This window comes from Peromyscus californicus, unplaced genomic scaffold (genome assembly GCF_007827085.1).
Source record: "Peromyscus californicus insignis strain IS unplaced genomic scaffold, ASM782708v3 Scaffold_17__1_contigs__length_78620276, whole genome shotgun sequence".
Taxonomy (NCBI): domain Eukaryota; kingdom Metazoa; phylum Chordata; class Mammalia; order Rodentia; family Cricetidae; genus Peromyscus; species Peromyscus californicus.
The window spans coordinates 33,352,600-33,496,778 of NW_026294469.1; the positions used below are offsets into that span (position 1 = coordinate 33,352,600).

Genomic DNA, 144,179 nt, shown 5'->3' on the forward strand with positions numbered 1-144,179 from the left:
TGTTATGCCTATTTTTGTTGTAGGATAATCTTTTTGTGCACTGTGGAGATGTGTCTCTGCCAAGGCACCTTCTGATTGGATTAATAAAGAGCTGAATGGCCAATGGCTAGGCAAGAAGGGATATGTGGGACTTCTGGGGAGAGAGAGGAACTTGGGGGAAGGAGTCAAAGAGACAGAAATTTGCCAGTCAGACACAAAGGAAGTGGGACCCACAGTACTGAGCAGAGGTAACAAGCCATGTGGCAGAAGGTAGATTAATATAAATGGGTTGATTTAAGTTTTAAGTGCTAGCCTAAGCTAAGGCCCAAGTTTTCATAATTAATAATAAATCACCGTGTCATTATTTGGTAGCTGGCAGTTCAAAGAAAGTCCAGCTACATATTTTACCACCAAAAATACATTTAACACTTCTAACCTACTGCGCATCATTACCCTAGCCCATCTTAAATGTTCTTAGAGTTCTTCCATTACACTGTTATGGGAAAATAACCTAATAGCATGCCTGTTTAACAATGAAGCAGTCAGTATCCCCAGTAGTGTACTCAACAGTCTACTGAAATTACAAGCTGATTGGCTGCAAAATTTTAGTCTGTTTTACAGCTAAAAACTGCAAGTCAAAACTCTTAAGTTGGGGGAAGACCTTTACACTTGTGCTGATTTTTTTTTTTTTGGTTTGATTTTTGCCAACTTGCCACAAGCTACAATTGTCTAAGAAAAAGGAACCTTAAATAAGGGATTGCCTCTATCAGACTACCTATGAGAATATCAAAAGTGGGGCCATTTTCTTGATTAATGATTGATGTGGGGAGCCTAATCAATGTGGACAGTGCCACCTCTGGGCAGGAAGTTCAGGGTGGTATATGAAAGGAGGCTAAGGAAGCCTCTTCCATGGGCCCTGCTTCAGTTCCTCCTTCTACATTCCAACGCTGACTTTCCTTCACAATGGTCAGCAATGGGGCATGGAAGCTGAATGACTCTTCTGTCCGAGTTGGTTTTGGTCTTAGGGTTTTTTTTTTTTTTCTCATAGCAACAGAAAGCAAACCAGGACAATGCTCTTCATCATCATCTATTTGACTATTGAGATATATAATAGTGTGTGTGTGTGTGTGTGTGTGTGTGTGTGTGTGTGTGTGTGTAAAGAAAATCATAGAGAATCAACAGGAAAGGCAAATCAACATAATATTAAACAAAAGACAAAAGTAAAGCTCAGGAGTTACACAAGATCATAGCTTTTTGGGTTTTTTGTTGTTGTTGTTGTTTTTGTTTTTTAATTAACCACCAGAAACATCAAGGAGCTCAATGCATAGGAAAAGAGAAAACTAACTTTGATGTTTAGAAATATCCTTTGTTTTGGGGGACATTGCTGGTCTATGAAAATACTGCCTATTTTTTTTCTTCTTTGTCAGTACCTCTCACATGGGTTCAGATTTGAATCTGGCTGACAAATGAACAGGATTGGAAAGTTCATAGCTTTTTACTATCTAATCCTTTTCCTTTCTAGAAAGAGGAAATAGAGTTCTATATCTTTGATGAGTAAACTGAATGTTCAGAAAACAAGGACATGAATCTAAGAGATATTCTCTCATAGTCTAGCAATAATCTAAGCCCAACTCCAATCTCATTCATTTGAATTTAACAACTGTGGTTTTAAGAAACAAAGAGTGATTGACAGAGCATGTGATTAATCCCTTCCAGATTTGCAACGTTCCTGAAGTGAACTGGAGGGAAAGCCCTGATGGCATAGGCAGCTAATGGGATCTTTCAATATTGGGGGAACTGGGTGTTCTTCCCCTGGGAGTGGAAGCTCTGGCTGTCAGTGAGGAGCACTTTGCCAGGAGGGAGGAATCCACCTCCTTCGTGTTTCCTCATAGCAGAGATTCTTCAAAGAGAGACTCACCTGTTGGTTCTTTTGTTCCTTCTTGGCTCTATATCCACCCGTGAGAATAGTATTCACCTTGTCTACAGTTGGCATCATCAAGTCATTTTACACAGTTACTAATTCTGTTGTAAAGTACTAACTTGCCCACTATCAAGCTGAGAGGGTTTCATGTGGCCTGACTGGGCAAACGCAAAATAAAATATATTACGATGTGTACATGAATATTTAAAAGGCTTTTATAGACACAAGGATTTTCCTATGAACAAAATTATGAAATGAAAAGATTTTTATTTTAACTTTGGAATATAGATGCTCAGTAAACTTGCAACTGTTGTTGAGATCCAGATTCAAGCAGGTTGACTTTTCTGAAGAACTTAAATTATCTAGTCCAGGCACAGTACTGGGAGACCAGCCATCAGTAGCTGTAAAGCTCACCACATATTCCTGGTATTGTTAGAGTTGTAAAGTTACATACGTATACAATCACAGCACCTGGGTAACATTGGAGCCTTGCAATGCAATCTTACAGCCCATGCATTATTTACTCTGCTTTACATGTTAGGAAACTGAGTCTCAGAGGAAGGAAGTGACTTGCCCAAGGCAGCATAGTAACTGGTGAGTCAAGTTTTGGACCCAGAGAGACCTTGTTCCAAAGCTAGTTCATTTCCATTATGCTGTAGTCACAGAGACAGGAATAGCAACAGACTGCCTGTCTCCCTGGTCCGTTTTTCTTGCACTAAGTTGTGACAGACTCTGGGTTTTGAACTTATAACAGCAATGCACAGACCTTGCTCTCCATGCTCACTACTTTTCATGGACACTGAAATGTGAGAAAAGTATTACAAAATTATTAGTTTATGGTTGTTTATGTGTAATAAATTATTTATTTATTATGAGAGAAAAGAAAAGGGAGGAAAATCTAACTTTGATATTGCTGAGATTATAACAAGTTCTTTCATTTCAGGACTTTCTTCTATGTATGTAGGGACCCTGAGAACTACTGAAATCAAACTATTTGGTTGTGGCTTCAGATTCTTTTATTATTATTAAGAGATTTTTCTATTCATTTTACATACCAACCACAGACTCCCCTTTCCTCCCTCCTCCCGACCCCAAGCCTTCCCCACCAACCCACCCACCCCCAATTCCCACCTCCTCCAAGGCAAGCTCTCCCATGGGGAGTCAGCAGAGCCTGGTACATTCAGCTAGGGCAGGTCCAAGCACCTCCTCCATGCACCAAGGCTGCACAAAGTGTCCCACCATAGGCACTGGGCTCCAAAAATCCGGCTCATGAGATTTTTCTAAAATTTATTCTTCTCTTATACTATATATCCCAATGTCAGTCTCTCCTCCCTCCCCTCCTCCCAGTACCCTCTCCACCAGATCCAATCCTCTTCCATTTCCCTTCAGAAAAGAGCAGGCCTCACAGGGATATCAACTGAACACAGCATAACAAGATGCAATAAGACGAATCACAAACCCTAGTATCAAGGTTGGACAAGGCAACCCAGTAGGAGGGAAAGGTTCCCACAAGCAGGTAAAAGAATAACAGATACCCCTACTCCCATTGTTAGGAGTCCAATAAAAACTCCCAATATCCTTTAGGTGGGAAATCTAAGCCAACAGATCAACAGAAAGATGATCTGGCTTACAGAATGTATCCCTTGTAGAATAGGAAAAACAAATCAACAATGTATTAGTAAAAGGTCACATTCATGTATTTATAATCTTTAATAACTTACTATTTTTTCTTTGCAGGAAGGCCAAGTAACAATAGAATAAATTTAATTTAGTAGAAACAGAATAATTTAGATATGTATGGGCTATGGAAAGTTCAATCCTGAATCTCTAATATTTAGGAGGAGTGAAGTATTTGGCTAAGATAAATTATTCTTTTAATTGAGAATTATTTTTGTGGTTCTAGGTAGGTATGAAATTCAGCATCTCTCATATGTTAAACAAGCACTTCACCACTGAACTATATCAGTAGCCCAAGAGAAGTTTTAAAAAGTCGTTATGGCCGGGCGGTGGTGGCGCACGCCTTTAATCCCAGCACTCGGGAGGCAGAGCCAGGCGGATCTCTGTGAGTTCGAGGCCAGCCTGGACTACCAAGTGAGTTCCAGGAAAGGCGCAAAGCTACACAGAGAAACCCTGTCTCGAAAAACCAAAAAAAAAAAAAGTCGTTATGTACAAGACATATTTTCACAAAGTCTCTGCTTTACCTGTGTGTGGAGTGAAAAGAATCCCAACTTTGTAGTTCCTATATAGACAGTAAGTCCTACTTCAGAATATCTACCGATAGAATCAATGGGAATCCTAGGTTCTCTCAGTATACACAACTTTCCCCAGATATGGAAACCTTTACATTTTTCCTGATGGTTAGAACAACCACTCTGCCTACTTTTTCCTTTCCTTCTCACTTAGGAAGGGAGGTCAGTTTGATGAGGAGGTAGCATTCCTGGCATCACAGGGGAGCTCACATAGGATTAGAAATTGTAAACTGTAGGTAGGGTCCTTTCTCTAGCCTTCTGGGTTGGGTATCATAAAAACATATGACTGTTTTAGAAATAGGCATTATCTGCTTGAATCTGATACTATGGCAGGACCTTACAAGATGGAAACTAAACTGATGTTGTCTGAGGAGTCTAGCATGAGCCTGAACAACTGGTTCTGTGTGTGTGTGTCACCAGGATGTATAAAAGTGAGCTCCAGCTCACATGCTCAGTCCTAGAGCACCAGCTGAGCAATGCACAGAGCAGACCTGTAACCGACTTACATCATCTTCAGCATGAAGACAGCCACAGTGCTAGTGCTTCTGACCCTGGCTCTTTATCTCACACAAGGTGAGCAATTTGAACACATTTGAAGTTTCTTGCCATACATCTCAGACCCTGGGGAAGGGACTTTTCTCCCCCACCCCCTACTTAGAAAAAAATTATATATTCTGTATATATTTATGTATATAACATGTATATATATAATGTTAAAACCTTGAACTATCTTTAAAAATTAAAGTAATTTGAGAACAATTGAACTTTTATCTATGAGAGACCATTCTAATAATTTCATACTAATTCTGTAAAGTCAACAGATTATTCTGTTTCTTTTCTTCACCAAGTATCCAGTTTATACTACCTATAGATATAAGACACTTAAAACTGGCATGTAATTACTATGTATATTTTAATCATATGTTAATTATAATTTAATTATAGTGACTGTTCCTGTTTTAAAACAATATGATTTATGTATTTATCTTTCTTTTCTTCACCAAGTATCTAGTATATACTACCTATAGATATAAGACACTTAAAACTGGCATGTAATTACTATGTATATTTTAATCATATGTTAATTATAATTTAATTATAGTGACTGTTCCTGTTTTAAAACAATATGATTTATGTATTTATCTTATCTTAAAATTCCAAATGAATTGAAAATATTGTTTCTGAAGAATAAAGGACTTTTGTGAGAGCTAGAAAATAAATTTCCTAACTTTGTGTTTAATTGTTAGGGTGGCATGGGCTACATAGATTTACCTTTCTCTGACTAGTTCCCTTTAAAACACTGAACCTCAGATATAAAGCTATTGAGATCATTATACACAAATGATGTCATTTCCTAAAATAAATATATAGGTATAAGATAGTAAGTCAATGAGAGTGTAATAGTCTGTGACTTTAATTAATCTTAATTTCTTACAGATCTCTGATTTTGCCTCTGTAATAATGAAGCAGAATAGCCAGAGTTCAGAAAATGAAATTTCATATATATATATATATATATATATATATATATATATATATATATATATATATATATATATATTTTAAACTTCATATCATCTGGGTATTTGGGGTATTTTAAGTTATATTCGAATTATTTGTGTATTTGACATATGCAATATATTATCATCTATCAAAGTAGAATGCTGTGCTTCACTCTGGGATGAGTTTTTAGGAAGTAGATAATCTGGTAGGTTTAGAGACCACGGGAGCATTACTTTCCTAAGTAGATGGACCTTCCTAAGTGATTGGGCCTTTGTGACTGTGCCATCATTTGATTTGCCACCACAAATCTTAATACATTCAAGATGATTTGTGGTTTTAGAATACATTGCCAGTAAAGCAATGAGAGGCTTGCATTGAGTGAATCCTATGTCTAATTTATTAAATAGTTTACATCCTCTTAACTTTGGTTTTTGCATTTTTGTCCCAGATGCTGCCAGTGGGAATACAATTCAGGTCAGTCTTGCTTTTTTTCATTGAACTCACTCCAAGTTTCCAAAAGAAAAATAATTTGTGGCTAACACCTTCATAGTAGTAACAAAGAGAGTATACTGACAGGTACTAATAACTTTTGTTAAAGACACAGAAACAAGTCTTTATGGATCAAACATGAGTACTTCTCTTTCTGTCTCTTTCTCTGTCTCTCTGTCCCTGTTTCTCTTTCTTTCTCAATGTATTATTGATATAAGGTGTTTGCAAGGCACAATCTGCCATGCTAAAATAGTACTTTAAAACTCCATAGACAACTCCATAGATATAAAAAAAACAAACCAAGAAATTACTATTTTTCCATTCAACAGGTGAAAAAACCAGGATAAAACACATGCATTTTCTGGTAATCATTATGCAAAGAAAGATGTATCTGTAGACATTACATAGTCATCACACACACACACACACACACACACACACACACACACACACCATATATATAATTAAATACATATTTATTTAATGTCTATTATATTTCTGATCTTGTTTGAAATGCCAGGATATTCTAAAGTAAACAAAAGATGTAACATTCATGCCTTCTGAAACTTCAGTTTTTGTGACAGTAAACAAAGGAACTAATAGGCAAATTACAAAAATATTTGACACATCCAATAATAATGCTAGGAAGAAAAAAAGAGTCAGATATAGAATATTCCAGGAACTAGATGGATGTCTCCATTTCTAAATGGGATAAACATATTGAGTTTTCTGTGGTGGGAAAACATGGGAACAAGGATTGAAAACCGAGGGAGCTCTTGGCAGCTTACAACAGCCCAGGTAGAAGCACCTGTGAGGGCAGAACCCTAGATACAGGAAGGTATTCAACTGACTATGGCAGGCCTGTTATTGAAAAATAAAAGAATCATCTTGTATAGAAATACATTTTATTTCTGTTTGAAAGATAATTGAAAAGGCTATGTCTTTGTCATGTACATATTTTATTTTTATCCACAGGCTGCTATGTATGCCATTGGTGTATCATTTAAAACAACATTGCTGGTGTAGAAAAATTTGCTACATCTCTCCAAGGCCATGAATACTAATAAAGAAATGAAGCAGCTTTTCTTTAGACCAAACTTCTTTAAAGACCTAATTAAAATATTTGTATCTTACTGTAACTGTTTTTAAGAAAGGAAACATTGTCACATAAATATCCTACAGTATTTCACTATATAGAGCCTCTATTATTTCACACAAGTTTGGCTAATAAATGAGAGTTCAATAAAACATGGCAGAGTCTTGGTTTTAGAGAACTGGACACATGTTGAAATCTCAGATCCCAGGCAATTGTTGAAAATTCTTGCATTGAATTTCTTTCATATCATTAAATTCTACTGTACTGAAAATTTTCTTGAAAACCACAGGTATATTGACATAAAAGGCAAGATGCACACAAGAAAACAGTCATCACTCTGGGAAAGTTTCCAAGAATACTCTTTGGATACTGTCCCCCAAAAGAAAACTATTCACGATGCTGGGATGTTTGCTACTCTCCTGAAAATTCATTAACTTGAGGTCTTAGTAATATAGAATCCTGTTGAATATTTTAAACATGTGCTAGAACACCATGGACTAGCACTGTCACCACCAGAAAGGAGCTTACATAGAGGCTGCGATCTGTCATCAGAGAAGGGTCATTATAAAGCCAAAACAAATTGGTTAGCGTTGTAATGCGAAAATGGGAGCAACGCCAGCTCCTGGAGGATTTGATTACAAGGTATGTGGACAGACAGAAGACAACAACATGAGCACGTGACCTGAGGTGGAGGATGCAGTGTTTTTCTGAGATGTGGAAATGGAGAGCAACTTTAGTGAAACAAAAGCAAGCTGATGGCTTGGAGTTACTCTGCAGAATCATCTCCCATGGCTCTGAGGGATGAAGGCTCAGTCTAGATGCTCCAGGGTCAATCTACTGTTCTTTGATAATCTTAGGGACACTCAGTTTTCCCCAGAGAGAAACATGTCTAGTGCTGTCCATTTCTATGGTATTTCACTGCATCCCAGGAAACTGTACTGGGGTATTGAAACCTCAGAAAACCACCAGTGATCCATCTCTGAGCACACTGAACGCTGTGAGCAAGTTTCTTAACTAACTCCCTAAACCTCTGGCTCCCGGTTTTGTTGTTGTTGATTGCTGTATTTAAAGCTGGATCTCATAAGGAATTACATCTAATTGTGACATTATGAAGTTTGACTGTCCAGTCAAAACTGCTCTGGGTTGATGCTGGTTTTTTTTATGATTTAACTATTAAAATTATTTAGAGTTTCATTCTAGTATTATCATGACTCTTTTTTTTGTAAACATGTTGCCCAACATCTACCTCATAAGAGTTGTTTTTATTGCAAAGATACTAGGCTATATAGCCTTTCTGTTATAAGGTTTTGAACGCTCTATAGAGCCATTTACAATCTAGGAAGTAAGCTTCTAAATTGGCATAAAACATCAAAGAACCAGATACCAGATCTCAAGATGGTCACTTCCCAGTCTGTTACCATAAATTGCTACTTTGTCTCTCTGAGAGATTACTGAGCAGTGATAACAGTCCAAGACGATTTAGCAGGTGACCCTTAGCAAGTCGTCCCCGTGATGGACTGGTAGCTGATACCCCTTTTAACTCCTTACTAATCATTCTGTAGGTAGTTGTAACTTCCAAACATTTAAGAAGTTGGATTAGATACAGTGGTGCCCATTAGTCTCTATGAGCTACTCAGACCAGCATCCTTCCTCTACTTTACTAATGTATTATCATATTGAATTTAACAGTAATCTCATAATGAATGATTGTTGATGGACTGAATTATTGTAAAGCTTTTGTAGAGTCCACAGATTCCTATGATCAGTTCTGTGAAAGAGGTATGTTTGATAGGTATAACTAAAGTTTTATTACTTTTCTTCTGATGGAAGCATCTAGGAGCAGGGTTTGTTTTTTCAGGAAATCTAAAGAAAGCATTAACCTTAGATTTGGCAAGTTTGATCTAAGGGTCTAGTAAACATTCCCTCTTAGTAATGAAGATAGCATTTTGAATCACTGCTCACTTCCACAGCACAAATGCACTGTTGATTTTCAAATGTACTTCAGTCTTAGGAAAGGCAAAGTGACACAGAGAGCAGGTTGTCAATCAAACATACTGAGCACAGGAATGAAAACAGATTCTCTTTATTTAAGAGACTTTTCCACTGTTCTTTAGTGTTGGCTTTAAAATTCAAAATGGTCTCCACACACCCTTTTAAATGTGGTAAATAGGGACCATTGGCATTTACCAAAAGGAAGTCCAAATCAAGAAGATCACAACATGTCTTTGAGGATGTTGCACAGGTAATAATAGTACTAGAAGTGTGCCAAAGGTTAAAATGGGATTCCAAGTACCTTAGCCTATCCTAAGCCTTTGGGAGAAGAGTCCTGAGTCTTCAGCCCCATTAGCTCTGAAGTGAGTCAGCCTCTAACACAAGGCCAATAGTGTGCCAAAGGATATGGAATTTGTTCAGAGAATGAATCATTATAGAAGCTTGTCTTCTAAATATGAAGGAACATTTTGTAAACATTTAATAACTGCTAATACTGCTATGAGAAATGCAGTATACACTTCAGAGTATATGACAGGACCCCTTGGTAGTGTCCAGTGCTTATACACTGAGTCTCAGCTTTTTAGCAATTCTCTCACATTCTAGTAGCTTTTTACTGTTGTTTCACTGTGCACTAGTATTTAATATATCAGCTTAGCTCATTATTATTGTAATAGTCAATGTCACCATAACAGTAGTAATAAAGGAACACATTTTACTAATTGAGTATTTATAACATGTCAACGATTCTGTGAGATCACTAGTGTAACCATAGAAGATCAAGGAGGATCCTTTGTCTCCATACATTTTTCTGTTTAATCAATTATATTAGATAAGTGTTTATTAGGTGAGTTTGCTGCTTTTAATGGACAAGCCAGAATCATTACTTTTGTGTTGTTTGAACTGACTGCATGGCTTTTTTTACATGGGCATAGTGCTATTAAACAATGTTATCTTATGAAGTTTTTAAATGATATAACTATATTTTTCCAGGGTGTATGTAGAAAACTTCGAGCATTGATGGAAATTAATAAGCAGTTGTGTTCTGAAGACAACGAACATATGCCAAACCCCAATGACAATAACAATGAGCTATGTGTCTTGTGCAAACGGATACTGTGAGTAAAATCTTTTGCCTTTCACTTGTTCAAATCACCAGCTAGGCTCTGAAATGATGGGGGTATGACAGTGGTCTGTTTGTAATTTTTCTTCAACTCAATTTTCTTTTCAAGCTAGAAGAGTAAACACACACGCTGAGCAGACCTTTCTGACACCTCCCATCAGATAAAACCGGATAATTGTCACCCATGCAGAAAGACTTTAATGATCACTCAATGGGATTTCAAAGGCCTTTCAGGGAGCCCCATGGGAATATCTTAACCAGCACTCTGTAGTCTTCTCAGGATGTAGTTCCACTTCGAGCTTCCTGCTTCTCAGATAAAAAGAACTTAAGACAGTCAGATTCCTGGGCCTGTTGAGACTTGATTCTGCTGTAGCTTAGAGGCTGAGAAGATTCTCTAGGAAGAAAGCAGACTTGTCTGGTGGCGGCCAGCCAGCAGAGAGATTTATGCAGAATGCATTTCGACCGGTTGAGGTGCCAAGGAGAATCTGCTGGGACTGCATGGGGGTGTGGTGGACTAAAGATCTGACGGTAGCTTTCACTGCCGTGCTCAGAAAGAATACTGGAAATTTACCAGGATGTTGCTCAATGTCTCAGCATCTATCCAGTGTCCCTTAACTTGATTTCTTTCTCATCAATGATAAACAAAAGACAGTAGAAGGTTTGAGTTATTGATTCTAAATCCTCAAAGCAGAGTATCACAATTCATTTTAGGATTCTTTTTGGATATTTTTCCTAGTGTCAGGGATTGATCTTAAGGCTTCGTGAATGCTAGGCAAGGACTATACCACTGGCATACATCTGCAGGCCCCTAATCAGTTTTTTAACAGGGATCTCGAGATCTTCCGTTTTTGAATACTGTCAAGACTTCAACACTGGTATTGAGGCAATGCTAAACTTATCCGTTTAAGACTATTATCCTATAATTGGTTTTTCAAAAGTCACGATGGTCTATGTCAAGGATTTAATGTGACATATTCAATAATATTGATATAACAAAGCACTAAAATTATGTATTACTTCTACTGAAGGGACTGAAGGATGAAGAAACACACAGGACAGGACTTAGGATGAGGGGAGGCCATGCATGTGTAACACTTTCTCACTCTTTTGAAAGCTGCATGTGAACCAGCAAGCATTTTGTTCACAACAAAGATTCCCTTTTGTCATATATGTGAAATCAAATCTATACATAGAGTAATATTCCTGATCATTTTAACAAGAATAAAATAGTTCATTACTAGAGTCACTTGTTAAATTGTTATTTTTTCACCTGTGTAATAAAATAGTTGGCTCACCAGGGAAGAAGGGGACTATGGATTGCTAGAGTTATGTTACCATTGATAATGGGCTGTTGAATTCAATGTACATAGTCTTTCAAATGTTGCAAATAATGACACAGACGGTGTTTAGAGTAGCAATATATTCATCTTGCTGCATGACATATTCAAAGTCAGGTATGTAGTTAAACAACAAGTTTCTTGCCTCTCCTTGTCCATGTTTGAGACTTCTTTTGAGCACAGAGGGGACAGCTGCACAGTCTATTTTCACTTTTGGCAGTCAGGTGGGGCTCAGGAAATAGTCAAAGCAACTGGACCATGGAAACTTTTATTCCTGTAGGTTGGCAAGCAATTTTAACTTCAAATTATGCTGTTCCTTTCTCTTTCTCAGAGAAGAAGAAGAAAAGTCCAAGACTAGCAGGGCGGGAGATTTATCAAGAGCCACCAGGGCGACTGTCCCAGCAAAGGTGAGCCTGACTGGAGTCAACCAATCAGTTTGCTTTTGAGAAGATGCTGGACTCCATTTAGAGTTATCTGTTTGTTTCCTAATTACCTGTTGTGAAGCCAACTACTTAGAAGGGAGGGAATGTGGCTTAGTCTAAGGGTGGGCTAAGTATCTGGTACAGCTTGTCCATAGGCCCAACCCATAACCCAACTCAGAAAACACTGGCAGATGCTGAGAGGTGGAGCAAGGCAGATGGTGTGAGCTTTCTGGGACTATTTCTCTTACCTCCTGCCTGTCTAGTTCCTGTAAGAATCTTTCTTGGACTACAGAGATAATTACACGTCTCAGAACTTGTATTGTCTGTGTAATATGGACAATCTGTGTATCTCTGGGTGTCATTATTTTATCAACTAAAATTTAAAAGCTAGCTATAGTGTTTAATATGTATCAGCAGGCATTTGATGCAGTCTCTTTGAATTTTCTTTTCCTGTTTTATTCCTTTCTATTTCTTGTGTATAACACCTGGAGTGTTCTCCTAATTCAACTGGACTCATTTGTGTCTATTTTGCAGGTTGAGATTCAAGTTAATATTTGCTTGAGTTAGTGTCCAATGCTTAAAAGAAAACCACGTTGTAAAATCAAAAAGGGAAAAAAAATACTAAACAGTTAAGAGGCATCACACAATCATTTCACTGGAACAATATATTTTTTAGAGAAAAAATAAAAAAAAATAAATTTAAAAATATTAACAAATAAAATAAACATTTCCACATTGATGGAAATGTCTGTCTTACAAAATCTCACAATTTTTGGATGACCAAACATAGGCTATTACCAGTTAGCCTGACAAGCACATCACTTCCAGGTCCCCTATGTTGCTTTTTCTTTAATTTCTTCCTTCTCTTCCTCCTCCTTTGGCTGTGGCCTATAATTAAAATGATCAGTCAAGGTAGACACACCCTAATTACTTGTATCATCCATGGTCTAACCCAGCTACCATCTTCCTTGGCACAGTAGCCCAGGAATGTCTGAGAACTTCTGCCTCCGTAGTAAACATAGTTGACTGAATTCTTCTTCGAGGCTCAGTCAGTTTCACTCTTAAAACAATACCAGGCTAGCCACTCAGCTAGCCAATACCTACAAATCCTTTGTCTATAATTAAAGGGACTACATTTTAAGTCATAAAAGTGAGGAGGACTCCTTATTATTTTGAAATCTGAGTTACTCTTTTGACATAAGACCACTCTGTAATTTCCTTTCTTCTATTCCTATGTCTCCTTGTTTAGGACTTTGGTCAACCCTTGTTGTTCAAAAATATAAAACACAAGTAAATGAGAACAAAATAAGCATAAGACACACACACACACACACACACACACACACACACACACACACACACACACCAGTCTTAACAAATCTATTTAAATGCTACAAGCTGCAGAAAACATGAAATAGGAATTCAGCTGACTATGGCAAAAGCTATTACCAGGAAGAGTCAAATACTCTTATAGAGGGAAGCCAAAACTCAAGGAGTATTGTTGATACTGGATTTTGACTATATTAGCTGTGTCATACAGTGAATTTCTTGTGTGCTGTTGTAGCTTTCTCATTTGATTCTTTTCCCAAGAACTTCTAACAATGTGTTTGATCATTTACTGGGCACAACTTCCCCTATGCTTCTGGAGTATTTTAGGTAACATTCCCCAGCTGTGTTTATTCTTCATTAGCAAATATCTTGCCAGGGCCATTCTCCAGACAAAAGTATTTCATCTGAGATATTTCTCCTACATCCAAGGACAGACAGCAGATAGATAAGCATTAGCTCATCTCACCCACAGATAAGAGAAAATAATCACTAACAATTAAATCCTTAACTCCTTACCTTCAATCTGGTTTATTAACACAAGACCTTAATTTAAGAGATTTACCACTTACTATTCTTGGATGGTGTTTTGGACATCTGCTAGTTATTGAGTAAAAGCAACTATCTCCCACTGACCCAAGGAGACTGCTGACCAGGCCAGGCAGATGATAGGTGTCAAGGTTCATTTCCTGTGCAAATTAATCCTCCCGCTTTTATTTCAGCACAGGTGTTATTCCTAGTTCTAAAGATTCTCCCCTTAGCAATTAACTCAGAGCAAAAGTGCTTTTACTAACCAAATACTACATATTGTGATGCAGTTTGCCTAGCAACCAAATAAACTTCTCCCACCCTACCAGAAAGTGGAGCAGCCAAGAAAGCTGGGACAAATATGGCGCCAAAGAATAAAAGGCAGTTTTACTTTATTAATGACTTATACTGACATAAACTCCTAACCTATTTACCCAGTCACTTCTAAGATTATAGTCTGAGCACATAAATTCCTTTTTAGAATCCCTAATTGATTTTAGCCCTTAGTTGACCTTACCAGAGAACTCCCATTAGTCACTCCCCTTTTTAGGTTGTAAAAGAAAGCCTGACAATCACTGCCTGGTGTAAACTCTTATCTGCCTTTATAACCCTGAAAGAATTCAAGCCTTGTGACCTTGCCTTGGCCAGAGAATTGCTGATTGTATGTGTATATAAACTGGAAACTTCAGAGACTTGAGGGAGAACGAAGATGGAAAGAACTAAGAACAATGAGAGAACTAAGATAGAATAATGAGAGAACAGCAGAAGAAGAAACAGAGAGGAGCTAAGGGAGAGAACAGAAAAGACACTGTGTAGAGGGAATTGACTTAGAAGAATAAAGTGAGTAGACTAAAGAGCTCAGTGTGCTTAGATTCATTTGATAGCCCTCAGATTAGACTCCCACCCATTTGTAGTGTCTTCCGCCAGACTCTGGGAGCATTCTCCTCAGGGCAGGTACATGGGGAGAATTAGATATTTAAAGACTACTACTGCTTGAATGTTTACACCTGTAGAATGAAATTTACTAAAATATAAGTGGGAATCTTAAAATATAAAATGATGGAATTCTGTCTGCTATGTTAATTCTCTTAGTTTGATGATTGCGATGACTTTTTTTCTTAGCAATTGATAATGCAATCTGGTAAATTATAGTTTAACTATTTCTTTCAGTATTAGTTAATTCTTCATTTCTCTTTCATTCCTTACGTTACTGGCAAGGATTTTGGGTTAAACACCTGAAAACTGGATGATACTAAATATTAAACCACTTCATCTTTCCTCATATTAAAGGGAACACCTCTACAGTTTTAGCTACTAACTAAATTTTTTTTCTGGGGCGGGGGTTAGTATGAATTTTATCAACTTTCAGAAAGCTATATTGATTCACAATCTGCTGAATATGTGTGTTGGTCATTATCAAATGCTTTTCCATAATTGTTAAAATAATTTTAGATTTTAATATAATAATCTTAGAGATTTCTTGTTGTGAGACTATTGTTTTGAGCTATATCACAGTTAATCAGAATAAATTTTTATGTACTTTTGGATAGTAATACTTCATAGATTTTGCAATTTTGTATATAAGGCAAAGGGGCCATATATTTTTGTTTTTAATTATTCTTATCAAATTTGGAATCAATACTTAAAAATATCCTATATGGTGAGACTTCAGGCTATGTAGAAATCAGAAAATTTCTTCCAAATGAGATATAAGCTAGAAAAAATTAATCAAACATCTCTTTAGTGCTCTGAAAAATTATCTACAGTCTATGCCATTGTTCTGGAGACTGCTGCACTTAGAAAAGTGAGAAGAGTGATTCTTTGGCTTAGCAATAAACCATCTCTTTTCCTTACCAGTTACTATTGAGGCTCTATGCCAGGATAGCCCTGGCATTGGCAGCTGCAAAGCACTCTTAAAAGGGAATATCATGGAACTGCACCACCCAGACATGTTTTGGTGGATGTGATGGTCTCCACCAGGACCAAGGAGGATGTTCCTGGGGTTACAGTCCTGCTTGGGGGAAGAAGTGCCTCAGGCTTCAAAGTCTAGAGAAGGTCCTGATACTTCACCCCCCAGTGAACCCTAAATTTATGCAAAATCTCAGAAGACAAAGCACTCAAGTGAAAACGCAATGTGAAGCTGACCCCTTGCTCAAAACTCCCTCTGCAGAAGGTAGCAGTCGTTTTAGGCAGAGATATTCAACCATACACTATGTCAACTCAATGGTTGACCATTAAGCTCCAAAATCATTAGGGATTTAAAAAAAAAAAAGGAAGCCAGGCTTGCAAATAACAGCTACCTGTATTTTCTTAGCAGATATATCAGCTACCACAAATCATGTGAAGGAAGATTTCAGAAATTTAATATAATCAAAGTAAAAAAAAGTAGAACAAAAGTAAACTTTAGAGGAGAACTAAGAATTGTGTCTCTGTAGTATATTCTATACTGTGGACAGTTTTAAAAGTAGGAAGGATGAAAATGAAGAATATAAGTTTAATATATAGGTGAAATATCAATATAAAATGTCTCTGAGTATATACAATTGTTCAATTTGACAGAAAAAATATATTTGGAGTAGTCATTTAAAAATGCACACAAAATATTGACGCAATCATGTTGTAACTTTAAAGGAAAGAATAAGAAGAAAGACAAATTATTTTTAAAAATATAAATGTTAATATTCTTGGACTTACCTGAAAAAATATGAAAGCAGATTTATTATAGTATATATTATATCATATGTTATATATCATATTTAATATGTAGTATATTATATATAACATATATTATATGTATTATTCATACAATTTATTTCATTAAAAAAGCAGATTTATTATTGAATTATAAAGAAATAAAATTAGTGGACACACAGGGAGAAAACTGCTTACAAAATGGAAAGACTTGCAGGTTTTCTGGAACAAGAGCTGTGTAATAGGAATGCCAGACAAAAACAAAGAAAGTAAAAAAGAGTAGAGGGAAAAACCATGTAAAAGATGCTGAAAGGGGGCTTGTAAAATCTAGTAGCTTACATATTAACTGCGTGTATATACAGGTTCCCTGATGGAGAACAGCTATCAAAAACATCTGCCGTCATGTTTAGTGATCAGAGAATAAACAGTTTGTCCTTGAAATTAACGAGAGAAAATAGCAGTTTATTCTTTTTGTTTTTAGTCAACATTGAACTGGAGCTTCTAGTCATTGTTAGATATATTTATTTAAATAAATACATAGACTTCATGGGAGAATCCATGACAGCCAGCCAGACCGCCTCCAAGAATATAGAAAGCATTCAACATTATGTAAAACCCTGTAACAATGCAGGATTTTTTTTTCTTTTGTTCTTTCTCTGTTGTAGAATGTTATTTGAAGGTGTGTTACTTTTGTTTATATTGCATTTGTTTAACTCTGTGAAGCTGTGATACTGTGTCTGTCTAAAACACCTGATGGTCTAATAAAGAACTGAACAGCCAATAAAAAAAAAATCAAAAATAAATAAATGAATGAATAAATAAATAAATAGTTCTTGTAAAGGAAACAACATATCTACAATTGCAGAATTGTAATATGATATATGTGCATGTAAATTACTAAGTTCACCCAAAAGAAAAACCATTAGAGCTAGTAAATGTGTACAGAATTGTTTCAGTGTACAAGCTCAGTTGTAAAAGGCAACTGTAGTTCTATGCACTAGCAATGAATAATTCAAGAATTAAAATAATTCATTTAATTAACCAGAACATAAAATGCATAATAATAAGTGTGTGGTTCACACTACAAAGCATTGCAAAGAGTAATGAAAGATTTAACAGTCATGTACCATATGTTCAGGAACTATGAGAATCCACAAGATCATAAAGAGCTGTCTAGGGACCTCATAGGCCTCCCAGCATCACAGCTCAATGTTATATTCACATGTTTGTAGTGATACTGGCTTAAACAAACCTACTGCGCTGTCCGTCATGTAAAACTGTACTGTGTGCAAGTGTGTGGACTTCACAACAGGTGTTAGGTAAATGTTGCTAGTTTGCATACTTAATATGCTTTACTTTTCCTAATTATTTTAGAGGTACTTCTACTTACAAAAACAATTTAGTTTAAAAGAGTGGCATGTGATATAAGCCAGAGTCATACATTCCTGTGTCTCTTGATTACATCATCTTATTGGTTTGATTTAATCTTTTGTTGTTCTGCTCATAATGGCCCTGGAATCAGTAGTGGGGTGTGTGTGTGTGTGTGTGTGTGTGTGTGTGTGTGTGTGTGTGTGTGTTTGCGCGCACACACCTGTGTATGTGTTATATAGTTTAATCAAGGTGAGTAGTAGACCATACTATATGTTTTTGTGATTATATCTCTGATGTTCTTACAATGATAAAAATCACTTAAACAATGTAATTCTCAGTACATGCTCCCATAATTAAATGATGCATTGTTATAAACTTTGAAGGTGAAATAATCCATTCTTCTCATTATTTGGAAAAGTCAATATTTTCAAGATACTAATTTTTAAAAAATCTACAAATTCAACATATATCATATCAAAATATAGCCATGATTATTTTTACATGAATATTATACAGTTTGATCAAGCTTCTGGTGAATGGTTTGCTAGGGCAAGGAATAAGAGCAAAAGCTGAAAGTTCTGGAACCTGGCCCAGTTTGCTGCCTTTCTTCCCGGTCAGGATCCATCTGTGAACGCTCAGTAATTGTCAGCATTAGGAAGAGGTGTTTTCTGTAGGTTGTGATTCACCAACCTTGGAGTCTAGAGGGTGAGGAAGTGGAGTAACAAATGCCTGCACCTGTTCTCTCACCTCCCAGCTGGCCTTTTGATTCACCCTGTCATCCCCAGACAACACCTGTGACCTAGTATGCTGCCCTTGCTTTTTCTGAGGAAGGGCCATGGCCACAATGGTCCCATGTCAAGTCACTTTGATCCACAATTTCCTATGGATGTTTCTACGTCTTCTACAAATGACATCTTAAAGAAAGTCAATGGCTCACCTGTCTTTTCCTTCTGTTACAGCCACTTTCTTCTCTGCTTGAACAGCACAATCACCAGCTCCCACAAATCTCTGCCCTTTCCTGCTCTTCCCCCAACTCTCTAAGGGTTGGCTCCTTCTCACTTATGTCATTCCACCACAAAAATAATCCTTTTAGAAAGATGTTTCTGGAACAATGACATTTTAGTGAAGTGTATGATAGCTGTGCTACTGTCTTTGGCTTATTTTTGTAGCACTTACCATGATATAAAACTGTTGTTGATAATGTTGTGATTTTCCTGTTTGTATAAACCCCTCAGAACAGTATTCTAACTCGGCTTACAATGCAATCTCACAAAATAATAGACTACCCAAAGTCTTATAAATATGTAATAAATTTTCTAGTATAAATGAGAAAATAAATGAATGAAATGACATATATGTGACTTTATTTCCATTCTGTAACTATTGTGAAACAACATGGTACAGCTAGTGGGATCATGCTGTAGTTTTTCTTACCACTTTAATCTTTTTCCCTCTAGAATGCTCCAATCTGACCCTCTAACTGATAAATTCACTATAATTGCATACATTCTACTTTTTTACATCTGCACTATGTAAATCATCACTGGCATACATCGTATGTTCCATATACAGTATTGAAAACTTTAAAGGCAGCAAAATTTGATTTTCAATGTGATATTGACAGTTAAAAGGATTTGGTTTTAGATGGAAGTTAAACTCAAATCTCACTGCATATTTTGTGTTAGCTTATTTCGCAATAATTCTTTCCAAATCATGTTTCATAATTATTTCTTTGATCCTTACCATAAATGTAGAATGTGGGCTGGGTGTGCATTCCCATTTTTCACATGAAGAAAGTGAGGTTCCAAGAGGTAAAGTGAGTGGGAAGCAGATCAGAAGTTGGAAGACTTGTCTTCGGGTACTGCCAGGCATGGTAGCTTTCTCACCATACAGGTTTGTCCATAAGCATATGCCATGCTATTACAACAGTGACCTGGAGATTTCTGTCATCATCCTTGAAGGATGTTTAGTCCTCTTTCCGTGGTTGTGAGTAGACAAAGCATTTTAAATAACAACAAGATCAAAAACCATTTTGCATTCAGATCGTTCTAATTACTATGCCTACATTAAAAACTTAAATATCGCTGTGGCATCAACAGTTGGTAAAATTATACCCATTTTGTAAATGAGAACACATCAGTACAGACCGGTTAAATTACCTGCAGAGATCACACAGTGGTAGCAGTAGAATTGGGAAGCTGGAAATCTGGCTTAATCACTATCCTAATGTATCATAATGGAACATTTTCTCTAGTTTATAATTTCAGAGGGTTTCTATGTCCATTATCTGCTGGGGCTCATTATCACTCTGTGGAGGCTACAGGCAGAATTTGGCTGCTACACAGTGTGCTCAATTTCATTAATGAGGGCTTGGCCTATCTCACTCAGACAGCAGGTGGCTGAAACCATATTCAAATCTTTTCTTTTCAAATCTAACCCTATCTCTGCCTTCACACTACAGTTCATTGTCCATGATTTTATTAGCTGGTGGATCTCTACAATTATCTTTTCTGCAGTGAGTTAGGTTCTGGGTTTATCATACTAATCTATTTATGTGTCTAAGGAGTATTCTGACTTTTTGACATTCTTGTGTCTCTTGCAGTTGAATTGTGAAGAATTCAAGCAAGGAAGAAAAGATGGGGATTTTGCCTGTACCTCTGATGCTTCTGCAGTTTGTGGCACAGATGGGAAAACATACCGCAACAGATGTGAGCTGTGTGCCCAGAATGAGTGAGTAATCTATGAAACAGACAAGATGTCTGTGCAGTTGCATGACATGTTCTCCTCTGTATTATTTGTAATTCATTTGCTATAAATTAATCTCCAATAGACTGTGTGCATAGCTTCTTTTCCTACTCTTTCAGGGAAATGTGTATAGTAAAACATTTTATATCTTACAGAGTACAGTTGTTTTGGCAATTACCACAGTCTCTGTGAAGTAAACAAAACATGCAGATACAAATGCATACACATAAATAGATGCTACACATATATATGCTATGCATATCTATCTTCCCTCATCTATCAATCTGTTATTCTCTGATTATATTCTTTTATGTGTAGAGTGTCATCATCATCAAATAACATTTAAATAATCAAGAAATAAAAATATCATATAGTATGTAATTGGAAGTTTGAATATTGAACTTTTTGCCAAATAGATATCATATCTTACTGGCCTACATTATCCCCTGTGTTCTTCCTCCACCCTCAGTGCTTGCTATGGTTATTAATTTTCTTTACCAATAAGATGCACACCTGCTTTGCAGCCTTTTTTTATGACCTCAGACTTCAATGAACTGCTCTTTTGTTTCTGGAAACACAATAACCAATGTTCAAGAAGGCTAACAGGGCAATCGCTTTGAGATTCTGAGTGTTTTGTTCCTTCTTATAAAACTCTCAGCAAAACAAAACTGCAGTTAGCCCTTCTGATCTATTCATGATTGTATTTGCAGACTGGTCTCAGCAGTCACCAAGAGTGAATATACAGAAATACAAAACCCAGGGCCAGTGCAGGTGGTCACCAAGCATGACAACCCGCATTCCATCCCTGAGACACACATGGCAGAAGAGAGAATTAACTCTAGTAGGTTATACTCTGGCCTACACTTGCATGATGTAGCAAGAACACCCACACCCTACCTCTCACACTGAAAAAAAAATAAATTGACAAATAAAGCAATATAATTTTAAAATAGAAAAGCTAAATAGGCAAATAAAGAACATTCCACTTTTTCATAAGGTATGCATCTTATGATACTACTTTAAACATACTGAACATTTAATTCTTACTATATTGTAAGTGAGAGTTCCTAGCTTAAATTTTTAAATCTCTGATCCATGTGATATCTTCTCCCAGAATACCATATGACTCATTGTATTGCTTCTTGCTCTGACTTCACATAATATTCCAGGTTACTTTGAATACTTTCTATCAGCCTTCATATCTTGAAAAAATCTGTTTTTCCAACTATCCTTTCATTTTTAATTTTGTTCTGAGATTTGTGTTTTTATTGTTATACACATGCTGAATTATAAACTTCTTTTATAGAAAGTAGAAATTATTTTACACTTATGCTTCTGTTTTTGATATTCTTTAAAGTTCTACTAGTTTGAGCAAAGTTAGTCATAAGACTTTACGTACATTCCTTGAAAAATAAAATATAAGGTATCACAAGAGTCCTCAAATGAAAAAAAAGATAAATTAAAATTGAACATTTTATAAAAATTATCAATGGCAACCACAAACAACAAAGTTCTTGGAGAGGTACCAACCATCTACTATAAGCCTGAAATGTAGCCATCCAACATGACTCCATTTCCTTATTTTTTTTTTAAAGATTTATTTATGTATTTATTTATTATGTATACAATTTCCTGTCTGCATGTATTCCTGCAGGCCAGGAGAGGGTGCCAGATCTCATTACAGATGGTTGTGAGCCACCATGTGGTTGCTGGGAATTGAACTCAGGACCTCTGGCAGAGCAGTCAGTGCTCTTAACCTCTGAGCCATCTCTCCAGCCCTCCTTATTATTTTTTAAAGTTATAAACAGGGGCTTTGACTATGCAAGCTAAATAAAAAATAAAATATAACACTGTTTTCAGCTATAGAGTAATTAGAATACAATGAGAAGGTGGACAGGATGGGCAATTCTATCACGTTGATTCCTGTGTCAATGAACTTTTTGATTCCAGGGAGAGCAAGAACCAAGTTGACATAAAAAGTGAAGGTGAATGTGGCAGCAGTACTTTAGAGAAGGTAAGGACAAGTGCCAGTGTGGGGAACACTGGCTTCAATGTGAAGCTACAGTTCTCAACCTTCCTGATGCTGCGACCCTTTAATACACTTCCTCATGTTGTGATGATAACCTCCCACACACACACACACACACACACACACACACACACACACAACCATACAATTATTTAAAACCACAGTGGCCAGTTTACTTTAGTAGAAACCTCAGCTTGGGCTCTCACTGTCAGAAATCCTTGAACTAATCACTTACAGAAATGAGATTTAGACGAAGTAACTATTTTCTAGCTAAGATTCCATGAGTTTTTGATGTTAGGGGAAGATGAAAAGTACCATACATTTCACCCTTACTTTTCTAGTTGAATACCTATCCCTATTTTCATGGTGTGATACTTTCATCCCTGAAGTTGCCAGCCTCCATCAAGTCTTTTAGTATATGTTGTTTTTAAGGACCTCTTTGTCTACATCACCTAGGACATTGTGAACAGGTTGAGAGTGAGGACCGTGATCCACTTGGGTTCTAGCATAACTCTCACTGTTTTTCTAATAAGCGAATGTGTAAGTGAGCAGTTCTGGACTTACACGTGAGTTACACAGATACCCAAAGCTGTTTCTATGTGACCAGCATTTTCTGAAAGTGGAATTGCAAGCACCCAATCACACCTCTATGCGCCATCTCCTTTCCCTCTTCTTTAGGATGTGTGCAGTGATTTTCGGGCCTATGTGCAAGATGGAAGACTCGGATGTACGAGGGAAAATGATCCAGTCCGTGGTCCTGATGGGAGGACCCACGGCAATAGGTGTGCCATGTGTGCTGAGCTCTTGTAAGTAGCCTCCCCAGGTGGACTTACGAGGATGCCCTTATTTCCTTCCCTGGGAGTCCCAGAAGGATAAAGTCCTCTTCATGGTGCATGTGATCTTTTGTCTTTTTAAGTGAGATAGGTCTAGCTCCAAGATGGGCTTCTTGTCTTTTTCTTCATTTTACAATCTTTCTAAAAGAAAAATTTGAAACTTCATTTTAAAATGTATAATGCCTTAAAAAAAACACAGTGTTTTATAATATAATACTTTAAGACTTGGGGGCAAGGTCGGAGTAAATAAAGAGGAGGCAGAATTGACGAATATATACTTTGTTTAAATGTGCTTTAATGATATCTAATGCCTTATACACTGATTAGTTTTTTTTTAAAAAAAAAAAGACTGACTTGGAAAGCACTTAAGCATTGGATAATCAAAATTGGTCATTTGACATGTAGGATTTCTTTGGACTCATATAAGGACCCTCCCTGAGTAATGACACCTAATTTTAAATAGTATCATAAAGTGGTAGCAATAATAATGAGGATTGATGAAGATAATATGATGTCTGGACTTATTCTTAGTGTAGAAGGTAAGTGCATATAAAAGAAGATCCACTGGCTTCACTTTTCCCTGGGTGCCTGAAACTTTCTTACCTAGGAGGCACGAGTCTTCAGTGTTCAAACTGCCCCAAATTCTGTAGCTTTTTTGCTTCATTTATTCATCGTTTTCTGTGCTAACAGAAAAGGAGAATCTGCCTTTTCTAAACTGATTTCCTGCAGGATGTGCCTGGGACAGCAGAATGAGTCTACTAATGGGTCACAGATGAGGTCCAAAAAGCTCAATTCAAGTTTAGCTTTTAGCAATAACCCTGCTTTGACATGAAGGCAAACCAATATCTGGTTTAGAATGTTGCACAGGAGGGTGTGGTATGGCAATACCTGAAAGGCTCAGCTTGGTTTCACCCTTGTCATAGCATTGTTTCAAGGCTCTTGGTTCTGCCTGTTAGAGGGAATTTTCCTGGCAATCTTCTGTTTGTCACTCTGGGTGGCACACCCATTTGGCTCTATGGAACAAAGCTTCTAATTGACTCGCCATGAGTCAGCTTCACACCCTTCCTTATCTTTGGCAATGTCTTGGTCGCCAGCATCCAGGACAGGGAAGTGCTTGCCTCCTGTCAGTGGATCGGTTTCCACAGGTTATAGTAAAGGATGTGGAAGCCTCCAGTGCTTAGAACAGGGTGGACAGTGAGAAGATGACTGGACCATAAACAGATTCTGTTCCCTTGACAGTTTAAAAGAAGCTCGAGAAAACGCCACGCGTGAGAGAGAAAGCAGAATTCGGAGAGATGCTGAGAAGGTAAATGGTTTACTGCTACAGTGCAGCATGTGGGCCTGTAGTCGTGGACAAAATCGCGTTTGTACCTTTGAAGGAACACATAATGCCATTGTCTCGTACTACTTCATGCATCTCATATTAATCAAAATTCCTCCAATACACTGTTCTTAGTATAGTTATCAGGAGGGTCGTTTGAAACCAGCTCCTCTCATCTAAAGTTCCACACTTATCGTTCTTTCCTTTAGCTTCTTCCCCTCACAAAAGAAAGAGAAAAAGAAATCTTATACACACAAAATTCTCTTGATCTCTTTTCCTTTTAGTAATTTTTTCAGGTTAGCATAAAAAAAAATTGGTGGCATGGTGGCATTTTCCTACGTATGTACCAGTGTACTTTGTGTTTGGTCATTCTGTCCATTTGTATCAACTCTCTCTCTCTCTCTCTCTCTCTCTCTCTCTCTCTCTCTCTCTCTCTCTCTCTCTCTCTCTCTCTCTCTCTCGATATAACCATTTTATAACCATTTTGCTTTGAATACATTTTTTTAAACTTCAAGCACAGTATAAATCGGACAGGAAAATTTCTAAAGAATTAAGTCTCTTAGGCAATATATTTAACGGTGCTTTACTCTAAAATTCTGTTGAAAGAAATGGAGCTATTCACTTTTCTATGTGGCCATTTTTTCAGTAAGACCCTTCTTGATAAAGGACTTGCTCTGCTTAAATAAAGACCTCAAATATTGAGACAGTAGCTTTAACATACTCCTAAAATTACCTTTTGTCATATTTGTTTGATGTTATAAATTCAGCCTTGGCTTCTTAAATCACCAGGGTTATTAAACCCCTATTTCAATGGAAAGGATGGCAGTGACTTAGCTAAATGACTGCCCTTTTGTTAGAAAGGGGAGACACCTGAATTTTGGTTTCATCCTGCCATGCTGTGGGCATTGAGAATAAGCAAAGCACCTCCTTTCTGGGCCTCAATTTTGTTAGAAGAATAAGGACATTGGTTAAAGACCTCAATCTTACCTTCTGGTTGTGTCATGTTCTCACCACTAATACCCAGAACCCTCCACAGACCATTCAATACTAGCCAAAGATGGAATACAATGCCTTTTGTGGGGTTTGTGTACTTCAGCCTGAAACTCTGGGCTAGCCTGTCATGCTTCCCATCTATTATACGTAAACAGGGCTGTTTTCCAGCAAGTCGTGAGCATCCTAGTCTCTTCCTCTTGGTGGCCAGGGTCATTAGGCACCACTGGGCTGAGCAGGACTGCTTTTCAATGATGGCTCAATGTGTGCCCTGTAATTAACCTGTCAGTGGGTTGCTCACAAAAGTGCTTCTTCAGAACCTTCTTGAATGAATCATAAGTTATAAACTGAAATTATCATTGTTGCTGTTATGGAAATCATGGAGCACTGATTTTTATGACCGTGTTATGATGATCAGGTGGCTGCTTTTTGCATCTTATTCCAGGCTTATTACCCAGAAAGTGTAGGGCATACTCATCTCTCCATTCAAAACGAGTATCTTATTATAGTGCAGAAAGGGTTTTTTTAAAAAAAAAAAAAAAACTTCAGGAAGAAATTTGAACTTCAAATATAAATCAAAATACTTAGCTAGAAAAATCTCATTGTATAGGTGGTAACACCAAGGTTCCAAAGGCACTATGACTTTGCTAGAGTCACTTACTGAGTTAGATCCACAGCACAGTTGCCAACACCACCTTACTCTTGCTCTCTGTCTGCTGTTTACACTGTCTTGGCTGAGGTGGAAAGTGTAGCTGTGCCCCACCCAGTCCACAGCCACTGAGACCCAAGTAAACACACAGAGGCTTATGTTAATTATAACTGTTTGGCCATTAGCTCAGGCTTACTACTGACTAGCTCTTGCACTTAAACTCAGCCCATTTCTGTTAATCTATATGTCACCATCTTTTCTGTGGCTGTACCTGTGTGCCATTAAATGCTGCTCCCTTGACGGCAGACTGGCATCTTCTGACTCAGCCTTCCTCTTCACAGAATTCTCCTTGTCTGCTTATCCCTTCTATACTTCCTGCCTGGCTACTGACCAATCAGCATTTTATTAAACCAGTGTACAAAAGCATTATCCCACAGCATTTCCCCTTTGTGTTTAATTGAAAAGGAATTTTTTAACTTTAACATAGTAAAATTGTATATAACAAAACAGTTATCAAGCAAGAATTACAGTTATAATAAGAAAGATTAAGGTGGCATTGTTAGTTATTGTTTTTATAGATTAGGCTACAGTAAAACAATATATACTAGCTCATATAGAGGCTCTCAAGCCTAGTAGTGAGTGTGTGTGGGCACACGTGCTTGTGTGTGTGTGTGTGTGTGTGTGTGTGTGTGTGTGTGTGTGTGTGTGTGTATGTGTTATCTTTACCAAATAGAATTCTGAAAGTCCAGAGCCAAATTATCAAGAAGTCTGGCAACAAATCTCTCTTGTACTTTATTAGGAATATCCGTTATTTTTTAGAATTTCTACGTAAGTATAGTTCACATAGGTCAGGGTAAAGGTGTTCCATTCACTCTCTGAGGTCTTAATTTTAAAAATTTTTTTTATTTTATAATTTAATTTAATTGTACATATCAGCCACAATTCCCCTGTCCTCCCTCCTCTGCCCCCCCTGCCCTCCCCCCAGCCCACCCCCCATTCCCATCTCCTCCAGGGCAAAGACTCCCTGGGGATTCAGCTCAGCCTGGTAGATTCAGTCAAGGCAGGTCCAGTCCCCTCCTCCCTTCACCCAGGCTGAGCAAAGTATCCCTGCATAGGCCGAAAGATGGCTCAGCCGTTAAAGGCTAGGCTCACAATCTCTGAGGTTTTATCACCTACAGAGACAGAAATGGATATAGTAAACGAATGGCCAGATACCACCTTGCTCCTATCTCTCTGCAGATGAGGTTAAATTGGTCTTGACTATGAAGTATTAAAACAGCTGTTTTCAAAAGTTCAGTATTCTCATTCTGTTGGGCTTGTGTGAGAATATCATGAAAGACCTTTTTATTTCCCTGAATATTTGAAAAAATAAGAAGTGCTTTTAGTTTTGGGAAATGCATGCTAAGCCTTACTGTTTCCCCAGCCCTTTTACTTTAAAAAAGTACACCACACAGATGCTACAAATATCAGTTAACTTGCTAAAATAATTCGCTTTTAGATAATTCTCATTTAGATAGTGTCATGTGAATCAGCATTCCCACATTTGTCATCCTGTGATTGTAAATCTATTATTCAAAATGCCAAGATTGAAGACCAGAAAATGACAAATACAATGGCTTGTTCCCCCCAACCCCCAAAGGAACTTTGTAAGGAATTTGAAAACCAAGTGAGAAGTGGAAGACTCTTTTGTACCCGGGAGAGTGACCCAATCCGTGGCCCTGATGGCAAGATGCACGGGAACAAGTGTGCTCTGTGTGCTGATGTTTTGTGAGTATAACTCAGCTACTCCTCAGTTCACTGAGAAGGTGGAGACACAGAGTGATGGATGGGTGACAGCAATCACGAGTCAGGCTTTTTGCCACTGTGATGTATTTGAACAGATTTACATCTTCCTAAAACCATAAGTCCATGGGCCAAATGTTATATGTCTGTGTGTCTGAGTGCAAACTAATTCCATTGTCCAGTTGGAAGGCAGGTGGACAACATCCTCAGTAACACCTATGAGTCCTGTGCCTTTGTGACCTTTTAGTGAACTAGTCATAGTACAGAACGGGGAAAGATTTTATAATCAGTAATTAACTCAGTGTGTCAGGACTGATAGGACATTTTCAAAAATTCTTTACATTCATGTTATCATCTGAGAATATAAGTCACAGAAGGCCTAACCCACAACACAACTTATTATACAGGCCTCATTACACTTTCAGCTCCTCTGAGTTATGAACTTATGAACAAAGTTATGAGTTAAAAACTCATGTTTTGCTGTTTGTTTACTTTTTTGAGAGAAGTCTGTAACCCAGGTTAGGCTGGAACTCATTATTAGCCCAGATGACTCTCAGACTCATGACAAACCTCTGGCCGTAGCCTCTAAAATACTGGACTTACCAGTGTGAGCAACCACATTGAGCTGAGTTCCATGAACTCTTTCTTACATGTTGTCTTAATGCATTAAGTTGTAGACTACATTAAGACTGTCTCCCTTAGATAAAGCTTTCCACTTCCTAGTTGAAAATCAATCTTCATAATTCCTAGTTATGGTCTTTCATAACCATCATCACAATCAGCAATTACATAGTTATTTCTATAATTATAAGTTGATTATTACTGTTCTCTCCAAGGCTATAAATCCTAAGAGAACAATGGATAGGTTGGTGTTGTTTTCTAGTGTTTTCCCAGGCTGAGTCCATTGTTGTCCCCAAAGTAGGTACTAACTGAATGATGAGTGAGTGAATGAAAGTGCACATGAATGAAGACCCTGCCGCCCATAAGCTTAAATCTACCAATGAAGCAACACATGGGTCGGTGTACATACATTTACATACTTCAAAACAGAATGAAACCTATTCAGCAGAATAAAATTCAACAATAAAAGCTACAGATAAAAAGCTTATTTCTGTTTAGAACCTGGAATATCTCCTTTAAAAAGCACAATTTAAAATAGGGAGATTTAAGAGAAAGTAAAATGTTTATGCACATAAGTATGTACTTGTGTGCACATATATATGTGTATGCATGCAAAATGAAAAGGCCTTTTGGAAATATGAGGTACCTTAAAAGCACCAGGAAAATTCCATTGCTCAGTCTGTGTCTAGTGAATATTGTGCAACACGAAGATTCAAAACATCATCTCTTCATTTATTTTTCTCCAGCATGAGACAATTTTCGGAAGAAAAAAGTAAAGCAGAGAAAAAACAGAGAGATGCCGAAGAAAGGGCTAAAGCTAAAATGGAAATTGAGGTGAGGATTAGTGAGCCAAGCTAGCTGGGACTTCTGTGTGTTAAGATGTGTACAAGCATACTACTTCAGAACGCATTGTCAGTGTGTTGAACTATTCTTTTATTTTTTCACTTGTGATCTCTCCCTACCTTCCTCCTTCCCTTATTCCCTCCTTCCCATTTAATAATCTAATTAATTTCTTTAAGTTTCATCTCTATTCACTCAAATTCTCCACAAACCTGGTTGTTAGTGTTTCTAAAACAAAGACTTAATTATGTTATGCTTTATTATAAATATTTATCATGGTCTCATGTCATAAGAATAAAGCCTAAATTCCCCTCAATGTGTGTGTATTGTATGTAACTGGTTTTCAAGGTAACCTTTTTCAGCTCTTTCAAATACTTCCTATCACTACCCAACTAATTCTTAACTGCCACATTCATTGAAATGTTAGATTGTTTCAAGAAAATATGCTAGTCATTGCCTCTATAACTGTGACAATGATAATTTTTGAAACATTTGAAAAAAATTTTCCATATGATTTTCCTGAAAATATCCTCAAAATAGAGCTCAATCAAACATTCTTGGAACTTTTATGCATCATTCTTTCCTTTGTATTAGCATATACTTAATTCAGATCCAGCTATATCCCTTAAGTTTGTATATGGCAATTACTTATTCTTCCCAGTTGTCTAGAAAAGGAAACTAAGGAATATTCATACTTATAACTATGAATATACTTGGTAAGAATTTATGACTGTGAACACACTTGCTGCATATGAACATTACAAGGATAGACTTACAACTTTTTAATGGCCTAAATATTTAAAGTCTTTGTTTTCCTCTCTGATTCCTCTTGTCAAGGTTCATTTATACACAATGCTGAGAAATACAGATGTAAAACATAGTCCCACACCTTAAATATCTCATTTTCCTTGTTCAGAAACGCTGCAGTGAATTCCGGGATCGTGCAAACAACAGAACACTTTTCTGTACCAGAGAAAATGACCCTATTCAAGGTCTGGATGGAAAAACACATGGCAACTTATGTTCCATGTGCCAAGCTTTCTTGTGAGTATGGAGTTTTGAGGTGTCAAAGAAAGAAGACCCTTACACATGGCCTACTTAGGACCAGCTTGTTTCATTCATGGGAAACTGACTCAAAATAAGCAAGGCAGTTGAGTAAGGTACATGGAGAATGTTAATAATATAGAGCTAGGGGTAAATGCTTCCAATTACTTGCTTTGAGATGCCTTACTTTGTTTCTTAATCTGGAGCCTTGTTACAAAATGATCCAGTATAAATATTGGAGGTTTCATGTGCAACCCATCTAAGCATCTAGAGGGTTAAGTTCCAACACTATGATTTAACTGAGTTAAGTTGCCCACAAGTAAACATACCATATACAACCACAAACATCTATGAAATTACCTTAAATGGTATTTTACATGCTGCGAAATTTCTTAGCAACTTAGAGTTACTATCTCTCTTTCACAATTTAGAATACTACTCATATTATTTCACTGAACTCAAATTAAGTACTTGATTATATTTATAATACAAAAATATTTATCTTTTTGTTTTCATTGATAATCATATATATTTTAAATGCCACCTATTATCTGTAGATACAATATCATTTTGTTTTATGAAGCAATTTGCATTATTTTAGTTTATCAATGTGTGGAGATATATATGTATGTATGTATGCATGTATATATACATACACATACATATGCACACACACACACATATATATGTAATATATATAATCATTGGGTTATATCTATCTGTCTAACTTTTGTATTTTAGATAAAACATCCATGCACGAGCAATATATTTAAGTGTAAATAAAAGCAAAAGGTACATGATGTAGGAGATAAATCAAAAATGTGGGAGAAAGCATTGGTGCATTCTGATTTGAGGGCATGGCTGAGTCCAGTCTACCTCTCATCTTCCCTGACAATAGAGCAGATGTGCCAGTGTGTTTTCCTAAGGTTTTTTTCAGCCTCTGGGTACAAGACCACTGGTATCCCAGTGTTGATACTTCTTTGATGGATGCTGATAATCTTTTTCTCACCACAAACAGAAAGACAGTTAATAGAAAGGAAGTTTACAGACCTACTTGTGCCACCCTTCTTTTGATGGGGGAAACTCTGAAGATGTCATAGGATCATAGAATATTGCAAGCAGTTTTGTTACTTCTTGTTATTACACAGTGATAAAGGGGCAAACTCTTCATCCCCAGGCTGAGAAGGAAGAAGAGATGATCAATGTGCAAAAATCAGTGGATCCCTTTTATTTTCATATTTTTTCATTCAGTGAAGCAGAAGCTGAGGAAAAGAAGAAGGCTGAAGCTGAAACCAGAAACAGAAGAGGGTCTGAAGACTTGGAGACATATGCCGTGAGTGGGATCTACCCTGGCACTGTGCTGGGCACATCTGCTAGGGCCTAGCTGAAAGTCATAATCCTTCAGTCTGAAATGAAGTTGACAGGAGTGCTATGTGAAACCGATACATTCTTCCTGTTAAGAGAAACACAGTGGAAAGTGAAAACTAGAATGTGAAAACTCGAGTTTTACTCCTAGTTTCAACACAAACCACTTTCCAGGGAATCTCTCCATGTATGCTTCTTGTGATGGATTCTTGAAACTTTCTATCCGAGTTAAGATTTAAAAACTTGATTTCATAAAAGCATGGCTTAAAGGAAAGAATAGCATTTACTTTATTGTGTGCCTTTGCCTCTGTGTGTGTGTGTGTGTGTGTGTGTGTGTGTGTGTGTGTGTGTGTGTGTGTTACTGTGCATGTGTGGGTGTGTGGTTACCCAGGAGCACATGTGGAGGGTAGAGGTCAGAGGACGATTTAGAGGAGTTGGTTCTCTCCATCTGCCACGTGGGTTCTGGGGATTGAACTCGGGTCATCAGACTTGGTGATAACTGCCTTTGCCTGCTTAGATTCTCTCAGGCCAGAAAGCATGATTTTTAAGTCTGAAATGTTTGCAATAGTCATCTCCAGAGACTTGCATATCTCTGCATTGTTTCGATGATAAAAGTCTTCTATGTTTAGACTATCCTTTCCCTTACACTACCATTGAGATAACACAGAAACTATCTGCATATTGCTTGTCTTGCTTAAACCCCACACTGTAGGTCTAAAGAGATGACTCATAGGAACAGGTGCTGGGTGACAAACTTGACACCTTGAGATCAATCATTGGAACTTATATTTAAAAAAGTAAAGCTGGATGTGGGTCCATTGTGATCACAGCACTCCTATAGCAAGATAGGAGGAGAGTCCATGCCTAGAAAGGTGGACTGAAGCAAGAGCCAGCTTCTGAAAGTTTCCTGTGACCTCGGTGATGTGTTCCTTGAGACCTACACACACACACACACACACACACACACACACACACACACACACGCACACGCACACGCACACGCACACACACACAGAGTTCATTAATCGCAGGATATATTTAAATATCCTCAGCTCCCTATTTAAATATTCTCACCTCCCTTCCAGTTTTATCACTTAACAACATTTATGCTTCTTTCAAAGTTTAGAACTACTCTAGGGTAAGCCACTACTTACCCTAAAATTAAAGAGACCGTCTCCATTAAGAAATAAATATCCGCCAGGTGGTGGTGGCGCATGCCTTTAATCCCAGCACTCGGGAGGCAGAGGCAGGCGGATCTCTGTGAGTTCGAGGCCAGCCTGGTCTCCAAAGCGAGTTCCAGGAAAGGCGCAAAGCTACACAGAGAAACCCTGTCTCGAAAAACCAAAAAAAAAAAAAAAAGAAATAAATATCCACGTTTTAGTGACTTTTGTGTTCATTCCCTCCATTTTCCTCCTGGATCTTACAGAAGCTGTGTGATGGGTATCGCAAGGTCAGAAAGAATGGAGTACTATACTGCACCAGAGAGAATGACCCAATCAGGGGCCCAGATGGGAAAGTCCATGGCAACACATGCTCCATGTGTCAGGCTTTATTGTGAGTGCATCAGGGGCCCCAGGGCTTGTGGGGGGTCTGGGGTATGGGAACCATCATGGGAAGATTTGGGGGGAGGGTCTTTAAGTGGAGAGAAAAAATGCATTTTCTTCATCTAGGTATTTCTCAGCTTTGAGGGTCACATTTAAACATCGACAATCAACAGCAAAAACAAATGGAGAGCTTTCAGATTGTAACTATATTGATGGAAACAGCTGTAGACGAGTCAGGAAACACAGAGAAAGAAGTAATACATGAGATCACTTGTGCGTGCAACTTCAAAAAATCCAGATGATAGTAGGCAGCAGAACATGGTTGCCAGTGGCTAGGGTAGTAAAAGGTGTATAGTGTGGGTGAGGAGATGCTGAACGAAGGGTAGAGTTGGGTGGAAAAGTCTCCTCTTTCATACCATGTCTTTGAGAGAACAGAGCCATTCTAATTCATTAACTAACAGATAGATAGACAGATGATAGATAGATAGATAGATAGATAGATAGATAGATAGATAGATAGATACATACATACATACATACATACATACATACATACATAGATACATAGATAGATACATAGATAGATACATAGATAGATACATAGATAGATACATAGATAGATACATAGATACATAGATACATAGATAGATACATAGATAGATACATAGATAGATAGATAGATAGATAGATAGATAGATAGATAGATAGATAGATAGATAGATAGATAATACTGCAAGCTTGATGTGCAGGGCTTTGGGGTTGCCTGAGAAAAGTGAAAACATTGAATCATGAACCCATGAGTATAATGGATCTTTGCTATGGGGATAGAACTTGTTTCTTCATAGTCTCTTTTCCCCCTTTCTCATAGTATTCAAGAAGACAAAGCAAGAGCAAAGGTTAGAAGAGAAGCTGCAAAGGTAATTTTCTTAGACCCGCTGCTGCCCTGCCCTACGGTTTGGGTTCCACAATGGCATGATGTTCTAGGTGTCCCACTAGCATAGTGTTTGCTGTCTAAACTTCATGCCTGATGGAAACAAATGAAACCTTTAACTTTCATACACACCATAGTTCAACTGCTTGGGAGGCTGGTTTGAGTCCAGAAGTTAAAGACAAGCCTGAGGTGTCTTTTTTATTAGTTTGAAACAAGTAAGACCAGTGGCTAGTGGATGAGTGGGGGAGAGAGAGACAGAGAGTGAGAGTGAGAGAGAGAGAGAGAGAGAGAGAGAGAGAGAGAGAGAGAGAGAGAGAGAGACAGACAGAACACTTTATGCAAAAAATGATCATGATTAGATGCTTCCAGAATTCCAACCTTATTTCATTATTCTTCAAATTTTGAGGCTCATTTATAGTGAAAATCCAGAGGGTCCACTCTTTTGTAAGGGATTTTTTCACACATTTGTCTTTTATTAGATTTAGTTCATTAGGCATCGATTTTTTAATACTTAACATGTGCTGTTTACTGAGATTAATTTACATCATCCATACCGTTAAAGTCCTTCAAGTGGACAGTATAAGATTCCAATCATTCTAACTTCCAATGTCATGCATGTATGTTGTTGTATTTGTCATGGGGAAAGTGCTACCCTTCTTAGCCCCGGTTACCAATATTATTTATTTTGACTTTCCAATCACTCTTAGTCTACTTCCTTGTTTTTCCAATTTTACTGTTTTGTAGATTACTAAGACAAGTATGTCTGTGTAGATGACAGGTTACTTTCACCCAATAGCCAAATACAAGATTTACCCAATGTGAATTTTTAACATCCTTGAATGGACAAACTTAATCATTATTTGGGGAAAGTTGACATAGTTTAAACAATAACTCTTTTGTTAGCTGGAACTATCTTTTTTTGTTAGTAATCAGATCTGAAAATTTGACATATACATGGTATATGACAAGCTACTGAGCCCTGTTAAGTACCCCCAATGCTCCTAATACACTTCTTTTTCTCTCCTCTCTGATCATGTTGCTCTGGTTCACATCCACATGCTCCATCCCTAGATGAGGATCCCCTCCTGAAGATATGTCAGAATCCCCAGACTTCAGGCTTGCTCTCTCCTTCTTATACAAATACTAATTCCTTAGCTGAACATATGTTTCCCTTTTCTTTCTCAGAATACTGAACACAAATGATAGCTCAGAAATAACTTCAGTTCCTCCAGGAAAGCTTGTTTACTGAATCTCTTCCCCTGTGATATTTCATGAGCTTTACAGGCTGCAGCATGCAGTACAATACACATACAGATGTATCTATTGGTATCTACCAAAATGTTCTGCCTTGTTCTGAAGCCCAGTTATAAACATTTTCAGTGCTGATACATGTTTATACTTCTGCTACAAATGCCAGGACTCTCAAGAACTCTCTTTCTTCTTAAAAAAAAAAAAGACAACTGTAATTTCCCTTTATTCTTGAGAATTTCATATAGTATGCAATGGAATGTGATCTTATCCATCCTCTATTTCTCCCTCCCCTTCTATGCTGCCTAAAACACCCTTCTTGCAGCTTCATGTCTTTCTTTTTATTTTTCTGGTAACCCACTAAATCCAGTTAGAGCTGCCAATATATGCATGGGTATGGGACCACTGACAAAAGCATGAGACCTACCAGTGTGGCTAGATCATCAAAGAATAATGATTATCTCTCCCTTAGGAACCATCCACTGCCAATGGCTCCTTAATAAGGATGGAGCCTAGAGAAAACTTTGCCCAACTCTGCTGGATTTTTGTGCAGGCAACCACAGCTGCTATGAGTTCATGGTTAGGATGGCCATGGCGTATCCAACAGACAGCATTTCAGAGCAATCCTTCCCATCCTACAGCTCTTACAATTTTCTACCTCCTCTTTGGTGGTGTGCCCCAACCCTTGTCAGGGAGGAAGTTAATTGGTGATGATGTTCCATCTAGGACTAAACACTCTTCCTGTAGGCACTTTGACCAGTTATGTATGCCTACTGCAAAAGGGAGCTTCTATTACCAAGGCTGAAGTCAGCTTGAGTGTGTAGGTATAAACATAACTGTTTAGAAGCCAGTTTGACAATGTGGCCACTTATTGAAATAACAAAAGCAGATTCTACCTTGGGTCCTGTTACTTCCTCAGCCATGGGATTTGGACCAGGATTGTAGCACCAAGCATAAAATTCCCTCCTGTTGAGCAAGCTTCACATCCTATCAAAAAGTAGTTAGTTACTCCATAACAGTTGTGCCACTACTATACCCATGTGTCCTTCTTGCCTGATAGGTGGGTAGCCTAGAATGTGAGTTGAGCACTAGGTAAGACCACTGATATTTTTCTTCTAGTAATCTAGACAGAATCTTCTGGTACTATGAAAGCTGAGCAGCAGGAAAGTAGTTTCCAAGTCAGCTCGAGACTAATTTTCTATTTCTTGTAACCAAAGTATGTGGGTTTTTTTTTTTTAAGAAAAATCTTGCTATGTAGTTAGGATAGTTAACTAAGAGCAATGGCACTAGCTGGTATTGTTTTGGAGACTTCTGGGGCCTCGCTGACCAGTAACTTATAGAAAGATGTCCCATGCTTTGTATTGCAGTTTTTATTTAATAATGGAAACAAAATTGTCTGCCCATTCAGGATAATTCTGTTCCAATTCTTTCTGTAAAATGTATTTTGAAATTAACTTACTCACTAGTGGGTTTTGAGAAAGCTTTTTCATGCATATTTAGTTGTGCTTAACCTACCTACTACACCTTCCTCTCCCCAACCTCAATCCTAGTCCACATGCCTGCTTAATTCTTTAACACCAAGTAATCCATCCTCCTCTCTAGTATTTCATGTGTTCTACTATCCCTCCAAGTGTATGGTTTAATTGGGTTGTGAGGCTTCCCTATGGCTTTTCACACAACTTTTCTTGGGTTTATCCCTCCCCTTATTCCCTGGTTTCCCACATATACCTGTGCCCTATCCTGATAAAGTCTTTTTACCCTCGGTGTTCAGCCACTCTGTTTCTGTGTTATCTATAATCTACAGTCTCCCTTCTTCAATCTGTACTCCCCCTCAAAGGCCCCTTTCTGTCTACCTGGTTTCTTCTTTGATCCAACTTAATTATACATGTGAAACAATGTATTTGAACCTAAGATCCTCACATGAGAGAGAACATGTAGCATTTGTCTTTGAGACTCCGAGTTATCTCACTCAGTATAATTTTTTCTGGTCTGTCATTTACCCTCATGGTTTCTGTTTTCTGTACAGCTGACTAGCCCATTGTGCATATGAGCTCCTGCTGAGCACTTTGTTCTTGATGATTTATTGCAACATTATTATTTCTCTTTTAATTTTTCTGAATCACTGAGCATTATTTATTACTCACAGTAAGAAAAGATCCAGGAAGAGTAGTAACTGCCTTAAGATGCATCTTTTCCATTTCACAGGAAATCTGCAGTGAGTTCCGGGACCAAGCAAAGGATGGAATGCTCATGTGCACCAGGGAAAATGACCCTGTTGTTGGGCCAGATGGAAAAACACATGCAAACAAGTGTGCCATGTGTGCAAGTGTGTTGTGAGTATACACCCTCATTTATTTCTCCATCTAATCATTCACCATTATTCTTCCCTGAGTTTGAGATTCCAGGATGTACCAAAGGTTATATGCTAGAAAAAAATCTTAAAAACAGATGGACATGATATTAAACAATAGTGAATAATAAAGTGACATCATTTTCTATTCACTTCTAATTGAATAGAAATTTCTATTGTCTTCTAATTATGTCAAGTGGCTAGACTCATACTAAGTGTTTATAATACTTGACAGTCTTCATTTACAGCAAAAAGAAAGCACAAGTCTCAGATTGGATCAGGTGTTTTCTTTGGCCTCTCTCCTGCCTCTGATAGTCTGTGATTCTGTGAATATATTCATATATGGGTTTTAGAAAGAGAGAGAGAGAGAGAGAGAGAGAGAGAGAGAAAGAAAGAAAGAAAGAAAGAGAGAGAGAGAGAAAGAAAGAAAGAAAGAAAGAAAGAAAGAAAGAAAGAAAGAAAGAAAGAAAGAAAGAAAAGTTGGAAGTTGGGTGGAGAATTGTGGGGCTAGTATACAAGGACTGTTAAAATACTTGACCAAGAAGTGGAATATAGAACATTGTATTTACCCTTTTAGGGATATTGTCACTCTCTGCCAGTGAAAGGCTTGCTTTGGTAAGTGCCTTAGTGGAGGGCAAAGCCCCTAAAAGATAAGCTCATGAACTAAAATGTACAAAAATGCCTGTATGTCCAGCTAGTCAAGGCCTTCTGGGACTTCCTTTTGCTGAGTGATATGGGTAAACCTGTTGCCAGAGTTCTTTTATGTGGAACAATATGGAAGGTGTCCCATTCTAGTTTATACTCCAACCATAATTCCAGCCCACTAAGATTCAGGAGCTACCTTTGGGGGCTGATAATAAGACTAAGCTCCTCCTGAAAGTCACCTCAAAATAAGTGTTGGGTGATTATCTTCAAATAATGGGCCTAGAATTCTTGTGCTGCATTACTCTGCTACCCTTATCTATCTTCAGACTGTATTTATGTAAAACACAAAGCTATTGATCATCTCAGTCTTCAGAGATTGGTCCATCCTTAAGTGTATGCCTATAATTCCTTAAGAAAAGAGATAGTATAAGTAGATCAATAGAATAAGGAATGGCCTAAGATTCATGAAATAGCAGGTTTGTCTCATTTGTCCTCATTGATGGTGATGATCAGATATAGAGAATGCTAATAAATTATGAGTTTTGAAATGTTACATGGCAGTAGAAAATGGCAAGAATGAGGGAGAGCTTGCTGATCCACATTTGGATCTCAGCCCTTGGAGGCTAGAGCAGGAAGATCATGAGTTTGAGGACTGCCTAGGCTACATGGCAAGACATTGTCTCAAAACAACAAAAGCAAAACCTAGAATCTGAGGCTTGTGGTGGGCCTCATAAAGCTTACTGTCAGAGTTTACTGGGCTTCTATCACGACTGCAACTAAAATTTGAATTGTAATGTAATTAGCTCCGTTAAAATGTTTAAATAGTTATTTTATAGTGAAGGATTGTTTGTGTCATGATGGGCTCATCATCCGACTTGGCATCATTCCTTGCTTTCATCAATGATACCATAGTTACTTGGGAGGGCAAAAATCTCACAATTTAGAAAAGAATCAAGGTAATTATGGCTTGTTATAGATTGAAGTTAGTGATCTACAGAAAATAATGGTAGCAAAGGTCCTTGCAGACTTATAAAAATGTGTTCCTTTGTCATTATTATTGCTTTTTAAGAAATGTAGTATAGATGAATTTCTTTGCATATTGTCCAAAATAATCACACCCCTTAGGAAAGATCCTTTGGTCCTGAAAACTTTTATATATTAATTTTTATCATCATTACTATCATCATCATCATCATCATCATCATCATTTGTATGTGTGTGCTTCTGTGTGTGTGTGTGTGTGTGTGTGTGTGTGTGTGTGTGTGTGTGTGCGCGCATTCTATTCCTTCTCAAAATGTGTCAGAGTAATTGGAGAAATGAATTTAGCTCTTGTCATCTATTGTAGCCTAATAGAAGAGGAAGAGAAGAAAAAAGATGACCAAGGAGAGAAGAAGAAGGTTGAGGCTGGAAAGTCGAAGAGAGAAGCAATACAGGTATCTGCTCCAGGTCGTTATGCCACACACATGCACAGTCATCATTCTCTTTGGCCAAATCGCCAGTCTCAGCATCCTTAATGACTTTGCCAACTGGGAGCATACATTTGAATCCTTGTGTCCAAGAAATTGTCTATCTTCCTTATTACATTTATTTATCCTTATTTTCTGATGTTCTACAAGCTGGACTTCAAACTTTCATATACTCCTTTCCTCTAGTATTTCCTTATTTGGAAGCTCTCCTTTGTGTATGTGGTGCTGATGGTAGTAGTTGCTCTCTGTCTCTCTCTCTCTGTCTCTCTCTCTCTCTCTGTGTGTGTGTGTGTGTGTGTGTGTGGTGTTTGTAAGAGTGTGATTGTGCATCTCCTGTGTGGGAAATGGAGGCCAGAGAAGAACAGTTAGTTATGACTTCCATGCTCGCTCCCCAATACTGGAGTTACAGCCACACACAGCCATGCGTAGCACTTTATATGAGAGCTGAGGATTAAAAGTATCTATTATTCCTCATACCACAAACTTCATTACCAATCTAAGATACTAAATTGTTATGCCTTTTGTCTCTCATAGATCAAAATAATGTTTAATGTTCTATAATCATTTTTAATAGCAACATTCTTATGTTCCAAATAATGTGTTATTTAAATCTGTAAACAGGGCATCAGCTAAAACTGATATCTGACATCACTTTGCGCATCTGTAACATTTTGTTGCAAGACATCAGGGTTTTTTTGGGGGGGGGCTAAGGTGGGGGAAGTTTTACAGTAGTGATTTCATTCTCAAACCCTCCTTCATTTGACAGGAGTTATGTAGCAAATACCGTCCCCAGATAAGAAATGGTAGGCTCCCTTGCCCCAGAAAGAATGACCCCATTGAGGGCCTGGATGGGAAGATCCACAAAAATACCTGCTCCATGTGTGAGGCCTTCTTGTAAGTACAACTGCAGCCAGTACAGCTGAGTGTCAAACGTGGGGGTGGAACGGCCAGCTTGCACCAAGACACTGATAATGAAGCCTGTCTTTCTTTGTGCTGAGTTTGGGGGATATATTTTCACCAAGACACACACTGACAGCACTTTCTTTGTACTTCTTTGTACTGCACATGGTAGGGTCATGTGCTAATACCAGATCTCCCCAAAGTTGATGACATAAAATTGCTGGGTCTTGATTTCTCCATCTTTGAGGTGACCACCGTGACTAATATAACAAGTTGAAAATTTGTTAATACTTAATTATTCTTCTAGTTGCTTTCTGGGAAGAAAGACAACTCTTTATTCATCAAAAACATAGTGGGAGATGTATTTGCTGTTGTGGGACAGCATTTGTGTTTTATTTTTAAAGCAATGTTAAAAGGAAGAAGACAGATATAGAGGAGAGGATTTATTTTCATTTTTTCTCTTTAAAACACTATGGATTGGAGCTAGAAGTGATTCTTGCCCACTCTTCTCTTGCAGCCAGCAAGAAGCAAAGGAAAATGGACCTGTTTTGAGAGTAAGGGCTAAAAGAGACATTGCAAAGGTAATTATCCCGTGATGCTCCAAGCACAATAGAAAGGTCAAGTTTTGCCATTTTGCTGTAAACATCACACAGAATTATTGAAGACTCTGGCTGGGAGGAAACATGGGGTTCATATAGTCCAGAATTTGACAATAATTTTTTTCTGACTGCATAGTTAAATTCGCTTACCAAGCAGTAGTTTTCCATAAAACTTTAAGCATATATCCTTAGTTTTAGTTAACTATCTAGCCACCACATCCCATTCTTAATAACCAGGGAGTATAATATTTCAGTTTTGTGGCCCTGCAATCTCTGCCACTACTACTAACTCTGCAGCTGTAGCTAGAAAAACAGCCACAGAATCACAAACCCATTAGTGTGTCTAGATTCTCTTCGATCTTTGCTAGAAACTATGAGGGTTGTGGGGGACAGATGGCCAAACTTTGATCACAGTACACAGCTTCATATTTACTTTGTTCTCAGATTGTGCGATGGAAATTTGAGCCTTGAGAGAAGGATGTAATTACAAAACTGGTGTTTTATTGGTATTAGCACCCATATTTTAAATTTCTTACAAGGGATAAAGTAGAAAGAAAAAATACAATTTAAATGTGGGGGTCCTGACCCCAAACCCAGAAGTCTTCCTCAGACACTTCACTTTACTTTTTTTTTTCTTTTTGGTTATCAACTATGGGGGAGAAATTTTATAAATGCAGCACCCCTAAAAAATATTTTTGGTGGTTCAGAATGACTGACTCAAGGTAACTTACTACAGACCGTGGTAACTTCTCTATACCCATCAAAGGCCATGAGCACTAGAATCAAATCTCTGAAGAACCCCTGAGTTTTGAACCTGGACAATGACTTACTTGCACACTTAAACTGCAGACAAGTGTGAATCTGAAATTAAAAACAACATGAGTTTTTTAGGTTTCCAATGTCTTCAAGAGAAAGTCCTTCAGTAGAATGCAGTTTCTGCCATCACATTAGCTTTGGCAGGCCTATCATGTTTCTAATTGTGAGCAATCAAGGGATCTGGGAATAAACAAGAAAGAACTATGGGTGGGGATGTGTTCTCTATCCTTATTGGCTTTTAACTGGAGATGAGGATTTTAGAAGAAACACAAAAATCAATCCTAATTGCCACCAGTAAGTAACCCTCTGCTATTAAGTGATTTGCTTTTTCTCTCTCGTCTTCATATTTTAGAGCTAGCATCTCTTTGGTACTTTCTAGACTTTAGATACTAAACATTTACAAACAAATATTGACTGCATAGTGTCCATTATTAAATTATGAAGTACATTCTTATTTCCATTGTGTAAGCAAGGCAATTCAACCTCATTTAGGCTTTCTTGGTAGGAAACCGGAATTCTAACAATGTGACATAGCCATGAGCAGAGTAGTGCTTGCTGGACCACACTTGGGACATCATTCTAAACTCCTCAGAAAAGGAAGAGGATCTAATGCAACAGATGTTGTTGAAATGGTGTCATAAACAGAAAAACTGCAGCGTCTGGGCATATATGGCACTTGAGAGAGAATATGGGGAGGCATTTCTAATATGCAGTTGCTGGTGCTTTAGAGTTCTGTTCCAGTCTACCTCCATCCTGCCTTGACCTCATTTGCTCAGCTGGGAGCACATTAGTCAAGGAACATCACTGTAGCTATAGCTTTCAAGGATACAAAAAAGACATTTGTAGAAAAGAGATGGGAATTCACTGAATTCCAATTACCCTCTCCAGCCTCAATGCGAAGAATCTGGAGGAGATATGTACTGACTTTATCAAAGACTCAAAGCAAAAGAAACTAAGAGGCCCATCTGTCAGGCCCACCTGACACTGAGAATCAGTACAAGGAAACAGCTTGTATGGAAGGTCTAAGACATGGGGTTGTTTCCTGCTTAGAATCTACAAGTAACTCCTTGTAGGAGTGGAGGTTGAAGCCACTATTGCAGATGCCAAAGTCAACTATTTAAATAAATTGACTTAATCAGTTGTTGAAGACAAATGGAAAGCTTTTTTCCAAATATTGGAAGGAATCTAATTTGGAGGAAGAAAATTTTTCCTGAATATTTATTAATATTTCATCTTCATATACTGCTCTCAAGGACCATATTCATCATATTTTATTAATTTAGGAAAATAAGCCTTAAATATAGGAATCTCATAAGATTTGTTAAGATTCCAATACTCCTCAAAGTAGCACTGTAGCTAACTTGTTGGAATTATCTGGTAGAAATTTCATTTGGGGATGAAGCTTCTGGAAAGGTAATGGAACAGCCACAGGTCTTTAAAAAGAGATTGGAAAATACCTTTGTTATGTATAATGCAAAAAGGAATCAAGAGAGTATGGAAGATAGGTGAACTTTGAGGTTTTTCTTCAGAATGTGAAGGTGTTTGATGCTATATGTACGCTATTTTTATTGCATTATGACAGAATAGAGATAAGCAATAAGCCCCTGAGCAAGGATTGTGCCCAATCCTCAGGAAATGTGGTTGAAGAGCAGTGAGGTAGCTCAGGGATTAAAGGTGCTTGCCACTAAAGCCTGGCAATATGAGTTCAATCCCCATGACCCACGTGGTGGAACGGGAGAACTAATCCCGCAAGCTGTCCTCTGACCTCCACGCCTGAGTCGTGGTGCATGCACACACACGCGCGCGCACACACACACACATTAAAGAAATAAATTTTTTTTAATGTAAAGGGAAATACAGTTTATTAAGAGAATCTTACATACATATGGATTCAGACTCAATTTCAAAGTGGAAAAACCACAAAGCCTTTTATGGGTCCAATGTGCTTGGTAAGAATTGAATAATACAATTACCAGAGGTGGGGAGATCCTTTGGTTCTCTCTCTCTCTCTCTCTCTCTCTCTCTCTCTCTCTCTCTCTCTCTCTCTCTCAGTGGCAAATAAAAAGCCAACAAAGTGATATATCTGAGACAATATTTAAACTTTTGAAATTCCCTTCTTCTCTTAGGACTGCAGTGAATTTCTGAGTCTTTTAAACGGTGGGGAACTTTTCTGCACACGAGAAAATGACCCTGTGCGTGGCCCAGATGGCAAGACCCATGGGAACAAGTGTGCCATGTGCAAGGCTTTCTTGTGAGTACAAGACACACACTCCAGCTCCTACTGTGAGTCCAGAGAGTAGGAGAGGCAACAAGCCTGCACACTTACATATATATAATATTGTAGACAAGAGATACACAATGCAATTCCTACTGTGAGTGAAGAAAACGGGAAAGGCAATAATCCGGGCAGACTTACACATATATAATATTGTACATGATATTGCTTACATATGAAAGAAATGAATGATTATCTGTAAAATATCTTCAGGTGAATCTCTCTTCGTTATCCCCAATATTTATAATTCTAGAAACAAACAGTATACTATTAGATTGATACCTTTTTTATTAGTTCTCTCAGTAGATAATCACATCTTTGCTCATAAAAAATTATCCATTGTCAAATATATTTCTTCTACTCTTTATCTTAGAAATTCAATTAGGAAGAAAACACACAGATTTTATTTATCACTCTGTACCGTATTTTGGGAAATATATTTCAGGAAATAAAGATAAGTAATGCCTCACACAGAGTTTGGAAGTACAACTAAAATACACAAGTCATTCAAGAAACATTCACTGAGCACCTACAGTATTCAGTGTGTGTAATCATTAGACAAAGATGAATGAGATGAATTCTCAGAGATCGTACAATTTGGGGTTTCTTAAACCTTTGCCATTCACAACTCATTTTCCCCAAGAAAATGTTATTCTACATGTAAGCACACAAATTAAACACTTACTTGTAACTATCCTGAAGAACTTTAAATCAAATAATTATTTACTATATATTTAATTAGGGAAAATCAAATGAAAATGAAATTTACAACTGTTCAGTTGTAAATTAAAAATTAAATCTTGGCTGAATGTTTCATACTGCAAGACACAAAACATTTTCAAATTTTTTCAAAGTTGATTAATATTTTGACTTTATAATCATAAATTCTGAGAACAGATTTTGCATAAATATGTCATCTTAAATGGCAGAAGTATACTTGAAGTCATTTCAGTAATTGTTTGAAAATTTATCCTAATCTGAAGATAAAATTTATTTTAAAAATGTTTTATGAAATACAAGTCAGCAACTCATAGGGCAATTTCTAAAATCAAATACTCTAATATAATGTGATCAAAGAGGAACTAGCTTGCTCCATCCGTGCTGAAGAATGATGATAGAAGATTATTAAAAGTCTTTAGTTCCCACAATTAAGTCATTATATTCCTGTATGAACATAAAACTTGTAATGTACAGAAAAATGAAATCACTGCAATTCCTAACTTGTAATAGTTTTGAACCTGAGCTGAGATCTTAGGCAATTTTCTATGCCATTGAGTGGCTGTCAACTCACAGAGTGGAAAGTGTGTGTATTGTGTGTTCAAAACAAATGCTGCAGTGAAATTCCATGACGCAACATAGGCAATGACAGGGATCCATTGCCTGAGTCATTGGAAAATTGATATTTTGAGACAGGGTTTCTCTGGGTTTCTTTTTGAAACAGTCCTGGCTGTCCTAGAACTCACTCTGTAGACCAGGCTGGCCTCGAACTCAGAGTCACAGAGATCCACCTGCCTCTGTCTCCGGAGTGCTGTGATTAAAGGCATCATCACCCAGCTTGGAAATTACTTTTTGATCATTGCACATTCAGAAAACTTTAATGTTGTTCTTCAGTCAGGGAACAGCTAATAGAATGTTTTGGGTAGAAATAGACCTGAACCTTATAATCTGGGTAAGAGATATAAATGACAGGGCCATGTGAGAGAATAGCAGAACTGCATAAGGTCCAGATTATGAAAACTGTGGTGTGTAAGGGACAAACATCTAGAACTTAGAAACTTTACCAACTTTCAGAGTCAAACCAAGGACTTGGACATCAATTCTACATGTAGTGAGGGCTGTAGAAATGTTTCAGTTAGGGGAGGAAATGGTAAAAAAAAAAAAAAAAAAAAAAAAAAAAAATGACTCATTTAGAAAAAATGCATACAGCAACAATCAATAGAAGAAAACCTAACATTCCCTATGCTGCTGGTGTGAGGGGACTAAGGGATGCCGTTACCCAGTGAGGGGAAACACATGTGGTCAAGGTGAAGGTGGGTAACAGAAAGATGTTAACAGGCAAAATCTTTAAGAAATAAAGCCAAAGGTCCTGGGCAAACATTTAGGAAGCTCTAATTAGCTGATGGTTAAGTATATGTTGTTTTTCTCTTAGTATGATGAAAACTTTGCCAAACAAAGATTTCCACATAATCCATCTGTTATGTTTTTTTTCTGAGAAGAGGGCCTATAATACAGATGTTAAATAAACACTGATATATTCCATTTATATCCAATTGAGACATTTCATAGGCTCATAGAAATGTGTTCTTCATTCAGTAAGCTATTATTCCTTCCACTTTCTGACTTTCAGCAAGAAAGAACACGAAGAAAGAATGAGGAAAGAAGAGGAAAATCAGAGAATCACTTCAGGGCATGGTTCCGGTGGCGGGAGACAGAAGGCTAAGGTGAGAGGAAGCCCCACCTCACTGCCTGAGAAGGCAGAACTCATGGCTGGTGGGATTGTGATGGGGCACGAGGTTAAGCGAAAGGCAGAGTGCCAAGAGAAACAGGTCCTTGGAAGGACAGTCTTCCATCTCATCTCAGCCTTTGGGGAAGACCTTAGCAAATTCTGCTGCTGTGTGACTCTAGGCTTCTTTAGATCTGGAAATAATTGGAGACAGTGAACCTTCCCAGTCTCCTGACCCCTTTGAGGACTCTAGTCTTGTGTCAATATTCATTCTCATCAGCATCTTCACTTCTTTCACTCTTCCTTTATCACGGTGGGTGAGGCTAAGCCTTTGAGTTATCTTTTCTGCTGTCCAAAGCAGGACAGTACAATAAAACAGAAAAGACTATGGGAGCCTGTACAATTGGTCCTTACCATATGGACTTGTGAGACTCTCAGTAAGTTACTTCCTCTCTCTTATCTCAAAGTTCTCTTAAAGAGAAAAAGGAAATAATTTAGGTACCTTGAGCATGTCTGAGACATTTTACAGCATGAGCATGGCATTATTGCATGAGGTACAGCAACATTTCATGAGATTTCTGCCTCCTATTCACCTTTTTATGGCCATAAGGAGAGAAAGGCCATCTCTTGGCTCCCAAATGCACTACTTGTGATAAAAATCCATCTTTTCTGGGTTTTTTTCCCCTAACGCTTCTCTTTAGGACAATGAATTCTCACTCTCAGGAAGTAGACATGCTCAGTCTGGTTGTCTGTCTTCTCAGACAGTGAACCTGTCTGGTGAACATGTTGCATTATTCTGGAGAAGGAATCACAAATGATGCCTAAATAAATAAATGAAGGCATGATTGTTTCATTGAAACATTACACATCCGAGCAAGCAGGAATGTAGATTTGGTCTTTAGTCTACTGTTTTTCTGACCTTTGATCTGTGCTATCAGACCTCAGCCACTGTATGATTTCCCTGTGTAAGTATTTAAACACAGTAAGGGGTATGACACGGATCCTTTATCATTAGAAAATGGATGATTCTAGTCCCTTTTTCTCTGTGGACTGCAACCCTCGGTGATGAAATATTTGCAAGGGTGAAAGGAAAGAATGTTTCTGATAGTGATTGCTTCATGAACTTGGCAATAATAAAATAGACTATGTGGCCTGCTTTCTTCTCCCTTTTCAGGAAGAATGTGCTCAATATTGGGAAAGCATGAAAAAAGGAGAACTCAGCTGTACCAGAGAGAGTGACCCTGTACGTGGTGCTGATGGGAAACCATACAATAATAAATGTGTCATGTGTAAAGAGCTACTGTAAGTACTTCTCATAGCAAGTGTGTCAAAAAAGACATGCATTTCTCCTGAATGAATGATATTTCTCCTTTTCTATGGCTCCTTCTGTGGAAGTTCTTTTCATTAATCCCAATGGTCTTTTTTTTTATGTTTCCTGAGGAACATAGCTCAAGGGGGGCAGTTAATCAAGTGGCTGATGGTCCTCATTTGCCACTATAATTCTGTGACCTCTGAGTGTCATCGTGACAGAAAGTTGTTCATTGCCTTGACCTAGTGAAATTTAATGATAGTCCTCTGGAGTAGCAGACCACTGTTTAAGAGAGCTAGTTTCTTGTCGTGTGTATGAAATATACTTAACTACAGAAACAGGAGTTGTTACTTCTGTTTATTTTCCCTTGGTGAATTATTAGAGTATTCCGTGACATAGTTCAGCCACTTTGGTTCATCCTGTTAGGGTCAATAACACAGTCCCATCTGTAAACTGAATCAGTCCTAGGTGACCCTAAACATTAATGTCTCGAAAATTATTTAGACCAGCCTGAATAATCTTCTTCTCGGGGGCCCAGAAGAGAAGCTACAAGCGGCATGAATTGTTTTTGGGAAAAGAATCTAAGTACACTGAGCTCTTTCATCCATTTACTTTATTCCTCTGGAATAAAATTCTGTCTACATAGCTTCAGTTCTGTTCTTATGCCTAGCTCCTTTCTTGCCTGATTTCTCTCTACATTAATCTGCTATCCCCTCTAAGTTCTACCTTAATTCTCCCATCTAGTTCTGCCCCATCTAGGTTCTCATCCATCTAATTCTTTCTCATCTCAGCTCCTCTCCCATCTCCTTCTTTCTCATCTTGTTCTTCCTCATCTTGTTCTTTCCCATCTGGTTCTTCCTCATCTTCCATCTCATTCCTCTAATACTCTCTTCTATCCCTCCAATCTGGTTCTTCCCCATCTCAGTTCATTCCTCTCCAGTTCTTACCCATCTAGTTTTTACATTTTCTTTTCTCTTTACCATCTCATCATCTTTTCTCTTCTCCGTCTAGTCCCCCAAGTCTCTGAGGTTTACAGCACGTAAAGCAGGGTCACCAGGCTTGAATTCCCTCAGGGTCAAAAGGAGGGGCAATGAGAGCCACACAAAGGAGAAGTAATTGCCAGCCATCATCTGCAACCCAAAAGGGAAGTGATTAATGGGTAATAGAATCAACTGAGGGCTAAATTTGGTTAATATCTGAGCAAGGGGGATTTTATGTGCTCAACTACATTCTTAGAAGCAGTTAGTTAAAATGTTAGGAGTCTATCAGTGATGAGTGAAAATAAAACTGCCCTATTTTCCTTGGCCCCTTATCTGTCCAAGCTATCTTGGCTACTGCTTTCTGGCAGGGTGGGGAGGATACTTGGTGGCTGGGCAGCCTGAGTCAGCTTGATGTACCTGTACGTAGAAACCCTTTAGTTCTGAGTTAATAGTTAAAGGTAGATCTAAAACTAGAGATAAGACATTGGAAAGGGAGAAAGTTAAGCTTAATTAGCACATCTGACAGGCCTACTCAAACAGATAGTCTAGATGCTTAAGTCTGTTCTTAGGGAGTACAGAGGTATCCCTCATAAAATACTTTCCTTCATCTGGGGATGGTCCTAGATGGATGCTGCTAATGACAATAATGGCAGAAAGGTCTGAAATTAGGGATTCTGGCTGCGTTACTGCACAGAAGATTATCTAAACATTCCATCTGTAGAGTGGAAATTGTGCCCAGTGAATGATGGAAAAGCTACAATAACACACGAGAAATTCATGGTAGGAAATGGCTAATAATCAAAAGTCAAATATCACCAAGACTCCTTAAGCCTCGGCTTTACCTCTGGAAGGCCCTTGGCTTCTTCCAGGTAAAATCCTACAGTCAGCTGAAATCCTACTTCATATTATTGTGGCTTGCAGCATTTATGGAAGCTTTTAGTTGTGGCATTTAGTTGTAGCATGATTAGTAAATATGTAGCATCTATCTCTCATCCTACAAAGAATAATTCACTAATTTTTTACTTTTCTGAAGGTTATGTGATGAACTCTTATCCAAATGCTGACATTCTGTGAGATGGTTTTCTTAAAGGTCTCATGGAGAGTGGTCTTGAGGGCTCTAGCTACAGTCCATTTCTTCTGTACAGCAACCTAGAGCTTACTCTGCATTGTTAGCATGTGTAATATGTATTATTATGGGTGGGAGACCTGGAGCTGACTGGCCAGTGGCCTTCACAGATCCTCTTGTCTCTGTATCTCCATCTCTGGGATTATATGCATCTGCCACCAAACCCTGCTTTTGATATGGATGCTGGGGATTTGAACTTGTGTCCTCATGTCTGTGAGGCAAACAATTTAACAACTGAGCTATCTCTCCAGGCAATTATTGGAGATTTACCACTAAAGGTATGACTATAATTAGATTTTCATCATGCTGTGGCATTCCAGGAACCCTCTATTTTCAATAATTAAATTGGTTAAAATGTTATGACTTACTTTTGTTTGAATTTATTATTTATGCAATTATTGGGGGCCATGCTTTAAGAAATAATATACAATGATTGTTTTTTTTTTAACCTCAAAATCATGGATCACAATTCTAGGAATGTGGACTAACACTGGAGATGTGTTTGGATAGGAAGTATGAGGGCTGTAACCAAACGATTTGATAATGTATTTTGTGGTGAAGGAGGCTCCTACCCTGGAATCTTAGTAATGGAGTAGTCTGTGGCTCTCAAAGAGCAGAGACACTCACTGTGAAAGAGAAGGTTTAGAACAAATGCCCTCAGACCCCTTCATTCCTGCATTTGCATTTGTGCCAAGAAGATGACTATTGACCCTTCCTCTCATAGGCAGAAAGAAATGGAGGAAAAGAATAAATATTCTGCCTCAAGATCAAATGAGACTGGATCAGCCACCAAAAAGGTAAGTCCGTGCTGACGTTTGGCGTAAGCCATCAAAAATGTGGAACAAGATTGTTGTCGATGTGGTCAACGGAGACCTTCCTTTTGGACTGTCAGCACTAACACTGGATTTTATATTGCTGCTATAAAAAGTTACTATAGACACTGGCTCACAGGGCTGCAAGTTATTCTCCTACGTTCACGGAGGTCAGACATTCCGAATGACCCCACTAAAACCAAGGTGTTGGTGGACCTATGCTCCATTGTGGAAGCTCCAGGGCAGGGTGTTTCTTCTCTGTCTCTTGACTTCTTTGATTTTGTGATTGCCTTCTGTCCAGCATGCTTACTCATGTCTGATTCTCAATCCTTCTTGTACCAATTCCTCTGCTTGAGTAAGAACCCTCGTGGTTACAATGAGTTCTCTCCACTCATCCCAAATAACCTTCCCACTTCAAATACAACTGATTGGTGCTCTTAATTCTCCATTTAGATGATTACATTAATATTTATATATTTACATATTTACATACTTCAGACATGAAGACATGGATGCCCTTATGTCATAATCCTGCCTACCTCAGCAAGGTTTTATGGCTGCCAGACAATTAAATGGAAATCTTCAGCTTTTCAAACCCAGTCAATTACTATGTGAAACAGCATTTCTGATTATCTTTCCTTATTTATTTCCAGGATGTGTGTGATCAGTTTAGAAGTCAAATGAAAAATGGGAAACTTCTCTGTACTCGGGAAAGTGACCCTACCCGGGGTCCAGATGGCAAGACTCATGGCAACAAGTGTGCCATGTGCAAAGAAAGACTGTAAGTGTTTTCCCAAACAGTATTTGGGCTGGGAGTCCAGATAGTATAACAATCGCATTGCAGCAGTTTGGGCAGAATAGCAAATGGTTTAGAAGTGAGTTCTATCTGTCCCTGGTCTACGGGCAGGCTTCTGGAATCCGGTGCCTGTGGTGTGACACCTTGCACAGTCTTGGTGCAGTGGGAAGGGGCTTGGACCTGCCTAGGCTCAGTGTGCTGGGCTTTGCTGAATCCCCATGGGAGACCTTGATTTGGGGGATGTGGGTATGTGGGGTGGCTTGGGAAAGAGGGCTGGGGGTGGGAGGAGGGAGGAGGGGGGTTGTGGATAGTATGTGGAGTGAGTAGAAAATTCCTTAATAAAGAAAAATGAAAAAAAAAAGAAGTGAGTCCTATAAACAAGAGGTATTTATTCACTTTGGTAGAACTGTTTCTCCCCATCCTTTCTCTCAGGGAAAGAGAGGCCGCTGAAAAGAAAAAGAAAGAGGATGAAGACAAGAGAAACACAGGGAAAAACAAGAATGATAAGGAGGTAATATGTCAGACATTTTAATACCTGAATTTGGTGGATTCATGTTAAGGAGAGGCAGGTGATGGCTTCGGAGCCAGCATGAAATTACCTTTCAGAAAATGGGCTTTATTAAGAGAGGTGACCTTGCACCCATGGGAGTGTGGTTGGGCCATGGTGAAGGAGGTGAATATATCAGGGATGATGCATCATGTCGGAGGCTGCATAATGGGACTGTGAGGTGGAAGAAAATTATAGACCTAAAAACATTAAGAAGATCAGTTTAGGGAGAAAAGGCTACAATGGACAGACAGTGAGAGTGAGAGACAGTGAGGCAGAGAGAGGTCTAGGGTTGGGGAGCCTGGCCAAAGTTCAAAGCCAGTTCCAGGAGAGGCATCAGAGCTGTCTGCTTGAAGTGGCACAGATAGGAGCATGTATGTGCAAGTTTCTGTCACATGCACAGGAGACAGTGTGCAGACGTAAAGAGGCACATTTTTTTTTTTTTGCACATTTGTTTTGCCTCTACAGAAGATAAGGAGCAAGCAGCCTCAGGGGAGTTGGGGACCTGAGCTAGCAGGGGAGGTATGCCTTGATTCTTTCTGGCTAGGCTCAGATCTTTGAGACTCAAGCACTTAACGCAGTGAACACCTTAAAGCCACAGGCTCACCCAAAGTTTCATTGTAAAGGGAATCCACGTAACTAACACTTTTGAAATGCCCATTCTCTCCCAATCGTTGAGGATGTGATAATAAACAGAAAGAGACATGGCTAACTCTGCCAAAAACAGCATGTCACTCTGTCTTAGAAACAGCTCCAACATGGGTACTCCACATTCGCAGGACCAGCAGCAGTTATCAAAGTGTTGTGACTATCCACCCAGTGGATTTCATTTGAAGCTCTAAAAGGCAATTGGGCCATGGGAAAGGGTTTGGCTTGGGCGTGGGGGAGGAAAAGGAAAGCACCAAAAATTTCAGTCAGGAGAAGAAATCAATTTGGAGCGTGCACGGTAACGTCTCCAGATAGCACTTGACTGCCACCTGGTGTTCAACTTGGGGCTTTACAACCAGTGCTCACCTTTTCACAATGACAGCACAGAATAGCCATTACTATGCAGCACGTCTCACCTGTGAAATCCAATTGGAAAAACAAATTTGCAATTCTCTCTATATAATATTCAGAATATTGCTTTGAAGTGTGTCAAAAGATAGTTATAGATTTCTTCATATGATCAAATCAAAATAAGATTTGAAAACTCATATCCAAACAGTTTGAAAAAAGTCTGTCTCGTGAACGTCTCTGGTTTTACCACCGAGAAAAGTTCAACAGACAGGAGCCTCACACAAACTATAAGCAGATCAGGAGGTGAAATCCTAAAGGCCATCAGTACGATGATGACGAGTATTACTGTTCACATATATGTGTGCAGTAGTGTGAGCACCTGGAAAAGAAAATGCCTCCAGCTGCTTCTGAAAATGATGCTTGTGAGACAAATAATACAGTGATCAGATGTTCAAGTCCAGAGATAATTTTGATAATTCTGTGGTACAAGTAAGCATGAGATTGTCTGTAGGAAAAAAAAAAAACTCAGTCTAAGTCTCAGTCAATATTTTAATGACAGTGTCTCCAAAGGTCTCTTTGGAGTTCAGGGAGTTCAAGGTAAGATCTCATGGGATCAGTTCCTTTGACATTGTTTTAAAGTTGATTTTTTTACATAAAAAACCCAGCTCTATTTTCTTATAAATTAATGGCTTTATTCTCTGTCATGGAAAAGCAAAGAAATAAAAATGAGGAACCTCTCTGTCAGTAGATACCTGGTCACTAACCCAATATTTACCTTGATCATTTAATATTTCTGAGTCTTTTCTAAAATGTAAAATGAGAAAAATGGTTGCACATCACATGAGCTGGCATGTAATTGACAAGATAGAAAACATTTTAAAGATGTGATTGTGTGACAAGCTGACTCAGAAGGTAAAATGGCAATTGCCACCAAGCGTGAAACTCTGAGTTTGATCCGTGAAATTCATGTAGTGAAGTGAGAGAACCAACTTCTCTGCAGGTCCCCTGACTCTGCGCATGTGACATGGTAAGTGTGCCCACATACATGTACATGCACACCAGTAATAAATGTAAAACCATCATTGAGGAACAGAACTGTGAGTTTATTTGGATGTCTTCCAGGTGAACATTTTCAGTCCATTCTGTATTTTGAATCTGACTGTTTTTATGCATAAAATAGTGAATACAGTTGCAGACAGGCAAGATTTGGGACACAGCTCCACAGAAGACTTTGTACAAATGAGATGAGCTGTCTTAGGCAGGGATAAAATTCCACTGGAGAAGGCAAATCAAGCAAAGTAACTTTGAATCACAGTCCTTTCTCTGAAATCTCCTTCTTTCTATTTTCCTCCCAGTATTATGAGTCCATGCCTAACTGTCACTGTGCTTTCAGATGGTAAATGTTTAGAGTAAGACAGTGATATGTCTCTTCCTCTCTGTCCTGGTGATTTCGGACGATAAATGCTAGGCTAAGGTAGTAATATGTGTCTATGTGCTCTTGTCAGGATCAATGTCATGAATTCCGGAGCATGCAGAAAGATGGGCTGCTGATCTGCACCAGAGAAAATGATCCCATCCGAGGCCCAGATGGCAAGACGCATGTTAACAAGTGTGCCATGTGTCAGAGTATATTGTATGTGAACAGGCTTGTTGATGAATTTGATAAATTGTGCTTGTTTGCCAGAAAAGAATTAGTCGCTTAAATGCCTATGACACTTGGTTTCATAAATTATAGATAAATACATCTCCTCATGTATGTAGACTAGGGCTAGTTTTCAAGGCACTCAGGGAGGAGCTGTTCTTTTAAAAGATGAGAAGCATGATCCTACCTAGGTCTTCTGAGATGGGAAACCATCATGATACATTTACAAATCAGCATCTTTTGTTTATTCACTAATTTTATTTATCTGTTTATTTTATTTATTTTTCATTTATCTATTTATTTATTTATTTACTTATTTATGTTGGTTTTTCGAGACAGGGTTTCTCTGTGTAGCTCTGGCTGTCCTGGAACTCACTCTGTAGACCAGGCTGGCTACGAACTCACAGAGATCTGCCCGCCTCTGCCTCCCGAGCTCTGGGATTAGACACCAGAACTGAACTGAGGTTCTGTGAAATACACAGCTCTCATCAGTGGCAGTCAGTGTCTTTAAAAGAAAAAGCTCAGCCACTGATGAAAGCCGTGTATTTCACAGAACTTCAGTTCATCGTGTATGTGAAGGAATTACAATGACCACACATACAGTTTTGGTGGAGATCCAAGGAGACAGCATTTTCTAAAATGCTCATCAACTTTAAAGCCTTGTAACTACGAGAAGAAGAAACAAAACAGAGTTTAAGCAGAATGCAACTTTAAAAGTACCAAAAACAAAAAAAAAGGAGAAATGAAACTATAGTCTGGATGAGAGAATAAAATAAACATATTCTCTGAAGAAGCAACAGCCCTTTAGCTTCCTTTGAATAAGGATGATAGTAAAGCAACAGAATCAGTAAATGTTGAGCATGTTGCCACAATAGACCATGAACAGTCCAACCATCAGAGACAACAGATAAAAATGTCTGTCTAGATGTTTTTAAGGTATAGGACCATACCGTTATATTTATTAACGTTTGGTATTGGAAAAATACTTGGTTAAAGACAATTCACCATGATCCTAGAGATATTTCTTTATTGGTTTTCTTTATTTAATTCTGCAGTGAACGAGAAGCTAGTGAAAGAAAAATGAGGAATGAAGAAAACTCAAGTCCTCAGCCTGAAAATGAGAGAAAGGTTGGGTTTTAATGGATACAATATGGGCCTTACCACTCACTGTCAGAATTTTACCTTCCCATGTAGTCTTTAAGTGAGAAAGATACTAACATTATACTTAAAATTTTAATTTTGACAACAATCTCACTTTCAGTCACAATATAAGATATATCAACACACACACACACACACACACACACACACACACACACACACGTGGAGTTAATCCTATAAAACATTCTTAGAGAATTCTCCCATAGTCTATGTCAATTTTTGTCTTTCTACCTTAACAGAAATATGTATTGGAAAATTAGAGGACCCAGCTTTCCTTCACCTCAACTACATGCTTATAGTTGACACTTTAAATGTGAAAGGAGGCTTTAGATAGCTTGTAGATGTGGATTTTAATGATTCCTGTAACAAACAGACATCCTAAGACTCATGTTTGGCTCGTCTTTGATGATGTTTTCTGTTTTCTCCAGTTTTCTCAGCATCCAAGAATCAATAGCATGCATGTATTACAATACTATTTCTCTTTACTTCTCTCTCTTTTTTGGGGGGGATGGGGTGGAGTTGAGACAGGTTTTCTCTGTGTAGCTTTGAAGCCTGTCCTAGAACTCACTTTGTAGACGTGGCTGGCCTCGAACTCACAGAGACCCACCTGCCTCTGCCTCCCAAGTGCTGGGATTAAAGGCGTGCACTGCCGCCGCCGCCGCCGCCGCCGCCACCACCACCACCACCACCCTGCTTCTCTTTACTTCTTAATATTGAAAAGAAGGCAGCATCTTCACTCAGTCATTTCACAGTGATCATCACATTTTTAGCCCAGAGTGCTTTGAGATTTTCCTTGGCTTAAGATCATGGAAAAGAAAGAGGACAGATGATGGGTAGGCAAATTAGCAGGAGATGAGACGTGCCTGTCAAGTCTTTCTTATGTTTCCCTCCCTTTCAGGACGAGTGCGGAGAAGTTCACAACACAGCAGAGGATGCAAAACCTAGGCAGGCCAGGAGTTCTTTGCCCTCCGTTGCTGGGATGAGCGAAGTGAGTACTAGCCAAGAGCCACAAGATATCTCCTAAAGCCAAATTTGATTAAAAAAAAAAAAAAAAAAAAAAAACACCCAGCGACAAGGGGAAAGCTCATGGCCACCTCCCCTATCTCATTCCCTAGGATGAGTGCAGTGAGTTCCGAAAGCTTATGAGGAATAACAAGCTTCTCTGTACACAAAAGGGTGACCCAGTGCATGATGCTGATGGGATCGTCTATCAAAACAAGTGCCACATGTGCCGAGATGTCCTGTGAGTAAGCTCATTGTGCTCAGCAACCAGCAGGGAGCGCACATTTTTACAAAGTGCTGATTGAATACATGTATGTGCTCATGAGTCCAAGAGAAACGATATGGCCAAAGGCTGCAAATTAAGATACAAGGGTTTGGAGATAGGAAGTGAAGGTGTATGTCCTTACCAGAGCACTCATTCCAAATGCTTGGTCCAGAACTGCATGAGAGCTGAAAGAAAAGTCATTAAAAACAAAAATACTAAGTTTTATACCTTAGAATGCATTAAATAAGGGTCTCGGGAGCTAAATGATTTGACCGGTGAACAAACCCATGTCAAGTTGAGTGAACACTGTGGTGTTTTAAAGCACCCATGAAGACAACGTCAATACTCTGCAGTTTTTCATAGAGAATATTCTTGAAATAGGAATGAATTATCAGTGCCGCTCAGTGTGTGTTTTAAAACATCTCATTCTGGTCATATCCTGATGGATTGTTCCAGGGTTCCCTCATCTTTTCCTGGGACTGTCTGTCTTTACATGAGAAGTTACAGAGGTTTTGTGAATATCCTTTTTTAATGCTTTTTTCTTTCTTTCTTCTTCAAGTGAAAAGGAAGCTTTGGAAAGGTCGGAGCTTCAAGAAAATCCATCACACATTAGGGTTACTAAAGAAGAAGATGGTCCAGGATTTTCCAGCTCCTCTGAGGTAAGAAGTTTCTCCTTAGATTATCAGGTCAGCTGCTTTTGTCCTCCAGGGGTTGGGGAGCCTGCGGCAGCTCAAAGCCAGTTTCAGAGGAAACATCCTAATTGTTTGATTGGAGTGGCCCAATGAGAACATTTGTTTACAAGTCTTTGCCATACACATGGTAGGTAGTGTGGCAGAGATAAAGGACAGTTTTTACATATTTCTTTTGCCACTACAGAAGATAAAGACCAGAGAGTCTCCTAGGGAAGTAGAGACCAGAGTTAGCAAGGGAGGTTTGGACTAATTTTTTCAGACTGGAATCTGATCTCTTAGAGTGACCAGTATCTTAAACAGGCAAGCCCATACCAAGGTCCATTGCAAAGGAAATTCATTATTTAAGAGTGAATATTGTTTCTAGCATGATTATTTTTCTCGACTCAATTCTAGAAATATGTCCCAGCTTGTTATGCTTCAGATCATTAAAGAGTTCACTCACTGCTTCATTCTTGTTTTTTTTTTTTCTTCATACTAATATTCTCTAGTTAAAAGATGCCAAAGCCAGGAAGTTATGCCAACTCAATATGACGTCAAATAATATGTGCATTTGAAAAAATGTATCACAGTCCTATTCTTTATTTATTGATTTATTTATTATCTATTTCTTTGTTTCTTTTTTTTATTTTACAATAAATTCGGTTCTACATATCAGCCACGGATTCCCTTGTTCTCCCCCCTTCCGCCCCCCTCACCTTCCCCTCAGCCCACCCCCCATTCCCACCTCCTCCAGGGCAAAGCCTCCCCGAGGACTGAGATCAACCTGGTAGACTCAGTCCAGGCAGGTCCAGTCCCCTCCTCCCAGGCCGAGCCAAGCCACCCTGCATAAGCCCCAGGTTTCAAACAGCCAACTCATGCAATGAGCACAGGACCCGGTCCCACTGCCTGGATGCCTCCCAAATAGATCAAACCAATCAACTGTCTCACCCATTCAGAGGGCCTGATCCAGCTGGGGGCCCCTCAACCACTGGTTCATAGTTCATGTGTTTCCATTTGTTTGGCTATTTGTCCCTGTGCTTTATCCAACCTTGGTCTCAACAATTCTTGCCTAATTAGCAAGAAAGAGGAGGGTTTATATGAGCAAGAACAGTCCTATTCTTAATAGTTGACTCAGATGCAATTAGGAAAACCAATGTTTCTCCAATCCCATACAATCCCTTGAAAGTCTTAAGCAACTATGCTCTCTACTTGACCCATGTAGGACTCTGACATGTGCAAACACTACCGAATATTACCCAGGATGGGTTATCTTTGCCCAAAGAATATACAGCCTGTCTGTGGGGATGACGGCCAAACATATGCTAACCCCTGCCTGCTCTGTCATGAAAACCTGTAAGTACCCATATTACACCATCTCATCTTGTAGTGTGGAGGTTTCCAACTGCAATGTTGCCTACCACAGGGCTCTAATATCTGTTGTCAGTTAGTCACCACTTCAAAATTCAAAATGTGTTTATGTTTAAAATAAAAAGGATATAGTAGTATGCTTTTAATATAATTGTCTGTCTATTATTTCATACTTCAGAATAGTAGGAAAAGAGGAAAGAGTGGTGATGAGCTCACAATGATTGAAGAACATCTCTGTAAAACTGTGTAGACTCATGTAGATGATGAGTGTGTGACCATCATCCATCTGGCATATAGGAAGAGAAAGCAGTTGAGAACCACCACATATATGGTGTCTGTACCACCTGCAATATCTAAGATTGTATGACTGTAAGACAGTCATTGGTTTCCCATCATCTCTAAGCCTTCCTCTTGAAGAATTAGTACCACCCAACAGAAACAATGCTTGGATCAATGGCATGTATGATGTCTGTTCTCAGCTTTATTACTGTTTGTATGTGTTGGGCAATTATCTCATCATGGGGAGTCTCAATTTCTTCCCTGGAAGAAATTGGAGACCACTCCTTAAGCTGCTGAGTTCACTGATTACTGAGAAGAACTTAGATATGAAAGTATAGGTTAAGTGCAAAGAGCTGTTTAATTCTTTCATTATTTGTTTTAGCTTGGTTGATTTTCTTCTCAAATACCAATTTTGCAAAAACTCCTCATTGTTCCTATACATATCACTCACCATCTCCCAGCCTCCCTGTGATCAATTTTCCTTGGACCTATGCTGGCAATGCTTCATAACTAGAAATGTGAACTATAAACTGTGTACTTACATGTCATTGTACCTGTAGATACTGTGTGGTGATAAGACATTTTCCCATTTCAACATTAAGTTTTCATAACCTGGTGTAGAGTCCTGTTATTGTCATAGTACGTGGGTGAGCCTGATACTCAAAGAGTTCCATGGATTTATTGAATGTCACAAAACTCAAAAATTAGAAAATATCTTACCTTTACTTTTTCTGAGTCTAAATAATTGAGGTTTAACTTTAGTTGCTTTATTATACTATTGTTACCTCCAATGCAGTGGTTCCACTACCATATGTGAGAGTAGAAATTCCTTTGTTAATATAAAGATGTGGCACAATGTGTGGACTCAAAATCTATGAGCTCATGGGCTCCCTGACTATATCAATGGACATTAAATATTTGTTTAAATAATGAGTTAACCTTTCTAGGAATTCAGTTACTGTATATACACAGTATCTTCTACCCCTAAATCCTTCGATTCCCTTTTATTATAAACCTGAGGAGCTTACATTATCGATACTATTTAATCAAATTTTTTCATTAACTATGCCAGCCCGGGGTAAACTCTAATCAATAAAGTTTCCTAGAAGCTCAAGTGAAGAAAGGTTAATGCACCTGGAGTGCATGCCAAGGCTAATGAAGGTGGGACTAGACCTCATAGAGAAGACTCAGGCTTTCCCATGGAAGAGGAACCAATATTTACTGAAGGGTTAGAGGAAGCTATAGGGGAGCAACTTCAAATTAAGCCAATTCTGCTTCTGTGGCAGGCAATGGATCCTTCCCCAGCACTGGAGATGAGAAACAGGATCTTTCTTTACAAAATTTCTTAAGTTAAAGATCTTAAAATTCTCTCAAATATAATTTAGGTTCTAGAAATAATTCTGTATTATTGTATTTTGTTCTATTGTCTACCCCCAAAGTTATATTATAGATACTTTATATAGCCAAATTTCTCTCTGGGATCTAATTTTCTCACCTACAAAATAAAGTCATGTGGGCTAGTGAGGTGGTTCAGCAGGCGAGGGCACTGACTGCTTGTACCTATCAACCTGAATTCAATCCCCAGAACCCACAGTGGAAGCAGTGAACTGGTTCCCAAAAGTTTCCTCTGACTTCTACATCAGTGCTACAGTACATATGTGCCAGTGCTCATAACACACACACATGGTCACACAGGCACACACGGACACACACACATGTGGAGTGAGTCTCTCTCTCTCTCTCTCTCTCTCTCTCTCTCTCTCTCTCTCTCTCTCTCTCTCTCTCATTGAAATTAAATTTATAAAAGAGCTATGGATTAAGAAGCAAATGAGTCTGTTTTGGTTGAAATGTGATGATATCGGCTTAGAACTAAGGGATAAGTTAGGAACAGAAACGAGAGGACAAATCTAGATGATGCTAACTAGAAAATGGTTCCATGAATATTCTAGACTTTTATACTCATTTCATTTTGTTTGGTACTCAAATATTATCTACATTTATTTCTCATTCTTCCTGAGTATTTTTCCCATCATTGAAATATCTCTTCTTTTTTAGGATCCATCAGACTAATACACAAATACGTAGTCAAGGAAAGTGTGAGGAGAGCAGCAACCAGGAAGCAATACCTGCTGGCACACCTGCATCTGTGAGTCACCGGCCTTTGGGTGATGGTGGTAGTTGCTGTGGGTTATGTTTTGGTTCTCTGCACCTGGAAATGAGAATTTGTCGGGCCAGAGAAGTCACACTTCTAGATCAGATGACTTGAGAACTAGTCACTTTACTACCAGGATGATTAAGTAATTATTGAAGCATGTGGTAATGAGCATATACCAATCATAAGATGAGATGAAGGCCAAGAGAGGCAGATAGTAACAGATGAATTGAAATCATTTCTAGGTAATGCTTATGTTTTTGCATATTTGCAAAGAATTTAATTTCCCTCAGTGTCAAAAATTGGCCTTTTATTTAAATTTCTAACAGGATATTTGAACATGCATTATTTACTTTGAAATTCTCCCTGGTGACTCTATCTGAAGTCCATTTCCCAGGTTATATGACATAGAACTTGATAATACAGAAATCTTTAATGAAGGGTTGGTTTGAATTTTGGTTTTTAATGCTTTTCATATAGAATATTTCTAGTGAATCACATACATACTCTTAATCTTTTAATGAATTATTGAAAACATTCAACATACACTAACATAAGAATATTTGTCACAGTGTCTAAAAATTAATGGCATCTATTACTATCATCATCATCATCATCATTACCTATATCAACCCAAGAAGGAATTTAAGAAACATTCTAAAGTATAAACTTAGAAGAAAAAGAAATATAGACACAGTTATCACTTAACTTGAATAAATAAATTAGTTTAAGTAAATGTATTTTTAAGAAAGACATTTACATGTTATTTACATCTAATAACTACTATTTTAATGTTGATTGTTACTAGAAATGCTTGTTATTATACTCCATTATGATGCCACGTAAAACTTGGGCAATAACAAAATTGGTAAATATTCCATTTTATTTGCAAATCTTAATCAAGCCATGTTGCCTGGTGAGGGAAAACACAGATTGGGAGATTTTCGGTTTCAGATCAGCAGTGGGAACTACACTGTAATGGGCTGAGAGCTGGAATCTTTCACCTCCTTCGCATGTAAACTGGCAACCTATTTCCTTATTCTAGGCCTTTACACATACATAAATTAAAAAGGGTTTAACCAATTCTAGTACACTATTGTTTGTTACTTTTGCATACAAATTCTTATTGGCTTGTTTCCCATTTTATTGGATGAATATACTCTTCTACCTCCTCATAATCCCACTTAAATACATGTCCTAGGGTAAAGAGATCTCAGTAATTTTCTGAAAGTTCAATGTAATAGAATAGCCTTGGACCACACTTCCCTGTAACTCTAATCTTGTGTAGGTAACTTAACAAAAACTACTTCGTGTGGTACTTACCTGAAGATTATACAAAAATGGATTTCCTTAAGTAATGAAGGATTGTGCCAAAGGCATGACCTAACTGGAGAATTTAGAAAGTCATTAAATTCTGATGCACAATATCCTTATCTGTGAGATGCTGCTAGTGACAGCATCATCATGAGGGAGCAGGCAATCAATAGCAGAGTTAAACCATGATTGTTTTTGTGTCCACCTCAACATTTGTTGCATATTAGCTGCTCAGGTAATAATCATCATAGCATATAGAATGTGAGCATTATTTATTATTGTTAGGTTTTGGCATGAATTAATGCATTACTTTATGGTACAGACCATATCCCTGTAGTTTCAATGAGTTCTAGCATCTAACCTATCTGTCTTCTTTTCCAGGAAAAAAATGATGCAATGATTGGTAAAAGTCACAAGGAAAAAGCTATGCCTTGATTCTGCCTACCTTCACCATCTGTGTATATAAAGAATTCTTCATTCATCTTTTTACTATAGAAAACAACACAGAGCTGTTGGTATTGGACTCACTGGTTTTCAGTCTTTCCATCTCTTTCCTTTTAGACTCAGTGACCTGAGGATGTGGAGAAATGTCCACTCAGTCTGTGCTCTGGAAATCTGATCACAATGTTGTCTGCCCAACTGCCTGTTTAATAAAAGTAGAAACTCAGCAGAGCATCCTTTTTGGGATTTGTTTCTCACTGCTAGATAATAGGAATTTAAAAAAACAACAACAGAAGCTGGATATATGGTGCCCTTTGTCTTACACTGGAAGATAATTTGCTGCCATTGTTGGAAATAAGTCCCTAGAATGAAAGATAAGGGGCAATATGGGCTCTCAGGCAGCCAATACATGTGTGAAACTGTCTGCCACCATATCAGACCCTTTATCTAGTATCTGTATTTCCATAAATACCATACCTCAATTACATAAGTCCTATAATTGACACAATCTAGTAATTTCTCAGACATAATTATTTACCTCTTAATAATTTCCTTTTTATTTTTTGGGATTATGCCATGGTTTTCTACCTACAGTCTGAGAAAGACTAGCAAATGAATCTACAATGTATGTAAATCTCCAGAGTGGCAATCTCCAACAGAAATGTTGTATGAGCCATATATATATAATTTAATTTTTTAGTAGTTAACAAAATAACTAGGCAAAATTAATTCTAATTATGTATCTTATCTAGTCCAATATATCACATATTAACTAAACTAATACAAATGTTTTATTTAATAAACCTTTGATACTGATGTGTATTTTCCACTATTCATAGCTCTAGTTTGGACCAGTTATGTTTCAAGTGTTCAATGGCCACATGTAGATAGATGGAGGTGGCTATAGTGGAGAATGCAGCTGTACCGTGCAACAATAGACAAGGGACATCTGAGGAGGAACGAACATTAGATAGGGGTGGCTCTAGGCTCTCTACTGAAATGCTGCTGTTCTCAGACTGTAGTTGCTGGTGTTCTATGGTAGCAGTAGGTACCAGATTCACTCCACGATTCTAGGCTGAGGCAGGACAAACTCCAGAAGTCACATAGAGAATCTTGCATGTCTCTTAGCTACAGGAAAAAGTGTTCAGAGTGTGACTGACCTGCTTAGACCTAAGAAGTTAATTTTGTATTTTCTCTCTGCTCTTTTGTTTTTATAAATAAATCTCCACTAAGCTAAATACAATGGGATTTTATTATTGCTGTCCTTCATAATTGAGTGAAAATTAATCAGTCTCCATGCTGTATTTTTATGTGTCATCAAGAAACAATGATCAATAACCATTTGTCAAGCATTGTTGAGACTTTTTTCCTGGTAATTCTGGTATGAACAAGATAAATTCAGAGATTCTCACATCTCTTTCTTGCTCATATGTAGGAAATCTGGAGACTCTATTTTCATGAACTTCTGAGAAACAGATGTTTATCGTGTCATTTTCAATAATTTGTTGATGTCTAATCAATAAATCCTTTATATTCCACTTGTTCTTTTTTAATACAATGTGCATGAAAACCCCTTGATTTAGCCAACCCTTTATAATCATCATGAAACTTTGGTTTATGTTCAATTCATTAAAAATATTGTATGAAGCTGCATTTAGCCTATAAGCAATATGTGAGGCACAAAAAAGTGATTTTAGAATTTAAACCTAATTCTTTTTATATATTTAAATTTTTGTTGTTCATTTTACATACCAACCACAGATTCCCCTCTCATCCCTCCTCCCGCTCCCCCACTTTTCTTCCCCCACCCCTCATCCCCTCCTCCAACAGGGTAAGCTCTCCCATGGGGGAACAGCTAAGTCTGGTACATTCAGCTGAGGCAGGACCAAGCCCCTCCCTGCTTTATCAGGGGTGAGCAAGTTGTCCCACCATAGGTAATGGGATCCAGAAAGCTGGCCGGATCATGCACCAGGGATATATCCTGATCACGCTACCAGGGGGCCCTCAAACAGACCCAGCTACACAACAGTCTCCTGGGTCTAGACTGGTACCATGCAGGTTCCACAGCTGTCATTCTAAAGTTCATGAGTTCCTTTGAGCTTGTTAAACCTAAATCTTAACCACCAAGATATGTCATTATCTAGGAAAAAGATCCAAAATGTCAAAAGAAAGGAAATAAAGACAGAAATCCGAAACACTCAGTTCCCTCGCTCTTTAAAAATAAATAAAAGGTAGATAGATTAGAAAGTGAGTCAAATTTGGACTGTAAGGCTTCAGTGTCCCTGATATAGACCAACACAGCAGTGGACACATTCATCTCCTTTATTCTCTGTAGCTTGTGCTCTCTCCACTTCCTTCCATTCCACTTAATACCAAGCAACCCTCTGATTCTTTGCACTCTGTAATAGGAAACGATAAAATACAACACTTATGAATACTTAATATTTGCTTGAAACTTAGAAAAGTGGATGTAAAGGCTTGAATGTGTATCCTACGCTGGTGAAGTGGATCATGAACTCTGCTGCATTCTCTCAGTATCCACAGGCTAAGGGTCCCTGATCTTGCATGTATGGCTTCTAAAGGCATGAGAAAGTAAATTCCTATTTTTATGAGCTATGTAACAATGGTATTTTGTTGTGTTCTTTCCATTGTGTGACCTTTTCAGTTCCCTTTGAATAAGGTGACTCTTGTTTCTTATCCAGTTATATTACAAATGTGTCCTCAGATACCTCAAAATTTCAAAAACAAACCAAGCAAAGAATTCCCTGCTTTCCCCTCACAACTCACTGGCACACAGATAGATGCCTTTTGCCTTCCAGTTTTATCTAAATAAATGTTGGGAGTTTTATCTAAGTAAGATGTGGTTGTAAATAACTCTTTAAGCATGGCCTATAAGCAAAACATGATAGTCAGTTGTAGAGAGATACCCGGAATCATGGGAAAGCCTTCAAGTGGCTTCTATAACTTCCAAGATGAACTATCCAAATCCTCCTGACATGCAAAGCCTCTATAAGCCTCACTCAACTTTTGCATTCTACTCCTTCCTTTTTCTAGGGACATAATTTCCTTCAATTTGTTCCTGACTGTCTTTTCCTCCTAAAAAGCAGTTTTCATAGTGCTAGAGAAACTAGGGTCCCATGCTTACATGCTGCCCCCCGTCTACCTCCAACACTGTGAAGACCATTAGACACCCTACCCCCTCTCCTTCTTTTTCCTCTTCCATCTTGCAAAATTCAATGTTTCCCTATTCTGAGTTGATATTTCCTACCACTTTACTCTGGATACTCTGGATTTTTATGTATGAATGTGTTTATTTCCTTTTTAAGACCCCAATAATACCTCAATCCTCCACCTATGTTTCCTGGATCTGCAGTTGGAGAGTCACCTGACATAGGCTTACTGAAGGGCACCTGGCGGGGTTGCACACCCTCAAATTGGCCTCACTTAGAAGCACAAGGTAAATATTCTAGAGGAATGGAGAGTGAATGAATTTCCCACTGGGGCTGAGCTGGAGGGGTAGGGACTGAGTCAATGCTGACTGACTGATACCACCATCATTTGGTTTAGTCTACTCACCCAACAAGAACAAAATTAAGATGAAATCCAAGCAATAAGAAATGAACCAAAGTTTGGAGCTGGAGACTTCAAGGGCTTGCTTTTTGCACACATTATCTATACAATATGGGATTTTAGTTTTTGTTTGAAAAATGTCTATTTAACCAAATGTCAGAATTTAAAACTGACACTATACTCAATATATCTATTTTTTTAATTTAAGAAAATTTTCCACTCATTCTACATATCAACCACAGATTCCCCCTCCCATCCCTCCTCCAGCTTCCCTACTCCCAGTTTCCCCCTCAGCCTTCCCCGCTCCATCCCCTCCTCCAAAAGGGTAAGGGCTCCCATGGAAAGTCAGCAAAGCCTGTTACATTCAGTTGAGGCAGGACCAAGCCTCTCCCCACTGCATCAAAGCTGAACAAGGCATCTCACCATAGGTAGTGGGCTCCAGAAAGCTAGCGCATGCACCAGGGATAGATCCTGATCCCATTGGCAGGGGCCCCTCAAACAGACCCAGCTGCACAACTGTCTCCTGTATGCAGAGGGTCTAGTCCAATCCAGTGCAGGTTCCACAGCTGTCGGTCTAAAGTTTGTGAGTTGCTATGAGTTTGGTTCAGTTGTCTCTGCAGATTTTCCCATCATGATCCTGACTACCCTTCCTCATATAATCCCTCTTCTCTCTCTTCAACTGGACTCCCGAAGCTTGGCCTGGTGCTTGGCTGTGGATCTCTGTATCTGCTTCCATCAGTTATTAGATGAAGGTTCTATGATGACAGGGTATTCACCAATCTGATTACCAGGGTAGGCCAGTTCAGGCACACTCTCCACTATTTCTAGTAGTTTCAGTGGGTGTCATCCTTGTGGATTCCTGGAAATTTCCCCAGCACCAAGTTCTCCCTAACCCTATAATGTCTCCCTCTATCAAGATATCTCTTTTATTGCTCTTCTACTCTGTCCCTCCCCCAGCTCAACTATCCCATTCCCTCATGTTCTCATCCCCTATCCCCTCCCATCCATTGCTGCCTCCTTGCCCCCAGTTTATTCATGGAGATCTCATCTACTTCCCCTTCCCAGTGTGATCCATGCGTCCCTCTTAGGGTCCTCCTTGTTTCCTAGCTTCTCTAGAGCTGTGAGTTGTAGTCTGGTTATCCTTTGCTTTACATCTAGTATCCACTTATGAGTGAGTACATACCATGTTTGTCTTTCTGCGTCTGGGTTACCACACTCAGGATGATATTTTCTAGTTCTATCCATTTGCCTGTAAATTTCACAATGTCATTGTTTCTTACAGCTGAGTAGTACTCCATTGTGTATATGTACCACATTTTCTTTATCTGTTCTTTGGTTACTCAATATATCTTTAAAGTGCTTTTTTTATTTTTAGTTCTAGAGAAGAACAGAATTTCAACTGCAACTTTTTTTTACTTAGCTGTTCCTGCTGAATCATATATTTTTTATTATTTAAAACAATTTTAAAATTTAAATACATTTTATCATATTCTTTCCCTCAGCCTAAGTCCATCCAGATACCTGTCCCCTCCCTACACACCCAACTTTTAGTTCTTTCTTTAAAAAAAAAAAACAAGCAAACAAAATCCAAATACAGAAAACCCCCCCAAAATTCCCCCAATAAATAAATAAATAAAACAACATCTAAACAGAAAAAAAGCATGAAATAAAAGCACACACAAAACAATAGCAAACAAACAAACAAAAAAAAACCTGTATGGAATTCATTGTACATTGGTCAACTACTCCTGAACATGAAGCCTGTCCTGGAGCAGATGATAAACACAGTGTCACTCTAGTGGAGAAAACTGATTTCCCTCTCCCAGTATCATGTATACATGACAACTGTGTCATTTTAATACAACATATCAAACAGCTACATTGGCCTTAAAAGCAATGATTAAAACAAAAACAAAAACTAGTGACTAAGTTTTCTTGTGTTTTTCCCTTCCTGTCATATATTAGAAAGAGCTGTGAACTTTGCACCGGTAGTTATGTACACACAGGACAAAGGTATAAATCAAGGTCAAAGAAAGCTATGTTATCAGTTGCTCGGCAACAGTTTGAGCTTCAGTATTGGTCATCAGCACTGCTCAGCATTCTTCAACAATTTCTTTCTAGAATACTAAATATCCAAGTGTGGAAGAACGAAATTGAATACTTATAGACCGTGGTTCTTTGTAGGAAAATGGCCCCCATAGGCTCATACTTGAATGCTTAGTTTCCAGTTGGTGAAACTGTTTGGGAAGGATTAGATGATGTGGGCTGCGGGAGAAAGTGTGTCACTGGGGGCAAGCTTCGTGGTTTCAAAGACAGGGTGTAGGGGAAGAATTGGAAAGAAGAGAATAGAGTGGATTTTATCTAAACACATATACATGTTTGAATGTGAAATAAAATATTTAATAAAAAGAATAAGGTCTCAGGATGTGAAAGGTTATATACTAATATAATTACAGAAATTAAAGATTGATGAGGTCTTATTGATTGTGTTGTCCCCCATCCTCTTTGTAAATGGCAAGAATTCCGTGTTCAGGAAGAAAGTGATTACAAAAAGAAAAAGTAAGGTTCCTAAATCTCAATAATGGGAAGAAATCAATGATAACCAGGAAGCTGATGGTTATCCCTATAAGGAACTTTGCCTGAGGCTATCCAGGATGCACAAGTAGGGTTTTAAGCAATACCATTCCAAACTGAGTAACCATTATCCCATTGGGCTTCTCTGCTATTTTCGCCTTCAAGAATGAAAAACATCCAAAATATAGAGCATTATTCTCTTAATATCTTACTAGCCTCATTTATAGTAATTGCCATGTACAATTGCTCTGCTCCATTTAAAGTTCAGAACTCTCTGAAAGGTGACAAGAGATATAATTTGCATATGAGTCAAGGTTTCATGGCCATGGGATCACAGAGCATTGAACACATTGACTGAATCCAAATGTGATTAAGATTAAGCAAAGCTCAGATTTTGCCTCACAAACTTCAACTTTTGATTGGTAATAAATATTATTTTCAAAACTATGACTTGATTAGTTCTTCACATTTTCACATACATGGAAAGTCTTAAATATATGCATAAGAGGAGAAAATGAAACAGTGGACACTCATGTACCTTTCAGCTAATCTTGACAAACTCATGGCCCAAGACCTCAGAAGTAAAGATACAGATTTCTTCTGTGAGTAAAGTATTGCACCATTTAGGAGCAATCATGCAATAAAGCTAACTTATGGAAATGTATTGAGGTAACAATAAAAACTTACCAGAAAAGAAATGTGTCACTGAACATGAATATGCCAACCAGTGCCTGCATACAGCCTTTACCCCATGTCCCAACATCTTTGGGACAGGAAGGTACTCTCCATGCTATCAAAAGAGAAAACATCAAGCCACCCACAAACCTTGGATCTACAATGGAGTTCTGCCTGCAAGATAGGCTAGGGCAATAGTGTCACAAAGCTTGTGGGAGTAACCAAACAATAACTGATTTGACTTAAGGTCCACTCCATAAGATGGAATACTTACTCAACATTGCTTGGGTGACCAGGGAACTAGGGTAAAAATCAAATAATATTGGTCTAAGAAATGAAAAAAAAATATTGATAACATGACTTGTAATTTGGGGGGTCCTGCAAGCTCTACTGCCTTCAGAGAAATGAACCAGGGGTGTCAAGAAAGAAATCTGGTTTAACTCGACTTAGTTAGCCTGGCAGTTCAAAGTTCTGGAGTCTGATCCTCAGCAGCTTATTTTATTTTTTCACATATTTAAGCAGAGTACAACTTTGGGGAAAGTTTCCTCATGACAATTATCACAATAAAGGTTAAGACATAACTGTATCTAAATTCCCTTGAAAAGTATATGTCTTTTGCAAAGTAAATGTGACCTCTTCCACAAGAATTGGTTCTATTGACTGGAAAACAATGCTCAGGATAAAGGGGATCTGGTGAAAGATGGCTCTATAGAATAACAAAGATTACCAGGTTATTAACACATTCATTCCCAGTCTTCTGAATAGAAAACAGGTAGGCACATCCCTTCCATTGAGGAGAAGAGCACATGTGTTTAACATCTCTGGTTTCTCTGTTGCTGTCTGTAAGCATGTGGACCTTGTGCCTTCTACATCTAATGATATTTGATTATACGCAGAGATGCCTTGTTCAATTGTCATCAGAGAAGCTTCTTCCTGCAGGAAAGGGGAACAAATATAGAGACCCACAACCACACTCTGTGGAGAGTGAGAGACCCTGATACACTCAGCCCCAAATGGAATGTCTCCATCAAAACCCTTCCCTTAGAGCTCAGAGAACCTCAGGGAAGGGGAGGCAGAAAGGGTGTAAGAGCCAGAGGAGGTGGAGGTCACCAAGAAAACAAGGCCCTCTAAATCAACATGAGCAAAGTTCATATCAGTTCACAAAGACTGGGTCAGCATGCACAGGTACTGCACAGGTCTGCACCAGGTCCTCTGCACTCTATTGTGGCTTCCAGTTTAGTGTTTTTATGGGATTCCTGAGTGTGTGAAGGATTGGGTCTCTGATTCGTGTGCCCTCTCTTGGGCTTTTTTCCCTCACCTGGTTTGTCTTGTCCAACTTCAGTGTGATAGTTTGTTTTAACTTACTCTATTTTGTTTAGTTATATTTTAAAATATGAATGAGTGAATGAATGAATGAATGAATGAAAAATTAGACACTAGGGTAAAGATTGATAACTGCCTTGTCTTTTATACTTGCTGGGAGAGGGAAAATCAGTTTTTCCCATAGAGTGACACTGGATATATCAACCTTTCCAGGATAAGCCTCATGTTCAGGAGCAGTTGATCAATATATAATGGACTCCACAGTTTTTTATCGTGTGCTTTTATTTGATTACAGTTTGTTTAGGGGAGTTGTTTGTTTGTTTGTTTTGTTTTCTTTTGGGTGCTTTATTATTGGGGTTTTATTTTTTGTTCTTTATTTTGGGGGGATTTGATGTTGTATTGGGTTTTTTTTTCTGATTTTTTGAGAAAGAAAAAGTTGGGTGGGAAGGAGGAGGGAAGGATCTGGAAGCACTTGAGGAAGGGAAGAATATGATCAAAATACATTTAAATTTTAAATTTGTTTTAAATAATAAAAAGAAAGAATGTGTCCTTATATCTGTAAGGGCTCATCTGAAAATTTAAATGAAAAAATTAATTTTCGCCTTAGAAACAGTGGACAGCTCTCAGACTTGAAGATTTAGTCTAGGATTGAAAAAAAGTCTGTGCATGAGGAGCTCAGCTTGCAGAGAGCAAAGTTTTCTTTCAAACTTTCTTTCAAACTTTCCTGACTGTGATTCACAGCTAAGACAAACCAACATACAACCCCCTTGGCTCAGCCCACAGAACTATTTATTCTGCTTTCTGGAAGGATGTAGCACTTGATTCAAGAATCACAAAATAACACCAATTTACATCTTAATGTATATGTTTGCTTACTTGAAAAAAGCACACAGATTTATATTGCCCCATAATTTTATCCTATTCTATTTATTGCTATTTTCTTAGGGTTTGTTTTAAAATAGTGGAAGTATAAAACAAATTTTGAAGCTCCTTAAAGAATTAGAATTACAGATTGCAAACAAACATTTTCACTGTTCAGTCTCAACATCAGTGCTTCATTTTAGGAAGTGAGAGGGGCTCTGTGACTGTGTGGTCAGACTTGTGCATCATCTCCAACAGTGACAGAAGCAGGCATACATCAGTTCACACATCTCAGAACAGTGCAAACGAGAACAGAGCCTCTCCTGTACACTGGCAAACCCCTTCCATTAAGACATTCTGTACGTGGAGTTTGTTGTCCTAAGTGAAAGACAGCCTTTGAAAAGTGATAAAAATTGAGGGGACAATCAGACAGACTTAAGTGAGTTAGTTAATCATCAGAGCCACATTTTAAGGACTTCTTAGGTATTTTCCTTCTTATTTGTAGGTTATAGTTCTTTTTTATTTTCCCCCATCTTGATAATTCCCATTATATATTTTTAACAATTTAATTTTTATATTGTAAAAATTACATGTATATTTATTAACATTGACATAAATATCATTTCATTGCTCTTTCAATAAAGAATATATTAATATATACAGTTACGCAGATGGGGCTATGAATTTTATTAAGAGCACCTTGGCCAGTCCAAAGAATAGGATAGATCACAGATTGTTACACAAATCATTGGTCAAGAGCAGAGACTGGGCAAGTGTGGCTAATGCAGTCCTGAGACTTCCAGATAACCTAATAGAAGGAAACACTTCATCCTCTAATCTATGGTGGAAAGAACAATTTTGTGGCATTCAATGGCTTTTCGGGGAAAGAGAAACATCTGCTGAAATCTAAAGGAAAGAAGACCTTTGGAAAGGTAGAATGGCTGTCCCCCCACACTTCTTTAACTCTGCAATAGAGTAGTGAGTTTCTGCATAACGACAATGGAGTCATAGATCAGTCTTGGATTATTAGAGTTTTCCACATCCTTGAAACCTGTGTTGTGCAACGGAAGAATTTGTTTTTGGGTGTGTTGATTCAAAGTGACACTGGAACAACGAAACTGAATTATTTCATAGCTAACAATGGGATCAGGTCAGCCAATGAGAAAATTTTATGTTGTCACTTTAAAATTAATACAATAGATGATAAGAAGCATAGATTGGGGTTCCCCAATACAGGTCTGATAATTAATCAATATCTATTCTATTCTCTCAATATTAGTTCTAGTGGGATTTGGAAGGGTATGAAAATGCTAAAGATACTTTGGCCTTTTTTCTTCCACATAGTATCTGTTATTTTTTTCCTGAGAGCTTCAAGATTAAATAATGTTTACAGACTAGTGTTACAGTTTACATCTGTTGAATGAAACTGTGTGGTTGCAATACACAATCATCTTTATCTTATAAAGTTGGTACTCACTTTTACATAGTTGATGCACTGGATCTGTGGGTTTTATTGTTTCATTTCTCAATTCTGATGAGAGTGATACAGTGGCCATCATTAACACTCTAATGTCACAAAACTCAGAAAATTCAAATATTGGAAGTTATTTCCTTGGGCTTGCATAATTATTTACTTAGTGATTTTTCCTGTCTGAGGCACTGGCTACATTGGAGAAAGAGATAGATAGGCCATTTATTTCAATCTTGTGTTTCCAGTGTTCCTTCCTGGTTCTGACCAATGAGAATCCCAGATTCCATAAGGCCTATGGGACTCACCCAATCAGTGATGAGCTGTTAATAAATTAGTCCCTAGTGCATGAACTGGGTTTTTGGAGCCCATTTCCTATAGAGGGATATCATGCTCAGCCTCGATACAGGGGGAAGGGGCTTGATCCTGCCTCAACTTGATATACCAGATTTTGTTGACTCCCCATAGGAGACTTTACCCTCTCTGAGGAGTGGATAGGAGGTTGGGAGGAGGGGAGGTGGGGGTGAGTGGGAGAAGGGAGGGGGAACTGTGGTTCATATGTAACATGGAAAAAAGTCTTTTAAATAAAATAAAATAATTGCAATAAATCAAAATAGAAACGCTTATTTATTCTCAAGTGGAAAGTAATTTCACATTCAGTATTATTATTAATTTTTAGACACAGAGTTAAACACATTTGTTTGCACATGCAGAACTCCCATAAAAACACAAAACCAGAAACCATAAAAAGAACCTGCAAGGTTGAAAACAACGAAGCAACAGAAAGCCCTGACAAAGCATTATGAGACAGGGAACGTCCAAAAGTGCCATTGAGTTCATTTTGGCCAACTACCGGTGAGCACGGGGCCTTGCCTTAGTGGTATGTACGTGTAGTTAGACTCTATTGGAGGAAACCAATTTCTCACTTGTAAGCGGTTATCAGTTGGAGATAGCTTCTGGGTTAGGGACGTGGGCTTAGGTCCACTTCCCCTCTCAGCACTGGGACCCCATCTGGCCAAGGACTGTGCAGGCCCTGTGCTTGCTGCCATAATCTCTGTGGGTTCGTATTTGCACCATCCTGCTGTCATTTAGGAGTCACTATTCCCTTGGTGTCCTCTACCCCTTCTGACTCCTAAAGTTTTTCTGCCTCTTCCACAGGTTTCCCTAAGCCCTGAAAGTAGGGGATTGATGGAGACATCCCATTTAGGATGGTCTCTCACTCTCTACACCTTGTCCAGCACCGGCTCTCTGAATTTATTTGTACCTACTATAGGAGTAAGCGTCTCTGGTGATGGCTCAGAATGACACTGATCTGAGAATCACAGAATGTTGTTAAGAGTCATTTTATTGCTGTGTTCCTTCGGCAGAACAGTTGTATTTTGTTTTCCCCTAAGCCCCCTGGCCTATCTAGTCTTAGGTTTTGGGCCACACAAACAGTATCAGGTAGGAGTTACATCTCATGAAGTGGGCCTTAAGTCCAATCAGATATTGGTTGGTTAGTCCCAGAGGCTTTGAGCCATGATTGCCATAACACATCTTGCAGTGAGGTCACAATGGTAGATCTAAGGGTTTGTAGCTGGATTAGAGTTTTCCTTTCTCCTTTGGGAGAAAGTACCATGAGCACTGACCAGTGGGGATGAAGGCCCTATGTAGGCATCAGCTCAGCTTCTCCATGTCTAATGATTTATGTAAGTGTTGTCTTCAGAAATAGTCCTAGCCATCAGTTTATGAGGAGCAACCAATAGCCTTGGCAATAGCCTTGTTTTCTTGGCAACAGCCTCCAGGTCTCTATGGTTAGTACTGGGATTAAAGGCGTGTGTCACCACACTTGGCTGTGTCCTTGAACACAGAGAGACTCTGCCTGTCATGTGATCAGATTAAGGGCATGTGCTACCACCGCCTGACTTTTGTTTATGGATGGCTATCTATGTCCTCTGATCTCCAGGCAAACTTTATTTATTAACATACAAATAAAATATCACCACATTAGTTGTTTGGGAGTTCCCATGGGGCCGCATCAACCAAAAATTCAATTAGGTGTGACCCATTCCTGGAACTGGAGGCTTCATTTGGTGATGCAAGATGTTCATTTGGGGTGCCCTCTCTCCATCTTCCCTCACGAGTATATTAAACAAGGAATGAGTCTGTGGCTCTGACCCTATGACACCTACACCAATAGCCATGACTAAAAAGCCATCAAAATAAAAGCACAGGGAAATGTCTACAATGCAGAGGGAAATCCCTTTCCATGTGGGCAAAATACTGTTGCCAGATGTGTTTCTACATCTGTAAGCCTTCATAAATAGTGAAATGCCTCTTCTTTCTGACCTGGGGAGTAAGTCATTCACCTAAGATTATTACATTATTGTCATAGTGGCCTGCATTATAAATATGGCATGCAAAGTAGATAAAAACATCATTGGCAAATACTGGTTTTACAGAACCATGTGTTTCATTACAACAGTTTCACTCATGTGTATAATGTGTTTAGTTCATATTCATTCCCTCCATTGCCCTCTCTTGTCACCCACCTTCTAATGCCCTTTCTCACCTCCAATAGTCCACTCTCTACTTTCCTGTCTTTATTTCTTTAATCTAGCTTTGTGCATATGGAAAGCTTTCATATTTTAGGTGACCCATATTCTTTACAGAATCTCCAATATATTTATAGACAAGCATATCAAAATATTAAAACAGAGTAAGATACATGAACCAAGGCAAATGCAAATCTGTTATTAAAGAATTTTAATAACAGTTAAAATTCAGAATCACCATAATTATCAACAATTGAAAAATATTAATACAATTATCATTCACATATGTAATGGACTATGGGCTAAAGCATATAAAGGCAAGCTTTAAATGACTATTTGAAACTAAGAAAATGTGGCAGTTTAGTTTTCATTGGAAAAAAAGCAAAAAACAATGTATACTGAAAAACATGATTGACTATTGGGATAAACAGTGTATTGTGTGTCATTATCTGGATATCTGTTTAGTTTTAAAGTGGAATAGTTAAGTCAACATTTTTAACACTTCTTTTGAAGTTGTGAGACTCCATGTCGTTTTGGTTTTTTTTTTTTAAGTTTATCTTCCAAATTCTCTAAGTGAATATGTATTGCCTTCATAGAAGGAAACAAAATATTCTTTATAGAAAACCAGCAAGAAGCAGAAAAATCGGGCCACCAAAGGAGCCCAATCATGCTAACACCATCCCCATTAACAGTGCAAAGGCTCAGGTTGCCTAAGGGACAAGGCTGTACCCACTGCAGATGGCATCAGTGGATCTCATGCACCACTGCAAATCACCGCTCCAGCCTTCTCTATCTCAGATGTTTGTGTTTTTTTCATTCTGCCTGAGAAGTCTTAACTGTTGGAGGATGTGTACTGTGTTTGGCTATGCTCTTTCCAACTGTAGCACGCATGCTCACACGCCACCCTAGCTATCCAGGAATCACTTCTCACCCGCCTCAAGTCCTTTTCAACATCCCCTGCTGAGATCTGACCTTAACCTAAGTGGAATCATGATGGACCTACCAGAGCCTGCTCAGCCCAGCACACAATGCCTCAGTGCTTTTTCCTACGCAGCTAATGTCCTCTCAGGAGGTCCCAAAACTTAAGCTTTAAAGAAGAGGTAACAGCGAAAGGGAGCTCATTAACTTAGTCTCCTCCTTCTACGGTGGGTCACCATAGGGCATGGAAGGATCGGAGTGAAGTTGGTGTGATTTGGACTGTTGCTGCCCCCCATTCCTGAAGAATTAGAAAAGATAGTAGGATAAGATAGTGATGTGCTTAGCAAAACCATGGTGCCCAAGGTTGTCTCAACATCAGGCAAGGCAGGAGTCCTGGATATTCTGCCAAAAATGTCCAATTATCGTGGAGAGTGCTATTCTCTAGAGACAGTATTATGTCTTGGATAATAGAGCTTCGGTTGCCCTGATATGGGGACATGATGAAGGTTTTTGTTTTTTGTTTTGTTTGGTTTGGTTTTCTTGTTTTTCAATATCCCAGAATACCCTCCAAAGAGTTTAATATTCAGTCAGAAGATTCTCAACATAGCCAAGTTTGCCTGTAATGTCACTAATCTTTATCTTGATTCAAAGACTCCATCTCTACTTTATGAGAAAATATAGACTCTCACCCCCTATTTCTCCAGTAAGCCCCGTTTTGGTTTTTTAACATTTCAAAAAAATAAATGTGGAAGGAATTTGGGGTAAGGAGTTTCTTTTTCAAGAGATATAAAATGCCTCCACACTAGAATAGTATAGTTGTTCGCACAGAAGAGAAGCATCTGCTCCCTGCTTCCCTGTTTCTGGAGTATTCACAGGTCTGCCACTGAACTCAATAATTTTAATCTTTTGACCTTTTAGATGATTAGTCAAGGTTTGACTTTCCCTATACATTTATTCTTGAAGTGGTAAAGAACAGGCTTTTAAATTGGAGTGCACAGTGGATTGGTCTTTCAAGAGTTGTTTTAGCATTGTGATGATGTCTCCTGTGGTAATTTTATCAAAAGGTGGTATCCTGAACCAGCTTCTCAGAACAGCATTCCAAGGATATACCAGAAGGAAAAATGGTCAAATATTCCCAGGTGCTATGGTCACTTTTGTTCTTCATCATGCTACATTTGGCGCTCCTGTCTGGTGAGTAATTTAGCTTTTCCACTAGGAATATAAATTTTTGTGGGTGTTAACATTGTAATCTGAAAGAAAATGCTTTGAATTAAAAATGTTTTTAATGAAAAATATATGTGAATATAGGTACAAACACCTACATACAAGCTTATCCACATATATATGCTTAGAGAGACAGTGAGATCTGAGTCAGAGAGGTAAAGTTTTGGTTTTCCTGGCTGTGATGTGCAGTTTGTGGGACCTGTCGCATGGGGAAAAGGAGGCTTTGATATTCAGGGAGATAGTTAGTGGGAAGTGGCCAGCAGTATGTCTTCATCCAGCACACAGCTCGAAAACATTTGAAAATGCCCCACAGTGATCTCCAGTGGCTCAGGACCTCTGTGGTCTTTCTAGAGAAGAGATCACGCTGAAAAGCACAAGAACAGAGTTCTCAGTTTTTCACACATCTACCATGAACTACTGAGTATTAATGAGGTGTCATTTCCTTCCCTGCAAAATACAGGGTCCAAACCAAAAAACTATCAAGTTCTAATGTTTCTCTTATCTTTCCCAACTACCTGCTACACCAGCTCTAAATCCTCTCCAGCTTGGCTAGTATTAACCAACAAAAGCATTTGTCTGGCAAGGCACCCTCCTGAAGTGGTGACAGCCTGATCCCCTCTGCTGGCTGTCTATAGAAGCAGGAGTGTCGGTCCATAATTTGAAAAAGATGAACAAACATATAAATAATACAGTGTTTTCAATTATTTCAAGGTTACCTAGTAAGAAAGTACAGTTTTTTTTCTTCAGTCAGTAGATTAGGCTATGATTTATCAGGAATTAAATTCTGTAACATATTAATGTATTCTCCAGTTCCAGGTGCTCGTGTTTGGTGGCCACCACATGGAGTTATTAAGGTAATTGGCTAATAGGTTTTCCAGGACTCAGATTCGAATCTAATCTTTAAAATATTTTTTTAAAGAAGTTGTGTTTAGTGTTTTACCTGTTTCTATATAAGTGTGCTGCATATGTGCCAGGTGCCCATGGCGGCCTGAAAAGGACACTAAACCTTCTGCAACTGGAGTTACCAATTGTTATAAGCTTTTGTGAGGGTACTGGGAACTGAACCCTGGTCTTCTGCAAGAGCCACAAGTGAGCCAGTGCTTTTAAACACTGAGCCATCTCTCCAGGCTCTGAATCAAATAGTTTATTTTATTTTATATATCTGTTCTTTGAGAATTTTATACACGTATACTATGAGTGTTCATTTTTCTACTCCTGTGCCCTCTCTTACTTCTCTTAGATCCCTACCTTCCCCTACTAACTTCCTACCTTTTCATTTTTCTCTTCAAAACCCACTAACTCAAACTACTGCTGCTCATGAGTACATAGATATATGACTCATAGACTGCTCCTGCCCCAGCGAATCTTGTTTTTTAAAAAAAGAATCTGTTGTTTTACAAGTTTAGCACAACAATGAAATTTATGAAATTCTTCAAGGTCTATTCACATGAGGGTTACCGGCCCTCAGTTGGTTAGAGTCTACAATAGAGTGATCTAAACTGGGAACCAAGTCAAATGTACACACACACACACACACACACACACACACACACACACACACACACACGAGAGAACATCCCAAGGTATTTAACTATTTCTGAATGGTGACAGCTTCCAGTTGCCAGCTGTGAGGAACCCACAGACTTGAACATTCACGAAGCTCTGGAGGAGTTGTGCTTTTGTAGAGAGAGTGAACAAAGCATATTCTTCTAGGTTGAAAATATGGAAAGCAGCAATCTCTTGGATTCTAGAAGCAAGAAAATGTAAAAGAATCTCTGGGCATAGGCTCGAATTGTGTTTGGAGCTTGTGTATAAGTGAAACAGAATGGTGTTTTTTTTTTTCTTTTTCTTTTTGTCTATCCTGCTCAGCTTTGTGTTCACTGTGGGGCCAACATATGTTTGATTAATGACATAAAAGATAAATTGAAGGTCATTTCTTTTGTGCTTTTATAGATTTGCTTTATAGTATTCATGCACTTTAGAAGTCCTTGTGAACTGGGCGGTGGTGGCGCACGCCTTTACTCCCAGCTCTGGGGAGGCAGAGGCAAGAGGATCTCTGTGAGTTCGAGGCTAGCCTGGACTACCAAGTGAGTTCCAGGACGGGCTCCAAAGCTACACAGAGAAACCCTGTCTCAAAAAAACAAAAACAAACAAAAAAGTACTTGTGCTTGCACTTGTTTTCCTTTGTGAATTTAGATGTTTTCTTTCCCCTCACTATAGTTTACCAGGCCGGTAGGAGTTCCTGACCACAAGCCATGATACTTATCAGACCACAGAACAAGATACGTACCTACCTGCAGAGTAGAGATAGACTCCAGCGCCGTTGCCCTGTGCGGACAGAGTAGGAGAGCCTCGTGACATTGGAACAGGATTCGGACTCGCTCAGATGACCCTAGTACAGTCCACAAGTGACCTATTGTTTCAGCATGGTTCTAATTACAGTTTTTTTCTGCTCAATTTCAGATCAAGTGTCCTTACAAGAAAGTAAACTTGAGCTGGTTTAATAAAACAGTGGACCCTTGCCCCAACTTAAAGCAGCCCATCTGTGGCACCAATTTCGTAACATATGATAATCCCTGCATCTTATGTTTTGAGAGCTTGTGAGTATTTGGGGCTGGGGGTGGGGGGAGAACTGAGACTATGCTTGTTGTTTGGGATTTCTGTCCACCCTGCCCACCACCAAGGCCAGCCGCCATGAAGCCTGTCTTTTCCATTTGCGGAGACAGCAATTGGTCCCTCCTGAGAAGAGTCATAGTAACAGAAGGTTTATTGGCATATAGGGTAGACTCATTAGACTGAACAGTGCTCCTTAGGTGCTTTTTCTGAGTCCTAATATCCCTGTAATTGATGGATTCCCTACAGAAATTCTAAAACACCTTCAACCCTCACCACTTGGATTTTTAAAAACAAATTTTACTTTTTTCTTCTGTTAGATATTTTCTGCTGCTTCTATGTCTAAAACTTTCAACTATACTAGAATAACAGCAGACTTTGGTCCATTGCCTGGGATCGATTACTCAGATATTTGGATTTACACGAGCAGCAATCAGTCATTAGACACCCAGATTGCAATGCCACGGTGATTTTAGCTGTGATCTATGTGAAGCAGTATATTCTATAAGAAGAAAACCATTTCTTGCGGTGTCAGATTGGAGCCCTTACTCCAGCAACCCTTCAGGAATTTTGTGCAAGGAGCAAAGCAGAGGCCACACAAGTTCTGGTTCATCCCACTAATTACTAATTTAGCCACAGGGTGAGGGTCTTGGATGATAGCTGATAGCACTTATATCTTATACATCACAGACTCAGTCCCAACCGGACAGATTATTTCCAAAGAGCTTCTAAGTATTTTCAGTGACAAATGCCCTGGCCTTTGCTCTAAGCAATTCCCTTTATAGTCGGTATCTTAATTTCCCAAAGTAAAATGTCTTAATGAAATGCTTCTTATGCCTCCACTTAGGAAATCTCATGGGAGAATTAGATTTTATCATGATGGAAGGTGCTAGGTGAGTGAACTTGGATGTGCAAGAAGATATCTTCCACTCCTGTCCAGCACAACCACTTCCTTCTTATGTGTTATCCGTCCTTCTGCCTTCCCTTGCATAGATTCTTGGTGACAAAGTCCTGCTGGAAGCTGATGACTCCAGGGTCCTTCTATGTTTTCCTTGATATATAAACTATTCTGGCCTGGAAATCTAGCTCACTGTAAATCACCATCTCACAGGTCGGAGGACTCTGGGATCAATCTGACCACTACAAATAAACAAGCAAACTTGCCTTAACATCTTGACTCGTGTTGTGTGTCTGTGTCTCATATCTTCATAGTAGAGCTGATTGAACATTTGAACCTTCGGTCAAAGACAAATAGTACATTTTATCAGCTCTCATAACATTTTCAACAATGGCCTTATTTATGTAAAACCTCTATGGCTTCTCCAGATCAAATTCTTTTAGATTTCACTGTCATTTTAAAAATTAATCAAATTATAGTACATGGTGGTTCTCCTAATCAATTCCTGTTGTCCAGCTTTTAAATCTCTCATTAAATATTTAAAATTTTCATTATTTATATCTTTTTGTTGAAAAGTAGACTGAAGATTTTATTATGCATCACTGCATTTGGTATTACATTGGCAATGTATGGGCAGGTGTGTTGCAGTACAGATGCAAGAGCATCCTTTTTTTGGAAAAAAAATCTGTTTATTAAGACATAATTCCTTCTTCATTTTGCTATTTATTGCTCTTTCATATCTGTACAGTAATTATTTATATCTTTTTGATATGTAGTCTTGCTGTGTTGTCCCAGTCAGCCTTATGTCCAAGTTGATCTCAAATTTGAAATTTTCCTGCCTTAGCCTCTCAAGCATTTGTACCCAGCTGGAACAAGGTCTGAGTCTTGATACATAAACATCTTTACATGTCTAACATGGCCCTGTTTCTTTGATGGCCCTACTTTTCTCCATAGCAGAAGCATACATCATTCATACCTATAAATGTCTCATTGGTCATTTTTCTTAAATTCTGCTGACACATTTTATCCTCCGGAGTATGTAAGAATATATGTCTCTCCCGGTCATAATACCTCATTTGTGTGCATGTACACGTATTTCCTAATACGGTCATCAGACTGGTATGCACTCAAGTGCTATCTTCTTTCAGTAGCTTGACCACATCTGGTCTGGGAGAAAAATGACTTTTTTACTTGTCCGTGTTCTGGAAGCTTGCATCTCTTTGATGGCTCTGTGGTGCATGAAGGGGTACAGTGAAAACGAAATCACCTCAGATATTTAATCGTTAGAATTTGAAAGCAAAGAGCCTTGCGGGGAAAGGAGGTATTCTGCCTTCATAGCATGCCAACTCCCATTACTTCAAGTCCCTGGGACAGGAACATCAAGAGCTCTAGGGATGGTTGTTTCCAAATGCTACTGATTTTATATCAGCTTCATGAATCTCTTCTTTAAAAGTCCAAATCCCACATTAAGGTCACACAGTGAATTTTTTAAGTAGGCGCTGTTGGCATCCTGTGAAAGATCTGGGTTCTGTAATCTTTTGATTTGCGTATTTCTCTCCAAAACAGGCAGCAATCGGCAATCTGTTGAACCCTTTCCATAGCATGGCTCTGAGAGCTAGGCTCTCCTTCCTCTCAGCTCTGTGTCCTCAGTTCATGGTAATACCAAATGGGTTACTCCTTCTTATTCCTAAAATCACCCATGATGTGAATGCCTACGCCAACCATGCAGATAACTTGGCGCTCAAAAACAATATCCTTCAATGTCTTGTGCTATTCAGTCTAATGTTGTCTTAAGTTTTTACCTACTACATCACAGATAGTTTCTCTGAGAACATATTGTCAGAAAGGAAAATAAAATGTCTTTATTATGCCACTTTACTTATTTTTCCTCCAGAATTTTCTAAAGTTTGCACTAGAATATAATGCCATTCCTTTCCGTAAGAATTCCAAAGGACAAGACTATTCTGTAAGAATACAGGTGATTTTAGCAAACAGAAACTTGTGTATGTAAAAATATGCTACACATAACTGGTAAAAGGCTTTGATGCTATTTTTTTTTCTGTAGACGTTTCTAAAGAGAGAAAAAAAGATCAACATGTGTCTAAATGTGAGATTGTCTTCTGGTGTGACTCAGGGATAATCTCTCTACATCCCTCAAGGCTGCAACACAGAAAGCGATCTCTGCCTTCAGAATCCTAGCTCTAGTAGTCACTAGTCACTGCCCTCTGCCTTTTCTTCCCTCCTACACTCACTCTTTCCTTCTCTTTTGCTCCTTGTCCTCTTCTTCCCCCTCCTCCCCTCCTCCTCCTCCTCCTCCTCCTCCTCCTCCTCCTCCTCCTCCTCCTTTTCCTTCCTCTCACGTTCTCTCTTGTCTCTCATCTGCTACTAGATGATTACTTTCCTCTTTGGGGCCTTGTTTGAAATTTTTAAATATGCTACTTAAATATATCACTTCTCAGCCTTATGGCCAAGACCAAGTGTTTTCATTGCGACATATAACTTTTAATCCTGTAGTTCCTAACCACTTCTAGGCTTCTCCTGTTCTCATCTTACCCATCCCACAACCTCAGACTCATAGTCATCCTACCGTCTATGTACCTTAAATATCTACATCATAAGGGCCGGGCGGTGGTGGCGCACGCCTTTAATCCCAGCACTTGGGAGGCAGAGCCAGGTGGATCTCTGTGAGTTCGAGGCCAGCCTGGGCTACCAAGCGAGTCCCAGGAAAGGCGCAAAGCTACACAGAGAAACCCTGTCTCGAAAAAACCAAAAAAAAAATATCTACATCATGAGACCACACCATCATCCTAGCACCAGATACTAGATGTCTTCATTTCTTTGACATATGGAATCTTTAATCATTTCATACAAATTTAAGTCCTTTTTTTTCTTCTTTTAAATTTGATCCTTCATGTTTTCATACAATAGAAGGTAAATTAAATGTTCTCTCTGAAGTCCTTAATACTAAAGCTGGACTTCTATCCATAATGTCTACATACATTATTTCATCATAGGCATGGATAATATTATACCTTCAAGTATTTATTTATATTATACCTTCAAGTATTTATTTTATTCGAACTATTGTGTTTTAGTAGGTTTTGACATTCTTCTTATTTATCTCAGCCTCCATCTTATTCATCAAACCATCATTCTTTAACATTGCATGAGCAGTCAAACACAATCTGTTAAAATCACTACCCATTGTGAATAGCAACACATGTTAGCATCTCAGTCTAACATGGAAGGCAAATTGCTTGCTCTGCTACAGTAACTATCAAGAACGTCAACTGTGAAGAAGCCTTGAAGGACTGGGACCAACTTCTATCTGGCCATCAGGTGGCAGTAAAGTACTGCAACTAAGACCAACACCTTGGAGGACATTTGCTTGATCCTGTGCAGTAAAGGTGTCTTGGAGCAGATCGAGTTGTGCACACTCTGTAAGCTACAGACATCTCCTAAGTTCACAGGACAATGCTCTTGTCCCCAGAAAGGTGACAGTGGCTGATATACATCATGTTTACCTTTTACTAAGGTCTCACAATGGGGACCAACACACTTAGGGAAAGTTTGTAGCAGGATATTCTAACCAATGGATGTTCTAGCAAATGGCATGTTTATAAGTAATTTTTAAATCTCTCCTCTAATTCTGTGAAGTTCCTTTTAGTTTTAGGTTCTCGTTAGTAACAAGTTCAGTAAGTTAACTCCAAGGCACAGACCTGAATAAACTGTTTCTCATACGTTTTCCAAACATGATTTAGGAATGACGGGGGCCTGGGCTTATTTAAACAAACAAGAACATCCATTGTTAGTAAAATAACATACAGATGACAACCAAAAAACTCACACAGTGGTTAATTTCCTTTAACTTAAAATTGGTTTATATGATATTTTGATAGCTCATAATTGTATACATTTATAAGGCACAATATGATGTTCTGAGCACTGTATTTTGTGGTGAGATAGTTGGAATTTCTTCTCATATGTTTCAAAGGAAGGTAACTAAATTAGGCTGCTGTGAAACTGATCTCAGAAACATTATTCTCCATTGACACTAAAATTAGTATCTCCTGACTAATATATGTTCCCTCCAAACTCCACTATGCGTATTCCTGTCTCCTTCTGTGAGTTTGATCTGCTTGGACTCCACATGTAAGTGAGATCTGGCAGCTTTTGTTTGTCTTTACCTAGCTAATCTCACTCGTTTTTCTAGCTTTTTTCATGATGTTGCCAATGACAGAATTTTCTTACCTATCCATTGGTGAACAAGCTCTGAGGTCAATTTCCTATTTGTCCCTTGGGACTAACATTACAGAAATGGTACTGTTTCTATCTCCTTAAACACTCAGCATTTTTATCAATGCATAGAAACTACATACTCAGTGTAGGCATGGATCTGTATTAATCCATTCAGAGTAAACACTACTTGTTTTATATCTACTACTGTATTATATCTGGAGACCTCAAGGGCTTCTCTTCCAGTTTGACTTTGTCACCTGTGTTTTGGGCTCCCATTCAAAAATATCATGGCCCAGGCCAACAGCATGGAGCTTTTCCCTGTGACTATTCTAGATTTCAGATCTCATAGGTTACACTTTAATCTATTTTTATATAAGGCAGGAGAATATTTTCCTCCCATCTAGCACTGGATCTCTTAGGCAGCCTTTCCACGCTCTGCTAACCACTATTCTATCCTCAGCTTGCATGAAAAGAACTTTTGTGTGTGTCAGTTCAACATGTGCATGATATCATACAGTATTTCTATGTCTGAATTATTTCAGTTAATGTAATGAATTTGGGGTTAATTGGTAAATAATGATATCTTGTTTTTATGGCTGAGTAGTATACTGTGTATGTGTGTCATATTTTGTATCCTTTAATTCATTCTTCGAGAATTCCACATGTGTATACAATGCATTATCATTATAACCCTTCCCCCTCAAACACTTCCAAGACCACATCATTATTACACCCATTGGCATGTCTTGCCAGAACGGTGGTTGTAGCTCACAGTGTTCTTCACAGGGTAATAGTTTTGATGACTTTTCTTCCGTCAGTAGCAAGGACAGTACATTCTGGACATAAGAATGCTAGCCAGTAGAAAGGATATATCTAAGTAAATATTTTGATTTCTCCACATCATCTGACCCAACTGTGCGATGTGTTAAGCAATAGGCCTTACCATATCTGCTGTTCTGACCTACATCTCCTTACTTCCTTCACTCATTCCTACCATAGTAACTAGTCTATTGTTTCTCTGGCTCTAAATGCTTGACATTTTCTCTTCTGACCATTTATATGTCAGACTAGGAAATATTATCCTTCTGTTTGTGGCTTAGATCACTGGTCCACATGTTTTCCAAGCATAACCATATTGTGGTGAATGGTAAGATCTCTCATTGTCATTTTATATCTATCATAGTTTATTTATCCATTTGTCATTTGACAGACACTTAGATTGTTTCTATAACTTGGATTTTTTTCTATTACAATGAACATAGGAGTATGTAACTTGAGGAGTTGGTTATCTCACATTCTTTGAGTGCATGCCCAGAAGCAGACCATGAGTCATATAGCACAAATCAAATCAAAAGCAAGTCAAGCAAACTCAGATTGATTTGTTATTTTTGAGAGGCAAGAATACGTAAGGTCTACCCATTCAACAAAAATTTTAAATACAATTAAACTCGTAGAAAAATACAACCTGCCAATATTGAACTATGAAGCACTAGAAAAGTTTAACCAATCAACAAAAGAGTTAAATTAGAAATTGAGGTTCATGGACTCTGGACTGATAGCTAGGGAGCCTTCATGGGACCAACCTAGGCCCTCTGCATGTGTGTGATAGTTGTGTAACTTGGTCTGATGTGGGGCTCCTAGCAGTGGGATCAGGACATGTCCCTGGCACTTGAATTGGCTTTTGGGAACTCAATCCGCAAGTTGAATTGCCTTGCCCAACCTTGATGGAGGAGGAAGAGCTTGGCACTGCCTCAACTTGATATGCCATGATGTGTTGGCTCCCATGGGAGGCCTGCCCCTTTCTGAATGGAGATGATGGAGGAGGAGTTGGGGGGTGGGGGTAAAAGGCTGGTAGGAGGAGGGAACAGGAAAAGAGGAGGGAGGGGAAACTGTGGTTGGTATATAAAATAAATGAAAAATAATTTAATAATAAAAAAAAAGAAATTAAGTTTTCCCAACAGGAAAAAACCAGGAGGAGTTCATTTTCAATTTGAAACCTATAAAATATTCAAACAATAGTTAATTCCGCTACTTCTTAAATTCCTCTCCTTAAATAGAACTAGAAGAATTATTTCTAAGCACATTATACATAGCTAATACAGTAACAATAAAGCCAGGCAGATGCATAACTACAAAAACAGAAATGACCGGTTACTAACTCTGATGGACATTGATGCAAAATACCAAATAAAAATGCTAGAAAAGATCTCAAAAAAATATCAACAGATTATACATTATAACTAAATATAGTTGTTCTTTTTCTATATAATGTAAGCCTTTAGCATTATGTTAATGTTTTTCTATGCTATGAAAAAGAAAATTACAAATGAAATGACTGTTTTTGATATAATAACATTTTCAAATCATAACCTTCTTTCTGAACAAAATTTCAGAGCACTTTAATAATAGTAGAAAAGTTACTTATCATAAAAAGACCATCTATGGAAAATTGACATGACAGCTAACATCATAGTCAACAAAGAAATATCCATCTTTGCCTTGTTCTGTATTAAGAAGGAACGCCGGGCGGTGGTGGCGCACGCCTTTAATCCCAGCACTCGGGAGGCAGAGCCAGGCGGATCTCTGTGAGTTCAAGGCCAGCCTGGGCTACCAAGTGAGTTCCAGGAGAGGCGCAAAGCTACACAGAGAAACCCTGTCTCGAAAAACCAAAAAAAAAAAAAGAAGAAGGAACGACTTTCAGTATTTCTTTGTTGATTAGATGCATGCTCTTGTTATTTCCATAGTACCATAGACCCAGAAGCACAAGTAATAGCACTCTGACAAGAAAAAAAATCAGAATTAAAAATCAGAAAGGAAGAAATAAAATTATCTATATTTGAAAATGACATGATCTCATCTGCAGGAAACCTCCGCTATTCCACAGAACACTGGATGAGGATGAGTTGGAGAGATGGCTCAGGGGTTAAAAATTCTTGCTGCTCTGTAATGAACTGGATTTGGTTCCCAAAATCCACATGGTTGCTCACAGTCATCTCTAAACCCTGTCTAGAGAGTCTACTACCCTCTCCTGACTTCCTTGGCTACCAGACTCTCAAACACTCATACACACAAAATGAAAGTAAGTAAATAAATAATGAAGTCAGTAAATTTTCAGAATAAGAAATCAGCATAGAAAAGTCAGGTGAAAAAAAATGACCTTCAAAAGTCAAATCTGAAACATGTATATTTCAATATGACATAAATATATAGTATGGTGTATATATATATATATATGTATGTATATATATATATATATTAAAAATAAATTTAACCAAGGAGGTAAGCAATCTCTGCAGTGAAAACTATAGTATCAGTGAAAAAAAAATCTTAAACTCCGACAGGGACGATTGGCATTTAAGTGAGTTTGGGGGGACGTGTCATTTTCTCCACTGGTGTAGCACTGCTCAGTTGACTTTGCTCCAGTGAATAATGTGCCACCCACACTTGGGCAAGAAGCTCTGGTGAAACTCAGTGGGTCACACACACAGAAATCATGAAAGCAGGAAGAAGCATTGTGGGGACAAAGGGCTTCAGCTGGACAGGGAAGGGAATGAGAAAGGGATGGGTAAAGCAAATAATTGAAATTTGATCAATAAATGTATAAAGCTGTTAAACAATTTTAAAAAAAACAAGAAAAAGTTCAAAGACCAAAATAAACAGAAAGATACACCGTATTTATGGATCACAGAATTATGTTCAAATGTCCATGCACTTAATCCAATATAAAGATTCATTACAATTTTTTTTAATCCCTAGGGCATTCTTCACAGAAATATAGTAAAATAAAACTAAAATTTGGGGGCACAAAGGACTCTGAGGAGTCATAGAAATTTTAAGAAAGAAGAATAGAACAACTTCTTGATTTAAGTTATGTTACAAAGCTCTATTATCAAACAATATTTTACTGGCATGAAAATCATGAGGTCAAAGGAACAGATACAGAGCCCAGAACCAAAAGAACACAATGGGAAATTACAGCCTTTCCCCTGAGTTGTCAAAGCTGGATTTACTCCAACAAAAAGGTGAATCAGAACCTTGTCTTATACTCCATGCAACCATTTTCAACATCACCCTTTACAATAGCCACAAATGATATAAAATACCTTGGGGTAACTCTAACTAAGCAAGCGAAGGACCTGTATGACAAGAACTTTAAGTCCCTGAAAAAAGAAATTGAAGAAGATGTCAGAAAATGGAAAGATCTCCCATGCTCATGGATAGGCAGGATTAAGATAGTAAAAATGGCAATCTTATCAAAAGCAATCTACAGATTCAATGCAATCCCCATCAAAATCCCAACACAATTCTTCACAGACCTCAAAAGGACAATACTCAACTTCATATGGAAAAACAAAAAACCCAGGATAGCTAAAACAATCCTTTACAATAAAGCTACCTCTGGAGGCATCATGATCCCTGTTCAAGCTCTACTATAGAGCTACAGTAATAAAAACAGCTTGGTACTGGCATAAAAACCGACATGTGGACCAATGGAACCGAACTGAAGATCCTGACGTTAATCCGCACACCTATGAACATATGATTTTTCGACAAAAAGGTTATATTCTTAATATCTAAATTTTGTGACCTCTTAGATAAACATCTCATTATGGCCATTGGAGTTTTCCAAACAGTCATATAACTATTCTTCCTTATCTAGAGATATTTCTAAGAAAAATTATGCCTTAAAAATGGTTGTTACATATAGAGATATCAATTTAATGTAACTCTGAGGTAAAGAGCATTGATGTATGATGACATTATTTTTGGCTCTTTTTTTTTTTTGCATGGGGGGGTGCATGTGTGAATGTGTGTGCTGTATGCACATGTGTGCATGGGGGATGGGTACATGGATCTCCATGCATGTGTGGAGGACAGTAGTTGATGTCACATCTCTCTTGAACCTGGAGCTAATGGATTGGCTGGACTGATTAGCCAGAAACCCCCCAGGATTTCTTGTCTCTTTCTCCCAGTGCTGGGCTTATTGGTCCTCTCTGCCACACCCAGGCTTTTTATTTCGGTGCTGGGTAGCTGAGCTTGGGTTGTCAAGCTTGTGCACCAATCGCTTTGTAGACTATGTCGTAGATCTCAAATCTGATCACCATAGTTGTCGTCGTCGTCATCATCATCATCACCATCATCATCATCATCATCAATAAAGTATGTGGAAAAGTAGCCTCGGCAACCATCAAGTGGGAAGTCTACATATGTGCACATGATTAAGAAAGAACTGTCAACTTCTCTTTATGATGTAACATCTGTTTGAAAAATAGTACTAATAGAACCTTTCCAGTGCCATGGGGAGTATCTTGCTCAATTTCCTCAACTTGCTTAACGTTTTCCAGCAGAGAGAATGGGACATGGAAAGATGAGTATGTCAAAAGTATCCACTATGTATTGTAATAACAGCTTCTATGAATATACACTTACTCAATATCACTGTTCCAATGGAAATCAGGTCATATTATCATCATGACTAAATTTTAAGAGAGGAAATGCCCAGATTGCAGAACAGCATCTGAACCTGTAGCAAAACCTTTGTCTCTTTGTCAGTCATATCCCCATAGATCTCACTGTTACAAAAGGACTCATGACTAAGAGAGGAATAAATCACTGCCTGGGACTGAGACGACTTTGTACACCACCTCCCTAACACACCTGGATCTATTTGATTAAGTGACTAATTCTTTGTCTTCCACAGAGGACTGTAAATTATTTGCTTGCTGATCTTGTGTCAACTTGGTGCCCTTTGGACTGATTCTTGTAGGTGATTTATATGTATGTATTAAGCAATTTATAAGCTTGAGAGCCAACTATTGTATAACACAAAGAACCATGATCCTGTTCCAGCTCCTTATCCACTGCTGCACAACTGTGGAGAATTCATTTAACCTTGCTGAGCATCTGTTTTCTCACCTGAAAAATGACATGATACTGTATCAATACTTCATAATTTAACGTTAAAGATTAATATCACAATAAATGCAGCATTCAAAGGACATGCTCAAGAAAAGAGGTGAGGGCCAACTCACGAAAAGGCAAGAGGTCAAAGGCACTACTTTCTCCCCATTTCATGAGCGTTCCAAAGCATGGCTGAGAACTGAAACAAAACTCCTCTTTGAGATACTAAATCCAAAGCTTTATTCTGTGATAACCGAGTGCTAAATCTGCTGTTTAAGAAAAATCCCCAAACAAAAAGTAAGTAAATAAAAATATTTTTAAAAAATCCCCAAAGGACAAGTACTTCAAACAAAAAACATTACAATGGACAGCATTATAATCTCTTCTACTACAAGAACATGAGAATTGTTCAAAACCTATATTAAAATTTAAAAAATTACATTAAAAACAAATAATATTATACACCAAAGGACAAGGGTAATACTGTGCTCTTCAGCACTAATTGCAGAGCTGGATTCGAGTCAGAAAACATTGAGAATCCTCATTCTCAAACACATTTCCTATTTAAATGAGACATAAGAATAAATCCTAAAAGATCTATAGTAGGTTCCTACCACATCTAGTTATGTACTATTAGTATGTAGACTCTTTCTCTTTCTAGCAAAGACAAATTATTTTTTCTCTTTATTAGTAGAAAGAAGGTCCATTGTCTGGGCTTGGCAGATTGTACCTGCAACCCAAATGCTTGAGAGTCAAAGTTAGGAGGATGGTCTTAACTTTAAGGTCAGCCTAGACTACATAGTGAGTTACAAGCCAGCCTGAACTACATATAGAATGAGACTATCTAAAATCAATAAAATAAAATGCAACTAGGCATTATGAAACACACCTCTTCCAGTACTTGAAGGCTGGAGACAGGAGAATCAGGAGAGAGGAGAATCAGGAGTTCACGGCCAGCCTCAGAAAATTAGAGACCAGTGTGGAATACACAATACTCTGCCTGGAAAAAAAAGTCCTAAATAAGTTATAGAGTAAAAGAAAGGAAGAAAAATGTCAATACAATGACCATAAATTCCATTTTAAAAAATTAGAAAAGAAAGAGGAAATGAAGCCCAAATAAACATAGGAAATAAATATCACAAAATAAAATAAAATAAAAATAAAAAAACAAGAAAGCATGAGGGGAAAAGGGGAATCTAAAAATTAAGTAAAAGCAAGTTACTTACAATTAGTAAAACTGTCACACCTCTAGTCTCATCAATCAGAAACAATACAATATAAAATACTAATAAGAGTGGCTGATGTAGTAAGCTAAGCACTTTGTACATCTTTTCATTCATTACTGAACTAAAAATTCTAGCCAAAGCAGGAAGAAAAGAAAGAAGAAAAAGAAGAGAAAAAATATTATAAGACAAAAAGGTAGTGAGAATTCTATTTGAAGGTAGCATGGTGTTCTATGCAGGAAATGTAATGAAATCTACTTTTCAAAAACGAACTCAGTTCAGAAAGGGGCAGGCCTCCCATGGCTATCAACAAAGCATGGCATATCAAGTTGCAGTAGGACCAAGCACTTCCCCTTGTATTAAAGCTGGAAAAGTTCCTCAAGGGCCACAGAGGAGGAGTGGATTGAGGGGGGTGGCAGAGGGAGGGAGAAGGAGGAGAGGAGGAAGGGGAGACTGCAGTTGGGATGTAAAATAAATAAATTAATTAACTTTTTTTTTTACAAAAGGAACTCAGTAAGTGAATTTAGCAAGATTGAGAGCTACAATGTCAAGTGCAAAATAAACTGCATTTATTGAACTTTTAAGTTTAGTTAACAGATAATACATACAGACTTATGAGAGGCAATGCATACTTGCTTACAATACTGTAGAATCATTAAATTAAAAAGCTGATCTATATCCTCATATATTTGTTATTTTTAAATCAGTTGAAATGTTTTATTTCATTAGCAGCTGTACTTTTTATTTAAATAACTTTTTGCATTTATTTTACATTCTAACCAGTTTCCCCTCCCTCCTCTCTTCCAGCCCCCTCCCTTTTTCCATCTACCCCCCCTTCCCAACCACTCCTCCTCCATCCCCATGCAGAAAGGGGCAGGCCTTCCATGGGCTTGCACAGAGCATGGCATATCAAGTTGAGGCAGGACTGAGCTCCTCCTGTTTTGTGGAGGCAGGGCCAGGTAATCCAGTTTGGGGAACAGGTTAACAAAAGCCATCTAAACATCAGGAAGAGGTCCTGCTCTCAGAAGTCTTACTAAGAGTCCATGTTACACGGTTGTCACACACATGCAGAGGACCTAGGCCAGTTGTAGGCTCCCTGACGGTTGGTCCATGAGCTCCTGGGAACTCAGGTCAGCTGTCTCTGTGGGTTCCCCCATCATGAACCCCCAGCTGGTACATTCCTTCCTCCCTTTCTTCCACAGGACTCACTGCAGTGCTTGTCTGTGGATCTCTGCCTCTGCTTCCATCAGTTACTGGATAGAGTATCTCTGATGGCAATTAGGGAAGTCACCAATCTGCTTGGAGTAGATGGCCAGTACAGGCATCCACTATTGCTAGGACTCTTAGTTGGGGTTATCTTTGTGGGTTCCCAGGGGTTTCCCTGGCACCAGTTTTCTACCAAATCCTGAAATTCTCCCCACATCAAGAAGTCTTTTTTGTTACTCTCCCCCTCCATCCTGCCTCTAACCCACCTCCAGCAATCAGCCCGCCAACCTGCTCCCTCTTGTTTCCATTCCTCCCTGCCAACAACCCCCATCCTGAGTTTACCCAGGAGATCTTTTATACTTCCCCTTCCCAGGGAAATCCATGCGTATTACTCTTTGGGCTTCCCTTGTTATCTAGCTTCTCTGAAGCTGTGGATTGTAGATTGGTTATCCTACACTTTATCCCTAATAACCACCTGTGAGTGAGGATGTATGTTTGTCTTTCTGGGTCTGGGTTTACCTCATTCAGAATGATTTTTTTCTAGTTCCATCCACTTGTCTGCAAATTTCATGAGTTCATCTTTTTTTCACAGCTGAGTAGTACTTCGTTGTGTAAATGTACCACATTTTCCTTATCCATTTCTCAGTTGAGGGGCATCTAGGCTGTTTCCAGGTTCTGGCTATTACAAATAATGCTGCTATGAACATAGTTGAGTGTCTTTGTGGTATGATTGTGCATCCTTTAGTATATGCCTAAAATTGGTATAGTTGGGTCTTGAGGTATATTGATTCCCAATTTTTTAAGAAACCGCCATACTGATGTTCAAAGTGGCTGTACAAGTTTGCACTCCCACCAGCAGTGTAGGAATACTCCCCTTGCTCCACATCCTCTCCAACATAACCTGTCACCAATGTTTTTTATCTTATCCATTCTGACAGGTGTAAGATGGTATCTCAGAATCCTTTTGATTTGCATTTCCCTGATGACTAAGGATGTTGAGCAATTCTTTAAATGTCTTTTCGCTATTTGAGATTCTTCTGTTGAGAATTCTGTTTAGAACTCTACCCCACTTTTTAATTGGATTATTTGGTATTCTGATGTTTAGCTTCTTGAGTTCTCTATATATTTTGGAGATCAGCCTTCTATCAGATGTGGGGTTTGTGAGAATCTTTTCCCACTCGGTAGGCTGCCATTTTGTCTTATTGACAGTGTCCTTTGCCTTACAGAAGCTTTTCAGTTTCAGGAGGTCCCATTTATTAATTGTGGATCTCAGTGCCTATACTACTGGTATTATATTCAGGAAGTAGTCTCCTGTGCCAAGAAGCCAAGGCTCCTTCCTACTTTTTCTTCTATCAGGTTCAGTGTAACTGGATTTATGTTGAAGTTTTTTATCTACTTGGACTTGAGTTTTATGCAGGGCAATAGATATGGATCTATTTGCATTCTTCTACATGTGAATATCCAGGTATAACAGTACCATTTGTTGAAGATGCTTTCTTTTTTCCATTGTATACTTTTGGCTTCTTTGTCAAAAATCAAGTGTGAACTTATGTCAGGGTCTTCAATTTGATTTTGTTGATCCTAATGTCTGTTTTTATGCCAATACCAAACTGTTTTTATTACAATAGCTCTATAGTAGATCATGAAGTCAAGGATGGGGCGATGCCAATAGAAGTTTCTGTATTGTACAGAATTGTTTCAGCTCTCCTGGGTTTTTTGTTTTTCCATATGAAGTTGAGTATTGTCCTTCTGAGGTCTGTGAAGAATTGTGTTGGGATTTTGATGGAGATTGCATTGAATTTGTAGATTGTTTTTGGTAAGATTGCCATTTTTACTATGTTAATCTTACTTATCCATGAGCATGGGATATCTTTCCATTTTCTGATATCTTCTTCAATTTCTTTCTTTAAAAACTCAAAGTTCTTGTCATACAGGTCTTTCACTTTGGTTAGAGTTACCCCAAGATACTTTATATTATTTGTGGTTATTGTTGTTAGAATCCGAGAGAAGCCCCCAAGAAAGACCAACAGTCACATATGCAATTTAACAAGAACATTTATTTCCAGCATGTTGGGGTGGCAAAAAGCAACCCAGAAGGGAGGTCATAAGCTCCTTTTAGCTGAGTTAGGGGAATTCCAGGGAGGAGGGATTAATCTGATTCTGATTGGTGGAACAAAGATTAGTCTGGGAGCTGATTGGTTAGAGGCTGTAATGGTTATGGACTTGTTGACTGGAGGGTAGGAAAAGCTATCTTTAGCTAGCAGAAGGCTGAGGGGCATCTGCCGAGCCAGCAGAAGGAACTTCGGGTTGCCCCTGAGTTGTGGTCTTCCTGAGAACTGCTTGCTGAGCTCCAGCTAGTTCCAGTAAACTGAAACTAAGGACTGGTCCCTGGCAGGGCTCTTAGAAACCTATCATGACTCTGGTCTGGCTCCCGATTCCTCTCAATTGTAAAGGGTATTATTTCTCTGAATTCTTTCTTAGCCCATTTGTTATTTGTATATTAGAGGGCTACTGATTTTTTTAATTAATCTTGTTTCCTGCCACATTGCTGAAGGTGTTTTTCAGCTGTAGGAGTTCCTTGTAGAATTTTGGGGCCCTTTATGTAAACTATCATATCATCTGCAAATAGCAAAAGTTTGACTTCTTCCTTTCCTATTTGTATCCCATTGATCTCCTTTTGTTGTCTTATTGTTCTAACTAGAACTTTCAGTACTTTGTTGAATAGATATGGAGAGAGTGGACAGCTGTGTCTTGTTCCTGATTTTAGTAGAATCACTTTGAGTTTCTCTCCATTTAATTTGATGTTGGCTGTCAGCTTGCTGTATATTGCTTTTATTATGTCTATATATGTTCCTTGTATCCCTGATCTCTCCAAGACCTTTATCATGAAGGAGTGTTGGATTTTGTCAAAGGTTTTTTCAGCATCTAATGAAATGATCATGTAGTTTCATTCTTCCAGTTTGTTTATATGGTGGATTACACTGACAGATTTTCATATGTTGAGCCATCCATGCATCTCTGGGATGAAGCCTAATTGGCTATGGTAGATGATTTTTTTATATGTTCTTGGATTCAGTTTGCCAGTATTTATTGAGTATTTTTGCATCAATGTTCATGAGGGAGATCAGTCTATAGTTCTCTTTTGTTCTTGCATCTTTGTGTGGTTTGGGTATCAAGTATAGTATCAAGTATCAACTGTAGCCTTACAAATAGAGTTTGGTAATGTTCCTTCTGTTTCTATTGTATGGATCAAATTGAGGAGTCTTAGTATTAACTCTTCTTTGAAATTCTGGTATAATTCTGAATTCTGTGCTGAAACCATCTGGCCCTTTTTTGTTGTTGTTGTTGTTGTTGTTTTGGTTTTTTTGTTTTTTGTTTTTTGTTTTGGTTTTTTTTTGGTTGAGAGACTCTTGATGAATGTTTCTATTTCCTTAGGGGTAATATGTCTATTTAAATTGTTTATCTGGTCTTGATCTAATTTTGGTATGTGGTACCTATCCAGAAAATTCTCTATTTCTTTTAGATTTTCCAATTTTGTGGATTATTGGTTTTTGAAGTATGATCTGACAATTCTCTGAATTTCCTCAGTGTCTGTTGTTATGTCCCCCTTTCCATTTCTGATTTTGTTAATTTGGATATTTTCTCCCTGCCTTTTGGTTAGTTTGCATAAGGATTTAATCTATCTTGTTTATTTTCTCAAAGAACAAACTCTTTGTTTCATTGATTCTTCATATTGTTTTGATTTCAGCCCTGAGTTTCATTATTTCCTGCCATCTACTCCTCCTGGGTCAGTTTGCTTCTTTTTGTTCTAGAGCTTTCAGGTGTGCTGTTACATTGCTAGTGTGAGATTTCTCCAAATTCTTTATGTGGGCACTTAGTACTATGAACTTTCCTCTTAGCACTGCTTTCATAGTGTTCCATAAGTTTGAGTATGTTGTGCATTCATTTTCATTGAAATATAGGAAGTCTTCAATTTCTTTCTTTATTTCTTCCTTGACCCAGTGGTGATTCAGTTGAGTGTTGTTCAGTTTCCATGAGATAGACTTTCGGTAATTTGTGTTGTTAAATTCTAACTTTAAGCCATGGTGATTTGATAAGATACAGGGGGTTATTTCAATTTTTCTGTATCTGTTGAGATTTGCTTTATGACCAAGTATGCAATCAGTTTTAGAGAAGGTTCCATGAGGTGCTGAGAAAAAGGTACATTCTTTTGTGTTTGGGTGAAATGTTCTATTGATGTCTGTTAAGTCCAATTGAGTCATAACATCTGTTAGTCCCCTTATTTCTCTGTTAATTTTCTGTCTGGCAGACCCATCTGTTGGTGAGAATGGAGTATTGAAGTCTCCCACTATTAATGTGTGGAGTTTGATGTGTGATTTAGGCTCTAGTAATGTTTCTTTTACAAATGTAGATGCCCTTGTATTTGGGGCATAAATGTTCATAATTGAGACTTCATCTTGGTGAATTTTTCCTGTGATGAATATGAAATATCCTTCTTCATCTCTTTTGATTAGTTTTAGTTTGAAGTCTATTTTGTCAGGTATTAGGATGGCTATACCAGCTTGTTTCTTAGGTCCATTTGATTAGAAAATCTTTTCCCCACCCTTTATGCTGAGGTAATGTCTGTCTTTGAAGTTGAGGTGTGTTTCTTGTATGCAGCAGAAGGATGGATCCTGTTTTCATATGCATTCTGTTAGCCTGTGTCTTTTTATAGGTGAATTGAATCCATTGATATTATGGGATATTAATGACCAATGATTGTTAATTCCTGTTATTTTTCAATTTGGTTGATGGTGGTGGTAGTATGTGTGTGTTTTCCTTCTTTAGGATTTGCTGGTGTGGGATTATCACACTGTGCTGACCTGTGTTTTTATCAGTGCAGCTAACTTCCTTGGTTTGGAGTTTTCCTTCTAGTACTTTCTATAAAACTGAATCTGTGGATAGGTATTGTTTAAATCTATTTTTTTGTTTTTAGGTGTTTTTTTTTTTTTTTTGTCATGAAATACCTTGTTTTCTCCATCTACAGAGATTGCCATTTTTGCTGGGTTGTAGTTGAATGGTTTCTCCTCTCCCATCTGGCCCCACAGTCCTGCAGCTGCTTATAAAATAATCACTCAGAGGCTTAATATTAATTACTAATTTACAGCCTATGGCAGGCTTCTTGCTAGCTAGCTCTTGTAACTTAACCCATTTCTATTAATCTAATGTTGCCACATGGCTGCGGCATTACTGATCTGTGGGCATCTTTTAGCTCCTTAGATGGCGGGCTGGTATCTCCTTTCCTCTCCTTTCTTCTCTCCGTATATCTCTTGGTGCCCTTGCTATAGGCCAATGCATCTCTATTTATCAACCAATCAACCAATCAGAGCAACACATATTTACAGCATAGAGAAAGACATCTCACAGCACTGGGCATCGTAGTCTGGGCTGCCATTTATGATCTCTTAGTGTCTGCAGAATGTCTGTCCAGGACCTTCTGGCTTTCATAGTCTCCATTGAGAAGTCAGGTGTAATTCTGATAGGTCTGCCTTTATATGTTACTTGGCCTTTTTCCTTTGCAGCTCTTAGTATTATTTCTTTATTCTGTATGTTTATTGTTTTGATTGTTATGTGGTGAGGGAACTTTTTTTTTTTTTGGTCCAGTCTAGTTAGTGTTCTCTAATCTTTTATCTTCATAGGCATGTCTTTTTTTAGGTTGGGAAAGTTTTCATCTATGATTTTGTTGAATACATTTTCTGTACCTTTGAGCTGAAATTCTTATCCTTCTTCTATCCCTATTCTTCTTCTTAGGTTTGGCCTTTTCATCGTGTCCCAGATTTCCTGGATGCTTTGTCTTAAGAATTTGTTGGATTTGACATTTTCTTTGAGTGATGAATCTATATCCTCTATTGTATCTTCAATGCCTGAGATTCTCTCTTCCATCTCTTGCATTCTGTTGGTTGTGCTTGCATCTGTAGTTCCTGTTTGTTTACACAGATTTTCCATTTCCAGAATTCCCTCCATTTATGATTTCTTTATTGCCTCTCTTTTAATTTTCAAGTCTTGAACTGTTTCCATCACCTGTTTGGTTGTTTTTTTCTTAGCTTTCTTTAAGGGATTTATTGATTTCTTCCAATTTTTTGTTTTTCTTTTCCTATATTTCTTTAAGGAAAATTTTCAGTTCCTTTTTAAGGAACTCTATCATCTTCATAAAGCTATTTTTAAGGTTGTTTTCTTCTGCTTCGTCTGTGTTGGGATGTTCAGGTCCTGCTGTTGTAGACCCACTAGGTTCTGGTGGGGCCATATCGCTCTTGGTGTTGTTGAATGTATTCTTACACTACCATCTCTCCATCTCTTCTTCCAATTGGTGCAGGTGGTGCTTGTGTCCTTAAGGGCTGCTGATCTTGAGGGGGATGTTTGGTCAGGGGAAGGGTGAAGGGTTCAGTGGGTTTGGGTGATAGAGTGAGTCTTGTAGGTTACAGTGTCCAATTTATGGGGATGGTGGTGGAGCAGCCTGCTAGCAGGACTCAATTTTTTTTATTTTTATTTTTATTTATTTATTTTTTTTTGGTTTTTCTAGACAGGGTTTCTCTGTGTAGCTTTGTGCCTTTCCTGGAACTCACTTTGGAGACCAGGCTGGCCTCAAACTTACAGAGATCCGCCTGCCTCTGCCTCCCGAGTGCTGGGATTAAAGGCATGTGCCACCACCACCCGGCACCTAGCAGGACTCTTAACCTGCTACCTGCTTGCTGGAACTGAGATGGGAGGGGGAAGGACATGGAATGTGCCCTGGGGCTGCTGCTGTACTTTTAATGTAAGGATTAACAAAATATGTACTTAAAATCATTCAGTAATCTTATCAAAAACATGCTTCCACTGAAGACAAAGAGATTCAGTATGAGTCATGACCTAGGTACCATCAATTTTAGTTTATTCTGTTTTCCTTTTTAGTAGTTTGTTTGCTTGTTTGTTCTGAATATTTGTTTTATTTTTGAGAATTTTGTACATGAGTACTGTGTTTATCTCATTCCTACCCCACCTCTCTCCCTCCAACCCTTCTTATTCCACCCTCTGAAATTATTTACCTCTCCTTCACACACACACACACACACACACACACACACACACACACACACACACACATACACAAATTTACTAATAAAACTTATTGAGGGGCCTGGAGAGATGGCTCAAAGGTGAAGAGCACTGGCTGCTCTTCCAGAGTTCCTGAGTTCAATTCCCAGCAACTACATGGTGGCTCACAACCCTCTATAATGACATCTGGTGCCTTCTTCTGGCATATAGTCATACATGCAGTCAAAGTATTGTACACATAATAAATAAATAATTTTTTTAAAAAACCTACTGAATTTATTTAATGTTACTAATAGGTGTTTAGGGCTGACCACTTGGGATTAGGTAATCTAAAAAGGTCTTATCCCTGGAGAAGACTGATCCATGTCATTAAGGAGCCATTAATTACCAGCAGCTCTTCACTTACAGGTGAGGCCTTGTAAGATTTTCCCATCTATGTTGGCTGGTCAACTGGTGTTGTCATTGTTCAGGTCTTAGCTAGGCAGTCATATTATTAAGTTTTTGGTGGAAGTCATGCTGTCACCCCTGGGAACAGCACATAAATGTTTCACATATGGAGCTCCTTAGACAGCAAGGCCCTTTCCAGAATCCCATCCACTTGGCAGGAACCTGTGGAAACAATACTTCAGACCCCTGCACTGATCCTAGGGAGCTCATGGGCTTCAGACTTCTCTAACTTGCCCTGTGCTTATTCTTATGGTAACTCTTAGTTTTGCTTTGTTAGTCTCCACTATGCCTGAGTTTACTGGGAACAAAAGCTCTGATCTGTTACAGAATTCTGTTTCTCCAGTCACCTCTGGATGCCTTTGCAGTCATCCTGAGTAAGCAGGAGGTACTCACTAAGGTTAAGGATGATTGCTTATTCAATTCAATTATTTTAAAAAGAGATAAATATGCTCCAAAGAACTTAAGAACTGGAAAATGGTTTCATAAAAGATGACATTGAAAACTTACAGGAACATATAAGGAAAAGATACAGGCATTAAAGGTCAGAGATCTCTCTGGCACCAGGATGTGAATACTTAGATATTTTTCCAATGTCAAAATATCAATAAAGGAATCTAAAACTCCAAGTTCCCTTAAAAGAACAGTACATGCATAACTTTCCAGGAAGAATAGAAATTTAGTCCCAACAATTAAAGAGTTAGGTATTAATCATTACTATTCTGAGAACTTATAAAGAACAGGATTATAACTGTAGTCCACATAAAAGTGATATACAGATTACTTAGAAACTGGCATACACCTGAAAATGATATCATAGGCATGATAATATACTCAGCTGATTACAAAAATATGAAAGTATCATATTGGTAAGAACTGATCACAGGGCTTAAATCTCTTTGTAACTGCATGTTTACTGCCAGCCAGGGCACAGGATGAAGAAGAGATGCCTGTCTGGATATAAGATTTTGGCTTGCCTTATAGTGATATGGGGTAAAGGTCAATGATGTCAAGGGAAAGGAAGAGAAACTAAAACGAATAAATGTTAATGATCCTTGGAAAAGGATCGAAGAGAAATGATTTGAAACTTGCTTATGTTTGGGTGCGTTAGAACTTGTATAAATAAAGACGGCCTGAGATAGTCAGAGCCCTCAGTTTGGAAGACTGGACAGAGAGTTTGAAAGGTTATCAGACTCTTCGTTTATTCACCAGCTTCACACATCTATCCTGCTGCATAGAACCCCACTGGATCTGGACTTTGGTAAGTTTTCATGGGTGCAATTCCCTATTATATACAGATGGCAGTAACTGTGGCAGATAGCCTGGTCCTCTGGTCCTTAAAATCTTTCCACTCTTCTTCTTCAATGCTCCATGAGGCTTAGGTATAGAGGGTGTATTTTTTTCATGCTGTAAATATTTATAATCTACTTTTCCAGAAAATTTAAAATGTGTAATGTGTGGTTATCTGTTATGTTCATCAGGCTGTGTGATTGATCATTGAAGACTCTGCCTCCATTTTAACTGAAGATAATCCTTTGCTAACCTTTCCATTCTTATCACATACTCCCCCCCATCCTAGACTTCTGTGTGTACCATTAATTGCCTTCTCAAACAAAGTCAAATTTCTATTCAGTAAAAGCAAGTGATCAGAAGTTTATGTAAAACATCGACTATCATTTTTCCCTCTCATACATTACATCATGACTGCAGTTTCCTCTCCCTCCACCCCTCCCAACCCATCCCCCTGCCTCCCCTCTCCCCCAGTTCACTCCTTTTCCATTTCCCTTCAAAAACATAGAGCAAGCCTCCCAGGTGTATCAACCAAACATGGCATAACAAGTTACAATAAGACTAGGCACAACCCTCATATCAAGGTTGGACTAGGCAACCCAGTTGGAGGAAAAAGGTCCCAAGCACAGTCAAAAGTGTAGAAGGAAGTTTCTGTTCCAAAAGCTGCTTCCAAGTAACCACACAGAGGCTTCATATTAATTATAAATGCTTTCAGTCAATAGCTCAGGCTTGTTACTAGCTAACTCTTACATTTTCAATGGCAACTTTTCTCAGTAAGATGTCATGTCCATCTTGCCTCTCTCTTCAACTGTTCACTACTCCTCTGATTCCACCCTTCTTCTTCCCAGCATTCTCTCTGTCCAAAAATAATGCCTGGCTAAAGGCCAATCAGCTTTTTATTAAAAATGAGAGTAATACATATTTCACAGTGTACAGAAGGATTATTCCACTGCACAAAAGAATCAGAGATATGCCCCCACTCCCACTGTTGAGAGTCCCGCAAGAACACCAAGCTACACAATCCTAAGATATATGCAGAGGACCTAGCTCAGACCCATATAGGGTCTGTGTTTGTTACATCAGTCTCTGTGAGGCCCTATTAGCTCTGCTTAGTTGATTCTATGGGCCCTGTTCTCATGGTGTACTGTACTCCTCTGACTCCTACATTTCTTCTTCCCCTTCTTCTGTGGGGTTCCCTTGACTCTGCCTAGTGTTTGGCTGTGGGTCTCTGCATCTGCTATCTGCTCCCATCATTTGCTGAATGATGCTTCTCAGATACTATCTTTAAAATATCAAAAATACAAAGCGCCAGGAATGTATCTGTTGAAAATTGTGCATGTCCTATATAGTAAAAATAAGTTATAGTGAAGTTAGTGATATAACTAAATGAGAATATATTCTTTATTTGTGAGTAAGAGTATTTATTGTTGCCAAGATATCATTTCTCCAACTCAATTTATGCAGTAAATGCAATCTGAGGTCATATCCCAGTACTATTGTTTTTAAAAGTTGGCAATCCTTTGAAACATGCACATAGAAATATAAGAGTTCTACAATAGTCTAAACAACATTGATAAAAAGAAGTAAGTTTTAAAGAATTTGCCAATTTTTAGACCTAATTACAAATCCATTGTAATTGAGAGGGTGTGGATCTACAATCAAGATATTTAAGTAGACCAAAGAGACAGATTCCGCAATAGATCCATGCACATGAAAGTATTTCTTTTTAAAAATAAAATATGCAAAAGTGATTCAATGAAATAAAGATAATCTTCAATAAATATTGGAACAAATTATACTCATACAGGTTTAAATAATGAATTTAAATTCATAACTAAATTCTAAAACTATAAATTTTTAGTACAAATATAAAACAGAACTTGCATTTGGTTTGGATATAATCCCTTCAAAAGTTAAGAAGAAAAAACTATCAACTGGCCACAAATGCACAACAATTTTGAATAGATGCTCCATCTAAAAAAGTATACACGTATAGCAAGATCCTGAAATGTACAGATATGAGTCTCGAAATTATTTTGCTATGTGAAAGAAATCAGACAAGAAAGAGTCCATCCTATCCATCCTATGTGATTCTACTCACCTAAGTTCTTAAAAGCTCAAACTTAGAATCACAGAAAGTGAATTAATGGTTGTGTGAGGATTACAGAACATGAAAAATGATGGATATGTTAATTTTGCTGCTGTTGCATTAAAGGGTGTGCAAAGTTTCAAATGTTTCAAATTGCACATTTGAATTATGCATAGCTTGTCATAGATCAATTTTATCATAATGAAGTTACTGAGATCATACTTAACAGACTAACTACTAGCTATAGCCTGACCTTGTTTTCTCCACTATTGCCTTCTCAAGACTAAATCCATGCTGTCAATTTCATGCAGACTTTATTCTGGGCTTTGTTGAGTAGCTTGCATGACTTTTTTTCTCTTGTTTAAGCAGGTGCTGTGGTATAAAATGTGCTGTACTTCAAAGAAAAGGCTTAAATGGTATAATCAGAATGCTTAGATGATTATCTCTCTAGTCCTAAAGGTCCTTGAGGAAGCATATTAAATTGGTAAAGCAGTGGTTCTCAATGTGGGTAGTTTGATCTCCAAAAGGAATTTCCTAAAACATAGGATAACACAGATATCTACATTATGACTCATAACAGCAGCAAAATTATGGTTATGAAGTAGCTGAGGGGTCATCACAACATGAGGATTAATGGGCCCTAGCATTAGGAAGGTTGAGAACCACTGGTCTAAAGTTTAAAAGGATTTGGTAGTTCTAAGTACAGATTTTTCCTTACCTTAATATATTTTCTGGCAGCAACCTAGTTTTTGGTTGGGGCCTAATAAAAGTTGTGAAGTGATGATGCTTTCAACCCCAGAAAATACAGGTCCTCCACATTTTCTTTAGAGTCTGATTGAGAACTTTCTAGGATGATGAAATCAGGTGATCCTTCCAACACTTGACAAAGAATTGTCACCATCAAGATCTACCACTTCACTGGCTATGAATGCTCTTATTTTCCAAGCCATTGAAGAACCTCAGTGCTGTTAAACATTCCATGCACTAATTTGAAAAGCTGGCTGCTTTCCTCCAGCTTCCTGTGATATTGTCATCCTTCTCATTTAATTTCTCTCCAATAATCTTATCAGAATTGTCAGGCTTTCTACTAAGGGTTTTCTCAAAACCTTCCTAGCTCTGCCCAAAAATTCATTATATTTACTGACACTGCCTTGGAAGTCCACTCTAAAGTTTTTTTTTTAACCTAATATTCTTGTTTCTTTGAGAATTTCCTACATGATATGGTATTTACATCATTTTAACTCCTTCTTCTCTCAGTTCCAATTCCTCCCATGCCTCCTACTCCCTCTCACATTTGTGATCTTGTCTTTATTTATTACTCACATACACTTATATTTTATTTATTATTTGCATATACATTAGAACCTACTGGGTTTTACACATATGCATATACATATACGTATATATGTAAAACCTGCTGAGTCCATTTAGTGTTGCTCATATATGCATGTGTTTAGGTCTGACTACTTGGAATTAGGGAGCTCATTCCTGGGATGTTGGGGATGAGGAACTGATTCTCCCTCGCTCAGCAGCCATTGGTTGACTGTAGCTCTTTGTCTTGGAGCTCCCATCGGCTGTAAAATGAAACATGTTTAAGTCAAAAAGGTTGTTGGTCCTCCCACCCTGATTAATTGTGGGACTCCTTTTAGAATATGCAATGCTTTGTAGTACATAGGAAACTGAGTCAGAATCTGGCAGTTAGACCTTATAAAATGTACTTTAGATGGACAAAAATATAAATGAGCAAAAGTTTATGAAGAGGCAAATCAAGCTTACTCAGAAGTCTCCTAATTGGAGCTTCTGTGTTTGGAAGGAAACAGAAGCTAAGGCTGGATTTGAATGTGCAGGGTCAGAGAGAAGCATTGACTCTCAAGCCAAAGCTCATTGGCCTCACTGTCTGTGCTCTGTCAAGCCATGGAGAGGCACTTCACTGTTTCCTGGGGTAACTTAGCTGGACCAGCATTGACAGGCTTGGGAAAATATTTGCATGGAAAACATAATGGGATTTTTAAGATCTTATGTATAAAAATTCTTACAGTATCTTTTTATTTTTATTTTTCTGAAGATTCAGGCAAACCTCTTAAAGAGTTGTTTGAGCTAAACCACCTGACATGGGCAGTACTGCTTCCCGGAGGAGACTTTAAAATCCTTTGGCAAACTTTCCCCTCCTCACACTGCTGTGTCTTAGCAAGCGTTTAAGAGGCTTCCTCTCATAGTTATAATTAAGCTTCAAAGGGACTGGGCAAAGCCAGTCATTTAAATGGGCTGTTTCCTTTTTTCCACATTGTTACCTTTGTGCAATTTACTCTTGTTTATCCTCATCACACTTTCCAAAGGCTGACTCAGTGTTACAACTCAGGGAGGCAGGTCAGAATGCCAGCAAGACTTCCTAATGCTTCCAATGACAAGGGGTCTCTCGTTTTACTGAGGTCTAATGTCCACTCTGTGATTGGCATGGCATGCTGGATCTATTTGGTCCTGGCTAGTGGCAACTGATTTTTCATTGTTTCCAAGTATCCTGTGTTCCAGACTGCTGAACTATTTGGTGTTCATGTAACCATGAGTCTCCCCGTATCCGCATGCCTCCCGCATGGTTCTAGCTTGTTAACCCTCCTCTTTGGCGTCATCCATCATCTTTACTTACTCCAGTCTCACTTTGCCACAGAACCTTTATGTCTTTCAAAAGTGACAATTGTGCAACTGTGTCTTTTGCTTATTTATTAATTGAACCTTATCTCTGGGCACCATTTTAGCAAAAATAATTAGTTCTTTATGTTTTCATAAAACATAAATGGCATCTTGAAAAACATTTTTTTCGGAAAGTATTGCTTTATATTGGTGCATATTGTCTATACCTGATTTGCTAATCTGTGAGATCCCTTGAGTATGGGATAACTCAATGTTATAAGTAAAACATCCAAGATACATGCAAATTGCTGTGAGGATGTTGAATAATAGAACCCAGACTAACCTATAAAAACCACTCAGTCTTCAAAGAACAGTATATAAAATTAGGACTATTTTAGATAAGTTCATCAAAAGATTAACAAATTAAGACATATTAAAAGACAGCATGTCTGCTTCAGCAACATTGATGGTCATAAATCATTTGGGTAAATTGGTAGAATTTAAAAGAAAAATAATACAAATTTATAATTTACTGTCAAAATCATTGTAGCTTGAAGTTTCTCCAGTCCTGCCTGGTCCCCATGACCCTGCAGTCCTGCAGCTGCTCAGACCCAAGTAAACACACAGAGGCTTATATTAATTATAACTGCATGGCCATGGCTCAAGCCTTTTGCTAGCTAGCTCTTATATCTTAAATTAGCCCATAACTATTAATCTGTGTATCGCCACATGGTCCATGGCTTTACCTGCATCCCATTACATGTTGCTCCTTGGGCAGCTCACTGACATCTCCTCTCTCCTTCCTGTCTCTCTCTTTGAATTTCCTGCCTACCTCCAAGCTGCCTTGCCATAGACCAAATGGCTTTATTTATCAGCTAATCAGAGAAATACATATTCGCAGTGTACAGAAAGACAATCCCCCATCAAATCATTACAGTCTTATCTTGTAAATGAAGCTACCAAACATGATGCAGCCAGTAAATAGCATCAAAGCAATTCAGAACAAGTCTCTGTAGATCCCAGTGATTAAAGTTCTAGAAAGGAGAAGGTGAATGGCCATGACAGTGGAACCAGCCACATCCTCCTGAACCTCCTCTACCTCCCAACATGGACCTTTCAAAACTTATACAAAAATATTTGTAACATGTAATACACCATCTTAACCATTTTAAGTGTGTAGTTTAACAGTTAGTTCATTATCTTCACAGATAATTGTCATATAGGCATTTGCTATGACCTGTCCCTGGAAAACTTTCACACCCTACAATTGCTATTATACCCATCAAATAGTAAGCCCCATTACTCTTTCTTTGAGGCCCTGAAAATTACTCTTTTACTTTCTGTACACGTGCTTTTTGAGTATTATAACTATTTCTTAAAAGTGGAATCATACCATCCCTTTTTTGTGTCCCTTGTGGGTATATGTGTGTGGTGGCGGGGGGACATATACAATACATCTTGCTTACCTACTCATTTATTGACGGACACTTGGATTTCTTCTGTGCTTCATCTATTATGACTAAATCTGCCATGAGTGGGGTTGTGTAAATATCTGTGTAAGATCCTCTTTTCAAATCTTTTCTGTGTGCTCCCAGAAGTCCATCTAGACTATTTTTATAGCATTGTGGATGCCCTTGCCTTCACTCTGTTGAAAATTTTCATTAATAAATTTTATACAAAACTCAAAAATAAGATTCTATGTCCAGTCCAAAAGACCTCTGTGTACTGAGACTGCACAAAATGAAGAAAACAAAATTAAAATCTATCCATTTAAGTCAAGAAAATGAGCCATAAAGGAAGATTTTAAAGCCTGATTTCTATCTTCATATAAGTCTGTTACAAAGGATTTACTTGCCTCAGATGTTTTTTCCTCCAAGTTTCATTCATTACACTAGTAGTGAATGGAGTAACTGATCCAGTGCTCTTATTATTTATTGTAGTCACCTTATCAATCTTTGTTCACTCATAGTTATATCATGGGAGTCCTTATCTAATGCCTTGCAGAAGGTCAAGTCCATTATGTAACTATTATATTATACAAGTCTATCAGTCTAATTACCTCATTAGAAAAAAAAAATTACTTTTACCTACTTTTTTTTAATCTAAAGATTGTAGAATCCCTTTATTATGTTTCTAAACCTATATTAAAATAGTCTTTTCTTGAATAAATTCTGAATTAATGCCAAGCTGAAATATTTGGATTTTAAAATGAGAAATTTAAGCATCATATGTATGTATATATATATATATGTGTGTGTGTGTGTGTGTGTGTGTGTGTGTGTGTGTGTGTGTGTGTGTATATAAATTAAACTTCTAGAAATAAATTACTATCTCCAAACTAGGGTTTCTGGATAGCATGCACAAGTTCCTGGTTCAATAGCTAACATGTCAACATAAGTAAGTATGGAAATAAGTAAATAAATAGATGATAGTTGATAGATAGATAGATAGATAGATAGATAGATAGATAGATAGATAGATAGATGCTGTGAGGTTTAGTATGGTGGTAGAGTACATGCTCAGCCTTTTCAAGCCCTATATTCAATCCCCAGTACAACAAAATGTTAATAATAACAATATAACAAATCATAAGTTCTTTAAAAAGGCTGAAGATGTAGTCCATTGATAAGAGAGTTTGCCTGATGTGCACAAGATACTAGGTTCAATTCCTAACCAAAAAAAAAAAAAAAGGAAGAAAATAAGTAAAGCCTAGTTAGATGGTATGAATCTAAAATGAAAATCTATCTCAATTATGTAAATAAGTAAATCAAGAATAAATAGAAAAACATAAAAACAATTTAGCATAAAAATTAAAACGTAAAATAAATTGAGACAAAAGAGATGGTTGTATGAAATAGAATTTTTTCTCAAAATATGCTGAGTTTCAAGACGTTGACTAATTTCTACAAGTTCTACATACAGAAAACTGTATGATGTAACATGATTTCTACTATGGATAAAGTAATTTAATGAAATATGTGATACCTTGATCTTAATGAAATAGGACAGAAGGGAAGATAGGAGGGGAAGGAATAGAAATGAATGCTATAAGTTACAGGAATTAGACACAAAGATAATTGTAATCTGAAAACACAGAAATTGCAAAAGGCTGACCTTCAATTTTGACTTTGGTTGCCTACATATTCACATATAAGAACAGGTGAAAATTAGGGGGGAAATGTCAAATTCAACCTTTTGGTGATCTGTAACAAATAAGGCATGCAAATGGAGCCAAAGTAGATTTAAAAGAGGCAGGATCCCCTGACCACCAGCTGACTCTTGCTATTGCAGTTAAGGACTCCAATACTTTTAGAAATGCTTCTGTCTTATTTATAGTTTCTTAATGTTATAGTATATTATATTATACTATATTATTATTATATATTTATATTAAAAATTTTTAAGTCATGGTCTACTGTTTCCAAGGTCTTACTCCATAGTGTTGGCTGTCTTGGAATATGCTAGGTAGATCAATCTGGCCTCAGACTTCCAGAGATATGTTTGCTTCTACCTCCCAAGTGCTGGAATTAAGGGTATGCACTACCACATCAGGGCTATTTTGACATAATTTAAAACCATTTTGTAGGTAAAATAAGATTTATTAAGCCAGTGTTAAGTTTGATAATACCACTTCAGAACATTTGCCTTTGAAAACAAATGTTCTAAGGAAAGTACTGTAATACGGACTTTGGTTTATTTAGTATGTAGAATTTAGGCACTCACTGATTAAAGCAAAGAATATCATAGGCGATTAGTTTAATACTAGGCCTATGACCTATCGAATGTCAGGATATTGACACCTATAATGGTGCCAGGTGTGGGTTCCAAACCCAAGCAAAAGGTGGTTCATTCCCTTGATATTCAGGCCGCTGTTGCTTCAGTGGATGGACCTTGCCAGGCCAGTCATTACTGAAGTTCCCAGTGTTTACAACTCAATAAGAGTGATGATTACTTTTCTTCTCTGATAGTATAAATAGCACATTCCAGCACTATGAAAGCTAGCTGGTTTCAGACAGCAACAGCTTGATTTCTCCATGTTCTCTGACTCAGGTATGTGGTGTCATCAGCAACAGGGACTTACCATCCATTCTGGAGAATAACCAAGAGTAACAGCAATAGCCAACAAGATTTGGGGATCTAAGAGAACTCACTGGCCAACAACTCTAACAGAGCTCATCCACGACTAGCAGGGAACTTTTTATCTGTGATCCTGCAGTGTCCAGTTATAGCATTGTTTCCCTATTATAGAGTAATTCTAGTTTGACGCATTTTATACCTGTACGGGTGTATAGTTTAGGAAATTTCTGCATAGAAGTTTTTCATATGACTTTTCCAGAAGGTTCTTAGTGTTATTTATTCCTCTCTGTTTTCTCTACTGTACTCTGCTTCCCATCTCCCATCCCACCTAACCCTTCCTGTTCCATTATTACTCCTTACCATTTCATGTCACTTGTTCTAAGCTTTCTTCCCTTGAGTCCTGACCTGTGCTTTTACGAGTTTCCTATCCTCTGTGAGTATTCCAAATGAAACACACGTAGTGAAACATTCAAAGCTTACATCCACAAATGAGAGAAAACATGTATTTGTATTTCTGAGCTGGGGTTGACTCACACAGAATGACTATTTCTAGCTCCATCCATTTACCTGTAAGTTTCACAATTTTGCCTTTCTTAATAGATGAATAATATTCTATTATGTAAATGTACTAAATTTTTATTATCCATTCATTGACTTATGGGCATCTAGGCTGTTTTTATTTTCTGGCTATTTTAAATAGAGTAACAGTGAACATGGATGAGCAAGTATCTCTACAATAGGACATAAAGTCTTTGGGGTATATGCTGAGGAATGGTACAGCTGTTTCGCTTGGTAGATGTGTTTTTAACTTTTAGAAAAGGAACTACTGCACTGATTGTCTCAGTGGCTGCATGAGCTTATAATCTTACCAGTTATTAACAAATATTCTCTGTTGTTCAAATCCACACCAGCATTTGTGGCACGCTTCATCTTAATAACTTATCACTATACTCCTAAATGAGTTCATCTCTTGAGCCTCATCACAGAAGCTTCTCTTTGAAGTAAATGTAGATTAACACAAAGTTCCACAACTGGTCATGGGGCAAAGAATAATAGGCTGTGGAATTCTCAGTCCTGAATGGGACCTCTGTATCACACTACCTCCTCCAAAGGCTTCAGAAACATTGTGGGAGAGTTGGCAGAGTGACTACCAGAACAAGAGGCAGTGGATGACCACAACAAAATAGTATTTTTTTCAGCCCCAACAGGGAAGATGCATATATGAATGCACAGAGTTTGTAGTAGGAGACACAAGACCTGGGCAAACTCAAATTGGACAAAATATCAGCATGAGGGTGAAGTGGGCAAGTCCCACCTTGAGCTGAGGAGCTTTTGGTGATTGATAACTACTGAGAGAAAGAGAGCTAATTTCCTATTAGGGTGTGGCCCCACTGTTATATACAAATATGTGCATTAAACATGTATGTATATGTTTGTATATACATAATATATATGTATATATATGTAGAGTGTGTGCATTGAATTCTCTTACATCTACTGAAAATTTCTTTGGTGCTCTGTTCTGACCCACAGACTGTATAAACTCTTATAATAGTCTGACCATTTTAGCAGTAGCAAGTCATTTTACTTCTCTACGTAATGAAGTCATTCCTCTATCTTGAAAAAAATAAGAATAATATTCCAAGCAAAGATAGCACTATGGCTAAAATTGGTGAATAGGGATATAATATAAATAAAAGGGAAACTATAAGCCTTTTTATTTCAGGAGAGTTTCACACTCGGCTAGGATCAAAACATATGATAATAAACAGAGGGAAATGATCAGAGTGACAGGTAATCTATGAACTTTTTATTAAAAACATATTCATGCCAAACATTTCTCAAAAGTGAGAATCTTATTGCTATGTCATAAAAATGAATATTGATATAAATAGATATTGATAGTAATTTTGAAGATAAGTTAATGGAATACTCATTGTTTTCAATATTTTTGAAGTGACATTGATGATTTCCAAGATACTGTGTTTATAGATAATTCATACAAAGCCAGGAGAGATCACTCACCTTGATCAAGTCTAAGCAAATTAAAAGGCTGAATGAAAAATAGAGAAACAAAAACAACAAAGAGACTTATAGGCATTTCTGTCACAAACGAATAAAGATGCATAAGATACCTGAATGTGACTCAGAACCCCACTGCTATTAAAGAGTGTGATAGCACATATTTAGGGCCCAAGCACTCAGGAGAGTGAGGCAGGTGGATCATGAATTTGAGGCTTGTCTGTGCTACACATCTAGATCTTTCTTCCAGGAAATATTAAGACTGAGACTTTAATGAACCTTCCTCAAATCATATAATATATGGCATAAGAATATGCATGCACATATCTAGAAGCAAAACTTATGTTTGCACTTTATACCATGGAGTTATTAAGCATAAAAGCACTGTGTAGTTGGGTTGAGTGGAAAATAGAGAAAATAATATTTATGATAATCCAGCCAGGCATGATGGCAAGTGTCTTTAATCCTAACACTCAGTAGGCAGAAGCAGTTGGATTTCTGTGAGTTCGAGGCCAGCCTGGTCTACATAGTAAGTTCCAAGCCAGCCAGGGTTACATAAGTGAGATCCTGTCTCAAAAATAAAAAAAAAAAAAACAATTCAAGCAGCTATATTTCACATTTTAGGTAAATCACTAATATATTAACTTAGGTCAAAGTTTATGCAAGGTAATATTTATGTACCAAAATTGACTTTTTTTCATCCTCATTGTTCTTTTCTTATAATTACCAGAAAAGCTATGAAAATAATTACTTTTGTCACAATTATGATTCCTACTGATGAAATATTCTGATTATCAAATTCAATAGATTCCATCAATCATTTTGAAAGACATAAGATCTATCTTAGCTTTTGAAGTTATCAATTTCAAATTTTCAAGTAATTTTCAAGAGGAAATTAAATGTCTTGAGGTAAATGGTACACGTGATATATACATTTTTAAATGATGAAGAGAAAAGAAATTATTTGACATACAACATATAGCTTACTTATGAATAGATTACACCAATACCCCATGTTTCAATTGGCCACATTTTACATAATTTTCCTATATTTTATTTTGTTATAATTTACTTGAGTGTATTTTAAACAGCACATAATGTCTCAAGGCAGAATTTCCAACTATGACCATAACTTTCTCTTTGTTCATATTTCTGTTCTCTGTAAAGAGTAATGGCATCTTACTCTTTGATATGTCATATGCTTACTAAATTCATTTAATAAGTTAAATAAGACTATCCATTATAACTTTCACTTTTACTTTGAAGAATTAAGAACATATTCCATATTCTATATTTCAAATTCTCAATGCAGTAACTTCTCAATATTTTTAACAAAATGAAAATAATACATTGACTTGTTTTTAACTTAAAAATTGGAAATCATTGCCATTTGGCTGCAGCAGTGATTTTTAAACTGACAAGCTTATTCCTGCTCTGAAATGTTCATTCTGATGAAGTTCTGGTGACAATGAAGAATACCTCTCTCCTTCAAGTACATCTTGAAAACTTGGAAATATCCAAGCTACACCCAGGAATTCCATTCCCCTGTGGTTACTCATCTGGACCACAGACACATAGGACCTGTCTGAAACAGACATAAGGAGAAGTAGAATGCCATCTGTGAGTCATCCCTTTAATATAGTGGAGCCTTGGAGGGAATAAGCAGGGGGATGTATTGGTTGTTAGGAAAATGTAGGTTACTGAAAGAAAATAGCATCCTCCACTAATAAGATCTAAGGTGCGACTCACATAATTGTTTTCCTTCTTAAGATTGATGGGCCACATGAGGCATTTCTTTAAGCTGGTGATGATCCTCATAAACGCCTAAAGTGTACAGGACTGCACATGGTTTTAGAAGGAGATTTTTATAAAGAAGGTGGAGATTCCAAGTCCTTTAATGCTGTCTCTCTATATATATATATAAGTCTGAGTGTTTATTCTAGGTTTCTTGGGAAGTGTCTTGACAGAGAACCTAAGCTGAGCAAAGCAGCCTTGATCTGAGTGAGCTAACTGACACCATGAAAACAGCAGGTGTCTTTCTGCTCCTCTCTCTGGCTCTTCTCTGCTTTTTCTCAGGTAAGTTTTTCCCTAGAATTAACATCCCATAGTTACATGGAACCAGAAAGGAGAAGTGTAGATCTTCTTCAGATTTCAAAATGCTAATGATTTTTATATGAAAGCAGTTAAGAAAGAATATGATAATGAAGATGATAGTAACAGTAATGATGATAATGATGCTGGTTAGGATGATAAGAAGTGTTATTCCCAGAGCATATGTTTTGCTCTAGGCTTGCACAAAGGGCTGCTATAGATCATCTCTGATTCTCCTATAGGGAGTTCATAACCTTGTTTTCATGTAATAAACTGTTATGCAGAAAAGGAAATTATACCAAGTCAATAGAAATGTGTAATTTTTATTGAAGTCCTAAAGACATCACAGTTGATGCTTATTTGTAAGTACAAGTCTAGAAGATGAATAAGTGGCCTTAAAGCTAATCTTGGCTTTTCAGAAAAACTTTCCTGTTCTTTTTTGTTATTTCAAAGAGACTCAAGAAACTGAAATTGAAACAGGAAGGGGAGGGTATAAACTCGGTATAGGAAGCTTTGAAAAGAAGTTATAGAGCTTTGGAAAAAAGAAGCATATGCAACAAGAAAAGAAAATTATTCCTCGAGCAGGCAATATCTTGGACCACTTGAATGGGCAATAGATATGCGTTTTATCAACTGAGATGTTTCAAAGTCACACTGTAAAGTAACATTCATCTGGAAATGAAAAGACTACATTTCTAGGCCAAAGGAATCCTTGATGAATCTTCTTTATCTCTCAGTAAGTGGACATAGTGTCCACCTGGGTAAATTGACCCATGTCAGTCCTATCTTTCCCATTGGTGTCCTATGTATACTCTTAGATACTGTTTGCTATGTGAATGAAAAGAGATGAGACTAAGCTCGGCTTGGGGTAAGGTTGGATTTCCATGGATGATGTTCCATTTTCTGGGACAGTAGATGATAAACTTTGTTTCCATCAAGGTTTTCAAGTTGATGAAGATTTTTTTTTAATTTCAATGAAATTAAGTTGATAGAGAAAGCTCATTCTAGTTAGTCATATTTACAGAAACAAATTCTTGTAAAAAGAACATATTAAAAGTAGATGAAAGATTCCTGTAACATTGCTGAGTAAGTCTGACTTAAAATTAAACTACTCAAAAACATTTTGTGAGGCAGCAGAAAGTTGGACTTATGTTTAACCTTAGCCCCTGAAGTCAATTGTCATCCTTTGTAGCTTATCTTTGTAGAGATAAACTTACTTTAACAACATCTAGTGTACAAATGTCCTGAGTTCTCCAGAGCATGGATGCTTCCTAGACACATCATATGTCATTTATAGGGGTAACACATTCAAGGAAGCTAATACTGGAACTGAGAAAGTTAATTTAAGTCCTAGCATTTCCATCATTCAGCTCTAACATTTGAGTTTTCTTTTCTTCACATGTTAAATGAAAATATAGAATAACTACTCCTATATGGAGGATTAAATGAGAAAATTGATATAAAGAGCTTGACATAGTAGTTGGGACACAATAAACATTAAACGAATGCCTTATATTAATGCCATAACTAAAATACAATAAAGAGTAATTTTTCTTAAGTATTGTCAATATGAATCTTGTTCCTGCCTTGCCATTTCCTAAATATGCAACAGTAGACAAATCCTTCCTCTTCCCAGTATAGATTTTTCAAAGGGAAACATTGACTGAAAATTGTAATAATTTTCCAAGACCATAAAAATCACTGACAGGATTTACAAAATGCAGAGTCCGAGGCATGTCTGGGTCCATAGCGTAACTTTCAAAGAATGTAGCAGAAGGCTTTGTACTCATAATAATCACTTACTCTGCCGGTTATGAGTTAGTGCTGTTGGTAAAGCTCATAAAGAGACAGTGAGGCCCTTATAAAATTTAAAAGTTGCGAATTCTCCTACAACCAGTAATACCCTGCATTTGGAAGGACATCTGCATGTCATGCCTGAGTACTGGCCCATGTTGGCAGTAGCATCTGTCTGTACTTCCTCTTCCTCATTGAATAAGTCTTGGGCTTACATACATGAAAGGTGTTGATACATTCTCAGCTACACCAAAAGCACCACACATCTAAAACCATGGATGTTAATATTAAGAAGGAAGAAGAGCATGAGGAGACTATATAGGGACCCATCTTCAGAAATTTTGAGAACTAGAAAAGACATAAAAAATGAGGCATGGAAAGAGGAAGGACTGGTCTTTCACGATGTGCATTTGGGTCATATATTTAAAATTGTTTCAGTAAGGACAGAAAAGCAATCCTGAGTTCAGCAAACAGCTAGCTTCCCCAGTGTCCATGACACACACTTTTGACAGGAAAGGCAAGGACTGCATCTTGGCACATTGGTTAGGGGATTCTTTCCAACTCCACTTCTACGGAGTGCAACCAAAGATGATAAAGTCATTCCCATAGCAAACAAAAAGCGAGGCCAAACCTGTGACATTGATCTCTAGTTGTTAAACCTTTATCATTCTTTTAATCCTAACCCCCAACAAATGTGTTCCTTCATAGTCTACTGCTCCTTAAGAAGTGAACAGACATGAAAATAAGACATATTGAGGCTTCATGACATGGCCAACAGCCTGAAAGATGTGTGCATATTTTGGCTAAATTTGTACATGACTTCTACACATTCAGAAATTACAGTGTTTGGAATTTGTGCTTTTTTTTCAGGTGCCTTTGGTCAAGGAGGGAAGGTGAGTACCCGTCTGTCTGTGCTTTTCTGCCCTAGGTAGAATATGGCTGCTATTCTATTGCTAAAAAGAGGTGTGACTATGCTGTAAAAGAAGTGGGGGGAAGTGAACAGAAAGGCCAAATTGAGAAATCAGATGAAGCAATGAGATTTTAAACTACATTTTCTCATGGTATACAATTTTAAGTTTAAAGGAGCTTAAAGCTGTATTTTTATTCGTTGTTAGGGTGCTGTAATTATACACAAACATGGGATGGGTATGACATAAAGTTTATGTCCTATCTGAAACGCAACCAGGTGATTGAGCTGAAGAGTTTCTCAGTTCTCTACATTGCAAATACCATAGCTGTAAAATTAGGCATTAATTCACTCCATAGAATTACAGTTATCATTGAACTGCACAAACCAGGAAAATCATTCAGAAAATTGTAAACATTCTATGTGAATTAGTTACTGATCTGTAATTAATTCACTCGAATAGAGTTAGAAGAGAGGTCTTGGGGGTTTTTGTTTATATGTTTTGTGTTTACTAAAATAAGAAATGACCATAATTTTGTGTATAAAGGATATACAGTCTGCAGCATTCAAATTTAAATGCAAGTTGGGGTTAAAACTGGGCATAGATTTTCTTCATAAAGGTTTTTTTTTTCTCTTAGGTTTATTCAACAGCATTTTTTCTGTACTTTTTTTTTTAAATCTAACTATTGAAAACTTCTACGAACAAGTGTTGTTTGCCCTGCTGTTCCTTCTCCTTCTGATGGGCATTTCAACTTGATTCGGGTACTAGCTTTTTAAATTTTTGCATGTCCAAGAATTCTTGGCATCAAATTTTTCAGACAGTGTTGCCAACTGACTGGGCATGCAAAAAAAAAAAAAGTTAAAAAACTACCTTTTAACTCTGTTGTGTGCATTATATTCATAAGAATTTATTTTATCATCTGATAAATTAAGGTTCATCTAAAAGTGATGGTGTCTTGTAATTATATAACCAACTCATATGTGTTTGTATCCTTCTATGAAGCTGCATATCCTAAAATGTATATACTCAAATAAATGTCATGCTACAGCTTACACTAAACTTAGACGCAAACCCAAAGGTCCTAAGACTCAGCCAATGTGTTTCATATTCCATTTAGCTATAAAATAAGATAATAGAAGCATTGCACATGAATCTGAAATTTAACCCCAGTTTTCTCATTAACCTTTAGGTCACTTTCTTTCTTGGGATTTTCATTTCTGAGAATTTAATTGTGTTTTGTATTGCCTATGTAATATCTGTCATTTATTTATCCTGTTCTTTTACATTAGTCAAAGTCTTATGGTCTGCTTGCTTTAAGGTCACTTGGCATCTTTTCTAAATACACAGATCCTCAGGTAGGACAGTCAGTAACAGTTGAATTGTTAAGGAGTTTGAATCTGCATTCTAAACAACTGTATAGATAATAGGTGATACAAACACAGAACAAAATATAGCAATTAAACAAAATAACAGCAACCAAGCCAGACTGTGAAGTACTCATTTTGAAGACAGTCAAGGTGAATGAAATCTAATTCACAGTTACTCATTATGTGCTTTGGTTGATATCTTTCCCTTATCATTACCTCTGTTTTCACATTTTCAGATGAAGGTTGAGGTCCAGTGGTATGTAAAGCCTCTTCCTAAACTAAATATTTGAATCATTGTGAACCACACCTGCACTGCCAAGGCTGCTGCCTTGGAACTATGAAATACAAGGAAGGTTCCACCCTCTGAGACCACACCCAAGTGGACTTACTCTTCCTTCTTCATTGCCAAAGGGAGAGTGGGGCAGAAGGAATTACTGATGGTAGGAACATGCTGGCTCAAGTCAGACCCAGCCAAGCCAAAGGGAAGGCAGGTTTCGCCAGCACTCAAGTCCTTCTTCCCATGCCAGCAATTTTTTCCATGACGCATCTTCTGGGAGATTATAGTGCACACTCCTAATTGTAGGTCTTTACAAATTTCCCATTCTTCTACAACCATTCTTCATTGTATGAGGTGTGTTTTGTCACACCCATACATGTAACCTTGGCTCTGGGAAGGCTGAGGCAGGAGGATCATCTAATTTTAAGGCTAACCTAGTTTAAGTAATGAATACCATACCAGGTAGACAAGCCTAAGCTCCAGACAGAAGGGATGTTTCCTACTTTCCTATTATTTTCACTCTCCAGGCTGGAAGTTTGGGTGTTTTACCCTTGAAGAGCCATTTAAACGTGTGACCCTAGCAACTGTTTTTTCAGTTGTACTCTTTGGCATAACTATTACATTTTAAGATAAAGACTGATTCATTTTAGTACATTTGTAACACAGCATCCTACTACTAAGATTAGTTTGATGTTCTTGGATCTTCCCAATTACCTTGGTTTTACAATTAATGTACTGACAATATGTAAATGCAGTTTGGAGGTATTAGAGGTATATAGAAAGAACAAAACTTTCAAGCTTGGTGAAGAGAATGTAGGTTAAGTCTCTCAGCATCAGGAAGTGGGGGAAATCAAGTCCCAGGACTGCTGAGTCCATACTGACTTAGCTGTAATTAGCAGTACAGCGTCTCCATGCAGTCTCTGTAAAAGGCTTCAAGCAGTACTATTCTTTAGCAAGACTGATGTGATGATTATTGTCATCCTGTTTTATGCAAGAAATATGATGAACACTATAGTTTAAAATAACATTTCTCCAAATGTAGAAATGATTTGAGACCAGTAGGCAATCTCTTATATAGATCAGAACTGATGATATTGGTCCAGATAGGAAATGCTAAGGACTTTTACAGGTAGTAAATTGGAATTAGCAAAGAAGTGAGGTTGAGAAAGAAAGAAAAGAGGACATTTTAAAGGAAAAAATAACGGCTTCAGTCAGAGAGCAGGCTGAGGAATTTGAAGAGAGGCACTTTCATGAAAATGGAACAATTACAAGTCTATAGAGCAGTATAAGTCTAGTAGAGAGTAAAAGAAGAGGTGCATTGGAAATAAACAATTCTTAACTATGAATTAAACCAGTAATTGGGGTGTCTTAATCCTCTGACATTTGAAAATTAGAGATTTGATTATCAATGAAAATTCCAAAATAAAAGCCTGGGATGGATCAGTATTATTTGAGAATATATATATATATATATATATATATATATATATATATATATATATATATATATATATATATTCTTAGAGGGAATATTAAGGAGGGAAAAAGCAAAAAGGAATAATCAAAGAATAAGGGAACTGACATATAAATCTAGGAGTTTTAAAAAGATTTTGGTGATCAAGAGTTGCACATATCATAAGGACTAGCATAAATTTCACTAGTAGTAAGTATTCCCATAACCATTACATTTGGAGATCACCTCTAAGAGAAGAGAGGCACGTAAAAGTGGAAGGCTAGTCTAGACTAGTAGTTCTCAACCTTTCTAATGCTAATTCATAACTAATTTTGCTACTGTTATGAATTGTAATGTAAATGTCTATGTTTTCCAATGTTCTTAGGTGACCCCTGTAAAAAGGTCATTTTATCCCCCAAAGGGGTCATGACCCACAGGTTGAGAATCACTGGTCTAGAGAGTGATGGGTTAAGAAGACTGGAGTTGATAAAAGGATGGAGTTGGAATTGACTGGAAATGTGTTTCAGTAAAGGGGAAAAGGTATCATTTTCCACATTGGCTTGATTTGTAAATTCAAAATGATTAGAATGTTATTCATCCCTAGTCTTTAGTTGACTTTATGAGCATATGTGCTCAAATTTCAATGAAAGTAAGCAATTCTATTGCCTCAGTAAATACTACTAATCTAAGTACTAAAATGTCATACCATTCCTGAAAATTTTTAGGAGATAACAGTTCTTTGAAAAACCACAAGAGGGCAGGCCGATACTCAGTTTGATATCCAAGACCCTGGTAGAAGTTTTTTATATATATTCTTCTCTCATATATTACATCCCGACCGCAGTTTCCCTCTCTCATCCTCTTAGTCCCCACGCCCGCAACCATCTCCCTAAGATCCACCACCCCTCCTCCCCTCAGAAAAAATCGGTTCTCCCAGGGAGATCTACCAAACACTGCATAAGAAAGAAGCTACGGAAAGACCAGGCACATACCATCATATCAAGGCTGGAAAAGACAACCCAGTAGGAGGAAAATGGTCCCACAAGTAGACAAAAGAGTCAGAGACAGTCTCCACTCTCATTGTTAGGAATCCCACAAGAACACCAAGCTATACAACCATAACATATATGCAGATGACCTAGATCAGACCCTTACAGGCTCTCTGATCTCTGCGAGCCCCCATGAGTCCCTGAGATTCTGTGGACTATGTTCTCATGGTGTCCCTAACTCCTCTGGTTCCTCCTATCCCCCTCCGCTGTCCCCCTCCCCCCTCCCCACAGCACTATCCAAGGTCTGCCTAATGCTTGGCTGTGGGACTCTGCATCTGCTCCCCTCAGTTGTTAGATGAAGTCTCTCTGGTCTCATTGATGATAATTCTGCTAGGCTCCAGGCCCAGAACATTGCAGATGGGATAAACTGTAGATGGAAAATTTTGTGGTTGGATTGGTGTCCCAATCCCTCTACTTGAGACCTTGCCTGTTTACAGAAGTTGGCCAGTTCAGGCTCCCATGTCCCCCAATACTAGGAGTCTTGGTTGGGGTTACTCTCATAGATTTCATGAAGTTTCCATTGCACAAGGATTCTACCTCATCCCAAATGCCCCCCCCCCCCCCAATTCTAGTCTTAGAAACAGGAGGGATCAGGTGGGGGAGAGGGAGGGAAGAAAATACTGGGATAAACGATGCATAGAAGTCTTAAATATCAAAGAAGATTGAATGGTATTTCTTGTTAAATCTGAAAGCAATCCAAACAACATTAAAATAAATCACATTAAAATAGGGAAGCAATAATACCAAAATTCTGGGATAGGATACAATTTACCTGGCTGTTGTTTATTGTAACACTCTTCCACATGGAACTTGATACTTTACAGAGTGCTTTTGTAGGAAGAGTTACTACATTGATCCCACTAGATAGGTGTTACCAGCCTCTTGATGCATATGTTAGAAATTTAAACTCAATGTAATGCAGGTAATAAGTATGAGAATCAAAATTCAAGTCCAACTCAGCCTAATTTGATTTGGGGGCCCAGCCTCCTCAAAGCACAACTCTTTGGGTGTATTTTCATTAGATCCAGAGGGCATTTCAGTTCTCCTGACTCCCCCAGTGCTCCAAGAATGGAACCTTAGTGTAGAGAAGGTAATCCTACCATCTCCCCAAATCTAGATCTGCTTTGACTTCCACTAAGAAGCCCATCGGTTGGATGTCATTCAAGAGTCTACAACCAAATTAAAAAGAAGGAATTCTTTTTAAAGGCAGAAGAAAGGCATGCCAATAATATATCTTAATGTTTTCCCTCATGGGGTGGGAGCTACAGTCTCCTCCTATCCCATTCATGCTGCCTTATAGAAGGGGTTTCCTGATAACTACACTAGCATTTGTTGCCTCTGTAATCCCTAGGTTCTTCTGATGCCAGTGATCTGGCTTAAACTTTTCAGAGAATGCAGAGGCTTCTCTAGATCTGGAATAAGCATGGAGGCAAGAAGGATCATATTTCTCATCCAGCTGAAGAACTAAAGACAGAACAGCTTTATTGAAAGAAGTCCTAGTTACTTCTCAGACCATCTAAGCTAGAAAGGCCACTGGAGAGTACCAGTGATGGAAAAGATCATGCTATATGAATGGAAACAGCTCGCCTAGCTTCCTTAAGAAGATGCCTCCTTCTTAAGGAAGCTGTATTTTTATTCATTGTTAGGGTGCTGTAATTATACACAAACATAAATAGGCAAACCAGGACCATTTTGAACATTCCACCATAACAATACAAATTCCTGTGCCATATTTGGTCTCTAAGACGACCCTGAGAATCTTAGAACAAGTCATGGCAGGTGTTTAAGGCATGCTTTCTTCATTGAAGTAATTTAAAACACAGGAGTTGTTTCACCTAAGATAATATAACCAACAACAGAGAAAGTTCTAGAACATGATTCTCAGCTCACTGCAGGGTTCTTGAAGCATCCACTAATTAGCAGTGTGAGAGCTGTCTGTTCTGAGGCAGCTTGTTCACATGACAGCTGATAAGTGTGAATTTGTTTATTAATTAAAGGGTTTATTAAAACCCTTTGCTCTTCCTAGTCTTTTTTTCCAATGAGCAGGAGAAGGTGATAGGTGAGCTTGAGGAGGACTTGGGGGATGAGAATTACTCAAAGTGAACACTCTCCCCAAGTACCTGTCTTTATATCTGCTTTCCAAAGGACAAAAGAGGCTGGATCACAAAATCAGAGGGCCGATTGCCAGGGAAAGGAGTGTTGAGGCATCGTCTCTTTCAAGTAAGAGACTTTTTTTGTTTGTTTCCCTTACTGTCTGAGACTCTGGATCCAAGTATTTCACTACTATCCTATTGCTAAAACACAAATTTGTGCATAAGGTATACAACATGAAGTTATAGGGTAACACAGATAAAATGTTACTATGGTGAAGTTAATATACCTAGTACCTCAAAAAGCTGAGCTGCCTTTTGCTCAACTTGTACACAACCTGTGTTTTTCTCCTCTGGCTTTTGCCACACACTGTGCTGCAGTTACATCATCTCTTCTCTCCTATCTAATGGAGAGTCAATGGTGTGCTTGCTGAAAGGCTGTTTATTACCACTTCCTTGCCTGACCAGCATCCAGCGCTGTGCCTTCTATACTTCGATTACTCATTGAGCATTTGTGGAACAAATGAAATATCAAAGACAACACCGCAGTTCACGTTCACATCACAGGATATAACTGTGAACATGTATGATAACGGATTTAAATGGCATAAAGTTCTGAGACAAATGTGTTTTGAGTATATACTGTTCTCCAGATTTTCTAGATTTAATTCTGTTTGAAAATTTAAAAGAAAGATTATTGATATGGAAAGAACATGAGAGGATGAGTTTGTATTTCAGCACAGAGAGGAAAGTCAACATCACACTCTCTCACCTCAACAATAAGATGCCAAATTTCAACACAAATATGCAATTGGTACTCTCAAGCACCTTAAACTTGACGTACATGTTTATTTGTCAAACACAATTGTATGACTATCTCACTGAAGATTTTCCCATGCAAAATTCAGACAAATTTGTCAGTATATAATGGTATCTGCCACCTTAAACAAGGGATTCCTCTTGCCAAGCCTCATAGATTTCATTTCTATCCTATTTCTAAAACATAAGTTTGTATATAAGATATACAACATGAAGTTATAGTGTAACATAGATAAAATATTACTATGGTGAAGCTAATATACCTATTACCTCAAATAGTTAGCCATTGTTTGTTTTGTGGCAATAACAGCTAAAATATACTCAGTTAACTGGAATTCTCATACAATACAATTTTAGTACCTATAACATTTATATTGTTCATTAAAATTGATAATCAATATTCATGAAATCTGTGTGTCCTGGTCATAGGTGTAGTCAAGGATACAAAGTGACATTGAGTCTAATTCTTTCAATAAGGATTTATTATTACTCAACCACATAGATTATTGGAAATTCTGGACCCAAAAATGAGAAGTAATATGTTCAAGCATGGGTAAGGCCCTCAATTCCAGAATTGCTCTAGTCTCTTTTTCCTGCTGTCCAATATAACTCAACATAGCTCTCAGTGATAGTGCAGGTTCAAATGAAGCAATATCTTGGAAAATGATTAACTTTTTTGGAGATATCAAAAAGCATGAGGATATTATTTTAGTGGAAGTAAAACAAGATTCAGCTCTGTTTATCTGTAAATATCACTCCATTGTTCCTGATATTTGAAGGAGTTTTATTCAATGGATATCATGTTGTTAATATTCTGAAAATAAAAGTACACCAAATATTAATTCTATTACTCTTGCATTGACAATCACCTTGCTGCTACTAGTCATTACTTTTGGATATGTTGTTAACATAGATACTTCCATGCATTTCCGTGATAGCTGTTCTTAATTAGACATAACAAATGTTCTCATAAGTCTAATGAAACCTCAAGATTCTTCTAAACACAGCAGTTTAGGGGACCATTAATAAATTACTATAGTAGTCAGCAAAGTTCAAATTCTACAAACAGATTCTTACAGGAAGTTAGTGTAAAGACATTCGAATTTTGTTTTCAGTATATAAAAGGGTATTGTACTCATGGGAAAAACTAAGAAACTTCAATTACTGCCTATAAACTCCCCTGCAAGGATCATTCATGTTTTGATAGTATGCAGACATACTATTAGAGTACATTGACACAGTACATGTTATGAAAGAAATGGCATATATTATTCAAAACTACTCTCAACAACACCAATTTAATGTTGGAATAAAATGCCTTACAGCATTAGACCTTATTAATCTACTCTTAAGTATAATAATGTATTTTTCAAGTTCCTATGTCTTAATAAAGAGTCTCAATGAAATAAAATGCTCTATTTAAGTATCTGTTTCAGGATGCATTATGTTAAGCTTCTGGCCAAGTCATTAGTCTATTATATATGATGTTAGTGATGCTCTTTTTCCATTTGTAGATTAATTGTGGTGAATTCAGAGACCCCAAGACCTTCTGCACTCGGGAATCTGACCCACTCTGTGGCTCTGATGGCCAGACATATGGAAATAAATGTGCCTTCTGCAAGGCATTGGTGTAAGTGTTGTTCCCACCACACCTATGTCTTGTGAGCATAAACTTCCAGAGTTAGACTAATATTTTCTTGAGCTAGCCCAGTATTTTCTATCCATATCTCCTATGAAGACTGAAAAAAATATACTTCCAGAAAAAATGGATTAAAAACACATGTCTCAAAAGTGAATAAACAAATTATTTCAAAACACTTTAACTACTTTGTACCTATCATAATGCATTTGGGGATTTCTTTGTAATACATTTTGCATAGAACAATTTACCTTTAATAATACTTATGCTTTCCATCATTTCATTTTATTTAAATATTTATTCGTTTTTATTTTATGGTGTTTACCTGCATGTATATCTGTGCACCATATACATGCCTTGTGCCCAGGGAGGCCAGAAGAGGTTATGAGACTCCCTGGAACTAGAATTACAAATGGTTGTGAGCTGGCATGTGGGTTCTGGGACTCTCAAACCTGGCTCTTCTGCAAGAGCAGTCAGTGCTCTTAAAGACTGAGCCATCTTTTTAGCCCCACTTTTTCTTACTTAAAAAAAAATAGTTTAAAATGTCAATATTGATTTCAATATGTAATTAGCACATTAACATGTAACCTATCTATGCAATTCATAGCAAATTTTTCTCAGCATAAGTTTGGGGTTTAGGATGAGATTTGAATGAATGGAAGGACATACACCTGATAAAAACCTGCATCTGCAGTCTGATATAAAATGCAAAATGCTTCAAGTTTTCACTCATTTTCTTAAAATTCTGCCGGGACGGAACTATGATTTACTCTTTATTGGCATTATTTTTCCACCCATCTACCTTTCACTCTTCAACAATGAGTAACGGGTATTGAAAGTTCTAAGGATTAACACAGTTAATTCTTTCACAGTTAGATGAGGGGATTCAATTAATTAATTCTGCAAATAGCAGTATAGATACCAACAGAAACCAATAATCGGGGGGTGTTGCCATGTTGAAAAGTGCCATGGGCTTATGTGGCAAACACTGACGAAACTGCACTAAGTGTATATTTGTCTTTCCTTCTAAACAGGAAAAGTTCTGGGAAGATCAACCTGAAACATCATGGGAAATGCTGAATTAGAGCTGGCATTTTGTGCCAGCTTGCCTATCCTCTCACCCTTGATGTCTGCTTTTACTTTTCTCTGGCAAATCCCATAAATTCATAAAAAAATTAAACAACTTTTTCTCTGTGTGGGTCTTATGTAGGTCAGTAGGTCTATTTCCTTTAATTTTTCAATAAAGTAAATTCTGCAGAACTGATTACCTGTTAGTCTGGGAGTAATATAACAAGCTATTACAGCAGAGAATACTGCACTTGATTCATTAATCTGAGGAAAAACCCTGCTTCCCTCATCAAAATACACTATGCATCACAATGCAGTCCTGCAAAAATGTCTCCCCTCTTGCACTTTCGGAATTCTCATGGCAATAATAAAGCTAATATCAATGTTATTCTATATTATGTTATATAATATTAGATCACAAGATATTGGTGCTTCTTAATTTCAGTAGAGATATTTTACATAAAAGCAAAACATGGATCATCTATGGAGTTTGTTTTCAACTACCTTTGAAATAGAGTATTTGAACTGTGTAATATTTAAATATACAAAGTATTTGGCCTCCTAAAAACATTATGAGGGACTCTGAATAAGAAATAAAGAAAGGCTCAAAATGAATAGTGAATATTTAACAAATGTTGGTTATTCAATGAAGAATATGTGAAAAACAAATCTCCTAAAGAATAGAGAACTTCATTGTAGAATGGGGAAAAATGTATAAATCATTAGGAATCCAAAGACTTACAGCAAGTTAGTTACTTACTAAAAGAAATCAGTTCCAATTAGAAGAAAACTGAAGATTACAAGAGTCCTTTTGATAAGCTAGTCATACACCATGTAGCTACTCTGTTCTGTGAAAACCCACAGTCTTCATGCATAACTTTCATCTCATTCTGAGAAATCAGCATGGAAGTCTTGGAAACCAGTCACTTGGATACTTTCATCCACTAGAATGTGATATTTATAAATAATTCCTTCCTGAGGATAAAATCACTTAACCACATATCAAGATTCACTGCCACGTAATGGCGGTCACTCTTTTAAAAACCTTTTCCTGGGTGTCCAATCTAGAATAGACTCTGTCCTAAGTGCTTATGAAAATACCTACAAATGGAAGTAAGAAGAACCAATACTTCTTCAATAACTAATTGGGTTTACATTTAATAAAGGAAAAATAAAATGAAAATAGAAGCAATAAATGTAATAAATAAAAACATAGTAAGATAGGATATAATATGTGCTATAGGAAAAACATTAGAATCTGTTAATGTGGGTAGAAAAATTCTTAGGGAGAAATGGTAGCTAATGGCAATATTATGTTTACTCTTACTGGGAAGACCCGGAGATGATAGAATTGCCCAAGCAAATGTCTTGAAGAGGAGCAAAGGGAGAAGCTATGTCACAATCCTTGAGGTTGATGAATGCCTAGTTTGTTCTAGTTGATACAATGGGGCTAAGGAAGATTTTGTTGAGTAGACAAACAGCAAGTGACCAGGGCAGAGAATAATGTGTCCAAATTGTGTTGCATGGTGGTTATTTTCCAGGCTTTGTCTTTGACGTTGATGGATGAGATTTTTTTTTTTTTTTTTTTTTTTTTTTTTTTTTTTTTTTTTTTTTGGTTTTTTGAGACAGGGTTTCTCCGTGTAGCTTTGCGCCTTTTCCTGGAACTCACTTGGTAGCCCAGGCTGGCCTTGAACTCACAGAGATCCGCCTGGCTCTGCCTCCCGAGTGCTGGGATTAAAGGCGTGCGCCACCAACGCCCGGTTGATATTTTTTTAACTATGAATGGTTACATCAAAAGATTTAACTCATTGGTAGAGCACGAGCCCAGCATGAAGAAGGCCCTGTGTATGTTCTCTAGCACAATTAATAAGTATATAAGTACAACTAAAATCTCAAATATCTTTGAGACATATAGATGTTTACCTTTCGTGAATTTAATCAAAGAAAATCTTGCCAAACTGGAGTGTTATGTGTGACTAGATAAAGATCCAAGAAATGATTTAGATTATGCAAGGAAAAGCATATAGGCATGTGCTTCCATGTCTAAATAGTATCCCCTTGATACATAAAAATAACCATATAAGTATAATTGGGATACAGTGATAAAGAGTGGGCCTTCTGTCAATGGAACACAATGTGAATCTTGACTCCTACATAAAGTTATAAAGTTATTTACCTATGTGTGACCTCAATCTCCAAAATGCTAGGATTATAGTCATGAAACACTACATCTGGTCAAGATTCAGGTTTTAGATTCAGATTAATCATTTTGACTTCTTTATCATTATTTTTTTAACTTACAAAATGAAGACAAATTACCTCCTTATATTATGAGGAATAAGAAAATGCATGCTCCTCACTTCATGTTTTATATGTAACCAGAGGTAATATACAGTGCCTGTGATTGTCATGTTCAGTCACCATTTACAGCATAGTAATACTTACATTCCCATAGACTTTTTATTTCATACATAATGTAATAGTTTTAAAAATATCTATCGTCTTTTTATATACCACTCTTGGAACTCTTTATAACAACTATTTTGCCCTTGATGTCTGTAATCTAAACTACAACTTTTCATTTGAAAAATCATGCTTTTTACTTACTTTAATTTTACTCAGTAAAATTCTAACATAAACATGCTAACATTTTGTGAAGTTAGCTAACAGAATCACAGTGCTTCTATGGAATGATATTTCTAAGGAAAATCCATGTCTGTCTCTCATTGGAACCTTCCCCTCCAGATATTAAAGATCCGTCTCAATTATCCTCACACTGAAGACTCCTTCCATCCACTGATGTGTCCTTCCTGAAACATTTCTCACATCATCATCTGCTGAAAAACCTACTTCTTCTCTCACACACGTCTCTTACCTGTTTTAGTTCTATCACATATCCTATGGCACAATTCATGAGCTGTGTCTGAAAATAGGGGGGAAACATTTGTTGTCTGGTTCTAAACTATTTTTGAGGATGTAAAGAAAACATATAAAAACAAATAGCAGAAGATGAGAAATTATATTTCTTATAAGGAAAAGGCATCAAATATTAGCAATCAAAATGTAGGGTTATAGGGCTGTATACATTATCAATTTCATGGTTTTTATGTTAAGAATATAAATACTTAATGGTCTTAACTATGACATGCATAGGCACTGATGCCTGTAATTTAATTTAAGCCACAGATGAAAGGAAATATCCAAATGGATTCTTAGGAAAAGTCAAGCAAATAGAAACATAGAGTGAAACATGGAGTAGAAAGTGGCTTACTAGAGTTAAAGAAAAAAAACAGGAGGAAGGAAGTCAAAGGGTTAAGGTTTTGCTTGTGTGGATGAGTTAAGTCCTAAGGATTTAATGTTCATATGGACTGTGGTGATAACTTTGTATTGACACTGAAAATTAGCTGAGAGCATGGATTATAAACATTCTTATACATGCATGTAACCATAGAGAGTGGCTCAAATATAATCTTTCAATCCAGTTTTTTGTTTTTCTATGCATTTGCATATGAAGACATGTCATATCTTAAACACATATTATAAAATAAGTTAAAAATGAGTGCATGACATCACAATCCACATGCATGGATGTTCTCTACAAAAATTACTTCATGACTGAATAATATCAAAAGAATTTTAAAAACTTAAATTACTTCATTATTACTATATTTTTTAATTCTTCAATTAAAAATATTTAAATTAAAAACCACAACCTCTCTCTTATACACCAAGACAGACTCAGCTATTAGGATAAGATACATCAGTTTGTTTTGCTGAAAAAAATCTTCCATTATTGCGATGTTCAGGGCAAAGTACATTCATTCAAGTATGACTTGTACTCCCTATTCTAAATAATTAGTTCATTTGCTCTCCATTCTCGTGTCTATCACCATATCATCAGATCAGAAGGAGAACATTGTCAGGAACAGATTATGCCAAAATCGTAATCATTAACTGCTCTTGGGCATATTTATTACTCCCTCCCATTGTTGCCAAGTCACATCTTTCTCAGTTATCAGTTTTATCTAACATAACTACATGAAAAAAAAAAACCTCTTCAGTATGTCAATGATTAAGCTCTAGTGAAGGAGTGTTGCCAAGCCTAACAATTTAATTGTTTCTTAAAGGGAAATATACACACAAGCATAAGAAAAAAAGATGCAACATGAGAAAATAAAGTCCTAGAAAATAGTAAAAAGAGAGCTTGAAATAACTCATTATTAATAATGGCAGCCAATCCCATTACTAAATATTACATGTATATGAATTTAGCAATAGCACTCTGCCTCCTGACTGTGAAGATAGTATATCTAGCTATTCCATCTTCCTGCTGCCATTTCTTCCCCACCATGATGGACTAAGTCCTCTTGAACACTGTGCTTCCTCATTGCTGAGTGGTATTGAAAATTTAAAATTGAAGAGTAAACTGATCCATAAGAACAGAATCCTTCAAAATCCAGAAGAGGCATTCTAATCAACAGATGTGCCAATAACCACAGGGGAATCAAGAGAAAGGAAACACAAAGTAATATGACCCCCTTTTAAAAAGATCACAAATCGTCAACTGATGAACTCAAATGTTCTACAATAGGTCAAATATGACAGATGGAGATTTCAAACGTTTTCTATTTAGAAACAATCAATGGTCTAAAAAAAGGATACAAACATGGATTTCATTCAGGACAATGAGGAGGAGGTGAGAAACAATGGAAGACAAAGTCAGTAGAATAAATAAGAAATGTCACAGCATGAGTGAAAAAGTCAGCAATGAAGAATAATATTCACCAAGGAAATTGAGATTTTACAAAATGGAATTAATCAAACACAAAATATGGTGTAAAGCATCACCCACAAATCTGACCAAACAGAAGAAAGAATATTATAGTTTGTAGGAAATAATAATAATAAAATCCTGTACCTAAATAAATGGGAAAGCAAGAAATAAGTATGATCACAATGTGCAAGATACAGTCGAGAAACTAAACCTAAGAATTCACCAGATAGAGAAGGGGATTGAAAAAAACACTGATGGGATGAAGATCTACTTAAGAAAATCACAGCAGAAAAATTCATAAATCTAGAGAAATGAACACTCAAATACACACACACACACACACACACACACACACACACACACACACACACACACAAATTTAGAGCCCTAGATAGATATGACAGAGGATAACTTTTCCAGACACATTGTAGTTAAAAGGTAAAAGAATACAAAATAAAGAAGCAATATTCAAACATGCAAGGTGAAAAATGACAACTCTCCTAAAAAGGCAGAATCATCAGCTCTCTTGCCAGCAACCATCAAAGCCAGGGATGCATGGAAAGATACATCGCCAGCCATGAGTACAAATAACTGCCAACTGGGTGTTATATCCAATATAACTATTATTAAGTTTGATTTTAAAAGGTGAGGAGACATTTCAAGACAAGCACTAGTCCAGGCAGCTCAACACCACCAAGCCTGCACTGCAGATGATACTTCAAAGAAAACTATGCACAGAAGATGAAAGTCTAGTACACAGAAGTCTGCCCTGGTGGTCAGAAATTAGGTAATGAAACAATAATCCTAGATTCAGTTAAAATACTGGAGTACTTTGATAAACATAACTGAAAATATTTCCATTACGATGCTTTGGTCTTCACAATAAAAGTCACTTTATTTGTTTTTGTTTGTTGGTTTATTTGCCAAAAACAGTGAGAGGGAAAGAGGGAGAATATCTCAATTACAAAAGACCAGAATAAAGTTTGTGAAAGGAATAGAGAGACATAAGAATCTGTTAAGTAAACCATCACATTTAACACAATAAATAAGCAAAACTTTAATAGTCACAGAGGATATAGGAAGGAACAAACAAAAATCAACCCAACCCAGAAAAACAATAAGATTACAGGACTTAACAAACTTTTGTCAATAATAGCTTTAACTTTAACTAGACACAATCTGAACACAGAATTTAAAGGATGAAGAGTAGTTGACCAGACTGAAAACAAGACCCAAACTGTGCTTTCTCCAAATCCACTGTACTGGAAAGATAACCATAGACTGAGAGTCCAAAGTTGAATTCAAACTATCAAGAAATTGGAAGTTGAAGGAAAGCTACTGCAGCTATTCTGATAGCTGATAAAGTAAATTTCAAATCAAAATTAGTTGGAAGATCTAAAGACTGACATGATTTACTAATAAAGATATCACTCCATCAAGATGATATGACAATTGCAAATATCTTTGCATCAAATATTAGGGACCTCAATTTCACAAAACAAACATCAACAAGACTTAAAATTCAGATAGATCATTTTATAATGCTGGGTGATTTCATTACTATATCTCAACTCTAGGGAGTCATTCATACTTTTCTAAAAATCCCAAGTAAAATCCTCACTACCAGGAATGATTGCCTTTTTTTCAGTTCTTGGACAATGGGTCTCATAGTCCCCCAGCCCCAACATTACAGAATATTACTAATGCAATGGTTACTCTCCAGAATTTGATAGTTATATACCTTTGCTAAAGACCCCATATACTTAAGTCATAGAACATAGACAAATCTAGCTAGTACTCAACTGGAAGCTTCATCTCCTCTTGGCAACTTTCATTGTGCTATAAGATGCTATGCACACTACTAGAGGATAAGAGCAGTCAGCTGTGATCCCTGCATAGTACAATAATGACCTGCCTGGAAATATATGCTTACTTGTGCAATCGTGGCATGAATATTAAGGGTATAACCAACTACATTTTTATGGGATTTTTTTTTTTTTTTTTTGGTTTTTCGAGACAGGGTTTCTCTGTGTAGCTTTGGAGCCTGTCCTGGAACTCACTCTGTAGCCTAGGCTGGCCTCGATCTCACAGAGATCTACTTACTTGCCTCTGCCTCCCGAGTGCTGGGATTAAAGGCATGTGCCACCACCACTCGGCTCATTTTTATGTTTTAAGGCCTTGCTGCATGAAAAGGAACCCATCCCTGACACTATCAATGAGACCACGAACCTATGATTAGATAGGACATGGTCCCTCAGTGGTTCTCAACCTGTGAGTTGTGACCCCTTTGGCAAACCTCTATCTCTAGAAATATTTACATTAATATTTATAATAGTGGCAAAGTTATAGTTATAAAATAGCAACAAAAATAATTTTGTGATTGGGGGGTCACCACAACATGAGGAACTTTATTAAAGGGTCACAGCATTAGGAAGGTTGAGAAACACTGTGCTATATAAACTTAGCTTTAGAAGCACTCCTAATAACTTATTGCTATATGCATAGCATCTTTCAACCCTTGTAACAGAAGCTTCTTCTTGCAGTAGATGGCAATAAACACAGAAAACCAAAACATGTCAGTATGTGAATAGGAGACTTTGGAATGTTCAGCCCTAAGTGGGATATCTGTGTTACCTCTGCCCTCAAGGCTTAGGGCTCTCAATGGAAAAGGAGGACAGAAAGATTCTAAGAGTCAGATGTGGTAGCTAACTTCAAGAAAACTAGTGTTTTCTTGAAACATCAGGGTAATTGCACGTATGAATGCTCACAGAGGTTGTTCCAATATGAGCAAGTCCTGCATAAGTTCAAGAGAAGCAAAATTCCAGCGTGGAAGAAGGAAATGAGTAGGAAGTTCCACCCTTAACTAGGGAGTGACTGGAATTTTATTACTACTGCTGGAAGAGGGAAAGCCTATTTTCTTTAATGCTATAGTACCTGGTATATCAACCACACTCCAAGGCATGCCCCAAAGCAAAGGAGAGAGAGAGAGAGAGAGAGAGAGAGAGAGAGAGAGAGAGAGAGAGAGAAAAGACATGAAGTTGATTGAATAGGTAGAAGGAAAATCTAGGATAAGGTAGGGGAGGGAAATAAATATGATCAAAACACTTTGTATAAAATTCTCAAATGACTAATGAATCATCATGGATCTAGGAGAAGAACCTGCCTCCACCACTTTACTAAATCAGCAGGATCTAACTATATTCTAAATATTTGTTCTTATTCTCACAAATAATTATAATCCTCACTCTTTGTCAAGAAAACTTTTCATTACAACAGATGAAGATCATTACAGAAAACCACAACCATCAAAATACTGAGTTATCGAGACCAGTCCCAGAGGATACATTCACAAAACTCTCCCACAAGTAAGGCTCAGGGGACATTTTGGAGGAGCAGGCAGAAAGATTGTAAGAACTAGAAAATCAGGGAACTTGCTGTGAGATTGTATCTTCTAGTAATGTGAGAAGCCTTACCTATAAGTTTTCACCAAAATAACTGCCTAAACATGTCCTGAATAAGGACAACATCAATAGATATGCCAAAGTGGACAGGGGAAGGCCAATTGAGGTTTCAACCCTACATAAGAACTACAGGCAACTAAGGAAGAAACAGTCCCCTCCAGAGAAAGGTACACTAATTGGTTATTCAATAGCAAATGATCAGCCCTGAAAACAGACATATAAGTAACATTTTACAGAATGAGCAGGTTATATTTTGGAATATTTATGTATAAACATATACATATATGCATACAGCAACAATGAATGAAAAAAGAGGACATGAATTTGAAAGAGAGCAAGGAAGGGTATATGGGAGAGTTTTAAGGGAGGAAGGGGAAATGGTGTAGTTATATTCTCATCTCAAAAATGAAGAAAAAAACACAAAATGAACATGTAAAAATCAGTTGCTTATCTATGCTAACAAACTCTCCAAGACAGAAAATGAAAAACATTCCCATTCTCAAGGGGTTTAATCCATGAATACTGGAATGTTTAGTATGTAAAAATCCATTAATGATATATGCTTCCTTAGTAGAATGTAATCAGAAAATGCATTTGACTCATAAAAGTCATTAGGTAAATTTCAATATACTTTCTTTGTGGAGTCATATGCAGCACAGGCTGACCTTGAAATAGAAAATGTGAGCTTGTATTTTTTAACATGCTGTTGAATATGGTTTTCAGTATTTTATGGAATAATTTTTGAATCTTTTTATATACTATCCACACACATTTTTAGTATCAGACTAATAAGTCTTGTTTGTCTTCAATGTTTGGGAAGGGTTAGTGTTAATTTTTCTTGAACTATTTTGTAGGACTATCTAAAGTTACATAGTTAAATCAGTTTTGTTATGTGATCTGATCCACAACTATTCTTTATTAGGAGGTTTCAATTTTTGTTTAAAAATCTCCTCACAGTGCTGGAGAGATGGTTCAGGGGTAAAGAGCACTTGATGCTTATCAACAGGATCAGTTCCCAGCACTCACATGGCAGCTCATCCTGTAACTCTAGTTCCAGGGGATCCGGAGCACTTTTCTGATCTCCATAGTCACCAGACATGCATGCAGCACACATGTATATATCAGGCAAACACACATAAACATAAAATAAATAAATATTTTTTAAAAATCTACTTACTGCAACATCTCCAGTCACATTCTCTATTTCTTTATAATTCAATTTTGGTAGATTATGTATTTCTAGAAACTTACGTGTTTCATTTAGTTTATATACTAGTTAGAATACAGTTATATTCTCTTATAATGTTTTCATTTCTATAAATTAGTAAGGATATTTTCACTTTCAAATCTGATTTTAGATTTTCTCTTTTTATTTTTAGTCAATCTTTACCAATTTGATCACCTCGGAGAAATAAGTTTGGGTTGGGCTTTTTATCTGTATTACATGTTGATCTCTATTTTTATATTTCTCTTAAAAATTTTACTGCTTTTTTCCCTCTTTTGTTAGCATTGAGTTTAGGTTGCTTTTTTTATCATAAAAAGAAAACTGTAGCATCAAAGACAAGGTGGAGCAGCTATGGGCTGAGTCCAATGTGTGACTACCCAGCTTGTAACTGCTGCTTTAGAGGGTCAGACATTACTTCTAGAGAGGACATATTCACATGCAAAGAGTGATTAGAAAACTCCCAAGAGGAATAAGTATTAAACACACTTGGGGAAATTAAATCTGACAAATATATTATTAAATAACACAAGAAAGGTAGACTTTATCTAGAGTCTTCAGAGAGGGTAAGATGTCAACATGAAGCACGGAGAAGCCAGGGTCTGTTCTCACTCAGGAAGGAATGACAGCAGTACAAGGCTGTTTGAAAAAATAATTGAGCAGGGAGGGTCAGAAATCACACACATTGCAAATCAGAGTAACAGTGCAAACAGAAATGATGTGGATTATTTTAGTTTTCCTGTGAATAATTTGACTTAAACACAGCTCTCCTTAAATTATCATTATGAAAAAAATAAAACTCTGTTAATCCTGTAAAAGCCACCTTATTTTTCCGCAGTAAATGTTTAAGATGTGCAATGCTTTGAAATTTTTATAGACTTAGGCAGACATCATTAAACACCCTCTTACTGACTATAATGAAGCATTACGCCCCTCCTATAGGCGTCATAATTAATTACAGGTTAATTTCTGGAAGTTACTGAAAACCTGTGTGCTCTTTTATTAGAATGAAACTATAGAATCTCTCAACACTTCCCCAAGTATGAGTCAATTCCCACTCCTCTAAGAACACTAGTTTTTTGTTCTTGAAATCCTACAATGGGAAAAGGCACTTGGTATTTGCTTGGTAATAAACAGTGTATCTCCCTGCTTTGCAGAAGCTATTACAATATGTTCCTTATGAGAAATATCACATTGCAAAATATAAAGAGGGAGAGTAATGTGTTGTCCAGACCATCAAGAGTAACAAAATGTATGTCTATGCAACAACCATGAATGAAAGAAAAGACTGTGAATTTGAAAGAGAACAGGGGGGAGTATATGGGAAGGACTGGAAGAAGAAAGGGGAAGGGAGAAATTATGTAATTATGTTATAATCTCATAAAAAGAAATAATTTTTAAAACTTTTATAAGAGAGTACTCGCTTGTTCTCATGGAAATCCTACTTTGCTTCTCTGACATAAATTAGTCTCCACTAGAGGGAGTGGGGTTGGAAAGCCTTTGTCCTTTCCATAAATTCAGTATACAAATCTGTACTATAGACAGCCTGTCCGTGTGCTTTCTCCAGAGTCCCTAGGAGGACCTAGGTTTCGAGTTAGAAAATGTTTTTAATTGGGTTCTAAAAGGAATGATGAATTAAGTCAGAATTCAGTAATGCTCAATATAATATAATACTCAATATAATAATAATTAGACATCACTAATTTAGTTTTGGGGAAAAAATGAATAAACACAACCATTAAAAGTCTCTACAAACACTGTAATTAGTGTGGCTATGTGAAGATGGGCTTCTAATGATAGACATGAAGGAGATAACTTCCGGTTGGAGAGACAGTCCTGACAGCGCTCAATGGCTGTACAGAACTTGTGTTTACTTATCATGTTACCTTTTAAATTTACTTTATTTAAAATTTTGATTTAGATTTTTACCAGTGTGCATTCATTTTATACATTAACTTTGAGATTTTAACTCATGCAGATAGTGTGCATTGACCAAATTAACATTCAGCATTTTCTTTTACTTTTGTTTCCCTACATTTGTGCTCTTCTTATCCAGATATTAATAAAATACTTTAGAGGATTTTTGGAATAATGCAAAATTAAATAGGAATGTCAAAATTCTCACATTTGGCCTTCTGAACCTTTTACTCAGCCTCTTCTGTCATGTGTCCACCATCGGATGCATTCGTGACAACAGATGGCAACATTGGCGCATCATTATTTACCAAATACAATGGTGTACATCATGCGTATCTCTTTAATAGTTTGTTCAGAAGCTGATAAATGTATAAGTATGCATTCTTAAGATTCCATGTAAAATGATCCCATCACCCTTCTTCTGTTTCGGTTCCTCTCTCTGCTTCCCTATCTGAACTTCTGGGAACCACTAGTTTCATTTCGTGTCTACATCACATTGTCTTTCCCAGATGCCACATAGCTAGAACCATACAGAACGCAACCTTTTTGGGGTGAATTTCTTCATTATCAGTATTCATTTATGTGACTTTGGAATCACGTGTGATCTGTGACTGTCAAACCTTTGCAACATTTGTTTCTGCCAGTGTGTCCCACTGTTGGTTCTTAACTTATTTCTTTTATTGTTTGAAATTGTGGTATAATTACATCATTTCTCCCTTTCCTTTTCTCCCTCCAAACTCTCCAATATGCCCCTCGGCTCTTTCAAATTCATGGCATCTTTTTTCATTCATTTGTGTTACATACATCTTTGTAAATGGATAGACACATATATTCCTAAATACAACCAGATCATTCTGTCCATTGTTACTTATATGTATGTATTCAGGGCTGACAGTTTTGAATCTGCAATTTCCAGGTGGGAGGATGCCTCAGCATGTAGTGGTAGTTGCTACTACTCCTAGTGGCCTGATTTCAATCCCAGAAACCCACAGGTTGAAGGAGGGAAATACTGAATCCATAATTTGTCCTCTAACCTCCACATGAGTGCTGTGGTATTTTCTTGGCTTCTCAGCAGTTTAATTTGCCACATTGCCATCAAAATTTTAAATAAATGGTCCATTTACTTAAAAACATAATAAAATATTTACAGTGGTAATAACATCTAGTAAATGAGAGAAGTAGGCACATGTGTCTCTTTTCAGCTTTCTGTATTTTGCTATGTAGTTGCAATACTTCACAATGAAAATTATTAGGAACCAAAGTACCGGAGTGGTAGCTATACTTTTTCTCTTTCAAACAATCCAAACTTATTTAACATGCTATTTTTCTCTTTTTGCCTGGATTTCCAGAAACATGCTCCAAACTTTGTAACTACTAGCTCATACATTGACCTGTTCGCTTAATCAACTTTTAACACAATTGTTTTTCAAAGTATGCTTTTAAAACTGTATCAATATATGGATTTTAGAGCAAGAATCTATAAATCGTTTTCTAAAACAGAACATTTGCAAATACATATGACGGTGATTGTCATATGCATATGAATCATATGTATCATAATACGTATGTGTGTGTGAAAGAAAGACAAGAGAGAGAAAGAAAGAGAGGTTACATATGGTTTGAACTTCAAAGCTACCTAGGAATAATAGATGAGGTTAATGTGAGATCACAGTTCAATTTACCCCATGCAAAATCGTAGATTAATCATATCTCTAATTTAACCGTTTCTCTGCCAGTCTTAGTCCCAGAGAACTAGTGGAGTGACATCCTTGGCCAGGTTTTAGAGCTAACAAAACTCTATACCAACGTGTAATTCCCTAACATGAATAAATTCAGTATAAAAATTAAAATCATGTTTTCATTTTGTTTTATTTTTCAATGCTAGAATCAAATTCAAGTTCTCTTGTGAGCTAAGCTCATGTTCTACTACTGAATTACACTCTCAACCCAGAAAAAGTTGCTTTACATAAAAGGGAAAAGATTTTCAGAAGCGATAACAGAAGCTTAAAAAAAATAAGACTGGAGTGTCAAAGATACTAAAAGGAGGTTAGCAATTAGTGTACCAGACAAAATATGTAATACAACATCTTTCATACACTAATCACAACAAAGAGGCTGTGTTCTAAAGTGACACCAATTTGCTTCCTACAGAATTTCCTGGTGATAGAATTAGGGAAGAGCCTCCAGTAGTGCCCCTGTACTCTCCATGAAGGAGAACAAGGCATCTGGAGTCCACAGGGCAGAGTATAGGGTTCAGGAGGTCTGCAGAGAAGAACTCTCCAGTTCTCAGTTAAATGTCGGTCACTATATCTATATTAAGAAACTCTAGGAGCTGGGCTGGTTAGTTTGATTGGTTGGTAAAAATGCACTTGCCACACAAGCCCACAAATAAGGTGAGAGGAAAGAATTGACTCTTCAAAGCTATTGCCTGTTCTCTATATGCATACAAACACACATTAAATGCCTAATAAATAATAATAATAATAATAATAAAATATTTACATAGGAAGAGAAGCTGTAGAAGACCAAGGGAGAACTGCCCAAATGGACAGAGAATAATTCCTGAAATTCATGCAAAACTGAAACTATTTTTACAATCCCCTAGCCAGAGTATGAAACTTCATACTACACAGCAACTAGCTGAGAGCTTCAGACAGAGGGTCTCTGTGACACGGCAACATTGGCCTTCGGTCAAAGGCTACTTTGTGTGTATCTAAGAAAATCTTAAAGCCGTATCTCGGAAAATAAAGATGACTTTCAAATAATTTGACTGAAGAAATAAAAATTACTTATACAAATACAGAAAGATCTAATTTCTATCAAAATAAAATCCACACTCTCTGTTTTCCAAAGAAAAAAGAAAAAATTATGAACAATATCACTTGTATAAACTGAGCATAAAAGACTCATATAATGTAATTTATAGACAAGATTATTAAGTCAATTTTCCTATGTGCTTGAGAAGGTGTAACAGAGTGAAACATGTTAAGCAAATAGAAGGAAAATAGAGATATCCAAAGTATAAATTATACTTCCAAAGAGAAAAAAACAGGTTTTGTGAAGGATAATGTGCCA

The 144,179-nt window shown here is 37.6% G+C and overlaps 3 protein-coding genes across 3 annotated transcripts; all 3 read left to right on the top strand.

Annotated features, from left to right (window-relative positions):
* Window positions 1–7,840: 7,840 nt before the first annotated feature.
* On the top strand, window positions 7,841–64,553 carry Spink5 (serine peptidase inhibitor Kazal type 5). Its single transcript, XM_052742757.1, has 31 exons — window positions 7,841–7,879; window positions 10,220–10,344; window positions 12,018–12,093; window positions 20,573–20,754; window positions 22,720–22,783; window positions 23,477–23,604; window positions 24,871–24,937; window positions 28,231–28,358; window positions 29,741–29,828; window positions 30,751–30,878; window positions 32,130–32,211; window positions 33,670–33,797; window positions 34,656–34,704; window positions 38,172–38,299; window positions 40,307–40,394; window positions 41,194–41,321; window positions 41,845–41,908; window positions 44,869–44,993; window positions 47,365–47,458; window positions 48,635–48,762; window positions 51,600–51,672; window positions 52,341–52,468; window positions 52,916–52,994; window positions 55,535–55,662; window positions 56,727–56,799; window positions 57,731–57,820; window positions 57,948–58,075; window positions 58,659–58,758; window positions 59,993–60,123; window positions 62,473–62,563; window positions 64,265–64,553. Exons 1-31 carry the CDS (start codon window positions 7,841–7,843, stop codon window positions 64,316–64,318), a joined length of 3,114 nt encoding a protein of 1,037 aa, XP_052598717.1. The 3' UTR covers window positions 64,319–64,553.
* Window positions 64,554–79,368: 14,815 nt separating this feature from the next.
* Window positions 79,369–82,977, top strand: Spink14 (serine peptidase inhibitor Kazal type 14 (putative)). Its single transcript, XM_052741447.1, has 4 exons — window positions 79,369–79,438; window positions 80,282–80,325; window positions 81,935–82,071; window positions 82,932–82,977. The coding sequence occupies exons 1-4, from the start codon at window positions 79,369–79,371 to the stop codon at window positions 82,975–82,977; spliced, it is 297 nt and encodes a 98-aa protein (XP_052597407.1).
* A 34,216-nt stretch (window positions 82,978–117,193) lies between these two features.
* Window positions 117,194–129,742, top strand: LOC128112437 (serine protease inhibitor Kazal-type 6). The gene is made up of 5 exons (XM_052741448.1): window positions 117,194–117,251; window positions 119,931–119,953; window positions 126,260–126,334; window positions 128,538–128,653; window positions 129,697–129,742. Exons 1-5 carry the CDS (start codon window positions 117,194–117,196, stop codon window positions 129,740–129,742), a joined length of 318 nt encoding a protein of 105 aa, XP_052597408.1.
* The last annotated feature ends 14,437 nt before the right edge of the window (window positions 129,743–144,179 follow it).

Coding starts and splice junctions, on each gene's coding strand:
- Spink5 (XM_052742757.1), top strand. CDS start 7,841: ATGGGAGCAACGCCAGCTCCTGGAGGATTTGATTACAAG. Junction 7,880..10,219: donor CTGGAGGATTTGATTACAAG/GTATGTGGACAG, acceptor ATATTTTTCCAG/GGTGTATGTAGAAAACTTCG. Junction 22,784..23,476: donor GCAGCAGTACTTTAGAGAAG/GTAAGGACAAGT, acceptor CCTCTTCTTTAG/GATGTGTGCAGTGATTTTCG.
- Spink14 (XM_052741447.1), top strand. CDS start 79,369: ATGGTCAAATATTCCCAGGTGCTATGGTCACTTTTGTTCTTCATCATG. Junction 79,439..80,281: donor ACATTTGGCGCTCCTGTCTG/GTGAGTAATTTA, acceptor TGTATTCTCCAG/TTCCAGGTGCTCGTGTTTGG. Junction 80,326..81,934: donor CACCACATGGAGTTATTAAG/GTAATTGGCTAA, acceptor GCTCAATTTCAG/ATCAAGTGTCCTTACAAGAA.
- LOC128112437 (XM_052741448.1), top strand. CDS start 117,194: ATGAAAACAGCAGGTGTCTTTCTGCTCCTCTCTCTGGCTCTTCTCTGC. Junction 117,252..119,930: donor TCTTCTCTGCTTTTTCTCAG/GTAAGTTTTTCC, acceptor CTTTTTTTTCAG/GTGCCTTTGGTCAAGGAGGG. Junction 126,335..128,537: donor TGAGGCATCGTCTCTTTCAA/GTAAGAGACTTT, acceptor TTCCATTTGTAG/ATTAATTGTGGTGAATTCAG.